The 144179-nt window shown below is 37.3% G+C and overlaps 2 protein-coding genes and 3 pseudogenes across 3 annotated transcripts; 3 read left to right on the top strand and 2 right to left on the bottom strand.

Annotated features, from left to right (window-relative positions):
- The first annotated feature begins 23142 nt into the window (after positions 1-23142).
- On the top strand, positions 23143-44539 carry FAM221A (family with sequence similarity 221 member A). Its single transcript, XM_032401219.1, has 7 exons — positions 23143-23243; positions 25766-25939; positions 29281-29471; positions 31002-31208; positions 35571-35678; positions 40322-40404; positions 44457-44539. Exons 1-6 carry the CDS (start codon positions 23179-23181, stop codon positions 40390-40392), a joined length of 816 nt encoding a protein of 271 aa, XP_032257110.1. The 5' UTR covers positions 23143-23178; the 3' UTR covers positions 40393-40404; positions 44457-44539.
- Positions 44540-45189: 650 nt separating this feature from the next.
- Positions 45190-45562, bottom strand: LOC116630508 (annotated as a pseudogene).
- A 7374-nt stretch (positions 45563-52936) lies between these two features.
- STK31 (serine/threonine kinase 31) lies at positions 52937-134725 on the top strand. Of its 2 annotated transcripts, XM_032401217.1 has the most exons (24): positions 52937-52986; positions 54171-54217; positions 54304-54356; positions 61850-61948; positions 66286-66360; positions 68236-68394; positions 73130-73488; positions 74358-74532; positions 81002-81117; positions 83775-83934; positions 87782-87904; positions 92129-92308; positions 93970-94086; positions 95704-95823; positions 97135-97266; positions 98484-98585; positions 100790-100870; positions 102481-102606; positions 103584-103709; positions 103891-103977; positions 104655-104804; positions 107984-108106; positions 125939-126007; positions 134498-134725. In XM_032401217.1, exons 1-24 carry the CDS (start codon positions 52937-52939, stop codon positions 134723-134725), a joined length of 3057 nt encoding a protein of 1018 aa, XP_032257108.1. The 2 variants fall into 2 exon arrangements, with proteins under 2 accessions (XP_032257108.1, XP_032257109.1); XM_032401218.1 differs by lacking the exon at positions 125939-126007.
- On the bottom strand, positions 112415-112742 carry LOC116630506 (annotated as a pseudogene).
- LOC116630498 lies at positions 113053-113607 on the top strand (annotated as a pseudogene).
- Positions 134726-144179: the final 9454 nt, after the last annotated feature.

Here is a 144179-nt window from a genome sequence, read left to right as displayed (position 1 = left end):
GCGGGGCTCGGTCGCAGGACTCTGAGATCATGACCTGAGCCGAAGGCAGATGCTTAACCGACTGAGCCACCCAGGCGCCCCCCACAAACTCCTATTACATAGAACATTACCATCACACCAAAGGCCCCTCATACCTTTCCTTCGTCAAATCTTCCCCCATCACTCCGCCCCCAAGGCAAATTTTTCCACCGTAGATTAATTTCACCTATTCGAGAATTTCGTATAAATGGAATCATGTGGTATGTACTCTTGTGTCTAGCTGCTTTCCCTCATCATCTTGTTTTTGATTTTCAGTTATGCTGTTGCATGTGTCAGTAATTTGTTTATTGTTGAGTAGTATTTCATTGTATGAATGTAACACAGTTTGTATATTCTCTCTCCTATTAATGAACATCTGGGCTGTTTCTAGCTATTATAAATAAAGCTGCTATGAATTTTTTTTCTTTTTTTTTTTTTGGAACTTCCTTAATAGAAGTCTTTTTGTGAACATAGGTTTTCATTTCTTTTGGGTATATACCTAGGAGTAAAATTACTGGGTCATATGGTAAGTGTATTAAGATACACTTTTTTTTTTTCCTAAAGTGGTTGTGCCATTTTACATTCTCACTGGTGATAGAGTTTTGATTGGATGTCTCCACATTGCCTCGTGCTCAGGGTAGGTAATAGCTAATAGAAGGGTCCTAGTATCTCATTCTTTTGAAACATTCATCCCATTGTGCCCCCCCATTGTGCTCCTGGGAGAACTTAACTGTAGATTGTGAGCAAACTTGTAAAATAATGTGAGAGTCCCGAACTGCTCATGCATACACTGGAAAAAAGATTATCCCACCAGCGGAGGGATGAAAAAGCATTATCTTTGAGAAAGAGAATAAAGAGACTCATAGAATGATCCTTGACCAGTCTCTGTCTTTTGATGTCCCCAAAGTCGTCTCATTGCTACTTCTAAAGAAAGTAAGGCCTACTAGCCCAGAGGAGAGAGTTGTTCTTTGGCAATATTCTAAACCAAGCTGCTAACTGGTTCCCTGGGAATAATTGTGTATTTTTTTGCTTGTATTATAGATTTATTATACAACTCTCAGGTACCCAGTAAGAATTAGTTTTTAATTTCTACTTCATATTCCTGTCAGTTTGTCTGGTTTTCTTTTATTCTGTTAATGTGGTGAATTACATGGACTGATTTTCAAATATGAACCAATTTTGCTTTCAAAGTTGTATTATTCTTTTTATGTGTTATTAGATTCAATTTGCTACTATTTTGATTTAGGGATTTTTAAAACAATAGATTTATGAGATTAATGAGAAAAATTGGTCTGTAATTTTCCTTCCTTATAAGTCCTCCTTTAGTTTTGGTATTGAGTTTATTCTAGTGTCATAAAACAAACTGAGAAGTATTCTATATAAGAGTGTGTAAGATTGATGTTATTTCTTCGTTAACTTTGAAGAAGTTGCTAGTGAAGGGTGTGGCCTTGAGATTTCTTTTGGGGAGGGTCTTTAAATATGGGTTCATTTTCTTTAATAGGCATAGAGCTATTTACATTTTATTTATTTTATTTATTTACTTTTTAAAAGATTTTCTTTTAAAAGATTTTATTTATTTATTTATTTGACAGAGAGAGACACAGCGAGAGAGGGAACACAAGCAGGGGGAGTGGGAGAGGGAGAAGCAGGCTCCCCGCGGAGCAGGGAGCCCGATGCGGGGCTCGATCCCAGGACCCCGGGATCATGACCTGAGCCGAAGGCAGATGTTTAACGACTGAGCCACCCAGGTGCCCCCTTTTTAAAAGATTTTATTTTTGAGTAATCTCTATGCCCAGCGTGGGGCTTGAATTTACAACCCACATGCTCTACCAACTGAGCCAGCCAGGTGCCCTATTTAGATTTTATTTTTGTGTTAGTTTTAATAAGTTGGTCTTTCCCTAAATTTTTCTTGTTCATTTAAATTTTCAAATTTATTGGCATAAAGTTGTTAATATCTTATTTTTTTAATATATACAGTATGATTTGTAATGATTTTATTTTTATTTGTTTTTACTTTGCTCTTTTTTTATGCTTTGTTCTTTGATTATTTCTTAGTTAAAAGGTAGGATTCTATACACATTGTCTGTGATGTGATTTATGCATTTTAACAATATATTCTGGAGATGATTTCATAGCAGCATTCAAGAGATTTTCCTAATTTCTTTCTTCCTTCCTTCCTTTCTTTCTTTTTTTTTTTACTGCTGCATAGGACTTCATAATATAGCTGTTCATGCAACTAGTCCTCTGTAGATGGATGTTTGGTTTGTTTCCAGTCTTTTTGCTGTAACAAATAGTGCTGAAGGGAATAACTTTGTACATATGTGTTTAAAAATTTTTTTGTTGTTGGTTATGATCTCATTCACATGTGGAATTTAAAAAGCAAAACAAACAAAGAAAAACACAAAACCACACTCATAAATATAGAAAACAGACTAGTGGTTGCCAGAGGCAGGGTTTAGGGGGTGGGCAAAATGGGTAAAGGGAATCAAAAAGTACAAACTTCCAGTAATAGGATCAGTAAGTCATGGCAATGTAATTTACAGCATGGTGACTACAGTTAATAATACTATATTGCATATATGAAAGTTGCTAAGAGAGTAAATCACATCACAAGAAAAAAATTCTGTAACTATGAATGGTGATGGATTTTTTTTTTTTAAAGATTTTATTTATTTATTTGACAGAGAGAGACACAGCGAGAGAGGGAGCACGAGCAGGGGGAGTGGGAGAGGGAGAAGCAGGCTTCCCACTGAGCAGAGAGCCCCACATGGGGCTTGATCCCAGGACCCTGGGATTATGACCTGAGCCGAAGGCAGACGCTTAACGACTGAGCCACCCAGGCGCCCCATGGTGATGGATGTTAACTAGATTTATTGTGGTGATCATTTCACAATATATACAAATATGGAATCATTCATTATGTTGTATACCTGTAACTAGTATAATGTTGTATATCAGTTATACCTCAATAAAAAAAAATAAAAAAATTTTGCTGGTGTTATCTTTGGGGTAGATTCTTAGAAATGGGTTTTCCGGGGCGCCTGGGTGGCTCAGTCGTTAAGCATCTGCCTTCGGCTCAGGTCATGATCCCAGGGTCCTGGGATCGAGCTCCACATCGGGCTCCTTGCTCCGCAGGAAGCCTGCTTCTCTCTCTCCCACTCCCCCTGCTTGTGTTCCCTCTCTCGCTGTGTCTCTCTCTGTCAAATAAATAAATAAAATCTTAAAAAAAAAAAAAGAAATGGGATTTCCTAAAAATGCAGGAAAGGTAATAGTATAGTTTAAAAGAAATTTAAGAAATATAACAATCAAATACAACAGATGATTTTGATTGAATCCTGCTATGAAAAAATGAGCTATATGTAACATTTTGAGGACATGGTAATATGAGATGAAATTAAGGATTTATTTTTATGTTGTTGTGATTATACCCTTGTATCTAGATAGGAGAATGTCATTTTTTTTTAGATATGTAAAGTATTTTGGCATGACATGTCATAGGGTGTGACACTTTGAAACAGCTCAACCATACTAATAAAAAATATAGATAGATAAAGCAATAAAGTTAATGTGACAAAATGTAAATGTTAACGATGGTTGAATCTAAGTAGTGGATTTAGAGGTATTCATTGTACCATTTTTTTCTACCTTTGTATATGTTTCAAAATTTCATAATAAAAAGTTAAAAATTTAGGGGCGCCTGGGTGGCTCAGTCGTTAAGCGTCTGCCTTCGGCTCAGGTCATGATCCTGGGGTCCTGGGATCGAGCCCCGCATCGGGCTCCCTGCTCCACGGGAAGCCTGCTTCTCCCTCTCCTGCTCCCCCTGCTTGTGTTCTCTCTCTCACTGTGTCTCTCTCTCTCTGTCAAATAAATAAATAAAATCTTTAAAAAAAAAAAGTTAAAAATTTAAAATTATAGGGGCACCTGGGTGGCTCAGTTGGTTGAGCATCCAACTCTTGATTTCGGCTCAAGTCAATGTCTCATGGGTCATGAGATCAAGCCCTGCATCTGGCTCTGCATTTGGCAGGGAGTCTGCTTGAAGATTCTCTCCCTCTGCCCCTCCCCCTACTCATGCATGTGCCCACATGCACTCTCTCTGTCAAATAAAATAAATCTTTAAAAAATATATATAAAATTGTCTTATCTTTCTTTTTTTAAAAAAGATTTTATTTATTTATTTGACAGGGAGAGACACAGCGAGAGAGGGAATACAAGCAAGGGGAGTGGGAGAGGGAGAAGCAGGCCTCCCTTGGAGCAGGGAGCCCAATGTGGGGCTCGATCCCAGGACCCTTGGGATCATGACCTGAGCCAAAGGCAGCTGCCTAATGACTGAGCCACCCAGGTGCCCCTAAAATTGTCTTATCTTTCTAATGAATTATTGTTTTTATTCTTATGTTGTGACTTTCCTTATCCATAATAAGAATTTTTTCTTAAAAGTGTATTTTGTCTGATACTAATGTAATTATCTCATAATACTAATATACTATCTCAGAATACTAGTGTAATTTCTTTAGGTTAATATTTGTTTGGGAGTCGGTTCAGAGGCTGCAACTGGAGAGGAACCACCTAAGGAGAGCTCTAGAGATGCTATCTGGGGGTGCCTGGCTGGCTCAGTTGGAAGAGCATGTGACTCTTGATCTTGGTCGAGAGTTTGAGCCCCACTAAAAAAAACTAAATAAACTTTAAGAAAAAAAAATGTCTGTGCACGTGGCCTTGGGCTTGGGCTGTGGCTTTCATCCTCTCTCAGAAGGCTGGTCTGGTCTCCAAAAATGCTTGGCAATCATCCTTAGTTGTCACAAGGAACCTCCATGCCTCTAACACCTGTCCTCAGAAGACTGGTGCTGCTGGGGTGTCCTCTGGTTCTGAAGAGTGTATTCTTGGAGCTAATACCTCTGCTGACCTTGAAGAGACTGGATGTGTTTTAAGTATTGGTGATGGTATTGCTCAAGTACATGGGCTGAGGAATGTTCAAGCAGAAGAAATGGTAGAGTTTTCTTCCAAGCTTGAAGCATATGTATCTGAACTTGGAACCTGATAATGGTGGTGGTGGTGTATTTGGAAATGAAAACTAATTAAGGAAGGAGATATTGTGGAGAAGACAGGAGCCATTGTGGATGTTCTAGTTGGTGAGAAGCTGTTGGGTCATGTGGTAGGTGCCATTGGTAGTTGGTTCTCAGAACCACAGGCAAGTTGGCCTGAAAGCGCCAACTTGGGATCATTCTTCCAATCTCTGTGCAGAAACCAATGCAGACTGGCACTAAGGCTGTGGATAGCTTGGTGCTAATTGGTCTGTCCTGGTCAACCTGAGCTGATTATTGGTGTCCAATGGACTGGCAAAACATCAAAGATTGACATAATCATTAACCAGAAATGTTTCAGTGATGGATCTGATGAAAAGCAGAAGCTGTACTATATCTACATTGCTATTGGTCCAAAGAGATCCACTGTTGCCCAGGTGGTGAAGAGACTTTCAGATGCAGATGCCATGAAGTACACCGTTGTGGTTTCAGCTGCTGCTACTGATTCTGCCCCACATCAGTACCTGACTCCTTATTCTGTTTCTATTGTAAATTTATTTAATTAATTTATTTATATTTCTTGGCTAGAGTATTTATTTATTTTTAAAGATTTTATTTATTTATTTATTTGACAGAGAGACACAGCAAGAGAGGGAATACAAGCAGGGGGAGTGGGAGAGGGAGAAGCAGGCTTCCCCTGAGCAGGCAACCCCAGGACCCCGGGATCATGACCTGAGCCGAAGGCAGGCGCTTAACCAACTGAGCCACCCAGGTGCCCCTTGGCTGGAGTATTTAAAACCAAATTTTAAAAGGCATGATACTTTATCCTGACCACTTCATGATGCTTTAAAAGACAAAAAAAAAATTTTTCTTATAGAACCACAAGGCCATTTTTACATCTACCCAAATACGCATTTCTTAAGTTGTAGTACAAACTATTCAGATTTGCCTATCATCTCAAAAAATGTCTTCTTACAATTATTATTTTTTCAAGCCAGAATCCAAACAAGGTCCACATACGGTTCTTACACTTTCATTTGCAGAAGTGCTCCATTCCCCCCTCCCTTATTTGATTTGCTTCTTGAAGAAACTGCGTCAGTAGTCCTGTAGAATGTTTCAGTTGTATCTTTGTGGTGTTTAATTTGCTTTTTCATCCTCTGTATTTCCTGCAGACTAGAAGTTAGATCTAAAGACTTGCTTAAATTGTATTTTAGATTCTTGACAAGAACATGCTATAGGTGGTGTTATTTCATCCCCTCAAGAGCCACATAGGATCCGATGGCTTCACTTTTAGTAATGCTTAAGTTGTTTATGTGGGGACAGCCTGATTCCTTCACTGTAAAGTTTTCCAACAATCTTTCACTTAATGATTTCGGTACCTATTGCTTAGCTCTGTCTGATTCATTTAAAAATAAACAGGGGTCGATCTAGAGGGGAGGGGGGCGGGTGGATGGATTAGCCTGGTGATGGGTATTAAAGAGGGCACGTTCTGCATGGAGCACTGGGTGTTATACGCAAACAATGAATCATGGAACACTACATCAAAAACTAATGATGTAATGTATGGTGATTAACATAACATAATAAAATAAAAAAAATAGTCTAAGACAAAAAAAATAAAAATAAACGGGTTGAAAGATGGTGATTTTCTAGTTCAATTATTCCTTCTTCATTTATTAGCTAGAATTCTTCTGTATAGAAGAGCTTTCTTATACCCACGAGGGTTATTTGGTTATCCTGAAACACTATTCATACCAGAAAGGCAGGACAGATCTTTGGTTATTTCCTTTTAATTATCCAATTTTACAGTGATGTGTTGGTTACCTAGCAACCTCCACGATGTCCTTAGCGTCTTTCTCTTTTTCCCTTTTTGAATAGCAGTCTGAACCCATGGCTTTACACATTCGCTGTGTTTCTGTCAGTTGCAGGTGTTGACACTCAAATTGTTCTATTTTGGGTACGAATGGGAAACTTTTGAAGCTTCTGCATGTGTTTGCTATGAAAATATTAGCTTTTGATAGCCTCTTCTTTTTCTGGTACAATAAGATATCCCAAGCTCAGCTGGTGTATTTCTTGGAATTGACTGTCTGGAAAATCCCAAGTCCTTTTAGTGTGAAATGGTGTTTTGAGACCACAATATGGGATTCTTTTTTTTTTTAAAGATTTTATTTATTTATTTGACTGAGAGAGACACAGCGAGAGAGGGAACACAAGCAGGGGGAGTGGGAGAGGGAGAAGCAGGCTTCCCGCCGAGCTCGATGTGGGGCTCGATCCCAGGACCCTGGGATCATGACCTGAGCCAAAGGCAGACACTTAACGACTGAGCCACCCAGGCGGCCCACAATATGGGATTCTTGTTGCTACCTAATTATGTTGCTTCTTGGCCTTTTCAGTGGACAGACCTAGAAAATAAGTAACTATAAAAAAAATTTAGAAGTTCACGTTTATACTGATATTTATAACTATAATTTAAAATTACAAGATTTTTTTAAAAAAAGATTTTATTTAGTTATTTGAGAGAGCGAGTGAGTGGGAGGGAGAGGGAATGTGAAACGGACTCCGCACTAAGCGCACCGCCCAATGCGGGGCTCAATCCCACGACCCTGAGATCATGACCTGAGCCAAAATCAAGAGCTGGGCACTCAACTGACTGAGCCACCCACGCGCCCCACAAGGTTTTTTTTTTTTTTTTTTTTTAAACTGGTCTTTCAATGTTGAACAGCTTTAACATAAGTTTCTTAGTAGTAGTATATTAAAATATGCATATGTTGGTTTCCAAACAATAATACGATTGTTGCTATTAACAATAAAACTACTAAATGAAACTAGATAATTTAAGATTGTTTGCCTTTTTAATTTTTTTGCCCCAAAGATTATATCCCACTCAGAACTCTATAGTCAAAATATTTTGTTCAAAGTTCAGATGGAATAATTCTTTTCTTTGTGTGATTTTGTCACCAAATGGGTACACCAGTAGGTTCATTTGCTTCAGTTTGTTTTCAAATTCTTGGTATTGGTTTTTATTTCCTTTTTCAATTTAGTTTTGTGTTTTGCTTCCTACCTCCTCCTTGGAATACTTCTTTTACTTGTCTTCTGGGACAATACTTTTTCTTCGGTTTTATTTATTTATTTTTCTGGCTCACTTGGGGCTTCTATTCAGTCTCCTTTCCTGGTTCCTCCTCCTCTTCCTGCTTTAAACCTTGGTGTGCACTAGGACCTCTCCTCTACGTATATTCACTTCCTACTGAATACATCTTGTCCCATGGTTTTTAACATCATTTGTTTTCTGAGCACTCTCAAATTTATATCTCCTGCCTAGACTTCTTCTCTGAATGGCAGATCTAGGTCTGCAACTTTTCATTCACTGTCTGTACTTGGATATCTAACAGGTAGTTTAAATTTCACATGTCCAAAAATGAACTCTTGATATCCATCCAGCTGTGCCTCTTGCAGCCTCCCCTATTTCAGTAAATGACAACCCTATCATGTTGCTTAGGCCAAATACCTAGGAGTCATCCTGACTCTTCTCTCTCAGATTCCATAACTGTTCCATCAGTCTATCCTGTCAGCTTCTACCCTTGAAATATAGTGAGGATCCAATCAATCCTCCATGCCTCACCATCTCCCCTGCCAGCACCACCCCCGAGACTAAGGTGCTATCAGTTCACCAGGATTATTATAATACTCTCATCGGGTATTCCTGTCTCCACCCATGCTTCTCCTTCATGAACTATTCTTAACTTGGCAGAGTGAGCTGTTAAAAGTCATTCCTGTGTTCAAAACTCTCCAGTATATTCCTTCAAAAATATCTGGATCTGGGTACCAAAATATCTACTTAACTTGTTTCATTTGTACCATTCCTTCAAATAAAGTAATTTGGTACCTACCCCCCCTGCCCCGAATATCTGGGTTTGGGGAAAGTGGATGGACATAAGTGAAACAAGTCTGGCCGTGTATTGCTAATTATTGAAAGTGGGTGATAATGACATTAAATTCATTATACTCTTCTCTTTATTTCTGTATATATTTGATAGATAAAATATGGTAGCCACTAGCCCTGTGTGGCTCTTGAGCACTTGAAATGTGCTAGTCTGAATTTAGATGTGCTGTGAGTATAAAATACACACTGGATTTTAAAGACTTAGGAAGAAAGGAAAAAATGTAAAGTAATTCATGAGTATTTTCTTATATTAATTACATGTTGAGATGATAATATTTTAGATATAGTGAGTCAAATAAAATATATTACTAAAATTAATTTTACTTGTTTCTTTTACCTCTTAAAATATGGCTGCTAGGAAATTTAAAATTACATTTGCGGCTCATGTCATCTTTCCATTGGATCCATAAAGCCCTCTATGATCTGGGTCCTATTTTCTCTTTGATCTCATCACCTGCTTTTTTCCCCCTCTTCCTTGCTCACACCACTCCACCCATATTGATCTCTTTGCTAAGAACAAGCAAAATACATTCTGCCTCAGGACCTTTGCACTTGCTAGTCTGCCTGCCTGGAGCACTCTTTCTCAGTGTCTCTGTGGCTCACTCACTTGTTTCTTTCAGGATTCTGCTCAAGTCACCTAAGTTTTCAAAGATATTTATTTGATCTATATAACACCTTATCCCCTTCACTCTATTCCTTTTAATCTGCTTTCTTTTTCTTTATAATACTTATCATTACTTACTTTTTGGATTTTGTTCATTTGTCTTCCTGTATCCTGAACATCCAGCATAATGCTTATACAGCATAGGTATTTGGTAGCATTTTCTGGAAGGAATGTCTATAGATTGTGCAAATAATTATGTCAAGTTCAATACTGTTTTCTGCAATTCTGCAAAAATAAGGTTCAGGTTTCCTAAATGTATGAAGAACAAAAATTATTAAACTGTAATTTTAACTACAAGATATTCCCTGCATAAGAAAACAGATGCTTTATAAAATGATATAAGATGGCTGTTTTATTCCTTTCAAAAGAATTAAGGTAAAATAAATAACCTTATACGAATTAATTTTTTAAAATGTGGACATAAAATATTATATTAGTTTCAGGTGTACACCATAGTGATTGGATAATTATATATATTACTAAATGCTTACTACTATAAGTGTAGTTACTATCTGTCCCCATACAACATTATTACAATGTATTGACTATATTCCCTATGCTGTACTTTTCAGCCCCATGACTTTTTTTTTATTTTATTTTTATATTTTTTTAGAGAGGGGGAAGGGCAGAGGGAGGGCGAGAGAAGGAATTTTAAGCAGTCTCCATGCCCTGCATGAAGCCTCACTTGAGACTCAATCTCACAACCTTGGGATCATGACCTGAGCCGAAATCAAGTCAGATGCTTAACTGACTGAGCCACCCAGGTGCCCTGACTTATTTATTTTATAACTGGAAGTTTGTACCTCTTAATCCCCTTTACCTATTTTGCCCAACCCCCCCGACCCTCTCCCCTCTGTCAATCACCAGTTTGTTCTTGCAGCTAATACTAATCAATTTCTCTATATTTGTGTGATTAGTAACAGAGAGATTTTAGAGACACTTACGATGAATTCAATGAAGTAAGTAAAATACAGACCAAAACTTACCGAGTGTCAGAAATGGTTTTTATCCAATAGATATCCCATTTCTCTAAGGCATTTTCCAAATTCTTTTTTTAGTCTGGAATTTTTTCTGTATTAATGGTAATCCGGTAAAGTAGGTCATGCCAAGGAGCTTAGGCATTTTTTTGGGTACATTGAAATTTTGTTGTACTGGTAATTATAACAAAACTTGATCTGTTTATAAGATAACTTGAAGGCAGTCATTGTTCTTTATTTAAAGCTAAAACTACGTAGCAGGGAAAGGACCCAAAAAAGGAAAAATGCAAAAGGACTATTTTTAGCCTATTGTCTTTATCTTAAAATGTAAGATGACTAAGTGTAGTAGTGAAATAATTTAAAAGCAAGGAGACCTTTTCCTTATCTGAATATATTTGCTTCTCTATTTTAATTTCAAACAGTCTTGGTCACAGCATCCTTTCAACTATAACTGCAAAAATGAACTGACACCAACAAGGTATATGACAATTTGGATCGTGACATTTTCACAGGCAGAACTGGCAAATCAGGGCTAGTGCTCTACTGAAGACCTTTAACTAAGACTTTAAAAGTATATCCTTAGTGATTTGGGGGAATCTGTGTACTCACAGAGCAAACATCTACTAAGTGTATATTGTGTGTTAACACTGTACCAACTACCCAAGGTTACAAAACGACATTTTCATAGCTGCCTATCCTCCACTGAAAACTGAATGTCAAGTAAGTGCTTTGGTGAGATTATTTTAGTCAATTCTCGTGGAGGGGGTGGTGGTGAATTTTATTACTCTCAATATACAAATGGGGAAACGGAGGCTTTCAAAGAGTTCACCGTCTATAGAGAGATGAGAATAATAGTGGATATGTTATGAAGGGCTAGCTGCTGCCAGAGACGGTACAGGAGCATTGCCTTTGGGGGGTTGGGTGGCAATGAGGAAGGCCTTCCATGGAACAGGAAGCTTGTTCTGAATTTGAGAAGCAGGGAGGAGCACGCATGGTGAACAAGAGTGGAAAATACTGCTAGCGTATTGAAAGACGCTGAAATCAGAAATGATCTGAGCATGAGTGAAAACTTTTCTAATAAGCCTTTGATTTATTCCTCATGTACCACACATCCTGTATTTCCTTATTTAAACCAAGATCTGGCTGGGACAAGGAGGGATCATCTGAGTTGTTATGAAGGTCTGGGAGTGTTGGCAGGGTTGGTTAGGATCAGCATATTGGTGAGAACCCGATGGCCTGGGCTTGAGCTTTCCCTTTGCAGGTCTCTTGGGGGCAGGTTCCACACGGAATAGCAGAGTGCCTAAGAGAACAAACTCTGTCCCAGACTGCCTGGGTTTAAATCTCAGCTCTGCCACTTCTTACCAACAGATAGGACCGTGGATAAGTTAGTCAATGTTGTTTTTTTTTTTTAAGAAATATATTTTTAAACATTTTATTTATTTATTTGACAGAGAGAGAGAGAGAGTACAAGCGGGGGAGCGGCAGAGGCAGAGGGAGAAGCAGGCTCCACACTGAGCAGGAGCCCAATGTGGGGCTCGATCCCAGGACCCTGGGATCATGACCTGAGCTGAGGCAGATGCTTAACTGACTGAGCCACCCAGGCGCCCAAGTTACCTAACATTTGAATGCCTTGGTATCTTCATTCAGAAGATGAGAACAACAACAATAAAACCTACTTCATCATAGGATTGTCATAAAGATAAAAGGAGTTAATACATATAAAGGTCTGAGAACAGTGCCTGGCACATAGAAAGCTCTATGTAAGTATTATACTAGTATTACCTGAGACAGGTATTTACACAGAAATGCTACTTTGTTCCTTTAGAATAAACTTTGTTCCTATCTAATGATGCTAGAGTTTCCTAGTTGCTACTTTCTCAGTGTTAAGATACTTGAGAAGCTAAATTCTGAATCAGAAAGGTGTTTGGTGGGAACTGACATAGAGTGTTTATCCTGGGCGTGGTCAAAGCCCGTGAGATACCCCCACACCGTAACAAAGAAAAATTCTCTATTCATTGGATTTCTCCTGTCTCCCTGAATCATTATCTTCCTCCAGCATTTCCGTCCGCCAGCCAGATACAGCTAGTGGGTTCAGAGTGGAATGGAAATAGAACTCAGATGGAATCCCAGAAGTGCTAGATGTTAAGTGGGATCTTTTTGATTTTTTAAAAGTAATCTCTACACCCAATGTGGGGCTCGAACTCACAACCTTAAGATCAAGAGTTGCACGCTTTACTGACTGAGCCAGCCAGGCGCCCCAAGCCAGGATCTTTTTGTTAAGACACCCTCAGTGACCTCTTTGAGGCATTCCTCTCTATTCTACCCTCTCCTCTGGGTGGAACATGGCTGGGGTTTCCCTAACTTGGAAGGACTTCGTAGTAGTCAAGGAATTATAGGAAATGATATGTCCCTGATGGACTGGAGACAGGGAAGGCTTTACTATAGAACTTAGAACCCTCAGCTGAGTAGAAGTGGCTCAGGAACTTTACTTGGAGCTCTCAAAGACATGTTTCTCCACATTTGGTTTGGAAGTGATGCTGCCATGGGCCATCAGAGACTCATGACGTGTCAGGTTAAAGAGTGTAGTGTTGGGCGCCTGGGTGGCTCAGTCGTTAAGTGTTTCCCTTTGGCTCAGGTCATGATCCCAGGGTCCTGGGATCGAGCCCCACATCGGGCTTCCTGCTCCGCGGGAGGCCTGCTTCTCCCTCTCCCACTCCCCCTGCTTGTGTTCCCTCTCTCACTGTCTCTCTTTCTGTCAAATAAATAAATAAAATCTTAAAAAAAAAAAAAAGAGTGTAGTGTTCAGGTACCCAATAACCATGTCAGTATGAAGTTCTCCAAATTGCAGGCCATAAAATGCTTAAAGTAAAGGTACTCTACAACCCAAATAACATTCCAATATGTTCATATTGATTGAAGCTTGTCTGGAGGCTGTTTTCCACTTGCCTCCAGGCACCCTGGAGCTATTTTTTTGTTTTTTTTTTTGAGTAGGCTCCACACCCAGTGTGGAGTCCAATGTGGGGCTTGAACTCCCAACCCTGATATCAAGACCTGAGCTGAGATCAAGAGTTGGACACTTAACCGACTAAGCCACCCAGGCACCCCCTCGAGTTTTTGTTTTTTGTTTTTTTTAAGATTTTATTTATTTGAGAGAGAAAGAGAATGTCCGTGAGTGGCGGGGAGGGGCAGACAAAGAATCTCAAGCAGGTTCCACGCCAAGCGCAGAGCCCAATAGCAGGCTTGATTCCACAGCCCTGAGATCATGACCTGAGCCGAAACCAAGAGTCGGACGCTCAGCGAACTGAGCCACCCAGGCGCCCCTGCAGTTCTTAATTAGTAAAGACTCCTTGCTCCAGGGAGCTGGCTCAGAAGATCAGAGGTCAGTGAGATCCAGTAACTCATGGGTGGACCAGTCTGAGAGTTTTACTGTGGCCATAGATACAAAGCTCACCTTCTTTTGTTCTCATGAAGAACACTGGGGCTACCTGTGAGATTTTGAAGGACTTTATCTGTCATCTAGAGGGAAGAGACAAGTCATACTGTTTAAGTGCTAAGTTCTATAATAGAAGGTTCAGGGAAAGGACAGTCTTTGGGAGTGGGGAAATCAAAGAAAATCTCATAGAAGACTAGATGCTGCATAGCAGATAAGGGAGGATATTGGTGGGTGTTCCAGAAATATTGCCATCATAAGCAATAAGACCCAGAGATCTGAAATTATCTGAATATTCATGAAAAGTCTTCATAGTATTAGCTATTTCAATGTTTTTAAAGGGTCTAATACTGTATGGCTGGGAAACAGAGTTCCCTCCTTTCCAGAGCTGGGGAAATTGGAGCTGAGTTTTGGGGACAGGAGTTTGATGACTAGAAATGTCCGGGAGGAGGGCTGATGCTGTGTAAGCCATTTTGTGATAATGAAGGCCACGGATGCTGCAGAGATGTCAGCCATGACGTCATTTAGCTGCTGAACCAGCTAGATCTTAAGCCACTTAAGTTTTCTATTATTTTTAGTAAAATGCATTCCTGTCTCCAGAGAATTCAATTCCATAAATGGGGTGCTTAAAGTAAGAGACTCTAAAATACGGACTTGGCTGAGTAGAGGGGTTAGGACGGCAGGCAGTGAGGACCTAGGCTGGTGATAACAGTGGGAGGTTCGTCCAATTATTATCAGCTATGTCGCGGGACCAAGAATATGTAACTATAACAAGGAGAGAAATGTTTGGACAAATCTCAGGTTTTTGATGCGTGTTGGCTGCTTGTTACTGTTGAAAATAAAAGGATTGAAAAGATACACCATCAACATAAAGTTGGTATAGTTTTATTAATATCAAGTAAAATAGACTTTAAACCAAAAACAACACTAGAAATGGCTTTGCTTCACATTGATATGTAGTTCAAAGCACCAAGAATATGTAACGGTTATAACAATTCCAATTCTAAACTTATATTGCCTAATACAGGCTTAGTATTCAAAATGTATAAAACAAAAAGTGAAGGAAGTGATTTGATGAAAGGGGAAGGGGCACATTACAGATCAGGCTGCCAACAACTGAAGCCAGTGATCAACCTTAGCCTTATGAAAAGAAACAAGCAAGCCACATATGTATATTCCAGATGGAATATCAACAACACCCAGGAGGTATTCTTGCCAAAAATTTGGACCTCAATCTGATCAAGGCTCTAGATAGCGCATAGGAAATATAGAGTACAGAGGAACAGACAAAGCATAACCAAAGGATTATAATCAGTGAAACTTTTAAAAAAGGTTTTACTTATTTGACAGAGAGCACGAGAGAACACGAGCAGGGGGAGCAGGAGAGGGAGAAGCAGGCTTCCCGCTGAGCGGAGAGCCCCGCGGGGGACTCGATCCGGGGATCCTGGGATCATGATCTGAGCCAAAGGCAGCTGCTTAACCCACTGAGCCACCCAGGCGCCCTTCGGTGAAATTTAAGAAAGTGGAAACCTCTATAGGAAAACGGACCTAGTGTCCTTATTTAAAGTGGGGGGCTGGGGGGGGGGAAGGATAAACCTATAGATTAAAATAGATGGAGGACACTGTCCTAGCCTGGGTTCCCCTGAAAGTGCAAATATTTTATGTGAGCGTGTGAATCCAGAGATACAGGAAGTAAAACAGCGAAGGAAAGAGTCCGTGTAAGGACAGATTATGGATCAGGAAACTGCTCGCTCCTGTGGGATCCTCTGAGGAGCCATGTGAAATGCATTTCAGAAACATCCGTAGGGGAGAAAGAGGGTTATAGTTATTGGCTCACATTCCCCACTGGTCAAAGTTTGCCCCCGGAGCATTTACAAGCACTTCTGGGTTTTTGCGCATGTGTGAAGAGCAAGCAGTTTCCTGCACTGTGAACAGAGAACCCCAGGGACGGGCAGAGACAGGCATGAAGCGCGGGCTGAGGGCTGTCAGGTTGTACTCGCGTGGAGCAGGCTGAAGACCCCACACAAATGGCTGGGGCAGCAGTGTCGAAAATAACAAGATCTGAAATGGTACACAAGAGGTATCAAAGTGTGATGTGTGGGCCTTGTTTGGATTCTGACTTCAACCAATTATGAATCAATGTATTTGAGACAATTGGGGAAATTTAACATTGGATATTTGAGGGCATTAAGCATTATTATTTTTTAAAGATATTATAATGGTATAGTGGTATTTAAAAAAAGTATATTTTTTAGAGGTACTACATACTGAAGTATTATTAAAAAAACAAATATTAAATATTAATGGGAAAAAATGGATATAACTACAAGGAGAAATTGCCAAAATCATCGGAATGAAAGCTTTTAACATTCCTCTTTCAACAACTGCTGAATCAGACAATCAGTAACACAGAAGATCTGAACAAATAAAAAGCTTATTTTAATGGACATATAAAAATACTTCCCAAACAACTGAAGAACATGTATTCTTTTCAAGCACATAGTGAACATATCCAAAAACTGAGCACGTACTAAGCTATCACGCATATCTCAACACATTTCAAACGGTAGGAATCATTCAGACCACATTCTCTGACCACAGTTCAATTAAGTCAGTAACAAAAGGTAAGTTTAAAAATATATATATTTGGAAAATTTCAAAACATCTACATAAGTCATACATCAAAACATAATGGAAATTACAAGTCAGAAATATATGAAAATGGAAGTAATAGATACAAAACTGTGAGATACAGATGAAACAATGATAATAATTATTTTTTAAACAGAAGCAGATGTGAGAATCCATTTGTCTTCTTTTTTTTAAGATTTATTCTAGCGGGGAGGGGCAGGGGGAGAGGAAGACAGAGTCTTAAGCCGACTCCGCACTGAGCGCGGAGCCCAGCGTGGGGCTTGGTCTCATAACACTGAGATCACAACCCTGAATGGAAACCAAGAGTCGGACACTTAACCGACTGCGGCACCCAGGCACCCCCAGATGAAACAATAATTAGATGGAAACTTGTAGCCTTTAGTGTATATATTGGACAAGAATCAATGCTGAAAACTATTGAGCTAAATATTCAATATAAGAGGTAAGAGAACAACAGAAAATCCCAAAGACAATAAAAGAGAAGTTCCATTTCTGGTAACATGGCATGTTATTTAGGCTATTTGGGCCAATCTTCCTACTGAAAACAACAAAGCGTTGGCTAAAATATTTTTAACAAATGAAACGGTCTTCTTACAAGCATTAAACCGTTATCAGGTTGTGGGGTATTACCTTCCTAACATTATTTTCCTGCATCATATTGTGAAAAATTTCAAACACACAGCAACTGTTTAGTATGATGAATACCTGTATACCCACAAGTTAGATTCAATGGCAGCTGAGCCATTTGAAAGTAAATTGCTTGACATTATGACACCTGACCCTAAATACACTTCAGTATGCATCTCCCGAGAATTAGAACATTCTTCTATATAACCACAGTACCATTATGAGACCTCAGACAATTAATAGTAATTCCTAATATTATGTGATATCAAATTCAAAGCTTTGTGGTACTTAGACTACCATATATTAGTACTTATTTTGAAGCTGCAATAATATAGGGGGATTTTGGTAAAGTGTAGACAAATAGACCATGGTACATGATAAGGAGTCTATAATGATATCCATACATATTTGGACACTTGATATATCAGTAGAAAAAGGAAAGCTTTCAATCAATGGTGCTAGGACAGTTGGATATTAAAATTGAAAACACATACATTAGGTCCCTAACTTTATACCATATCCAAAAGTCAATTCTACTAGATTAACATTCTGAACGTAAACCTTTTAGAAAATAATATAGATACAGATTACAGAAATAAATTGCAGAAAACAAAATATATGGTATATATATTTATGACTGTTGGTAGGAAATGATTTCTGAAAGAAGACACAAAATGCACAAACCATAAACAAAAAGATGGATATATTTGACATTAAATAATTTTTGTTAATTTATGCTGCCATCTGGAGAAGATATTTATAGCATATACAACCAACGAAAAACTGTTATACAAAACATGAAAAGAACTATAAGTCAATGAAAGAAGTACTCAAAATGGGAGAAATTTGTGACCAGACATTTTGCAGGAGAGGGAATAGAGATGCTTAATAAAAATGAAGAAGTGTTCAGTGTCATTAATTGTTAGGGAGATATAATTAAAACAACAATGTTGGGGTACCTGGGTGGCTCAGTCGGTTGGATGTCTGCCTTTGGCTCGAGTCATGATCCCAGGGTCCTGGGATCGAGCCCCACATTGGGCTCCCTGCTCAGCAGAAGTCTGCTTCTCCCTCTGCCTCCCCTGACTTGTGCTCTCTCTTCCTCTCTCTCTCTCTTGCTTACTCTCTCAAATAAATAAAATCTTAAAAATAGGGATGCCTGGGTGGCTCAGTCGGTTAGGCGTCTGCCTTCAGCTCAGGTCATGACCCCGGGGTCCTGGGATTGAGTCCCGCATTGGGCTCCCTGCTCAGCAGGAAGCCTGTGTCTCCCTCTGCCTGCCACTTCCCCTACTTGTGCTCTCTCTCTCTCTCTCTCTCCCCGACAAATAAAATCTTTAAAATAAATAAATAAATAAAATCTTAAAAATAAAACAACAATGTTGGCAAGCATGAGAAGTGGAAAATTTGAAATGTTGGTAACAATATGTTTTATACTGCTGCTGGGAGCACACTTTGGAAAATAATTTGACATATAGAAAGGAGAACACTCACATATCATATGACTGAGCAATTCTACACATCTATCCAGACCATAGAAGAGTTTCCAGCCCACCAGAAGAAGAAATATAAATTCTCTGTAGCACCCCAGACCTTCTAAATCAGAAGCTCTGAGGATGGGCCCAACAATCTGTTTTACAAGCTTTCCAGGTGACTTTAACATACATTAAATTTCAAGAACAAGTGTCCTAGAGAAACTTGTTTAAGGTCACATATATTTTTTTACAGCTTTGTTGATGTATAATTACATATCATAAAATTGTTTTAAGCATGCCCTAAAAAAACACTTGCACCAAGAGAGATGTACATTGAACATTCATAATAGCAATGTTTATAATAACAAAAAACTGGAAACAACCTAATGTCCATTACAGTAGAATAGATAAGTAAATTTTACATAATTGCTTGATTACCATTCAGAAATGAACAGGATATCTAATACAAACATCAACATCCATGAAGCTGAACAACAATTTTCAAAAGAACAAATCCTATAAAGTTAAAAAGCATGTAAGATTAAACATGAGATTTAGGAACAAATTTTCTATAAGAAATAAAGGAAATATTAGCAAAAAATGTACTGGTATTGGCTCTTTTTTAAAAGATTTTATTTATTTATTTGAGAGAGAGAGAGAACACAAGCAGGTAGAGGGGCAGAGGGAGAGGGAGAAACAGACTCTCCGCTGAGCAGGGAGCCCAACACGGGGGGGCTTGATCCCGGGACTCCTGGATCATGACCTGAGCTGAGGGCAGACAGTTGGCCGACTGAGCCACTCAGGCGTGCCATGGTATTGGTTATTTCTTAAGCTGAATGATGACTACGTGGATGTTCATAATATTATTGAAAACCTAAACTGTGCATATATGTTGTATATGTGCTTTTGTATGTATAATAGAGTTCAAATAAAAAGGAGAGAAATTGATTTTGTCTAAGCAGGTGTTTGGCTGTGGTCACTCATACATACGGTTGATCAAAAGAAAGAAAAACAGGGTGCCTGGGTGGCAAGTTGGTTGAGTGTCCGATTTGGTTTCTGCTCAGGTCGTGATCTCCTGGTCATGGGTTCGAGACCTGCTCTGGGCTCTGTGTGCTCAGTGTAGAGTCTGAGTCTCTCTCTCCCTCTCCCTCTGCCCACCTGCTCTCTCTCTCTCTCTAAAATAAATCTTAAAAAAAAAAAGAAAGAAATTTGAAGCCTGCTAAATTTTCGAGGAAACTATATAGCCCTCAAAATCTCAAGCTTGCTTGGGAAACTCATGATTCTTCCACCTTTACCATCCCCTGGATCCTGCATTTGCACCAATGGGGAGTGGACTGTGAAAGTTGTGTATTTCCCCCAGGAAAGTCACTTTCCCCAATGCCCACGTCAGATGCTGCCATAGATGGTTTTAGAATAAGAACATCTTCCAAAGAGGTACACCGGGGGTTGGGAGGGGATTGATAAGGGAAATCCTTCCAGAGAGCAGAATCAGAGTCTGCCCAATCTGATGGGTCATGCAAGGAACTTTCTTCACTGCTGGAACTTGGAGTCATTACATTCCTGCCTGGCAGGATTTGGTATTTGCGATGGACTAGTGTTTTCTGTGTATTTCCCATTCTCCCCTTTTCTGAATGAGAGTTTTTATTGTAATTATTCTATTCTACCCTTATTACTGTAATATTGGGTATTTTGGGGAAGGTGAGGGGGGCAAACAGCTGTCTTGTCTTCCAGCTATCAACTGACAAACCATTTAAGAGTGAATGGCAGAGCAGACTGCAGAGACTCCAAACTTCAAGGTGGATGCAATAGGTGGCTGAAACTTTGGGTTGCTTTCCTTCGGGGTCTGATGAATGCATTCAGTGCAAAATACCTGCATGGGAAGAAAGGTGTGCTTGGGTATTAAGCAATTCAAGGGGTGAGTTATGACATCTTATGGTCTAACTAACCAATACATGTTTTTAACCCTCTCCTTGACCTCCTCTCTCATAAAGCCTGGGAAATCGAAGACCTGTACTCATTTTCCCAGCCTCCTTTATATAACTAGGAGTGGCCATGTGACATAGTTCTGGACAATGACACACACGTGAAAAGGCTTTGGAGGGGCTTCTAAGAAAACTCTTTCTTACCTGATAAAAAGGAATAGCAGATGTTAGTTGCCCCCGTTTTCTTTCTTGAATTTGGATATGATTTCAGAATCTCTTGCAACCATGGGGAAAACGCCCTGAACCAATGCCTGCAACTGCCTACCTCGGTATTTCTTTAGATTAACAACAGCAACAACGACAAAAACCCCTATGTTTAATTAAGCACTGTTAGCTGGTTTATTTTATTATTTGCAGAAAAAACATCCCTAACTTAGACATCACTGCAAAATGCTGATAATTCCTATCTTATTTTATGAGGACTATATCTGTAAAATATCTAATACTTACCAAGGCAAGTGTCCCTATTTCATGTCCCTCTGTCCGTCTTATTTCCTAGATCAATTAAGGCAACTTTGGGGAGGAAATTATAGTTCCATGATATTTTTTTTTAAAAGCAGAGGTCAAAACCATATATAATATTTTAATTAGCAAAGGTGCCAATTTCATAAAAGCTTAGAATAACATTTTCTATTTTCTTCCATAGTCTTATTTGTCATGTTTCGTATTTTCATTGACTTCTTTGGTCAGAGTTTACTGCCCCAGCATCTTCCTGGAAGAGTCCACAATTGCAGAGTCTATTTTAACTATTTCCCTCTAGACTAATTAACTTGTACTTGTCTACATAGACACTCCCCTGCCACTTTTCTATATGCTCACATAGCCTGGCACTTTCTGCTATTTATATTTGTTAGCTTAGCTGCTGCTTAAAAGCAGGGGCAGTTGAGGTGCCTGGCTGGCTCATTTGGAAGAGCATGTGACTCTTGATTTCCAGGTTGTGAGTTCGAGCCCCACGTGGGGTAGAAAGATTACTTAAGTAAGTAAAACTTGAAAAAAAAAAAAAGCAGAGGTAGGTGCTCATAAAGAGATAAAACTGGCAGCAGCAGCCCACAAGGTGTGATAGGAGAGTAGGGCTCCTTCCCCTAAAATAACCCCATTTTAGGATCACTCCTTTATCTGGCTGTTGAAAGCTCTTTGTCTCTATAAAATGCTAAAGTGTTTGGGAAACTTCAAATTTTATTGGTTAAGCTGAGTTATGAGATAACATTCTGGTGAAGAGTAATTAACAAAAATTAGTGAGGATGTCGAAGTGGGACTGGGACCTACCTCCCTGAGTAGGAGGACCAACTTTAGAAAGGAAAAAAAAAAGAGCACTAAAAAGGAAGGAGTGTGTGTGTGTGTGTGTGGGGGGGGCACATAAACAATTTGCCTACATAATATCTTGTCTTTGGGACCTGAAACACAGTGTTCAGGAAAGTACTTTGAAATTAAGTATCGTAGTTCAATGAATTATTTTTCTTACTGTTTGCCCATTATTCCTCACAGTTTGTAGAGAGCCCTCAAGGTGATCTGTAGGGAGCCTCAGAGTTTAGGGACTCCTTGAGTAGTGATGGATTTCCTACTCCTTTTCCGGGTTGGTAAGCCAATCCCATAGTAATTCAGCTTTAAAAAAGATTTTATGTTGGGGCACCTGGGTGGTACAGTCGGTTAAGCCTCCATTCTTGGTTTTGGCTCAAGTCCTGATCTCAGGGTCCTGAGATCCACCGGGATGGGGTTCCACGCTTTAGCGTGGACTCTGCTTGAGACTCTCTCTCTCTCTCCCTCCCTCTGCCGCTCCCCCGTATTCTCTCTCTAAAATAAATAAATCTTTAAAAAAGATTTTTGTGAAGAATATTTTCAAAGGTGTAAAAAATCTTAACTAAATTGTTTCTATTTGTTTCCCCTTAAACCCGCTATTCACTTCCTTGGAAGAACACGGTGCTTTAGTGCCACCCAAACTGGACGCACTCAGGGCTACTGATTTTACACGCAGTCTTTTAAACGCCAGTATTGAAAACACTTCTGGGGAATCTGGGAAGTCGGGCCACAAAGTCAGCGAAAAGCTCTGTACAAAGAAATAAGCCATGTTCTGTGCGTCCATGATATGCAAGGCATTGCACTCCCTTGTCACTCGTTACCTTTCAAGGAGACCTGCGAGGCCCGGGAAAGGCAAGAGGCACCAGGTCTGTGCCTGCGGAAAACAGCAATCCGAGCGGCGTGCGCTGCACTAGGAGACGCAAGGTTTCGCCGGCGCACAGCAGGCTGCCAGGTGGGAGCGCGCGCCCTGCGCGTCCGCCGCCGTCCCCGGGCCGGCCAATCGGGAGGCGGGCGGGAGGGGGCGCGACCGGCCGGGGCGGGGCGGGTCTCGCTGCTCCGAGGTCGGCTCGCCAGCGCGCGTGGCGGGCACCTCTCGCTTCCCGCGGCTATGGAGCGGCTGACCTTGCCTTCCGGCGGCGCCGCGGCCGTGGGCGAGTACCTGGAGTATCGGAGGTGAGGCTGCGGCTCGGCTGGGCCAGGAGAAGCCAGGCGGGCCGCGTCCCCCTTGCCGGAGGAGTGCGGGGGCAGGGGTGCGGGGGGCGCGGACAGGGGCCCGGCGCCCGCCCCCTGGGGCTCCCGGAATCTGTTCCCAGGCGGCTGGGGGAGGCTGGGGGAGGCTTACTTATCTTGATTTAAGTTTCGTCTTTTTGTAATTAAATATTGTAATGACATGTAGTTCTAATAAGTCTCTTCCGAGGCTGTTTAAGAGGTCTCCCGCTTCGACCCCTTCCAAGACGGATTATTAACTCTTAAATTTGTGTAGAGGTCCAACTGTTTTTTCTAAATGGCCATTGGAGAGTTACATCGTGAGTCCTCGGGCCTTATAAGAAATAGCGGACGTCGTTTGCATGTTAGTTTAGTAGTAGGGTATGTCGTGAACTTCCAAACGTGCTCCCAACCCCGAGGTGCTGGTTTTAGGAGAAAGACAGACTGGGGTAGTTTCGGTGGTTCCGGAGAAACTCCTCTCACGGAAATGGAAACGTAGCTGCCCCTTTGGCTTGAGGACGAGACTCGCTGCCCTGGGCCCTGACAAAGGCTGATGCACCTGCGGAAACGTGTTTTGTTTTTTTTTTTCCGGTCTCCCAAGAAAGATTTTTGGCAGTTGGGAGATTGAGTGAGTAGGAATTCCTGAAGAGGTTGTAGCAGGAGGATGTGGGGTTGAGGGCGCCACGGGTGGCGGGGTCCGGGAGGAGGTGGGGGGGCCGGTTTGGCCGGGGGTGGGGTGGGGGAGAGGATGATGTGTGTATATACACGGGAAGTGAGGCAAATCACTGCTGCCTGGGAAATCCCAGCGGCCTTGAAAACCTGAGCGAGAGGGGTTGCTCGGCTTAAAGGTGGTCGCCCCAAATCACCCAGGGTTGTTAGGGCAAACGGTTTTCCTTAGCTGACCGTCACTCCTTCTGACTGTCTCGGTGGTATAGTTTTGGGGAGCACCTAGAAATGGTTGGTAATTCTGAGCCAGACAAGTAAGAATGAGGAGCTTCATGGGTCAGGCCTCATCCCCGGGTCCGGTGGGTCCAGGTAAGGCCATGAGTCCCGTGCCTAGAACAGTTTCCACCGAGCGCTCACCAGGGCTGGGCCGGCTTCTTTAGGCTCCAGGTCTCCAGGGCTTTTCCCTGGGAGCAAGTTGCTGGGCCTTGGTGTTGATTGATAACTTAGATCTTTAGATGTTTAGATATGTGGATTGTGGGCCTCCAGCTATGGTCTCTTGCCTGGTCCAGAAAATGTTAAGACTGGTGGAAAATTATTTTTGCAAATATAAATAACCTGGAATAGTTCACTATAAAAGTTAGAGCCTTGCTATTCAAAGTGTAGCAATCATGGACCAGCTGTGTAGGCAACACCTGGGAGCTTGTTAGAAATGCACACTCTCAGGCCCACTCCAGACCTATTAACCTAAATCTGCATCTGAACTAGATCCCTTGGGGATTCTGTAACTACTGTAAAGTTTGAGCTGTGCTGGTTTAGCAGTCAAATATAAATGATCTCTATCTTTAAAGACCTGCATTGATCTTTTTTTTCCCAGTACCTATTGATACGCTACATGGTAGCTATTATAATGTGAAATGATCCAAAACTTTTCTCAGAATAAAATGCCCCCCCCTTTTTTTAACTATTGTGTATCTAAATTATTTAATTAAGGAAGAAGGTTGTGATGGTTTCATAGCTTCTGAATTGGTTTTATTTATCTACCTCAGCTAAAGGCTTGAAAGTATGGAAAAACATATGGATTGCACAAAAAATTAAGTAGCAGTCTACAAACAACATCTTTTCATGGCTTTTAAGGGGCGATATTTTCAAGGAGAAATTTCTTCAATTTTGAACAAATTCTTTTACTTGTGCTTCCTTTTTCTCCAGGGATGCCAATTCTTAATTTCTCCAGAAATTAAGCAATATTGGTGGCTTAATTTTTCCCATAAAACTTTGAAGTCAAAGTTTTGGAATTAAAGGATGATTACTCAGTATAGATATGGGTTTGAGCTTGTGCAGATCCAAGGGTATTTGTGGGTTTAAACTCCTGGCCAGGGTTGGGGTTCGCATTACCCATGTCTTCTGCACTGATGTTTTTTGTACTGTTGTTTTTTGGGGGGAGTACTGTTTTTAAAGGAGGAAAATATTAGAATTTTTGGCAGTTTAGACTCTAGCTTTTAATGAAAAGAATGAGCATGTTTGCTTCAGAATCAAAGGAGAAACTGAGATTGAATTTGTGGTAATTGTCCAGTGGTAAACCTGGATCAGTAAAGTCAGATGTCATGAGTTCATTGACTTTTATTTAATTTAGAATCCTCTTTTACTTGGGAAAGAAAAGCTTTATTCTTATTGTGTGTAATTTTGCTATTAACATAAGCCTAAAGTAAAAAATCAAATCTGAAGAAACATTTCTTTCGACTATACAAGTATAGTTTAATTTTAGAGTGTAGTATTTTTGACCTGGAAAATAAATATTCAAGGCTTAAGAGAAGTTTTTGTTGTAGAATTGTCGGTGAGGACGATGGAGGGAAACTTTTTACTCCTGAAGAATATGAAGAATACAAAAAAAAAGTATTACCTATGCGCTTACAGAACAGATTATTTGTGAGCTGGCGATCACCAACTGGAATGGATTGTAAGCTTGTGGGTCCAGAGACACTGTGTTTTTGTACACATAGGTAAGATATTGCTAAGTTTTCTGGTGATTAGAAAATATAAAACTGTATCAGAGTGTATCTTCCTTCTATAAATAACATTACTTGTGATAATTGTGAAATATTTAAAAGTAGGCTTTTATATAATACCCTAGAAATTGTCCAAAGTGGTTTTATTTTTTTGCTATAATTAAAAATTTCTCTTCTATCCTATTACAACTCTTTATGGGGTCCATCACCCTAAGCATCTCTTCTCTTGCATTTGGTGCCTGCCCCTGCAGCTTTGCCAGGGGTCTACTTCTCCCATGGCTGGATAAGTTAGTAAAGGGTGGGTCATCAGAATGCAAAATTGCTTTAAGAGTTGCTTGAGTTGACCCACACTGAACAGGTTAACAGTCTACAAATAGAAGCATTTCTCCTTAAATTTACTAATCTCCCTTTGTACTTTAAGAAACGTGTTGTGTTGGGCACCTGGGTGGCTCAGTTGGTTAGGCGACTGCCTTCGGCTTGGGTCATGGTCCTGGAGTCCAGGGATCGGGTCCCACATCGGGCTCCCTGCTCAGCGGGGAGTCTGCTTCTCCCTTTGACCTTCCCCCCTCTCATGTTCTCTCTATCTCATTCTCTCTCTCAAATAAATAAATAAAATCTTAAAAAAAAAAAAAAGAAACGTGTTGTGTTGATACCTTTCTTTAAACAAACAAAAATACAAGCACACAGCTTATTACAAATGGTCCTTTTCCAAGTAAGGCATGTGGAGGGAAGAAGATGCAGGAGCCTCCAGTCACTGATGTGTATTGCCTGTACCTGAGGTTTGCATTTGGCTGTGTTTGTTGTGTTCTACTTTACATTTTACTGCTGTCACAGGTCACAGTTGTAAAGCTCAAAAGGACAAAGCTGCTTCTTGGAAAAATCACTGAACCTATTATGTGTTTTCAGGTAACAACTTTTTAACTTTCTGTTCCAAACAAAGCATGCAAGGAGAACCGCCCTGTTCTCATAGTTTCTGGGGCTCTCTCATGAGAGTCTCTTTGTATGGTTGCTATTTACATACAGACTTGCCATCTGCCAAAGGTTGTTAAGCAGTTGCTAGGATGAGTAATGTTGTATATAGATTGACTTGAAACTTATTTAGCAACCCCAACTAAAAACACTTTGGAGGAATGGAGGATGAGGGTTATGTTGAGATCTTTCAGAGTTCAAGAGGAGTTTGGTAAATTTGTGTTGGTTTTATCATTTATTCTTGTACAAATTTAGTGCCAGTCTCATATATGTATAATTATGTAGCATGGAATTAACTTTCAAAATGAACCCAACCCAACTTCCATGGAAAAGTTCTTCAGTACTGGTCACTCAGTGAGATCTCTGTCTAAACTATTATTTTTTCCCTATTATAAATATTATAATTATTATTAAGGTAAATGAAGAATATATAGAAAAACAGAAAACTCACCACCCAAAACTAGCTGCTATCAATACATTTTACTATATTAATGTATTTTTTCTTTACAGAGTTCATTTGGTTGTAAATGATGTGTGCGTATAAATATTGAACAAGTTTTTAATGACAGAGTCACAGAAATATGTTCCCACATTGTTATGTGGTAATCACAAATAAGGTTTTTTTTTAGGATTTTATTTATTTATTTATTTGAGAGAGAGAGACAGAGACAGAAATAGCGAGAGAGCACAAGCTGGGAGGAGAGGGAGAAGCAGGCTCCCAGCAGGGAGCCTGACAACACAGGGCTCATCCTAGGACCCTGGGATCATGACCTGAGCCAAAGGCAGACACTCAGCTGACTGAGCCACCCAGGCGCCCCCACAAATAAGATTTTTAATACCTGCTCAATATTTTAGCTAGTCCAGTGGTGTTCATTGTGTGTTCCCCAGAGCTATGAGGGAGTCTCAGCGGTACCTCATGGAAGGGCAGGTTTGAGGAAGGACAGACTCTAATTCTGGCTCTTTCCCTTGCTTTAACCAATTCTGCTTTTATCTGTTTTATATATTATGGTTCTGTAAGAGATTTTATTTGCAGGAGGGGTTTCACTGCTAGAAATTTTAAAAACTGTTGTCTATTGATTTACTGATTCATTCCCTTATTAATATGTTGTGTATGTGTGTGTATTGCTATTGTAAGTACTGTTGCTGATACTGTCTTTATGCACACAACTCTTTTTATACACAGAATTATTTTCTTGAGGTATATTTTTGAAAAATGAACTCTGGGTTAAAGGATTTTTTTTTTACTATTAAATTTGATGATTTTATTTTTATCTTTATTGAAGTATAGTTGATATATAACCTTAGTTTAAGGTGTGTAACAGTGATTTGACAATTATATAAATTAGGAAACGCTATATGTGAAATTATATAAACCATGGAAGGTATGGATGGATCTTTTTAAGTTTCTTGAAACATTAAATGAGAAAGGTCCTTCTATAACACTCTTTTTTTTTTTTTTTAAAGATTTTATTTATTTATTTGACAGAGAGAGACACAGCGAGAGAGGGAACACACGCAGAGGGAGTGGGAGAGGGAGAAGCAGGCTTCCTGCAGAGCGGGGAGCCCGATGCGGGGCTTGGTCCCAGGACCCTGGGATTATGACCTGAGCTGAAGGCAGATGCTTAACGACTGAGCCACCCAGGCGCCCCCTTCTATAACACTCTCGACAGCATTGTGAATTATGTATAGTTTAAAAAAAATGTTGGTTCTCTTTGTTAAGTGAAAAATGGTATCTCATTGCTATTATAACTTGTACTACCTAGATTAATATTAAGAATAATAAATTTAGTATTATTTTATTGAGTATCACCTTAAGAGCAGGAAGTGAGTGGTCTATTTAAGAAAATTACAGTGTTTTAACAGAGAGCTTTGGCTTTTAAAAATGTTGACAATTTATTTTGAAGTTAAAAATTAAAAATTAAATTATATTAAAGTAAATTACATTCATGTATGTTTATTGAACTCATTTCAGTTTTAAATAGCAAACCTATGAAAATAAATTTCAGTAATGTACTTTGATAAAAATAATTTTTTTAAAGAACTTTTTCCACACTCTTAGGTTGTGCTTCCATATTAAAGAATCTTTAGTGGTAAGTATTTAAAGGGAATTATATTTCTTTGTATATTGCTGTGAAAATTCTTCTTAAATAACTAAAAATAAAAATCTAAAAGAGTGAAGGTTTTTTCTGACCAAAGCAATTTGTGACGGAGCGACAGAAAGAGTGTAAGGGAGTTTATTTTCGCCTTACTAACAAGAACAGCAAAATAAAAATAAAAAAGAATACTCTGCGTTTAACAGACTAGAGATTGTAATTTCCAGCAATCCCTGCATTGTTTTTGTTTCTTTTATCTTATTTATTTTTTAGGTATAAACAACATAAAACTGACTTTGAAACGATTCCACAGCAACGCCCCATTAGTCTCCCTTGCCGAGTGAGCGGCTGCGGGTGCACGGCGTACCTTTACGTCCCTCTGAACGGCACCCAGCCCATTCGCTGCAGGTGCAAGCACTTTGCGGATCGGCACAGCGCTGCCCCTGGCTTTCTATGCAATGCTTGTGAGTTACATTGTTATAAACACACCGACAGAATGTTTGTCTTTCTGTATTGGATATTTAATGCGTCTTTGTGCCAATTTTATTCAGCTGCGTAGTCAATATTAAACAACCCGGAAATGGACAACCACTCTAAAATGTTATTTTCGCGGAAAAACTCTTGAGTTATTTGTATGTTTTGCACTCATAAGCCCTAATCTCATGTGACTCAAATAGGTTAAATGATAGTAATAGATTTTAAAGAATACCTAGACGTGATTCGATTTAAATTTTAGTTTATTTTTAAATAGGCTCCATGCCCAACAGGGGGCTTGAACTCACAACCTTGAGATTTACAGTTGTATGCTCTACTAAATGAGCCAGCCAGGTGACCCAGATTTAAATTTTTGAATGGGAATTTTATCAACTAAATTCTTTGATCTGATAAGTTGAAAAAAGTTTTTATAATTTGCTGGCAGATTATAATGTTATTGCCTAAAACATAGGCTGATGGGAAAAGCAAAAGGAATTGAAATATGTTATAAAACATTTTTAATGACAGTGGCAGGAATAAATGCATTTCACTGGCTAAGTATGGAAGTAGTTGGATAAAACTTATTATGTGCCTTTGTTCCCATACACATTTTTTAAGAAGTGTGAGTATGTAAAATTTTGTTAATGGTGTATTCTGGCCTCCACTTCAATATTGTTTTTTTTTTTTTTAAAGAATATATAACACTTTTATTAAGATGTAATTCCCATACCAAATAACTCATCCATTTCAGGGGTACAATTTAGTGGTTTTCTAATATACTCATAGAATTATGCAACCATCACAACAGTCAATTTTAGAACATTTTCATCACCCCCAAAAGAAACTCCATATTTATTAGTAGTCATTCCTGATTCCTTCCTCTCCCCAGCCCTAGGCAACCAATAATTACTTCCTGTCTATATGGACTTGCCTATTCTAGACATTTCATATAAATGGAATCATAGAATACGTAGCCTTTTGTAACTGGCTGCTTTCACTTGCATAAAGTCTGTATGAGTCATTTGTGTTGTAACATGTATCAGTACTTCTTTGCTCTTTATTGTTAAACAGTATTTATTCCATTGTGTCCTTTCTCTGTCCTGGGTTGGCTTTCCTATAAGGCTTTTATGGGGCCTTAATCCACAGGGAGGCCTCCACATGATCTCTTCACCTGGTCCTGCCACTGGGCTGTCCACACCTGCTTTTAACTCCGTATTTGAGGAGAGGGCCTACATTTCCTGGCTTTCCCGTGTTGGCGCAATTTCTTTTAGCCCTGGTTGGTTTTTCCGATGCTTTTTCCTCGCGCTACATACCTTATCTTACCTTACTCACTTCAGCATCTTACAGAAGAGCGGTGGCTGGGAGGGAGTTTGGGGGCTGGAGGCTAGAGTTTTAGAGGCCAGAGGACAGCCTATAAGGGATCCAGATCCAGGTGATTGTGGCCAAGCTGAGCATTTTTAGGGCAGACACTTTAGTACCTATATTTAAAGACCTTTAACTTCCTTTACATCTTGATTCAGGTTCCAAGTGTTCAGGATTCCATAGTTGCTTCACTTGTGCTTGTGGTCAGCCTGCGTATGCTCATGACACAGTGGTGGAAACTAAGCAAGAAAGACTGGCTCAGGGCAAGCCAGTGGGACAGGATGTTCCTTATGCGGCAATGGGAGGCTTAACGGGTTTCAGCTCACTGGCGGAAGGCTACATGCGGTTAGATGACAGTGGGATTGGTAAGTGACGACCGATGAAACGTGAGCTTGTCGTGGTGTTTTATGTGTGCTGACGATAGCGAAGCCCTATATTTGTTTCACACTTTATATTCTTTAGTTTTTTTTCCAGAAAACATTCTCTCATTGGATTTTTATTTTTTTTATAAAGGTTTTATTGCCACGATACAATATATGGTCCTTATAGAAAACAAGAAAAAAGATCACTCCTACCCCAATACTTGTACCTAAATCCCAACCCACAACCCTGTTGTTTGTGATAGCTGAATATTTCTTTTATTTGATATGTTGCACTTTACCTGTTTCCCTATTGTATGTAATTTTTTGCTCTGATAGCCATCTCATTTTGGAAACAGGCTTATGTCTGTGTGTGCATATGCCTGTGCACGTGTCTACATGTTATCACGTTTATAAGAGTGTATGCACGCACTGCTTGTACACATGAAAGTTTTAAGTAATATAGGGAAAAGTTCAGTTGGATATATCTTGAACTATTGAAGGTAGCTGGATTCTTTTTTTTTTTTGGATTCTTCTGAAGTTGAATAGGATTGGGGAGAAGAATACGGTTCCTATCTACTTTAAATACGTCTGTGTGTATGCATTTTTTGTATTCAATTTTTTTCAGTACAAAAATTACATAAATGAATATTTTCTTGTAAAAGATTCAAACAATAGAAATGAAGTATTGTAAGGCCCCCTTGAACACATTTCTCTTTACTCCAGATTCTTTCCCAGAGGGTAATTTGCTGTCATCAATTAATCATTTATTTTTCTTTTTAGCTTATATTTTTATAGTTGTTAACTTGGAAAAGATTTGAAGGCCTGTCATATCAGAACATGCAAATCTATTTAATTCTTTTAAACCCCTGCATAATATTCCACACTGTCAATTTATCAGGTTTTCTAAGCTATACTGTCAGTTTTTCTAAACCTTGTTCATGGCATTTAGATTGTTTCCATTTTTTTCTTTTTTGCCTTTACAACTAGTCCTGCCAAAAACATCCTTGAACTTGCTTCCTTGTATGCTACATAAATCTGACCCTAAGGTAGATACAGAGAAGTAGAATTGTTGGGTTGAAGTGTGTGAAATTTTGTTAATACATCTGTCAAATTGCCTTCCAAAAATGCTGTACTTGTTTATACTTCCTCTAGATTTTTTAGTTTCTCTATTTCTCACATTTATGCTGATCAGTGATACCGTCAAACCCAATTTTTTGTCAGTCTGATATGTGAAAATGTTACTGTTTCAGTCTGATTTTGATTTCCCTGGTTATTAGTGAGATGAGAGTCTTCTGGTATTTATTGGCCGTTTTACTTTCTGTGACTTGTCTGTTATATACTTTGCTCACTTTTATGTTTTTATCTTTTCTCATTTATTTATAGGCGGTCTTATATATTCTGTATACTAATCTTGTCATTTCTTTTTTTTAATATTTTATTTATTTATTTAACAGAGATAGAGAGAGAGCACAAGTAGGCAGAGCGGCAGGCAGAGAGAGAGGGAGAAGCAGGCTCTCCGCTGAGCAGGGAGCCCGATGCGGGGCTCAATCCCAGGACCCTGGGATCATGACCTGAGCCGAAGGCAGACTCTAAACCGACTGAGCCACCCAGGCGCCCCTCTTTTGTCATTTCTTTTGCAGATATTTTCTTCCAGTCTGTCCTTATTTTTTATTTTTTATACAGTTTTTAAATTTTGGAGGCAATTTTATAATTACGTTCACATTCATTTCACTTTAATACTTAATTTTTTTGTTTTTATGTTTAGCTTTTTCATGAATTTGGAATACATTTTTGTGAAAGTGTGGGGTATATATAACTTCAGTTTTTGCCCAAATTGATAGCTAATTATCCAAACACCATTCTTTCCCAAATAATTTGAAACTTCACCTTTCTCATATTCTGTCATACTCACTATTTTGTGGCATTGGCCTATTTGTCTATCTTATGCCAATATTACTTATTTTTAATTATTATTTTTCATAGTGTGTTTTGATAAACACAGGTAAATGCCTCCCGTTTGTGTTTTTTTTTTTTTTTCCCCAAGATTCCCTTGGTGTATCTGTGTATTTCCTCTTCTAGGTAATTTTATGACTAGCTTGTTAAATTTCGTAAATAAATCATTTTTCAATTTTCATGGGTGCATGATTGTATTAAGCTCATGGAACAGTTACAGAAAATCCAGTTTCCAATGGCAAAAAGTAATGATAATAATGATGTTGTTGATGACAATTGCAACTTTGACTTCTGCGAGTCTTTCCAGCCTCTTTACATCTATTCTCATTTAGTCCTCACGATAACTGAGTTAGGTGCTATTATTACTCCTATTTTACAGATAAAGAAACTCAGCACAGAGAAGTACAACATTTTGTTCTTTGTTATTCAGCTAGTAAATGGTAGGGTTGGGTTCAAACCAGAAATTGTTCTGGGCTAATTGGTCTGCCTCATTGTTGTCTATTTCTGTGCACCTACCATGCTGTTTTCAATAATAAACTTTATAATAAATTAATATTTATAAGTTCATTGCATTACTTAAGAATTTTCCTTATTCTTACTAATTTTTTCAGAACTTTGGCATTATTTTTTGACAACATTCTATTATTACAAAACATTCTATTTTTACAAGAACATTCTATTATTTAGTTGATATCATGTTGAATGTATAGATTAATGTAGGAAGAATTGATATTTTAAAATGTTGAGTCTCTGCATCTGTCTTCTGTGTAGCTGAGTGGAATTCTGAAGTTATTTTCATGGAAGTCCTCAGTCTATTTCTTAATTTTCTTAATTTTATTTGTGGGTATTTCATTTTTTTATAGCTATCATACGTAGGGTTTTTTCCTTCCTTTATATTTTCTAGCTGATTATTATTTGTTTATAAAAAACCTAATGTTTTATGCTGTTTTTGTTACTAGTCCTTTATTTCTTAATCTTAGAGTTTAAAATAAATGTTTGGTTGATGTTGTAAATCACGGTATTTTTACCTTTTCCAGTATTTCTGACTCTTACGCTTGACTAATTACCAGGGCTCGTACTTGCAGAACAGTGCTAAGTAATAGTGGGGATAGCTCGCATCTTTGCCTTTTTGTGCCTTCTAGTATTTTATCACTTAGGCATTTTTATAACAAAGAGAGAAAACCTCCCGCTTTTGGCCCCTGAAGGAAGGTGGGGTGAAGGAAGGTGAGAGTGAGGAGAGGAAACAAGATGTCTTTGTCTTGATTTCTGCTGTAGGGGAGCCTGGGGCAGAGGGACATCTGTTCTATCAGCCATGTAGAGTCCTGGACAGAGGTGACAACTTGCTGATTTGGTTCCTTTATGATGCAGAAGGAGTCCATAATGCTCAGCTCCTAGTGGGTGGGTGGTTGGAAGGCAGCTGAGCCGTTAGACAGTGGACCTGTCATGACTTTTGTCATAGCAAGGGGATCCCGAGCAGAGCTAGAGGTGGGTCCTCTGAGCTCTGGGGGATTCAGTAGAGGAAGTGGCAGGCATCAAGGGGTCCGTACTTGCAGTGAGAACAAGTGTGAGGCCCTACCAAGCTGCGAGACTAAATCACCACTTAGCAGCCTTGAGCGTTTGAGATCAGCAGTGCATGCAGCAACCAGAGGATAGCGCAAGGACCTCAGTGGCCCCGAGCACCTTCTCTTATATTCCATCCAGCCACACCAGAGAGGAGCTGGGGAAGGAGGGGGCAGGAAACTGAAAGAATGAGCAATTGTCCCACACTGTTTAGGTTATAAGAAAGGACTCATTTTAAAAACCAAATAGGATTTAAAAGTTTATTTCCTTCCCTCTATCCGCTCTATGGGAGAGGGATGTAGGGGAGGTGGTGGTTTGTGAAGAAGATAGAGCACTTATAAATTTTCTCCATAGCTTCCTTCCTTTTGGTCTAAAAGTCAATGTATTTAGCAATTGGTCTTTGTAGTTTTGTGGTGTGGGGTTGTGGATATTTCCTCATTTCATTGAGTTTTTCTTTATTTTTCATACTTTGTTTTGAGATGATTTCCCAGTGAGGAACAGAGTAAAAAATACAGTTATTCTGCACTCTTCAACTATAGGTTCTTTGTCACGAATGTCTTGCTTTTGATAATATTTTTGTGACTATATTAAGGTTTTGTACCTCTTTGCCATAGTTACATTCATGCATAACTTTTTTTTCTGTGAAAAATATCTCTGAGAAATACAAACATATTTTTACCTAATTCCCTTTACTTTATATGGCAGATAAAATCTAAATAAAAATTTCTTTTTTATAGAAAGGTTTTTTCTAATTATTCTGCTGAGGTTCTAATTTATTTTGCATTGAAATAACTTTTTTGTATCCCAACAAATGGAGATTTAATTTTCATTCTTCATATATTTTGTTCTTAGGTGCACCTTCAATTGAATTTTTAGACTCTCCAGTTACAGCCATGGACCACCCATTTCTAAAAGCATTTCAAGCATCATCTAGTTCTTCTCCAGAAACACTGACAGATGGTAATGAAATTAAACTGACAAATATTTTTGGATGTAGTAAATAAGAATGTAGATTGTTCGTTTTCTAGATCTTTTTTTCCTCAGTATTACCACAATTTGGTTATCATTTTATTTTTATATTGGCCTTGGACTGAGAAAAAGCAAGAAGCTTTTTTTTTGAAAATTGCTAAATCTGAGAATTATGAGGTTCTAATAATACAATAATTTGAAGTTTTAAAACCTTACACGTTATTGCTTTGATGTCTGAATAAGAGAGTCCTCTAGTGGCTCTCCCAAAAGCAGGATGTAATCCGGTGATAAGTTTAGGTTAGAAAGGTTTTGCCATTTATAAATTATACATATACATGTAAATTGTACATATGCATTATACATATATATGAATTTTATTCATTTTTAAGCACTAGTATTCTATTTCCTTTATTAAAATAAGAAAAAAACATTGAAGAAGTAATTTTTATGGTGCATTAGGTATTTAATATTTACAAATATTTTTAAATGAGGATTTTCTTTTTATTAGTATTTTCATGCAACCTTTTCATGTACCCTGACTTTATCTACAAGGGACTTTAGGGCTGCTTACACAAACACCCAACAAAGTAATGTTAAAATATAGATAGGAGAAATCAAAACCAAGAAAAAGGACACAGTTGTGTCAACTTTCAAGGTTGATGTAATTGCTGCTGATGAGGTCTGAGGCAGACATGGTCCTTCAGAACTTTTTTTCAGAAGAAGACAGGCACTCTTGTCTGCCCTGCGGTCCTGAGAAACCGGTTACCCAGGCCTTCTCGGTGTGGGGCGGGGTGGGATAGAGACGGTTCCCCATCCCAAGGCTCAGTGTGTAGATCTTTCAAGATGGTGAAGATGAAGTCCGAGGCTTCTTCCGCCGATTTCTGTCCGGACAGACGTTTGCTCTCTCTGGTCACCGTCCTGGCGCTGGGCTATTCTTGTGGGTTGTCTTCTGGCCTCAGAGTATCCCTTATCAGAGCCTGGGGCCCCTGGGCCTCTTCACTCAGGACTTGGTGGACCATATCACATCCTCCTACACAGTGGCCACTGGCTTGCCTGGCTGATTCACGTGGGAGAGTCCTTGTAACCATGGTTTTGTGTAAGTCTAAAGGCATCATGGATGGTCAGGCTCAACTACTGTGGTTCCTACAAGCTTTTTTCTTTAGGATAGTATCTCTCTCCATCTTGATTGCTTATAGACCAAAACGCCAAAGACGCACTTAAAGAAGATATCCAAAAGCTTTCTGTATGTTTTTGACATTCAACTTCACTGTTTTGGGGGCGGGGGAGGGGGCTGCTGGGGGCTGCTGAGTTTACTTGATCTTTCTAATTGAAAGTGAAGACCCTCTAGTTATTCATTATTTTTTCATATGCCCTGGTTGAGCTTGACTAGATAATAGGGAAGGATTTAAGCTTCCCAATTCTGCAGACTCACCTGTTTGGTCGAGGGCTTCCAGCTACCTTCCTTTTTCTTTTTAGGATTTTATTTATTTGACAGAGACACAGCGAGAGAGGGAACACAAGCAGGGGGAGTGGGAGAGGGAGAAGCAGGCTTCCTGTGGAGCAGGGAGCCTGATGCAGGGCTCAATCCCAGGACCCAGTGATCATGACCTGAGCCAAAGGCAGACACTTAATGACTGAGCTACCCAGGCACCCCTTCCACCTACCTTCTTGAGGTAGTGTTGGTGCTCTTTCTATCATCTGGATTAAACCGTGTACTAAAACTGCTTGTTGGTGTAACTTTGCTCCCACCTTCTGACTAAAATGCCATACCCTTACCACCCCATCTTAGCTCTCCTTTCCCCAAATTTTTTCCACCTTTCTGAACCAAGACGGAATGACACTCCCAGGACACATCAATTCCACACACATTAGGCACCTGTGAGGCAGGATCTTATCCTCTCAGACTTCCATTTCTCAAACACCAAGAAAGATAAGGAAGATAAGCAAGTGCCTGGAATGGGCCAGGCTAAGCAGTAACCTAGAGGCACAGAGGACATGCTGAGTACCAAGAGGAGAGGATCGGGAATGCCTTCCCTGATCGTGCCAGCCAGAAAGCCATCCTGCCCTCCAAGCGGCCCCGAGGACACAGCACTCCATGGTGTGCAGGGGTCTGATGGCCACTGTTAGATGGCTCCTTCCGGTCAGGATCACATCTTAGACAGCTTGATTTTTTTTTCAGCACTGTCCCTTTGCCTTGTACACAGGTGTTCTATCAGTGTTTTCTGAACCATGGACAGAAACTCTGAATTAACTTTCCACTGTTCAGTATCATTCCACTTGTTCTACGAAAACTGCAGAACCCACTCAGTGTATTCTCTTCTCAAAGAAAAGTACAGGGCCACCCTTGACTGGTGGTGCCCCCTTTCTGTGGGTCCCCTGGAGGAAACCTGTATCTTTTTGACACTTGCCAATTCTTAGTCACTTTCTCCAGACTCTGTATCCTCTCCCTCCAGCTCCAGCTTACTCAAACACAGACATTCCTGAGCTAGAGATTCTAACTGGAAGCTACTTACTACCTGTCCCATTCACCTGGTTAGACCTTTTTACTGCTGACTGATCAGGGCAGGAGGGTCACTGACTCTGTCCCCTGACCTTGGCAGAATGACTCTCTCACCTAGGAACCATTAGGGTTCCTTTGGAAGATCACGTGCCTGTTCTCTAGGAACTAGACCTATATTTCCCTTCTATGATGCAGTAGGGCATGTTCTCTGTTTTAAGCAAACATCTATGAGCGATAACTCCTCCCCCCAGAAAGAGGCCCTAAGTAAAAGTACAACCCTGAAAGATTATGGACTATGAATTCTTTCTGGTGGAGATCACTTTCTACAACTAAATCTCAGTTTTTCCTGTTTCTCTTGTGATGAAGGGGTTGCCTTTTAGTAAGGGAAAAGATTTTTAGTCATAGAGTTAAACATCATGGAAATCCAACCCAAATTTTTTAAAAGCATGGTCCTCTCGAAGAGAAATAGCAATGACAGTAATATTAACAGTGACTGTAACAATATGGCAGATTATTGAATGAAATGAATTAACTTGAATAAATGCTGTGATTTTCTATTTAAAGTCTTCTCTATTTAAAAAAAAACCTTTTTTTCAGCAAATGCAGCATGTGGTTGCTTATTTCTGATAGTCACTTTGATAAAAATGGTAAAATACCACTTTACCAGATAAATGGTAATATACCATTAAAATGCAACTCAACGAAGGTGATTCTATAAGCAGCTTAGCTCAAATGATCCAACATGATTCAGGGAAAAGACCCAGAGTTTTGAGATGAATAGATAGCACATATTCTAAGCATTTTTTCGTATTTTTCTCAACAAGGCTTTTGTTAGATAGTTGACAGAGTGTGGTTATACTTTGTGGTGATTGTCTGGAGTGATATGATTTTTGTGTTGCTGGTTGAGGGTGAATTTATATGCTTTAAAAACCAGAACATGTGTTCAAGTTGATACTCTGTTTTGGCTATGAAGGGACCCAACCAACACATTCACCTGAAATGAAGGTGAACTTTTCTATGGAACTGGGCTCTTAGTGCACCTACAAAGAAAACTTGATTTTCTTTCCTGAAGCAATTTTAAATTGCTTTCACAACTTAAACTAGTGCTTGTTTTAGTTTTAAAAAAGTGAATACCATGGAAAATGACTAAAGTTAGTTTTGAAAGATTTCAAAGCAGGTAGTATCTTGGTTGCTTATACAAACTGCCATAGTCCAGTCAGGTGCTCTAAGAAAATACCATAGACTGAGTAGCTTATACACAACTGAAATTTATTTCTCACAGTTCCTATAAATAAATAGGAAGGAAGTAAATAAAGAGGCTGGAAGTCCGAGATCAGGGCGCCACCATGGTTGTATTCTGGTGAAGGCCCTCTTCCTGATCCACAGCTGGCCCCTTCTCATTATGTCCTCATATAGTGGAAGAGTTGAGGGATCTCTGTGGCGTCCCTTTTATAAGAGCACTAGTCCCATTCATGAGGACTCCACCCTTATAACTGAAGCACCTCCCAAAGACCTCACCTCCTAACACCATCACATTGGGCATTGGGATTTCAACATATGAATTTGACGGGAACACATTCAGACCATGGCACAAATCTTCTGTAATTACTTTTGTGCATTATCTGTTATGGTATTATGTGAATTTCTAGTTTTGTTATAAAATTTAAAATATAGTTGAACAAAGCTAAGTGGGCTCTTGTGTGAAATAGCTATATGTTGTTATTTAATATGCACCAGTTGCACATTAGGAGAATGTTTGCCAATAAAAGTTACTTTGTCTTGCAATGCTCTGCTTTCTAAAGAATTAGGTAGGGGCGCCTGGGTGGCTCAGCTGGTTAAGCGTCCGACTCTTGATTTTGGCTCAGGTCATGATCTCAGGGTCTTGGGATCAAGGCCCATGTCAGGCTCCGGGCTCAGAGGAGAGTCTGCTTGAGATTCTCTCTCTCCCTGTCCCTTTTCCCCTCCCCCCCAAGGGAATTAGGTAGTAGGATCAATTACCATTTAGACCATTCTGGTTTGAAAAATAAATCACTGGTAAGAGGAAAGTTATCTTTCTGTTTTTTTTTTTTCAATTTGAGCAGAATTTGTAATTCCATAAATATATTACTTAGAATTTTTTTTTTTTCCTTATTAGTAGGTACAAGCAGTCAAGTTTCTTCCTTAAAGAGACCTGAAGAGGATGATATGGCTTTCTTTGAAAGATGATACCAAGAAAGGGTAAGTCTATGGTGAAATCTGCTTATATTAAGCATTTAACTTGTGACAAAGACACAGTAGAATTACATATTTATTGTGGATCATCATTAAAAATAATTTATAAGGGTGCCTCAGTCGTTAAGCATCTGCCTTCGGCTCAGGTCATGATCCCAGGGTCCTGGGGTCGAGCCCCGCATAGGGTTCCTTGCTCTGCGGGAAGCCTGCTTCTCCCTCTCCCACTCCCCCTGCTTGTGTTCCCTCTCTCGCTGTCTCTCTCTCTGTCAAATAAATAAATAAAATCTTTAAAAAAAATAATTTATAAAGTCTTTACTTGTAGCTGGTGTTAGGCCTTGAGACTTACAATGATTCAGAGAAATAGGATGAATGAATAACATGATATATAATAATTTATGAAGATCATAAGGATTGACTAAATATATAGATAAAATTATCAACAATAAACATCAGCTATCAGCAGATTTGTCAATTATATGTATGTTGAATTCTTTTTTTTTTAAGATTTATTTATTTATTTTAGAGAGAGAGCGTGCATGCACAAGTGGGGGGAGGGGCAGAGGGACAGGGAGAGAATCAGAGGCCCCGCTGAGTGAGGGGTCTGACGTGGGGCTAGATCTCACACCTTGAGATCATGACCACAGCTGAAATCAACTCTTGTTGGACACTCAATTGACTGAGCCACCCAGGTGCCCCTGTATCTTGAATTCTTAATATGTAGTATTTCTTCTTCTCAGTGCATTCAAGGTATATCTAGACGCAAGTTAAATTACCCATTAGCCTTTAAGAAACTGAACACTAAATATAAATGTATTTAAGCAATTCCCAGGGTTCAACAACTGTAGTATTGATGTGTTCCCAGCTTTCACTAGTGATAATTTGCATCATTCTCTACCACACTATAAACTCCTTAGGGATAAACAGTATTTTATTCTTTTTTATATTTTCCCCAGAACAACTACAGTGCCTTGTACGTAATAAGTTTTCAATAAATATTTATGGAGAATTGAAAAAGGAAACACATATTAATTGATACTCACTTTCATACATGTCATATGGTTAGACATTTGATGTGTTTCATGGCAGTGTTCATATTTGAGAGTTTTGTTTTTGTTTGTTGCCAGATGAAAGTATGTTGGTTTGATGAGGTATGGGGGATGGTATCCAGCCATATGGTACGTTCCTCAAAGTGCTTTCCTTACGATTATTTTATAGTTGCTCTGTGGGTGTTTATTATCTCTCCAACTGGGTAATAAGTGCCATGAAAGTAAAGACACTCTTGTCACTTTTTGTTGTAGCTTGTTGAGTAGCCGAAGGTGTGGAGAAAGGAGACCATTAAATAAATTCACCTTCCAAGAGGAGGAGAAGGGAGTGAGGGACAGAGAGAGCAGCTTGGTTTCCCTGATGAGGAATTTTGAAGTAGAGGGGGAGAGTCCTGGATATGACTTAAGGCAGAGCTAGAAATAGAACTTTTTGCAGTGATGAAAATGTTCTGTACCTGTGTTGCAGATATTCATCATGTGTGGCTGGATAAATCTAAATTTAAATAAATTAAAACTTAAAATTATTTTCCTCAGTCACACCAGCCACATTTCAGGTGCTCAGTAGGCCACATGTGGCTAGTGGCTACCGTACTGGAGAGCTCTCATCTAAGAGAAAGAGGAGATAGTAGGATCTCAGGGAGGGAGATGAAATGGCCAGGGTGAGGAAAGAGAATGCTCTTTTTATAGCATCATTAAGGCTAGACTTTTAATCACATCAGTCTCCATTCTTGGAATACATGAGTTCACAGCTGAATTAGTTTCTCCTTCTTAGGCTTATGAGGGACAGGGTTCTAGAACTCCTTCCTTCCCTCCTCCAGAAGCCTGGGTCGTGCTGACTGCCTTGAAAACATGCCAGTGGTATTTGCTTGTGGGAAGATAATGGGGGGAGGGATTGTTTTAGAGGATATACCTGGCCAATCCAGACTGCTTATTATAAATAAGCAGTTTACAAGTTTACAAGATGTCGTTTATAGCTCTCCAGCCTGTGTGATTTATGGGTTTATGAGACACAGCTTATAAACTTTCCAGCCTGTGTGATTAATGGCATACAAAAACTAAGAAGCTCAAACCTAAACAACTTCCTCTAAGCTGACATGTACTATATGTGTTGTTAGTACTTGAATTTTACTCCAGAAAAAACAAGATATGCACCGTTGAGGGAAAAGGGATGATTAGGAACCTGAATCTGATGATGGGTCACGGCCCCTTTAGAAAGCAGTGCGATGTCTGTATCTCGTTTTGCTTGCATCCTGGTACAATGGTAACATTTAGTGTGGGGAAAAATCTACCATAAGTGTGAGTTGGCTTTGATGATTGAAGCCTTTGTGGTAACATAGTTTACTAATTACTTTTAGGTATTATTAAAGAGTTGCTTCATTGCTTCTTTTATATATTAGGTCAAGTTATTTTCTTCCATTGTGAATGACCCTTGTTCTCTTATCTCTAAGAAAGAACAATTTTATTAAGGAAACAATTATCAAATGTGAAGTAGGTGCAAGGTGCTATTGCTGTTAGTGCCAGGAAATTGAAAAAGAAACAAAGGAGCAGGAGGAGGTATCTTTGCTCTTCAGACACTAGATTAGATGCATGTATTGCTAAGTACTATTTCAAGTGAGGAAGCCCTGCTTTAGCTTTGTTTGGTGGTTTAGCATCTTGTCTCTCTCTCTTTTTTTTAGATTTTATTTATTTATTTGACAGAGAGAGGGAACACAAGCACTGGGGAGTGTGAGAGGGAGAAGTAGGCTTCCCACTGAGCAGGGACCCCGATGCGGGGCTCGATCCCAGGACCCTGGGATCATGACCTGAGCCGAAGGCAGACGCTTAACGACTGAGCCACCCAGGTACCCCTAGCATCTTGTCCCTTTTTTGATGTTACTATAAATCTAACACTTGGACCTAAATGAGAGAGGAAAAGGGACTAGCATTTGTTGATTGCTTATTAAGTACCTGGATTATATATATGATCTCATTTATACTTTTAGAACAACCCTGAGAAGTACCTATTACTGTGGCCTTTTTTTTTTTTTTTTTCCAAATGAGAAAACTGTTGGTGAGTCCAAAGCCTATAATCTTTGCCTTAATATAGGGTATTCCTTTGGAGGTCCTTCAGATGACCTGTTGACTAATATAGTATAAAAGAGTGATATGAATGTAGGGTTTTTGAATGAGGGTCCCAACCAACTCAGAGAGGAGAGAGAGGGGGAAAAATGGGGATGAGACAGAGGTGAGATATATACATTTTATTATTGGGAAGTTATTACTTACAATTTGAGGAGATTGGATAGACTGGTTTTACTAGGTCCCCTCTGGTTTCTTGATATTATTCCTATCACCTTAGAAGGTAGGAGGCCCTCCACCTACCATGCCCCATACTTTCTGTCCCTTTCTCTTACAGGGATAAGGCAGTGGGTGCTGCCTCTGGGGATTGTAAGAGGCAAGTGGGCTTTGTGTTCTCTGGGGTCTTTTTTCCCATAGAAAGGATTTCAATGTTTCTAAAGGTTAGAAGGCCACTACTTAGGGTATGTAAGCTGCTTCTCTGCTTCAGTTACACTGGAGGGCAACCTTCAGGGAAGTAACTGTGGAAGTGTAACAACCAGAATTACAGGAAACTATCCTTAAAGCAGTCCATGTTCCAGAGATTATCCAGCTGCATTAGGTGTGTTCTTTAGGGAATGTGTATAGACTGGATGTAAGGTTAGATATTTAGGCTTTCATAAAACAATTTTTTTAGTGGCATTTAAGTTAACTTATTAATTTTCTCCAAAACAATATTCCCTATATGTTATTTTTATTAAAATGCTTCTGCAAAGTTGAAATCATACCATATTTTAAAAATGCGATTAGGTCCCTTCGACTATTAGATTTTGCTTTAGAATTTAGCAGCTTAATCACTGCTAAATAAGTGTATGAAATGGCTGTGATGAATGAGACATGAATCAAATAAGGTGTGTACAACCTTTTTTCCTTTAGAATGTTTTACAAATTATTTTATCAACAAATATTTTAACTTTACAGATAAAAATGGAAAAGGTTGCTAAGCAGAAAGGAAAAGCATCATTGCCATCAAGTACAAAACCTTCATGAAGACTATTGGGAAAATTAAAACCGTCATCCAAATAGGTCTTATTTGTGTTTATTTAAATGTAATAATGCAGTTTATTTTCTCTCAAATTATTTCCTTCTTTTACTATGTATAAATGTCATTTTGGTTTTTTCCTTAATTTATTTAAACAAGTGAGAATACTTTGTTACTTTTGTCAAAATTCATGATTTAATATTTTGTATATATTTTTTATCTCTCCTAACAAATGAGGTTATTTTCATATTAGTCAAAACCTGAAAATACAGTAACTGTTTTTAGTCTGTCATAATTTAACTTTTTGAGGGTATTTAAAAAATTAAGTATGTTATTTTGGGTTTTGAACAAATATATAAGGAGCATTGTTTAAAAATAGTTAAAATCCCTATTTTTTATTTTTTAAATGTTGTAATCTTGATTTACGTTTTTAAATAAAAAACTGTATTTAAAAATTATATAATCATTTTCTAGTGGTGTCTACTGCATTTTAAGTTGTTTTGTTGATTATGCATTGTATGTAACTGTATTGAACTTTTTGTGTGCCACCTCAAATCCTCTTTGGCCCACCTCTTACTCCAGGACTGCTGTGAAACACTTCCAGGCAGGCTTCTTCTTCTTTTGTTTTTGTTTTTTTTTTGCAGTTTTATACCTTTATTTGACAATCAGTGATTAGTTCTCATCCACATTAACTGTCTAGATTTTTGAAAGTGGTGACAAGTACGTAGGTAACCAGTGTGTAGAGCTTGTTTGGTGAATCTTGATCCTCGTTAGGTTTTCTGGACAACCGCACACAGATACGGTATGGAACATTCCTTATTCCTTTGGCCCAGACAGCTTTGTTGAGCCTGGTGTCAATGCGCACATCTGGAGTTCCCATCTCCTTCATGGCAAATTTCCGGATCTGTTTGAGTGCCCGAGGGGCATGCTTCTTGAAACCCACTCCATGGATGCGCTTGTGAATGTTGATGGTGTATTCTCTGGTCACTACCTCGTTGATGGCAGAACGGCCCTTCTTATTGCCACCCTTCTTTGCGGGAGCCATTCTGCTGGGCCCTGGTTGGAAAGGAAGAGCGCGAGGTATTGTGGGAGAGGGAAAGCCCCAGGCAGGCTTCTGACAGCTTCTCATGGAAGCCATTTGATGGCATTTCATCTTGAGAACATTATATGATTCCCTTGCTTTTTTTTCTCCAGGGATCCTCTGACAGTGTGGCTTGGGATGCCTACTGCAGCCCTTCTGCATCACAGATGTATGAAAGATATGGGGGAGTTAATGACCTTGGGACCACCCTTGACTTAGGGTAAATGCTCTCTCTCCCATCTGCTAGGAGGAGAATTCTGAGATGTCTTTCATAAGTTTCCTCAGAAAATCCCGTGGGATTGAGTACCAGTCACCCATAGAAGTGGCCAACTTTGTAATACATTCTTACCACGTTAGCTTTCGCTAATTTCTCCCTTTCTCATCCCTCAGGTTCTCTCAGATTACTTCTCAAATAAATACCTGTATGTGAGTATTTGTCTTAGGCTTTGCTTTTGGGTGGTGGGTAAACCCAGGCCAAGATGGGTACCAGGAATGGCCTTAGGAAGCAAACCCTCTGGATGCGATTCTGTGACTGGATCATTCACTGGACAGATGACAATAAAGACCATAGCTAGTGGTAAATGGCATAGTGATAACTCCTGTCATGTGGATGGGTCACGGTTACTGTACTGGATTTGGGTAGAGTGCGGGTGGAAGGTGAAGTATTAGGTTATATAGTAGCTGTGGCATTACGGTGGAATGGGACTAATGGAAATTATAAAGATGAAAGTGTTGGTTAGTTATTGTTAACTGCTTTAACAACCTTGAAAAAAGAAAATGACATAGGTTCCTCTTAGCTATTTAAGTCAAGCCATGCTGTGAAAGCCAGAATACCTCTATAGCACCTTTTAAGGAAAATTTCATCGTCAATGCTGGCAATATGTGCTGACAATCCAGTCCAAATAGTAAAGGTGGCAAGGGTGCAAAGGAAATTGAAGACGCAGCCTCGATTATCTCCTCCAACAGTCAGCATGCTGACAGGAAAAGATTGTAATGTTGAATCATAGGATGGGAACATTTGTGTTGGTGAGCCTCAGAATCTTGAACCCTCATGTTTCCTTGATTCTCTGAGCCACAGAAATGGTCTCCCCTCCTCTACTTTGCTGATGGAGAGCAGCCTTCACTTGCTTGGAGATCCTGCAAAGAATTTATCTGGGGCACTTGCATTGTAAGATGATACTTGTCCTCCTCAAGACTCACCCCTGCTACCTCTCCTTAACTCCATACTGAAGACTAGGATCCGGTCTCAGCATACCCTAAGTGGAGAAATACAGTCCTTTCTATAGGAGGATAAGTTACAGTCTGAATGAACTGCGGGTTCTGGTTAAAATGTATTGGCAGGAACCCAGGAAACATGCATGGGAGTAGGTCTCAAGGGTGTTGGAGAGGGATGGAATATAAGGCCTGATAGGAGAGAGTAACGTGGTAGCACTTAAAACTCCTGACTTGGGTTTTAATACCTAGATATCTGGATTTGGTCCTAACATACTGCTAGGATGGCATCTAGAAGATATGGTGGAAATGCTAGAATTTATTTGGCATGGTATTGAAGAAGGGGTCATAAAGCTCAGGGAAGTTGCAGTGTTAGAATGGATTTGTTGTTTGAAACTTGAGAAGCTACCACTTGAGTGTTTTTCCTGGGAAGGCTCAGATGACACTCATAAGTAAGGCAATAAAAAATGTAACGGTGAAGAGTGTACTGGCAACTTTGAGAAGCGTGGCTGTGGCTGACCTCTATAGGCTAGAATTGATGGTAGCAGATGCTGCCATGATCCTGGGCTCTTTGATATCAGCGTAGATGATGGGATACAGAAAGGTGGAAGGCCAAGTTGTGGAACGTAACTGTGAGATGCCCAATGAACATAATTAATGGGTACCAAGGCATGGATCTGTGAAGGAGTTTAAGATCATGATGTTCCAAAGGGCAAGATAGAAGGACAGCTGATTAGGATGCTACTTGACTTGTATATCCACTTGTATAACTACTAGCAACTAGTTTTCAGATCTCAGGCACTGACGGAAGGGAAAGCTCAGAATCCCTTGAGGAAGGGTCCTCAAGTATATATGATAAACATCACCTTGATCCTTCCCCAAAGGAGCAGCCATTTACCAGGGTAACTATGCAGTGGAGAAAGAAGAATACTCAGATTTTTCAACCAAGGACTTTTGGATATAAGGTCTGAGCTAATATGGATCCCAAAGGACCCAAAACACAATTGTGGTCCTCTGGTTTTATGCAAGCCCAGTGATAAATGGAGTCCTGACCAAAGTCCATCCCAGTGGGTATAATGGGTGTGGCCCCACTCTTTATTTCTGAAGTAACTAAATATACATAATTGGGATAGATATACTTAGAAGCTGATAGAATCCTTGGACCTACATTGATAGCTCTTGCTTCATGCCCCAGATACTTCTCAGATGTTGCAGGCTTGGGTCAGAGTTAATGACCCAGGGGCCTCCCTTGACCAAAGTGTTATGTAGGCCCAAAGTCAGTGAGGCTCTAGAAGACTTGAACAACTATTAACCAACTTTGTGTAATTGACATTTATAGGACACTCAACCCAATAATCGAATACCCATTCTTTTTTTTTAAAATGCACAGGTAACATTTACTAAGACTGACCATATTCTAGGTCACAAAACAAGTCTCAGTACTTTTTTTTTTTTTTTTTAAGATTTTATTTATTTGCGAGAGAGACAATGAGAGACAGAGAGCATGAGAGGGAGGAGGGTCAGAGGGAGAAGCAGACTCCCTGCTGAGCAGGGAGCCCGATGTGGGACTCGATCCCGGGACTCCAGGATCATGACCTGAGCTGAAGGCAGCGCTTAACCAACTGAGCCACCCAGGCACCCCAAGTCTCAGTACTTTTAAGATGATTCAGATCATGATGTCCTCTGACCACAATGGAATTAAATTAGAGATCAATAACAGATATCTGGGAAATTTCCAAAAATTGCAAAGTTATATAATACATATCTAAATAATCCATGGGTCAAAGAAAAAAAAATAAAGGAATCAAAGTACTTTTAATTGAATGAAAAGAAAACATAACAATATTTGTGGGATTCAGCTAAAACAGTACATAGAGGGAAATTTATAGCACCAAATGCCTATATCAGAAAAGAAGAAAGATCACAAATAAGTGACCTCAGTTTTCACCTTAAGGAACCAGAGAAAGAAGGGCAAATAAAATAAATAGGAAAAAGGAAATAGTAAAGACCAGAGCAGAAATAGAGAACAGAAATGCAATAGAGAAAATGAATAAAACAAAACACTGGTTTTTTGAGAAGACCAGTAAATTGGTAACAGCTAGACTGATCAGCAAAGGATAGAAAGAGAACACACAAATCATCAATGTTAGGAATGAGAGTGATGACATCACTACATATTCTACAGATATTAGATGGATAATAAGGGAATGTTATAAATAACTTCATGCCAATGAATTTTACAACTTAGACGGAAATAGATAAATTTTCTTGAAATACAAAAACTTAAGCTCATTCAATAATAAATAGATAACCTGATTATTGTATACTATTATCCCATATATCAATTAAAGAAACTAATTTGTACATAATAACTTTCCCACAAAGAAAATTCCAGGCCCAAATGGCTGCACTGTAAATTTTATCAAATATTTAAGGATTAAAGATTACTAATTCTATATAGCCTTTTCCAGAAAATTGAAGTTGGGAATTCTTTACAACTTACTCTATGTGGGCAGCATTACTCAAATATGAAAACCAGATGAAGACATAACAAGAAAAGAAAGTTTCAGATTAATTCCTCTCAAACATAGATGCAAACATTCTTAACAATTTTAGCAAATATAATACAAGAGTATGTAAAAAGGAAATACATCATGATCGAGTGGGTGTTATCCAAGGAATAGAAGTTTGGCTTAACATTTGAAAATTAACGTAATTCATCATATTAACCAACTAAAAAGAACTACATGATCACTTCAATAGGTGTATGAGTATTTGACAAAATTTAACACACATTCAAGATAAAAACTCTCAGCAAACTAAGAATTAAGGTAATTTCTTCAATCTGATAAAGGGTATTTACTAAAAACCCACAGTTAACATCATATCTAACGCCGAAAGCCAAATGCTTTCCTCCTAAGATTACGAACTTGGCAAGGATGACTGCTCTCAGCACTTCTATTCAACCTACTGGAGGTTCTAGCCACTGCAATAAAGAAAGATAAAAGAAATAAAAGATACCCAGATTGGAAAAGAAAAAAGTAAAAGTCTTTATTTGCATATGACATCATATATGTAGATAATCCTATTAAATATATTAAAAAAGAAACTCACTAGAAATAATAAGTGAATTTAGCAAGGATGCAGAAAATAAGATCAATGTACAAAAATTATATTTCTATATACTCACAACAAAACAACTAGAAATTGAAATTAAGAAAATAATACCATTTACAATAGCATAAAAAATCCTTAGGGGTAAATTAGACAAAAGATGTACAAAACTTTTATATTGAAAAATACAAAACATGCTCAGACAAATAAAGGAATATCTAAATAAATGGGGATATATACAATGTTCATAGATCATAAGACTCAATATTGTTAAGATGTCAATTTTCAAACAGATGTATAGATTCAATGTAATTCCAATAAAAATCTCAGCAGACTTCATGTGTGTATGTAGACATTGACAAGTTAATTCTAAAATTCAAACAGAATTGCAAAGCTAAAACAATTTTGAAAAAGAATAAGATTGGAAGTCTTTCAGTACCTATCTTTAAGACTTATTATAAAACTACAGAAATCAAGATGATGTGGTTAAAGAAAGATTAAAGAAAGCAAATAGATCAGTGTAATAGAGAATCCAGAAATAGTCCTACACAAATACAGTCAATTGATATTTGACACTGATGTCAAGGCAATTCAATGGAAAAATAATAGCATTTTCAACAAATGGTGCTGGAAAAACTAGCCGTCCAAATGCAAAAATATACACTTTGATTCATGCTTTGCATCTTATACAAAAGTGAACTCAAAAAGGATTATGGATCTAAACAAAGCCTAAATTAAACATATAAAACTTCTAGAAGGAAATATAGAAAACGTTTGTGAATTGGGTTAGCTGGTGATTTCTTCTTTTTTTCTTTTCTTTTTTTTTTTAAAGATTCTATTCACTTATTTGAGAGAGAGAGTGAGAAACAGCATGAGAGGGGAGAGGGTCCGAGGGAGAGGTAGGCTCCCCACTGAGCCGGCAGCCTGATGTGGGACTCGATCCCAGGACTCCAGGATCATGACCTGAGCCGAAGGCAGTCACTTAACCAACTGAGCCACCCAGGCACCCCTCTGGTGATTCCTTAAATACAACACATAAGCATGATCCATAAAAGACAAAACTTATAAATTGGACTTCATAAAAATTAAGAACTTCTGCTCTTTGAAATACCATTTTCAGAGAATGAACAGATAAGCTACAAACTGGGAGAAAATATTTGCAAATTTGAAGGAGTTATATCCACAGTATAACGAACTGCAAAACTTAGTAAGAAAATAGTTCATTTAAAAAATGGGAACAAGTTTGAACAGACAATTTATCTAAGAAGATGTACCGGGTGGAAAATAAACACTAGAAGATGGTCAACATTTTTAGTTAACAGAGAAATACAAATTAAAACTACAAGGAGATTCCATTGTACATAAATGTCTGAGCTTAAAAACATTGAACATATAAAATGATGGTGAGGATATGGAGCCACTAGAACTCTTAAAAAACTCTTAAACTTTTATATGTGCACATATAAAATAGTAAATCTACTTTGTAAAAACAGCCTAGCAGTTTCTTTTCTTTCTCTTTTCTTTCTTTCTTTTTTTTTTAAGTAGGCTCCACACCCAGTGTGGAACCCAATGTGGGATTTGAACTCACAACCCTGTCTACCAGTTTCTTAAAAATTTGAACACATAACGATATCACTCCACCATTCTACTCCTAGGTATTAACCCAGGAGAAATGAAAGCATATGCCCATACAAAGATTTGCACATGATTGTTCATAGCAGCTTTATTTGAAACAATCCCAAACTGGAAACAATCTTAAGTGTCTACCAAGGGGCACCTGGACGGCTCAGTCCCTTAACTGTCTAACCCTTGATCTCAGCTCTTGATTTCAGGGTCATGAGTTCAAGTCTGGTTTTGGGCTCCACGATGGGCATGGAGCCTACCTAAAAAAAAAAAAAAAAAAAAGTTAAAAAAAAGTCTAATCAAAAGGTAGATAAATTGTGTTATATTCATGCAATGGAATAGTACTCAGCAATAAGGAGCAATAAACTGTTGATACACATGACAAAATGGATGAATCTTAACGCTGATGAAAGAAATCAGAATGTACTTGCAGCATGGTATCATTAACATCAAATTCTAGAAAATTCAAACTTTAGGGTGACGGAAAGCAGAACCTGTCATATGGGGTAGGTGGGGGAAGCCAAGTATTTTACAGGGGCATGAGGAAACTTTGGGGGGTGTGTGAAGGAAATGATTGTTACCTTGTGAGGATGTATACATATGCTCACTTATCAAATTATGCAATGTTAGTACCTGCAGTTTATTGCATGTCAATCATACCTTAATCAAGCTGCTAAAAAAAAAATTTGTTTTTTCAAGCTGCTAAAAATGAACGGAGATAATTTTCAACTGTTGTGCAAGGTTTGCCACAAAGTATAAGATCTGCATATAACTGCACAGCTAAGCTATATTACTTTTTGTCCCTTAGTGTCGTGAAAAAACTGCAACATGAGAAGGCTCTGATGCCAAGGTTGGGCTGAGAAATGCTTGTAAAGCTACTAATCTAAAAATTACATTTTCATTTACTGAACTCACTTTCCATCTTGTAAAACAAGTGTTGGGGATAGTTCTAATTTGGCTCTTTTAAAATCGAAATCAGCGTGAGCAAATTAGTAAAGACTATAAAATCCAAACCACTATCTTCCGTCATAATTTGAAGCCTTGTAAATTAAAGCTGCCATCAAGCCAGCTCGTGAGGTGCGAAGAGGCCCAGAAGTCCCTCGCCTGCACAGACTCTGTGCAAAGCTCTCCACGTGCGTGGCCCCGCCCAGCGCGCCCCGCCCAGCGCGCTCCACCCCCCGCCCCGCCGCGCCCCCGCCCAGGGCCCCAGGCTTTGTGACCACGGGAACGAAGCGGCGGCTCCCAGCAAGCACGGGTGATGGCGCAGCGCCGTGCGCGCAAGCGCAGCGCAGACACTGAGCGGCCTCTGCGCGCGCGGTAAGTCTTTGCACGTGCGCGGCAGGGGGCTGACGGCTCCGGCGGTGGCAGGCGGAGGGCTGAGGGCCCAGTATGTGGGGCCGAGGGCACTTTTCTAGAACTTCTGTGGCGGAAAGTGTGAGGTCAGTAGTAGTCATTTTGGTAGGTTCGATGGCGGCCGCTTCAAGTACCGTCTTTTACCCATGGTTGCCGTTTAAGTCTCCCAAGTATGGGGCGAGGCCCATTTCCTGGCCTTCCTCAGGAAAGTTTTTGAGATGAAACTATAGTTTCTTGGGATTTCCAGACATTTTCAGTTTTACTAAATTTAAGGCAATGGCGTCCAGAGAAATGTAGTCTCTCCAAGCAGATTCCAACTTGGTATTACAACTTTTTGCTCAACTAAAAAAAAAAATTTTTTCTTTTTTTTAACCATTAGTGGAGGAACGAAACTTGTTTTGAAGATATACTCATGGTGCTTAATGTATGTGAAAAAAACTTTTTAAGGTGTAACAAAAATCAGAATAAAAAATTTTTTCTTTGACTTTTTTTTCTGTCACAGTTAATTTTTCTCTTTCCATAGTTTAGCGAGCATTTGAAACTTTGGTGTAGCACTGTTCTTAACTTTTAAAGCTCTTAAAAAGTCTGTATTTTCAGTTTCCTTCAAAGAACTAACACTTAGGCACGTAAAGTGCAGTATTTTAGTGTATTAATGATAAAATCATAAACTAGTCACCATTTATTTTGAAACATTTTGGAGTTGCAAAGTATATTATGTAATGAAAATTAGTTTTGATGTAATAAGGGCAAAATTTGATTCATTTTGTAGCCTTTGATTGCAGGGTATTTTCAAAAGTAGACACCACTGTACCTTTTAAATAAAATTGATTACCAGTCTGAAGCATTTGTTCTCTATATATTTGCAGTGTTTCTTTTTGTTTGAATTGTAGAAGTCCTGCTCTCCTTTTGGGAGGGCATCAATTATTTTTAAAGAATATGCACATTGTTCTGAAGTATTGATTTATGTAACTGATCACAATATGCCTGGATATCCACTACAGTGTAAATTTGTAAAAGCTTGGCTGAAGAGAGAGTTGTAAAGATAGGTTGTATATGATGAAATTGCAGAATATAGTATATTCAAATTTTATTTGAATTATTTTATTTGAATTAATTATTGAAGAAGATCTCTGAGGTCATTTTTGATAGAGTTTGAAATTTGATTATTTAGGAACAAAGCATACTTGTAGGAATTCTAACATTATATAGTCTTTATTCACTGTGAATGGACAGATTATTGAACTTAATTCAAGGTATTGAATTGTTTTAGTTTTTCAGGAATTGTCCAGATGGATGAAGATATGCATTACAATAAAGGTACTGACACAAAATTATTTTTGGATGTAAGAGCTACATGATCTTGATTAATTTCTAATTTTCATTGCATTTTGATTTGGTTTTAGTTGAAGATGTGGTTGGAAGTCATGTGGAAGATGCAGTAACATTTTGGGCCCAGGTAAATAGCCTGGTTGATTTCCTCCTCCCTCCATTTCCTCCCCTTCCTCCACTAATCCAGGTCCTGCCCAACAAAAATAAAAACCCCAGAATATAGATACCCTTGTCATTCTCAGTGCCTACTTATTCTTTTTTTTAAGTTTTTAAATTAACATGTAATGTATTATTTGCTTCAGGGGTACAGGTCTGTGATTCATCAGTCTTACACAACACCCAGCGTTTACCACAACACATACCCTCCCCAATGTCCATCACCTAGCCATCCCGTCCCTCCACTCCCTCCCTTCCAGCAACCCTTAGTTTGTTTCCTAAGATTAAGAGTCTCTTACAGTTTGTCTCCCTCTTTGGTTTTGTCTTATTTCATTTTTTCCTCTCTTCCCCTATGATCCTCTGCCTTGTTTCTTAAATTCGGCATATCAGTGAGATCATATGATAATTGTCTTTCTCTGACTGACTTATTTCGCTTAACATAATACCCTCTAGTTCCATACATGTCGTTGCAAATGGCAAGATTTCATTTTTTTGGTGGCTGCGTAGTATTCCATTGTATATATATACACCACATCTTCTTTATCCATTCATCTGTTGATGGACATCTGGGCTTTTTCCATAGTTTGGCTATTGTGGACATTGTTGCTATAAACACTGGGGTGCAGGTGCCCCTTTGGATCACCACATTTGTATCTTTGGGGTAAATACCCAGTTGTGCAATTGCTGGGTCATAGGGTAGCTCTATTTCCAACTTTTTGAGGACCCTCCATACTGTTTTCCAGAGTGGCTGCACCAGCTTGCATTCCCACCAGAAGTGTAGGAGGGTTCTCCTTTCTCCACATCCTTGCCAACATCTGTCATTTCCTGACTTGTTAATTTTAGCCATTCTGACTGGTGTGAGGTGGTATCTCATTGTGGTTTTGGTTTGTATTTCCCTGACGCTGAGTGATGCTGAGCACTTTTTCATGTGTCTGTTGGCCATTTGGATGTCTTCTTTGGAGAAATGTCTGTTCATGTCTTCTGCCCATTTCTTGATTGGATTATTTGTTCCTTGGGTGTTGAGTTTGATAAGTTCTTTATAGATTTTGGATACTAGCCCTTTGTCTGATAATGTCATTTGCAAATATCTTCTCCCATTCTGTCAGTTGTCTTTTGGTTTTGTTGGCTGTTTCCTTTGCTGTGCAAAAGCTTTTTATCTTGATGAAGTCCCAATAGTTCATTTTTGCCTTTGTTTCCCTTGCCTTTGGCGATGTTTCTAGGAAGAAGTTGCTGTGGCCGAGGTCGAAGAGGTTGCTGCCTGTATTCTCCTTAAGGATTTTGATGGATTCCTGTCTCACATTTAGGTCTTTCATCCATTTTGAGTCTGTTTTTGTGTATGGTGTAAGGAAATGGTCCAGTTTCATTCTTCTGCATGTGACTGTCCAGTTTTCCCAACACCATTTGTTGAAGAGACTGTCTTTTTCTGTTGGATATTCTTCCCTGCTTTGTTGAAGATTAGTTGACCATAAAGTTGAGGGTCCATTTCTGGGTTCTCTATTCTGTTCCATTGATCTCTGTGTCTGTTTTTGTGTCAGTACCATACTGTCTTGATGATTACAGCTTTGTAATAGAGTTTAGAGTCCAGGATTGTGATGCCACCAGCTTTGGTTTTCTTTTTCAACATTCCTTTGGCTATTTGGGATCTTTTCTGGTTCCATATAAGAGTGGCTAATTGTTCTTAGTATTATTTAACACAAGACATTATTAGAAGACAAATGGCCACAGCTGAGACTTACTACCTGAGTTATGAGTAGTGTACTCATAATACACTGACTTAAAAAAGAAAGCAAGATTATAATTGTGGTTTCAGAATTACACTCAATTTAATACCAATAATCTAGGCTGCATAAATTACTGAATATGCCAATGTACTTGTATTTGTGAAGTTACAGCCCCATCTAGGGGTCTTTTATAATATTGTTTCTTAAAAGATACTATGTGTTCAAATGTCATTTTTTTAATGACTTAATTCTGAGTTTGAGATACAGAAGCTTTTTCATCATAAAATTGGAAGCACTAGTGGAACATTTATAATTTCCTACTGTCAGACTTCAAGTCAGATAACTTTGCTTAGTTTTAAATATAAAGCAAAGCACCAAAATGCTTATGTTCCAGAATTTAAGAAGGTGAATCCCTCTAATACAATTACTCACTAATTTTTAATTTTGTCAACTACATATTATGTGGGAGGGAAGGGAATGACATTTGTCTATACTTCCTGTGGTATAAGAACCCTTGTGGGGTGGAATGATTTGGCAATATGGGAAATAGAGTTTGTGAGAAGAAAACTTGTAGAAGAATATGATTAACCCAGAGTTTTTACTTCTATATAGAAAACATCGTAGAAGGCTGATACTCATAGAAAACTTGTGGTAAATATGTCTCTGCTTATGCAGATATTTTCTAAAGGGTGCGCACATATTCTCTGCCTGTTGTCACTGTATTAATAGCAGCTGTGTCCCAGGTTAGATGATCAATATGTTTAAGCTCATAGCTTAAATAAGATTTTCTAGGGGCACCTGGGCCACTCAGTCGGTTTAGCGTGGACTCTTGGTTTCGGCGTTGTGAAATCTAGCCCCGCATTGGGTTCCATGCTGGGTGTAGAGCCTGCTTAAGTTTCTCAAGGGGCGTCTGGGTGGCTCAGGTCATGATCCTGGGGTTCTGGGATCAAGCTCCGCATCAGCCTCTCTGCTCAGTGAGGAGCCTGCTTCTTCTTCTCCCTCTTCTGCTCCCCTTGGTTGTGCGCACGCTCTCTCTCTCAGATAAATAAATAAAATCTTAAAAAAAAAAATTCTCTCTCTAAGGGTACCTGGGTGGCTCAGTCGGTTAAGCGACTGCCTTCGGCTCATGTCAGGATCCCAGAGTCCCAGGATCGAGTTCCGCATCAGGCTCCCTGCTCAGCGGGGCATCTCCTTCTCCCTCTGACCCTTCTCTCTCTCTCTCTCTCAAATAAGTAAATAAAATCTTAAAAAAAAAATACCAAAGTTAAAAAAAAAAAATCTCTAACCCTCCCCCATCTCTTACAAAAAAAATTTTTCTAGATCATCACTGTTCAGTAGAAATACATGAGCCACATAAGTCATTTGAAATTTAGCAGACACATAAAAAAGTAAAAAGAAGTAGGTGAAATCAGTTTTATTAAATATATTTTATTTAACTCAGTATGTCTAAAATATTTCAAAATGCAGTCAGCACAGATATATTTATAGATGTTTAATTTTCCTTTTTCATATTATGTTTTGAAGTCTGGTATGTATTTTAGACTTATATATCTCAAATCAGACCAGCTCTATTTAAAGTGGGTATTGGCTGTTGTGATTGGTCAGTGCAGCTATAAACTTTGATTTCAACTGACTGCTATGTGAAGCTGTTGATTGAATTTGGAGCTATTATTTAAACCAGGAGTCAGCAAACTTTTCCTGTAAAAGATTAGATAGTAAATATTTTAAGGATAGTGGGCCATATAGTCTATAGCAACTATTCAACTCTGTCAACTCTGCTGTTGTAGTGCAAAGGCATCCATAGATAGTACGTAAACAAATAGATGGAGCTGTGATCCATTAAAACTTTATTTACCAAATCAAGTGGCAGAGGCCAAAATTTGCCAACCTCTTATTTCAGCCACGAAGTTGAGGACTTGTAGAAATGTAAACATTTTAAGAAGTTAGGAAACATGTTATAAATGGATGAGATTAAGGGTTAAAACTACTAGTGGCATTCACATGAATTGAATGATTATTTCAAGAAGCAAATTGTAAAATTTTTTTATTTACTTGAGAGAGAGGGAGGGAGAGAGCACAAGCTGGGGGAGCAGCAGAGGAAGAAGCAGGCTCTCCACTGAGCAGGGAGCCCGACGGAATGGGGCTCCATCCCAGGACCCTGGGATCATGACCTGAGCCAAAGGCAGATGCACAAATTGTAAAATTTGATTGGAGTTGGAATAGCTATAAATAAAGAATAAATAGAGATTTACTAATATGTGGAGGCAGATCAAGATGAAGATCTGCTCATGTCTATTCTCTGCTTTTCTGCCACTGGATTTCTGCCCTATAAGCCACTTATATGAGTACACTGCAGAATTTTTGGTAGGCCCAGTGGGATGAGTAGCAGCTGAAGGAATCGTAAGTGTTTGACCTTCACCTTTATTTGAAAGAAAGAGCTTCCATTTATTTTAGTCCAGATAGCTATAAGATCTAATTATGCAGAATATTTTGGTGTATTCTGAACTTGAGAGAGTTAATTCTGGGGTTTTATTCACAAAGGCTGCTTGTAATGTGTTTTGGATCAGTTTAAATTCAGTTCCCTTTTTTACTCTGTGGTGATACTGATACTCATCACGACATCTTTCAGAGTTTCTTTTCAGTCATCAGAGATAATCATGTTCTTTCTAGCCTTACTGAATATTTTGCTGATATATTTTTTAAGAACATATATATATATTTAATTATTTTGGGATACCTTTAGACTTACAGGATGTTCGTAAAATTAGTACAGTCTTTTTAAAAAAATTTTTTTATTTAAATTCAGTTTAGTTAACATATAGTGTATTATTAGTTTCAGAGGTAGAGTTCATTGATTCATCAGTCTTCTATAATTCCCAGTGCTTATTACTTCATGTGCCCTCCTTAATGCCCATCACCCAGTTACCCCATTCCACTTATCCCCAGCAACCCTCAGTTTGTTTCCTGTGATTAAGAGCCTCTTATGGTTTGCCTCCCTCTCTGTTTTTATCTTATTGTATTTTTCCTTCCCTTCCCCTATGTTCATCTGTTTTGTTTCTTAAATTCCACATATGAGTGAAATCATATGGTATTTGTCTTTCTCTGACTTATTTTGCTTAGCATAATACCTTCTAGTTCCATCCACGTCATTGCAAATGGCAAGATTTCATTTTTTGATGGCTGAGTAATATTCCAGTGTGTGTGTGTGTGTGTGTGTGTGTGTGTGTGTGTATGTATGTACATACATATATATGGGTGTACATATATATATATATATATATGTATGTATATATATATATCACCTTTATCCATTCATCTGTTGATGGACATCTGGGCTCCTTCCATACTTTGGCTTTTGTGACATTGCTGCTATAAACATTGGGGTGCATGTGCCCCTTTAAATCTGTATTTGTGTATCCTTTGGGTAAATACCTCATAGTGCAATTGCTGGATCATAGGGTAGTTCTATTTTTAACTTTTTGAGGAACCTCCATACTGTTTTCCAGAGTGGGCTATACCAGTTTGCATTCCCACCAACAGTGTAAGAGGGTTGCCATTTGTCTGCACCCTTGCCAACATTTGTTGTTTCCTGAGTTGTTAATTTTTGCCACTCTGGTGTGAGGTGGTATCTCATTGTGGTTTTGATTTGTATTTCCCTGATGCCAAGTGATGTTGAGAATTTTTTCATGTGTCAGTCGTTTTGTTAGTACAGTCTTTCTTTATATTCTTCATCTAGCTTCCCTTACTGCTGACATTTTGCATAACCATAATACAGTTATCAAAGCCAGGAAATTAACATTGGTATCGTGCTATTAACTCAGCCCTTATTCAGATTTCAGCTGTTTTTTTCATTGCCTTTTTTCTGTTCCAGGATCCCACATTGTATTTAGTTGTCATGTATTTTTAGTCTCCTCCGGCTTTTGATAGTTCTTTTATTTATCCTTGTCTTTCATGACTGACATTTTTGATGAGTATTGGTCAGTTATTTTGTAGAATATCCCTCAGTTTAGATTTATTTGATGGTTTTTCATAAATAGATTAGCAGTAATACTACAGAAGTGATACTATGTCCTTGTTAGTGTATCATATTGGGGATTCATGATATTGATACATCATTATTGATGATGTTGAGCTTGCTCCACTTGGTTAAGGTGCTCACTGCTGGGTTTCTTCACTTGAAAGTTACTGTTCTTTTGTAGTTAATAAATGCTTTAGAGAGAGATACATTGAGATTATCTAATCTTGTTTTCCTTCAACTTTTCATCCACAAATTTTATTATTTATTACTATGGTCTTTGCCTAATTATTTTCTATTTCTCTCATTCCTTCTGCATTTATTAGTTGGAATTCTTCTGTAAGGAAGAGCTGTATCTTCTCCACTCATTTATTCAATTATTTAAATTAGTATAGACTCATGGCTATTTATTCCATGGGTTATAATCCAATACTACCACTATTTTGTTGTTTGAATTGTTCTAGCTTTGGGTATCAAGAGATTGTTCACATTGGCTGCTGTGCCCTTTAAACATGTCCCCATTTCATTTTTGAACATTTCTTTACTTTCTGGCACCACCAGAAGTTCCAGGATCATCTTTTATTTCCCTGTCCTAGTCCTGAAATCTACCACTCTCCAAGGAACTCTGATTCCTTTTGTTGGAGAATGGTGTTTTAGAAATCAAGATCTGGGCCCTGAGTGTTCTTATTGGTCCTGGAGTGTCATTGCTTTTAGGCCCTCTCAGCAGACGGAGCTGGGAAATATATATGTATAAAAACTTACACATATACACATCTATATTTTTGTGTGTCTTCCTTTCATATATGCATATATATGCACACAAACATGTAAACACACACATACACGCATACTATGAATTCATACGAATACCTTCCAATTCTAATCTAACGGTGTAGGCTCATAACTAGCCTTTCCCCCTTGATTGTAATTTCTTCCTCCCGGCTCTCATTATCTGTGGTATATTTACTTATTTGTTCAATCCTAGTGTACACCTAAAGGAGTTTCAAATTGTTAGCCTATATCCATGAGAAATGATTTTATTTAACTAGATTGCAGGATTTGTGTATAGAGGATTATACATTATTATACATTTTGAATTTTTTTACATCTGTTTCCTTTATAAGATAACAAGTATATGAGAAGACTCACGTCATTTGACTAAAATATGCTGTCCATTTTGAGCAATTAGAATTTGATCTAAAGTACAATCCAGAGGTAGTTGTTTAAAGTTACCTCCTCTTATGATTTAATAGTATTTGGTATCTTAGTTTGAATTCCAAGTAATTTGAACTCACTGCAAAGTAAAAATTTTCTATACCTAGAACCATTTCTTATAAAGAACTCATTTGGATTATGAAAAATACTGCTGTAAGAATTTGATTTAATTTCTAAAGCTCCGAAATCTTTTAAGTATTAGTCTAATAGAACTCTCAATTATAGGGGCACCTGGGTGGCTCAGTTGGTTAAGCCGCTGCCTTTGGCTCAGGTCATGATCCCAGGGTCCTGGGATTGAGCCCCGCATCAGGCTCCTTGCTTGGCAGGGAGCCTGCTTCTCCCTCTCCCTCTGCCTGCCTGCCGCTTCCCCCTGCTTGTGCTCTCTCTCTCACTATCTCTCTCTCTGTGTCAAATAAATAAATAAATCTTAAAGAAAAAAAAAAACTCTCAATTATATAACACTGTCCAATAATAATTTACTGAATCTTATAATGTAGCTATTCTTTCTTCTAGAGTATGAGTAGGAATAAGGACATTATGAAGATTGGTTGCTCATTGTCTGAAGTTTGTCCCCATGCCAATTCAGTTTTTGGGAATCTTGATCCAAAGAAGGTGAGCCATATTCTTGGATATAATTATTCCATCTCTTTTGATAGCTTTATGTCTTAGATTTTATAATTGTTGGAATTTTTGATGTATTTGAAAAGAAGAGGCAGATTTTTAGAACTTATGTAAACTGTAGTCATAGTAAATTTATTCTTTCAGAAATACTTACGGACTATATGCTATGTACCAGGTACTGTCGTAAGCACTGATAATACAGTGGTGAACAAGATAGAATCCTTGCCTTTGATACCGATTGACAAAAAAATCTGTAAAAGTAATCTTTATGGAGAAGAGTTTGATGATCTTTTTCTCTTTTTTTTTAAATTGAGGTATAACTTAAATACAGTAATGTGTTCATGTCTTAGCTGTACAGCTTCATGAATTTTTACGTATGTTTGCATCTATATAATCACCAGCCAGATTAAGATACTGTTCCATCTTCCTGAAAAATGCCTGCAGGTCTTTTCTCAGTCAATTCTTGGACAGTAGTCCCTCTAACAAGAGTTAGTTATTATTCTGACTTCTGTCACCATAGATTCATTTGCTTGTTCTTAAATCATACAGTATTTACTCTTTTGTGTATATCTGGTTTCTTTAGTTCAACAGAATTTCTGAGATTCTTCCATATTATTGTGCGTACTTGTGTATTGGTAGTTTGTTCTTTTTTAAGCTATGCAGATTTCATTGTGTAAATACACCACAATTTATTGTCCTTTGATGGGCATTTGGATTGTTCGCAGTTTTTGGCTGCTGTGAATTAAGCTACTATGAAATACTTACATAGGCTTTTGTTGGATGTATTAACTTAATTCTTTTGAGTATATATCTAGGAGTAGAATTGCTAAGTCATACAGTAGGCATGTTTTACTTGGGTAGATACTGGCCAAATAGTTTGGCAAAGTTATTATATATAAAGTTTTCATTCTTACCAGCAAAGTATGAGAGTGATGAGGAGGCATTTAAATTAAAATTAAAATTTAAGGAGGCACTCTAAGGCAAGAGTGAGTGCCTCTTTAAATTTTGTGCCATGAATGCCTTGTTTGCATTACCCAGCTCAAAGCTCTGGTTATTTATTTATTTTAAAAAGATTTATTTATTTGAGAGAGAGAGAGAGAGAGAAAGAGCGTGTGAGCAAGAGTTGGGAAGGGGTAGAGGGAGAGGGAGAAGCAGCTCCCCTGCTGAGCAGAGACCCCCCCACGTGGGGCTCTATCCCAGGACCCCAGGATCATGACCTGAGCAGAAGGCAGATGCTCAACCCACTCAGGCGCCCCAGCTCTGGTTATTTAAATGAGAGGGCTAGGTTTTATATTTTGATATGGAATTAGGTGGTTAAAATAGTGTATGTAAGATGACCCCATTTGTGTAAATAAAAAACAAATATATCTTAGCATATATGTAAAATTAGTGTAAATGTAAAATTATTTTCAGCAGTCCATGTTGAGTGTTGGGAAGGAAGTCTTATCGTTTATCCTTTTTGATGTACTTTGATTTTCTTTTAATAATTTGCTTCTATTTTTATTTTAAAATAATTAAAACCCCAATGGTATATATAAAAATATGTAAAAAGAAATTAGAAGGAAAGAATGTAGCTGAACATTAGAATGGATAAGGGAGTGTAATTTGTAAATTTTTAGTTTTTTTTTTTTTTAAAGCATCTTTGTAGCCTATAACTGTGTTTAGTAGTGTTACAAATTAAGACATAACCACTTTTCCTCTGTTGAATGCAAAATACTTGCTTTACAAAAAATTCAAACTAGTTTAAATAATGGATTTCTTATTATAAATGATTACTCAGCCACCTCTGGTTACTTATGAAAGGATTATACTTTATAAATTTTCCATAGTGATTGACTGGTTCTCTTCCTCTCATCATGTAGGCAGGTCATGGGCTATAAATAGTGGAGCTGTGAGAGAACAGATTGGAACCAGGGACAATGGGAGTGAATATATGGTTGTGACTGTGTTTTATTTATTTATTTATTTATTTATTTTTTAAAGATTTTGTTTATTTACTTGTGAGAGAGAGAGCACAGATGGAGAGGGAGAAGCAGACTCCCCACTGAGCAGGGAGCCCCATGTGGGACTTGATCCTAGGACCCCGGGATCAAGCCCCATGTGGGACTTGATCCTAGGACCCCGGGATCATGACCTGAGCCAAAGGCAGATGCTTAACTGACTGAGCCACCCAGGTGACTCTCTGTGTTTTAAAGACAAATCTCTTTGGGATAGACTTGTATTTATGATGGTTGTGATTATTCACACTAACAGAGTCAAGAACTTCAGATTCTTCAACTTCGTTGAGTCCCAGCTCTATTTCTGGATTTCTAAGTATCTCCACCCCTACCTAGACTGGGTTGCAGTTATACCCCATTTCTGTCACTTGTCTTTTTTTTTTTAAGATTTTATTGATTTATTTGACAGAGAGAAAGATAGCGAGAGCAGGAACACAAGCAGGGGGAGTGGGAGAGGGAGAAGTAGGCTTCCCACCAAGCAGGGAGCCCAATGCGGGGCTTGATCCCAGGACCCTGGGATCATGATCTGAGCCGAAGGCAGATGCTTAACACTGAGCCACCCAGGCGCCCTGTCACTTGTCTTATATTGAATTGTTAAACTTAATGGCGTATTATTACAAAGTCTTAACTAAAGGTGATGTGACCTTTTGCAGAGTTTGAAATTGATTAAGGCTGTTGATTATCAGCTGTTTTGCTACTAAACCTTTTTGCTTACTGAAAAATGTAGTTAGATGGTTGGGAGAGTGTACCATGCCATTTGTGTCCTCTCTTGACTGCCAGTTGTTGAGTGTTAGCTGAGGGAACCAGAGTTAAGTGCTAATTGAACACACCTGTCCTTTGTAACATTTGCTTTGTTAGATATCCATTTTGTCTGAATTGATTTGTACTTTGTTGCTTTGGGGAGTTGAGGATTTTTATATTTTAATATGTATATGTCTTTTGTTTCAGAATCTCTGAATTTGTCCTACCTCAGAGATACACCTAAAAGTAATTTTTATACTTCACTTAAATCAGTGTTCCTCAGCCTTTCATTATGCCCTTTTTTTTTCTTTTTTAAAGATTTTATTTATTTATTTGACAGAGAGAGAAAGATAGCGAGAGCAGGAACACAAGCAGGGGGAGTGGGACAGGGAGAAGCCGACTTCTCGACGAGCACGGAGCCCGATGTGGGGCTTGATCCCAGGGCCCTGGGATCATGACCTGAGCCGAAGGCAGACGCTTAACTACTGAGCCCCCCAGGTGCCCCTCATTATGCCCTTCTAAGGCATTTTTCCCTAATGGTTCTCCTCCCCTCAAGACATGTTAACACCACAGATACACTGTATATCTGTTTATGTTGTCAGGTGTCAGTTGTCAACTTTGAAGGGATACAAACCATTGTAATATTGAAGACACCCCCCACCCCTGAACCAGTTTTCACTCCTTGGGAATAAGATTTACCCCATTGAGAATGTATGATTTAAAGTGGTTATCAACCTAGGGTGATTTTGTATCCCCCACACTCGCCCCAGGTGATATTTGGCAATGTCTGGAGACATTTTTGGTTGCCACAACTGGAGGGGGTGCTACTGGCATCTAGGTAGAGGCCAAGGGAGATGCTGCTAACTATCCTATAGTGCACAGGACAGAGAGAGCCCCTGACCCCTTTCCCTGCCAAAGAATTATCCTGTCCCAAAATGTCAATAGTGCTGAGGTTGAGAAATTGACATAAGTATGTAAATTTTCCTTTGTTTTTTAAATTAAACATAATTAAATTAAAATATAAACTTAAATGAAAATTCAGTATTAAGGATATTATCTAATTTTATCCATTTAATAGCACTAGAGTCTTTATATATAAAGTAAAAAGTATAAAAATCTTTCTTGGCTGGTAGGACACGTGGATCCCAATGGTTGAGAATTAGACTTAAGTGGCATGTACTTGGCATGTTTATATTTTAAGAATAATTAATTGTACCATTTATGTCTTTAGACATTAAAACAGCATGATTTTAAGACTCTGATTGCTTATGCTTTTTTTTGAATTTTGTTTTTATGTCTTTCCTCTTTTTTTGGGGGGGGGGAAGCAGAATTGCATTATGGACTCTGGAGTCAGATTGCCTGACTTTGAATCCTGGTTCTGTTGCTTACTGGCTTATGACTTTGGGCATATAATGGTGAACACAATGTATCTGCCTGTTATGGTTGTGAGAATAAAATAAGTTATTATATATAAAGTGCTTATTGCCCGATAGTAAGTGCTTAATAAATGCTAACCATTATTCTCATCTACTTAACAAGCTTTGAATCATTAAAATGCTAAATAATTTTACTTTCTTTTTCTCTTTATAGATTTATGGTGGATTATTTTCTGAAGATAAATGTTGGTACAGATGCAAAGTATTGAAAATCATCAGTGATGAAAAGGCAGGAACAAGTGTTCAGTTTTTTTTTTTTTGCCCTGAATAATGATTATTTTGGCTCCAAAATTTGATGCTTATTTAGCCCTTCATTGCTTATACATAGTAGTAATAAGATCTGGTTCAATTGAACTTATAAATTGATTAAACATTTCTTTTTCCCCCTAGTGAACAGAAAAGAAATGTATTGCTTTAAAAAATCCAGGTCAGATTCAGGAATATTCTTCTGAATTTAAGTTGTCATATAATCACCGAAGATTGTCCAAGAGTAGATTACATAATTTGTAGATTATGTTTACTGACCAATGGTTCTTTTTTTTTTTTTTAAAGATTTTATTTATTTATTTGACACACAGAGAGAGAGCACAAGTAGGCAGAGAGTCACGCAGAGGGAGAGGGAGAAGCCGACTCTCCACTGAGCAGGGAGCCTGATGCGGGCTCCATCCCAGGACCCTGGGATCATGACCTGAGCCAAAGGCAGCCGCTTAACTGACTGAGCCACCTAGGCGCCCCTACTGACCAATGGTTCTTAATCATCATGTTTGGTTCTTGCTAAATAACTTTAAAAAAAAGTTCATCTATTAAGATTGAGTAAGAAAAGAACATTTGATCTGTCCTTAAGAAGTTCTTTTTATCTTTTGCTTAGTTGATTTGCATATTGTTGATGACGATTGACTTGCTGCTTTTAATGCTTTGGTTAAATGTGATGAATTTTCTTTGTGTTTAGCTATTTGAGTTTTTACATTATGAACTTGAGGGAGATTTTAAGGGGATTTGTGGAGATGAGATTCTGAATAGCTGGTGGCAATTGCATATTGCAGGCTGTGTAAAAGCATCTCTGTAAGCTTTCCTTTACTGTTTTTTTCCTGTATCTGCTTTACTGGACTTAAAATATTTTCTCATGTGTATATATTTTATAGATATTTTTCTTAGTGTAATAAGGAGATGATAAGATGAAACAATTTGAGTAATGCTCAGAATAACTTTTTAAGAAAAATTTCATGATTTATTACTGTCCAAGGTAATGGTTTATCTTAGTGAAATAGACCTTTCTAATTAGATGTTTTCCTCACAGTTTGACAACTGGAGATGATATATTGTGTTTGCTTTAACTTTTTTTTTTTAAAGATTTTATTTATTTATTTGACACAGAGAGAGAGAGAGAGCACAAGGAAGGGGAGCAGCAGAGGGAGAGGGAGAAGCAGGCTCTGCTAAGCAGCCTGATGCGGGGCTTGATCCCAGGACTCTGGGATCATGACCTGAGCTGAAGGCAGCCGCTTAACCGACTGAGCCACCCAGGCGCCTCTTGGGTTTAACTTTTTTAAATTCAGGGGCAAGATGGCTTTTGACCTTGTGATAAGCTCCTTTTCTTTTTACTTTCTAAATGTAGAGCTGGATGTGAGGGTGACTTTGATACATTTCCTAGGTCAAACACCTGGGATGGGTTTAATTTTACCCAAGGAAGTTTGATAATTTTGCCTTTCTTTTCAGATTTTACTGTTTCCAACTTGAATTTAGGAATGTTAATTGATTTTAACATTCGAGATACAAGAAGCCATAAGCTTCATAGATTTATGTTTATTTACTAGCTGTTTAAAAAAAAAAACAACCATAATGAGAAATGGTACTGTTGGAACTAGTATAAGTAACTAATACTATTAGTTAACTAGTACCAAACAGAGATTACTGGGATCTCATGGACCATGGATTTTCTTTATTCTGAAGATATTGTTGGAGGTCTTGTTTCTAAATACATTTTATCAATTTGAGGTAAAATGCCCTGAGGTAATTACAGGTAATTAACAGAAAGCAGCAAATTGATGGTTTCTTTGGAGATGTTTAATCTAAGTTCCGTGTTAGTATTTGTCTCATTTTTTCCCAGTGTCTGGTGAGATACATTGACTATGGAAATACTGAAATTCTAAATCGATCTGATATAGTTGAGATTCCTTTGGATCTGCAATTTTCTAGTGTTGCCAAAAAATATAGACTTTGGGGACTACAGATTCCTTCTGGCCAAGAAGTTACCCAGTTCGATCAGGCAAGTCACAGATTTTAAATATTTTTGTTAATGGAAGTAAAGCTATGTATTTGACACAAAATATAAATGTAGTTAAATTCTGCTGATTTTTTAAAATATAAAAGCCTGTATAAATTAGTGAAAAATACGAATTATAGAATAATTAAAAGTAATTATGTAATTAAAATATGAATTATATAATGATTCAAAAGCAATTATTTGTACTCATCTTTGCTAGGTAAACATTCGTGATGATCAGAGTTGTATATGTGTATATATTTACATAATAAGTGTAAATAGTATCTTCTCATGTGAAAGCTTAGAAGAGTCTCTTATAATGGAGACTTGCTTTTGAGGCAGTATTTATTACATAAAAGTGATCTTTAACCTAGCCCTGGCCATAAATATCACAAAACTGAAATTAGTGGAGTTGTGAATTAATCAGATTTTTATCATTTTGGCAAGGGTTCATACTGTTTGGTGTAGTAGTTTTCAATGATGTTCTATCTAGATTCTAGTTTGTATCCATAGATTCTAGTTTGTATCCATTTCCATTAAAGTTTGGGTTAGTAACCTAATTCTGGCAGCCATCTGATAATTTCAGGGGTAGTCTTAATGGGAATTCTACCTCCTTTTAAATCTGTGCAATAATGATGTTCTTTTGGTGCGTGTTAATGCTGTTGAGATATTATTGCTAAGTAATCAGATTTGCATTTTTTTTTTTAAAGATTTTTATTTATTTATTTGACAAAGAGAGACACAGTGAGAGAGGGAACACAAGCAGGGGGAGTGGGAGAGAGAGAAGCAGGCTCCCCGCGGAGAAGGGAGCCCGATGCGGGGCTCGATCCCAGGACCCCGGGATCATGACCTGAGCCGAAGGCAGACGCTTAACGATTGAGCCACCCAGGCGCCCCCAGATTTGCATTTTTTTATTTAGCAGCTCAAATGACTTATGTGGAATAGTAAAATTCACAAACCTCTTTGCCTCTTTTTTTCTGTTTGTTTTGTTTTGAGAATCTTGGAGGTTGTTGGGCATAGTTTTGTCTGCAGTATAGTTACTTATAAAAAACATTTCTGTACTTGGAACTCAGACTTTCAGAAGTACATAGATATTATTGTAAAATTACACCCCTAAATTTCTGGTTTAAAATCTGAAGTTTTTTATGTTTTCCTTTAATCTAGATGTTTTGACCAAGGTAGGGGCTTGTTTTGAATTTCTTGTATGCCTAGAACCCTAGAATCTTACATTTAGTGACCTTAGAATTCCTCTGCTCTCACTCTGTTATTTTATAAAGAAATCTGGTCTAGAACAATTACATGACTAAGTATTTAAAGTCATGAAGCTAATTATGGCTGGGTGAGGGCTGGAACTCAAGTCTGTTGCTGTTCTCATGGTAAGGTGATACAAAATTTATGTTGATTGAAACAAATATGAATCAAGAATAAAAGGTCATTTTTAAAAGTTAGTTTTGGAACTGAGGAGTAAACTTTAGTTATTGGGAATGTTTTGTATGCGTCATAGATTCTTTACAGGTGGTATTATTTGTATTTGCATGCTTATGTTCGGTAAAAAGACTATTAGCTGTTTTCTGGAAGAAAATAGTTACTCTTGAATGTCTCTGCTTAGGAAGCCCATGTTTAGCGGTTAATTCTCAGCTCAAGGCTCAAATATAATTTCCTATCTAGAGTCTTTGCTAATACCCACCGCCCATTCCCCTGTAGCTGTTTATCTAGCATTTGAACAAATGAATGAATAGTAGGGATTTAGTTTAAGAGAGAGAGAGAGAGGAGAGACACTTCCAGAGGGTGACCTAGGCACTAAAATACCCTCAGTACGTTTTAAACCAACACTTTGATACCCATGTTATAGCACAGTTGAAATTGATACTCAGAATAGTGGTTACAAATGCTGAAGATCACATGAAGATTTATGCCCTAAATGCCTTCCTTATTTTGAAAATTTTATGTAGAATCAGGGAATGAGAGCCTAGAGATTGGAATTTGGGTTTGAAAGATTAAAGGCTTTTTAGCCTGTTTTCTAATATATCCAGACAAGATTAGGTAAATTAAAATAGAAAGCAAGTGATGCTTTCTTGGTTTTGAATAAAGCTTACCAGTTTGGGAAACACAATGAGATATGTCTTAGAAAAATGACATCATCCTTTTTTAATCATTGAAAGCTCTGTATTCTAAAACAATGACCAGATTTATTTATTTATTTTATTTTATTTTTATTTTATTTTTTTAAAATATTTTATTTATTTATTTCACAGAGAGAGACATAGTGAGAGCAGGAACACAAGCAGGGGGAGTAGGAGAGGGAGAAGCAGGCTTCACGCGGAGTAGGGAGCCCGATGTGGGACTCGATCCCAGGACCCTGGGATCATAACCTGAGCCGAAGGCAGATGCTTAATGACTGAGCCACCCAGGCGCCCCAATGACCAGATTTATTTAAAAGATAAATCTTATTTATGCCTTTTAAATACCTAACTATGTTTTAAAAATAAATAAATAGATCTCTCTTTCCGGCATGCAAGATTTAATGGGAACTATAACACATTTCTCACTATAAAAATTAAATATTTGACATTTAAAAAAAGAATATGTAGAATATATATTTTTATGGTAAAGTATAATATTAAAAAATCCATGTATCATCTACTTGGTCTTTCTTTTTGTTAGAATTTAGGAGAACTTAGAATTTATTCCAAGTTTAGGGTTCTGTCTTTGTGATTATGTATAATTCAGGGAGAATTTTGTTGAACAACTAAATGTGATTGGTGACAATAACTAAATGGAATTTGACTTCAGGGAAAAGTCTAAAAATCAGATTTTTGCATAACATATTTTAAACAAGGAGTAGTATGCCTTTAGAGCATTCAGCTTTAGGTAATTAGAACTCTTGTGGAAAGTAGATTATTTCCACTTAAATACATATGTTGCCCAAAGACAGAATTTCTTGAAATATTAAGAATTTTACATATTTCAGCAATAATTTTCAGACACTGTCACTTCCATTAACATTGGTTAGGAGTAGAAAGTTGTACTTGATTTTAGATAGACTTTCAGCATAACGGTGATGATGTGAGCAAAGGCAAAGGAAAAAAAATTAAATTTCCTTAAAATTTACAGCCATTGACAAGTCCTTGAGACAGGCAGAGTGCCCTTCCTCTAGGAACTCAGCTGCCTCCATGTTAATACTTTGCTAAAAGCAAAAGGCAACCTTAGCTTCACATTAGCCTGACTTCCAAAATCCTGCAAGTCTCCTTTAACATGTAAAAATTCCTTTGGAAACTTCCTTTATCTGTACCCACCCCTTCCCCCCAAGATACATGTTAGCAATCATCCTCCAAGCGTATGGCCCACTGATAGACATCTGAAGGGTCTCATGACTAAGGTTTTACTAGACAGTAGCAAATGACCTTTTCCTAACAACAGCTAGCCCCTCAAGGTCCTGGAAACCTTGCTTCCAAATTCCTTAGAGAGTTACGCTTTCCCTGACCCCCTCCCAATTTGAAAGTATATAATGGGCCACTCCTCATGACCCCAGTGCAGCTCTTTTTGCCCATGGATCTTGTCCCATGCTTTAATAAAACCACCTTTTGAGAAGACATCTCAAAAATTCTTTCTTGACCATTTGCTCCTGAACCCCAACATTGTTACATCTGTTGAAACCAAGGGTTTTTGTATGAAAGAGGTTAACCCAAAACCACATTCTGATTGATCGAAATCTTAATCTGATATATTTCTATGAACTATATTTTGAGTTGGTTAGCTTTGTTTGCTTGATCTCATTTGTTGGTGATGCCTTTTGAACCATCTTTGCTATCTATATTGGTATTCTTGGTAAATTCAAGCCTCTCAGGATGTGTGTATTTAAAAATTTTATGATTTGAAAGATTTACAAAGCCCATGTTTTTGTAAACTTAAAATACTTTGTTATTTTGGTTTGTGGATTAAAAAAATTTTTTTTTTGGATGGTTAATGATGAGCATTTACCGTTTACCATCTTCTGCCCTTTCGGATGCACCCTTCTAGGTCCAGGGTTTCTTAACTTGGGGTTAAAATGTATCACAGTGCAATAATTTTCTTTGTAATTCTATGTATTTTTTATTTTATTAATTTATTTATTAAAGATTTTTTATTCATTTTTTTTGAGAGAGAGCACAAGCAGGGGGTGGGGAGGGGCAGAGAGAGAGGGAGAAGCAGGCTCCCCGCTGAGCAAGGAGCTGTTGCAGGGCTCCATCCCAGGACCCTGAGATCATGACCTGAGCCAAAGGCAGACACTTAACTGACTGAGCCACCCCGGTGCCCCTGTAAAACTATTTTTAACGTTTTGTTGAATTTGAGTGCCTTTTCTAGATACGAGAATTCATTTTTATGTGCTATACTCCTCAGGACACCATTTCATTTCATTGGGATCAAAATGGTCAACACCATCTGCTTGGTTTAAAACAATTATGCTAGGGTATTTAATTGGTACACATTTTAAAATTTATAGATATGGCTGCCTATACAGGTATTAATTCTACTTCTGGAAAGGAAGATTTCTCCTCTAAATGTGTAATTAGAATATATTCATACAAATGGAGAAGTATATTTGCATATAGCCAATAACAAGGTAAGAGTGCTTTTATAGAGTTTTCAGAATGAAGGAGTATGATTGTTTGAAAAACTGGGTAGAAACAAAATAAAGTGAAGAAAAACATGTTGGTGTAGTTGGTTTACAACTTTTTTCCTCCCCCATCTTTCTTAGGGCAGAACCTTTTTGGGGAGCTTGATTTTTGAAAAGGAGATAAAAATGAGAATTAAAGCAACCTATCAAGATGGAACAGTTATTGCTCAGGCTGAGTATGGCAGTGTGGATATAGGGGAGGAGGTGGCTAAAAAAGGATTTGCAGAAAAATGCAAGCTCAATTCCAGCACTAACACCTGTGAGGAAAAAAAATCAGATCCTGGTCAGCTTGTCCTCAGGAACCTCAAAAGCCCCATTCCCTCATGGGGGCATAGATCAAACCAGTCAGCCTTCACCCGGCCAAAGGGGCGCTTAAGGGGGAGGATGACTCTTGACCTGAAGAATGAAAATGATGCAGGAAATCATGTGACATTTCCAAAGTAAGACTGTCATGGGGTTTTTAGTCTTAACTAGTTTCTGATTCATGGTAGAAGCTCTTGTCATAGTAGAAGTCAAGGCTTATGTTTTTGGAGTCTTCATCTATGTCAGTGATTTTGAGAGATGGTACTCATTTCTATTTTTCTCAAACATGTATTCCTGTCTGCTTTTGCAGGAATATTTTCATTAAAAGCCATTTTGAAAGAAAAATCATGCCTCAGTTGTTTAAAGTTCACATACCAGCTCTTCATATTAATTCTTTTGAATATGTTTATCAAAAATAAAAATATACCCCTAAATCTGAATTATTCAGGCAAAGCTAGAATTTCAGATAAACTTTGAAGTTTTCCTATGGCTTTAAGAATATTTTAATGAGTTTTAGGGAATTACCTTTCCTTTTTAACAAAAGAGAAACTCTTTGTTCTTCCTGTGATAACTTGTTATGATGGAATTTGATTATTACAAAGGGAATTCACTTTTTAGACAATCTCAAATTATAAATTTGAAGCAGAAAGCCATGTTTAATGTTTCTAAGTACCAAACCATTTATAAACTTCTGTATCATGATCCAAGCCATGATGCCATGTCTTGGATTATGTAGCTGTTTTTGGGATCTTAGAAAAAAACTGTAAAATGGAGTGGGGTTGATGGGGAGGAGAAATTGGAAGAAACTGATAAAGAATGCTTTTTGCTGTATTTGCTGGAGTTGATATTGCTACAAGTTGGCATATATTTGAGTGTTGGCAGCATTGTTTTTGAAGTTAACTTTATATTATGGTATAAAAAGCTCAAGATGATTTAGTTTAGATTTATGATCTCTGTCAGCCTTACACAGTTTGGTTTTTAAAATGAGTGAATTTGTTTTTAATAGGGAAAATTTGACCGTTGGAGACTTTAATTTAGGGTCTAATGTCAGCCTGGCAAAAATTAAGCAGGACCAGAAGCTGATTGAAGAAAATGAAAGGCTTAAAACAGAGAAGGAGGTTCTTCTTGAAAGTTATAAAGTTCTAGAATCCAAAGTAGAGCAGACTGCCCAGGAGCTGCAGGTATGGTATGTTCACTGGTGTAAGGTAGAGAATGACCGTGTGGGTCATCGGTATACTCATCTGCTCTTCTTTGTTTAATTTGCTGTTACTTTTTGTTTTCTTCCCTTTCTCTCCTCCTCTCTCATTCTCTCTTTTCTTTATATTTGTTTACAGATGAAGTTTTTTCTTACACTCCAAACTAATCATCTTTGGATTTCATTGAATGAAAGATTAATGATTCCTTATTTATATTTCCTTTTATGTTCTTTTAAAAACTTTTAACTGTGGGAAATTTCAAACATACCAGAAGGAGAGAGTTGAATAATTAACCTTATGTATTCATCAGCCGGTTTTTACATTATTAGACACATGGGCAGTCTTTAAAAAAAAAAAAACTATACCTCCTGAGTTACTTCATTTTATTTATTTATTTATTTATTTATTTGTTTTTAAAGATTTTTAAAATTTATTTGTTTGAGAGAGAGTGAGAGAGAGAGAGAGAGCATGAGCAGGGGCATAGGGAGAGGGAGAAGCAGACTCCCCAACTGAGCAGGGAGCCTGATGCAGGGCTCGATTCCAAGACCTTGGGATCATGATCTGAGCTGAAGGCACATACTTAACCAACTCAGCCACCTAGGTGGCCCAGAGTTATTTTAAAACAAATCCCATTCATAATATTGTACTGTATATGTTTTAGAGTGTGCCTCTGGTAGAGAATAACTTCGAAAAAGACAACCATAATACTGTTCATACTTAAAAATTAACAGTAATTCCTTAATATCTTTTAATATCCAGTGTTCAGATTTCCTGGGTTGTTCTATGAATGTCCCTTAGCTTCTTCCAGTTGGGTCCTAGTTTAGGCCTGTGCCTTGCATTTTGGATGATAAATCTCCTAAATTGCTTAATCTGCATCCTTGTGTTGCTTAAAGAGTCTCCTTTATCTGCATGTATTTCCTTTTATGGTAGTTAAATCTCAAGGTTTGCTCAGATTCAGAGCATTTTTTTCTCCCCCAAGAATATTGTGTATTTTTCAAATGTGTAAGTGTTTTCTTACACTAAATGTGCCATCCTAACACTGTGTCTCCAATTCACCATCACCAACTGGATGTCGTACCATTCATTTGTGATACTAAATACCCAGCAGTTGGCACAGACCCCACAAGTTATAAGGACTCAGTCCCATACGACTTCTTCCACTTCAGATACCAGCCACAATCAGGTTCCCAGGCTACCTACACTTCTGCCTGTAAATTTGAGAGTTCCTGTGATCCCTACTCCCCTGTTCAATAATTCACTAAAACAACTCACAGAACTCAGGAAAGTGCTCTACTTATGATTACAGTTTTATTATAAAGGCTATAACTCAGGAACAACCAAATAAAAGGAAGAGATGCATAGAGGAAGTTATGATGGGGATGAAAGGTGGAGTAGGGAAGCTGGGGATATTTAGCCTACCACTCTACCAGTACATGGGTTTGTTCACCAATCTGGAAGCTCCCTAAAACCTAATTATTTGGAGGGTTTTTTTTGGTTTTTGTTTTTAAATGACCATTTCATTAGGTCTGATTGATGAAATCATTGACCATTGGTAATTGAACTCAATTTTCAGCCTTTAAATCCATATGTGGCATTCTCCAGGGAGCTCTGCCTCATAAATCCATAAATCTTGGGTTCTGTCCATTATAACTAACCTTTTATTTTTATTTTTAAAGATTTATTTATTTATTTTAGAGCACACGCTCGAGGCTGGGGAGAGGGGAGGGGCAGAGGGAGAGGGAGAGAATCCAAGAAGACTCTCTGCTGAGCACAGAGCCCTATCTCACAAGTCTGACATCATGTCCTGAGCCAAAATCAAGAGTCTGGATACTTAACCGACTGAGCCACCCAAGTGCCCCATAACTAACCTTTTATCTGGAGATATCCTACTAAGGAAGGGCATTTCAGAGATAAGGTCTCTTCTCCTTAGAAAATAGTCTGTTTCTTTAAAGGTCTAATTGATAGGGAGATTAGTCACCTGCCTTTTATTTTTTTTCTCTGGGGGTGTTCCCCTGTCCTCTTCCATCAAAAAGTGTAAATGGTTTACAGGACATCTGTTGTACCTACTCAAGATATAAAATGTTCAGTTCCACTTCAGAAAGTTCCTTGGTGCCTCCTTACAGTCTAACCTCTCTTCCTCCCACTCAAGGCAACCACTGTTCTGATTTATATCACCATAGTTTAGTTTTCCTGGTCCTGTACTTCATAAAAATGGAATCCTCTGATATGTATTCTTTTGGATCTGGTTTCATTCACTGAACATAATGGTTGTGAGATTTATCTATGTTGCGTATATTAGAAGTTTGTTCACTTTTATTACGGAGTAGTATTCCATTGTAGCAATATACCACAGTTTGTGTTTGTTCTAGTTTTTAGTTGTTATGAATAAAGCCATTGTGAATATTTTTGTATAGGTCTTTTTGTGGACATATAGCATTCATGTATCTTGGATTACGGAGATTCTTTCCTCAGCAACATCCAGTCTACTGATAAGTGCATCAGAATTGTTCGTTTCTGCTCCAGTGTTTTTGATCTCTAGTATTTCTGCTTCTTTATTAGAATTTCCATCTCTCTGCTTTCATTGCCCATCTGTTCTTGCATGCTGTCTAATTAAGTACTAGAGCCCTTAGCATATTAATCATATCATGTTGAAAATTTCTGGTCTTGACAGTTGAGCATCTATCCATGCCATGTCTGAGTCTGATTCTGATTCTTGCTTTGTCTCTTCCTCTGTGTTTTTTGTCTTTTAGTATATATTCTCCCTTTTCCACTCACCCTGCGCCATCTGGGTACATGCGCCATCTCTCTCTCTCTCTCTGTCAAATAAATAAATAAAAACTTAAAAAAATAATAGTTTCCCTGAGGGCAGATCTTGTTAAGAACAGAATACTCTAGTGTAAAATGCTTCCTTTCCCCCTTTCCCTTTTGGAAGCTTGAGAGGATTTTTCTCTTATATTTATACTGTGAGAACGTGGTAGGGATCCTGGGGGTGAAAGTAGAGGCATCCTGATGACCGGGTCTGCCTGGAGTTTTTAACTCTGAGTTGTTCACACTGAGTCTTCTGCAATTGTCATTTGAAGTTGAGGTTTACCTACTCCAGACTGGTTCCCTCAGAGGTTGCTGCTCCATATGAGTTGTGAATGGCTTTTATTTCCCTGTCTGTCTCTCCAGTTTTGGGGGCAGCAGTTTGCCCTGTGACCTCATCTTTCTTAAAGATCTAAGAAGGCTTGTTGATTTTTTAGTTTGTTCAGCTTTTTACTTGTTGTTAGGATGGTGTAGTGACTTCCAGGCTTTTTACATGCTGGACCAGAAACCTGAAGTTCTTAATGTTTTCAAAGTACTGATTTCTGTATCTGTTGGTTTTTAGAATTTATTTCTTTTTTCTTTTTCTTTCTTTCTTTCTTTTTTTAAAGATTTTATTTATTTATTTGACAGAGACGGAGATAGCAAGAGCAGGAACACAAGCAGGGGGAGTGGGAGAGGGAGAAGCAGGCTTCCCGCTGAGCAGGGAGCCCGATGCGGGGCTCGATCCCAGAATCCTGGAATCATGACCTGAGCTGAAGGCAGACGCTTAACAACTGAGCCACCTAGGCGCCCCATAGAATTTATTTCTTTTTTAATTAATTAATTGATTTTTTTACTTTATGATTGCCTTCCTTCCTCTTTCATTTGCCCTTTTATCTTCTTTAGATGGAAATTCATATTATCGTTTTTAATCTTTTGTTCCTTATAACATTTAAAGATACTTCCTTTTAAGTACTTCTTTATCTATAGCCCACAGATTTTGATACTTTGTTTTTATTGATTAAACATATTCTTAGAATTCTGTGATTTTTTTTTTGAATCATCAATTATTTAGAAGTATATTGTCTAATTTTCACATATTTGGAGATTTTTTTCCCCTAGTATATATATATATAAAGATTTTATTTATTTATTTGACAGAGAGAGACACAGTGAGGGAGGGAGAGGGAACACCAACAGGGGGAGTGGGAGAGGGAGAAGCAGGCTTCCTGCTGAGCAGGGAGCCTGATGTGGGGCTCGATCCCAGGACCCCTGGGATCACGACCTGAGCCTAAGGCAGATGCCTAATGACTGAGCCACCCAGGCACCCCTCCCCCAGTATATTTTTGTTACTGAGTTTTAGTTAATCTCTTGATATTAGCATACTTTCTGTGGTTTCAGTTCTTTTATTGTGATTTGCTTTATTATCCAGCATATGATTTGTCTTGGAAGTATTCCATGTACTTTAAAAAATTATGTGTAGGGGCGCCTGGGTGGCTCAGTCGTTAAGCATCTGCCTTCGGCTCAGGTCATGGCCCCAAGGTCCTGGGATCGAGCCCCGCATTGGGCTCCCTGCTCCGCAGGAAGCTTGCTTCTCCCTCTCCCACTCCCCCTGCTTGTGTTCCCTCTCTCGCTATCTCTCTCTGTCAAATACATAAATAAAATCTTTAAAAAAAAAAAGAAAGAAAAAGTTTAAAAAAAATAATAAAAAATTATGTATATTCTACAGTTGTGTGGTGAAGTATTCTGTAAATCAAATCGAATTAGCTGATAGTGTTGTTGGAGTCTTTTGTATCCTGACTGATTTTTCTGTCTACTTGTTCTATCAGTACCCAGAGAAGAGTGTTGAAATCTTCAGATATTATTGTGGTTTTGTCTGTTTCTTCCTTTTTTCTGTTAAGTTTTACTTTGTGAATTTGAAACTTTGTTATTAGTTGCATACATATTTAGAATAGTGTCTTCCTGATGAATCATCTTTATGTAATATCCCTATTTATTGCTGGGGATGCTCCCTGTATTGAAGTCCACATTGCCTGATATTAACATAGCCATGTTTGCATGGTATATCTTTTCCACCCATTAATTTTTATGTCTCTTTTTATCTAATAAGTGTGTCTTATGAGCAACATACAGTTGAATCTGAGCTTTTTCATCCAGATTTATAATCTCCTATCTTTTAATTGGAATGTTAAGCTAATTTTCATTTACCTTAATTATTGATGTGGTTGGGTTTGAATTTGCCATCTTTTCTGTTTGTCTTATTTGTTCTTTGTCTTAAAAACCATACTCATTGTTTTTATCTGATTTCCAGGTTTGGTGTTTTTTTTTATACAAGTGGACTAATAATCTCAAGATATTTGAGAACCAGCTTAATTTCACAAATCTTTTAGATCTAAATGATTCTTTTCCTCAGTATTTTATAGTTCTCTTTCACATACAATTCATTAGTAATTTGTATTAAAGATTTGTTTAATGTCTTTGTGAAACATTAAGTACATTTTCAAAGATTTAACAACTTTTTATTTTCCCACTCTTTATTTAATTTCTTAGATTTATATAATTTATAATAATTTATATAAATTTGGAGTAATTATAATAACAATTCCAGTGGCTATAAACAGAGTTAAGAACAAACATAACTGATTCTTCATGGTTATCCTACTCAAGAAAAGGGAGCAGAAGGGCATGAACATACCTGAGTGTAGCATACTAGTAATAAGCATAAGCATTCAGTATATTCTGGTTCTCTCTTTTTATTTAACTGAAGAATTGGAGAGAATATGAGGCCTAAGGAGCATGTTGTTCAAATACTGAGTAAAATTTCTGTGTTTATGTAATACCTGGTTTGGAGTATAATTAGACTAAAACTGCCAGGTCTTTATTCATATTACTGTTCTATACATTATTTAGATAATCATGGTAGACTTGAATTTGAGATACTACTCAGAATCAGGGAGCTTAATCTAGCTTGGGTCAAAGAAGTGATGTTTTTGATTGTTTTGTAATGTAAAATGACACAGGACTTTTTCAAAAAATAAATTGTCATTGATAATCTTTTGGTGTCTCTAGGGATCTTTTATCTTTTTAAAATTTAAGTATTAAGACATAAAATATGTGAAATTTGTTTCTGTTTGGCTTTTTATTAGAATGAAAGATGAGTCTGTAATCTGTGTGAAGGCAGAAGACTGGAATAGATTATCTTTTTCAGATCCCAACCAGTAGGGAAATCAGTTGTCCTGTGGTTTAAACATTTAAAAAAAACCCTTTTTAAAGGATTTATTTATTTATTTATTTTAGAGCAGGAGTGAGAGAGCATGAGTGGGGTGGGGGAGAGAAAGAATCTCAAACAGACTTCACACTGAGCCCAATGTGGGGCTCACTCTCATGACCCTGAGATCATTACCTGAGCCAAAACCAAGAGTCGGATGCTTAACCGACTGAACCACCCAGACGCCCCCCAGTTTTTTTAAAGTAATCTCTATGCCCAACATTGGGCTCAAACCCATGACCCTGAGATCAAGAGTTGCATGTTTCACCAACTGAGCCGGCCAGGTACCCCAATATTTTTTAACCTTTAAAATTTTAGTTATGCCTTAAAATCATTTAAGTGACAGTAGAAATATAGTTTCTTGTTTGAGATTCACTAGGATGTGCTTGTTTTTTGTTGCAGCAAGAGAAAGCGACTACCATGGATTTGACTAAACATTTAGAAAGCACTCTGAAGACTTGTGTAGGTACCAGAATGGAAAATCTGGCAGCTAAGGTTGAAATATTGAAAGAAATTAGGTAGGTAAAAGCATATTTTTGAGAAGGATAATTTTAATTTTTATTTATTTTTAAGATTTATTTATTTAGAGAGAGAGTAGAGGGAGGGGCAGAGGGAAAGGGGAGAGAGAGAGAGAATCTCAAGCAGACTCCATGCTGAGCACAGAGCCTGACTTGGGGCTCGATCTCAACCCTGAGGTCATGACCTGAGCTGAAATCAAGAGTCGGATGCTTAACTGACTGAGCTGCCCGGATACCTTGAGAAGGATAATTTAAAATAATTGCTAATTAATTAATGCTTTGTTGAAATTATATGCCCACCATTTTTCCTTTGACACTTAATCTTTATTTTTTTTATTTTTTAAAGATTTTATTTATTTATTTGACAGAGAGAGAGAGAAAGCAGGAACAGAAGCAGGGGGAGTAGGAGAGGGAGAAGCAGGCTTCCTGCCAAGCAGGGAGCCAGATGTGGGGCTCGATCCCAGGACCCCAGGATCATGACCTGAGCCAAAGGCAGACGCTTAATGACTGAGCCACGCAGGCACCCTAATACTTAATCTTTATATTTTTATGCCTTTAAAGAGAGAAACTAGAAATACTTCTGAGATAAGTTTTATAGTGTTTGTGTCAGCATTCCTTTGTCACTACATGGAGTTATATTGTTCTAAAGTCATCTATGAGAGTGAAATTAAAAAACACAAGTTCTAAGTGGTAGTTTTATGGGAAACTACTATGCCCATTGTATTGCTTGGTGTTATTTTTAGGCTTATACCAAAACTAAAGATTTGAAAGAAAAAAGTGGTTTTCGTACAGTCAGAAGAAAAGTGGTCTTCGTGGAATCAAGAGAAGAAATTGGTTAGCAAGTCTTGTGCAGAGTTTATTCAGCATTTGTCAGACTCTGTATATGATTTATTTAGGTATTATATTAATAGATGATTGCCTTATTGTTGGTTAGGGATAATTTGTCACTCTTTTCTGGAATGTGGAAAAAAAAATAGTTCTCAAGACAACCTAGTTCCCTTTTCATGCTACACAAAGAACTTAAATCAGTAATTCATTTTCTCACATACTTTGAAACAATAAGAAGATGGTCATCTGAATTAAAACTGTGTGTTGGTGTTTTGTCCAGTGGAAATTTATATTCTCCAGTATAAATCCATCAGTTGTCATCTGGTTTATAAGCCTCTAGATAGTTTGAGTAATTTTGTCCCTCTAGAGCCTGATCAACTTTTCATGCACTACCAAAAATTAAGTGGCTACACTGCCACAGCTATGAGACAGACTTAGGACCAAAATAATCCAATATGTTTTAGTACATTTTTGAGGAAATAATGTGCTATTAGAATGGTGGCAGTCTAGTTAGAAACTAGAGAAAAGAATATGGATGGACCTTGTTGGTTTTGCTAGCTGGCCTGCTTCTCCAATTGCTTTTTTTCCTTTTTTCAACTCCACAAATGCTAGTCTGCTTAATAGGGTACAAGAACTAATGTGCCTGCAGTCTTAGTAAACAAGATTGGCTAAGTCTAACGTTTTTAAAGAATTATTCAGAAATCTAACTGTATACCAGCATTGAAGGTGTATCTGATATCATTTAAAGTTCTGCAGACTTTTGAAGTTGTCCTTTATGTAAAAGTTTTTTTCTTTTTTAAGATTTTATTTTTATTTATTTGACAGAGAGAGAGCACAGGCTGGGGAAGTGGGAGAAGTAGGCTCCCCGCTGAGCAGGGAGCCTGATGCGGGGCTCGATCCCAGGGTCCTGGGATCATGACCTGAGCCGAAGGCAGATGCCCAACTGACTGAGCCACCCAGGCGCCCCTATGTAAAAGTTTTTGATAAAAGTTTTATTTGATTTTTTGCTCAAATGTATATATATTTTTAAGATTTATTTATTTATTTGAGAGAGAGTTTGTGTAAGCATGAGCAGGGGGGCAGGGGCAGAGGGAGAGGGAGAATGAAAATCTCAAGCAGACTCCCCGCCAAGTGTGGGGCCCAACGTGGGGCTCCATCCCATGATCCTGAGATCATGGCCTGAGCTAAACCAAGAGTCGGATGCTTGGGCGCCTGGGTGGCTAAGTTGAATAAGCGACTGCCTTCTGCTCAGGTCATGATCCCGGAGTCCTGGGATCGAGTCCCGTATCGAGCTCCCTGCTCAGCAGGGAGTCTGCTTCTTCCTCTGACCATACTCCCTCTTGTGCTCTCTCTCAAATAAATAAATAAAATAAAATCTTAAAAAAAAAGAGTTGGGGGGCACCTGGGTGGCTCAGTCGTTAAGCGTCTGCCTTCGGCTCGGGTCATGATCCCAGGGTCCTGGGATCGAGCCCCGCATTGGGCTCCCTGCTCAGTGGGAAGCCTGCTTTTCCCTCTCCCACTCCCCCTGCTTGTGTTCCCTCTCTCGCTGTGTCTCTCTCTGTCAAATAAATAAATAAATAAATCTAAAAAAAAAAAAAGAGTTGGACGCTTGACCAACTGAGCCACCCAGGTGCCCCATGAATCAAATATATTTTTAATTACAAGTTATACCAGTTAATTTATGATTTTATATAAGGTTTTAGCAAGTACCTCTTCATAGCCAATGTTGTATGTTTTAAGTTTAGACCATTATTATTTAAGTGCAACTTTTTCTCACATCAACTTGCAAATTTCTTAATCTTTTCCTTTTTGCTTATGTTTTTAAATAGACGTGTCAACATCAATGTTCATTTTGGAAATGACCTTTCAGATGCTATGCAAGTGTTAGATGAAGAGTGCTTTACTACCCCAGCTTCTTTGACTGAATTAGAGAGAATTTGGGCAGAATACAATCTTGCTCAGGAGAACATACGAACTTGTGAAAATGTGGTGGGTCAAGAATTTTTCTCTATTATGGTTTTATTTATTGATCATAAGGGGATATCATTTGAGAAAGAAGGATTGTAGATATTATAGTAATACTTTGTATGAAATATTTAATTTTTACAGCATCTTCATATTAATAATTTGATTCCTAATTTTATTGCCTTGTGAAAAAAAAATAGGATAGATAAATGGTGATTGTGGATAAAGTGTTAACAAAATCTTTTCCCCTTTTGCATGAACAATTGAACATTGGTCAATTCCTTCTCTTTTCCCTTGGTAATTTGGTAAAATGGTATTTCAGTCATGTTACTAGGCAGCATTGGCTAGGTAAATCTCCCTAGTTGATAATTTATATCTGGACTTGAGGAACTTTAAACTACAGATACTTGGTGGGGGCTCTTGCAACTGGGCATACCATCCTTGAGGAACTTTGGCAGCTATGCCTATAAAAGATGGTGGCTTTTGAGGGGGATGAAGCTTATAAGCTAGGGTGGCTGTGATACCTGCTAATGTGTCTTGTCTTTGGGTCTGAATGGTGTGTTTTATGCTGCAGTATTGGACTCTGCCTTACTATTAAATGCTATTTAAGCCACCCATTATTGAGAGGTGGTTATTAACGGGTAGGGGAGGGTATGAAGAACAGATTATTTCCTATGAAATCTTTATTAGCATAGGTACAAGTATATTTCCTCTCACAATTTTTAGTTTGTATTGAGCTGAACAGAACTCCTTGTTTTTCATATAAAGATACTTACCACAATCATAGCTTTCCATAGTACCTATGAGTTCTGTACTTGTGTTTGGAGTTGCCCCATTGAATTATTGGTGGTTTCTACCTCTGGGGATTGTACCCTGAAAGCCTTATTCTCAGTTCATACCTAGGTTGCTTAGTTGGCAACCTAGCTGACTCTAAGTGAGGAGTGAACAGAATAACTAGGCCTTTGGAAATGCCAGGAGTGTTAAATTTGGAGAAGGGATTATATTTGTGTCATTTTACATGTTAGACCCTAACTGATTATTTCTGATTATGTAAGAAAAGTGACAGAAGCCGTAAGTTTTGAATCTATATGAGACACAGGTAATGTTATTAGGTACTTTATAAACTTTTTCTTATACTTTTAAAATGGACAGTTTTGCTCTTATTTTATAAATGAGGAAATTGAGTCCTACAGGTTTTAAGGAATTTGCTGAAGACTACATAGTGCTAAATGTTAATATGGTATTTGAACCTAGGTATGTCTGACTGCAAAGTGTATTCTCTTTCCATTTAAACTGTATTGTCAATATTAAAGTAATTCGTGATGTATTTTCATGTAATAAGATGAAAAAGAACTGCATTTTAATTTTTGTTTTGTTGTTTTTATGGTTTGAGCATAGGAAAGTGATTCAGGACAGAGAGGGAGAGGGCTTAACATAGCTCCAAGGCTTGGTATTCTAGTAGATTTTTTTCATCATTAGCCATCAGGGAAATTCAAATCAAAACCACATTGAGATACCACCTTACCCCAGTTAGAATGGCAAAAATTGACAAGGCAAGAAACAACAAATGTTGGAGAGGTTGTGGAGAAAGGGGAACCCTCTTACACTGTTGGTGGGAATGCAAGTTGGTACAGCCACTTTGGAAAACAGTGTGGAGGTTCCTCAAAAGATTAAAAATAGAGCTATCCTATGATCCAGCGATTGCACTACTCGGTATTTACCCCAAAGACACAGATGTAGTGAAAAGAAGGGCCATATGCACCCTAGTGTTCATAGCAGCGATGTCCGCAATAGCCAAACTGTGGAAAGAGCCGAGATGCCCTTCAACAGACGAATGGATAAAGAAGATGTGGTCCATATATACAATGGAATATTACTCAGCCATCAGAAAGGATGAATACCCAACTTTCGCATCATCATGGATGGGACTGGAGGAGATTATGCTAAGTGAAATAAGTCAAGCAGAGAAAGTAAATTATCGTATGGTTTCATGTATTTATGGAACATAAAGAATAGCATGGAGAACATTAGGAGAAGGAAGGGAAAAATGAAGGGGGGGAAATTGGAGGGGGAGACGAACCATGAGAGACTATGGACTCTGAGAAACAAACTGACAGGGGCGCTTGGGTGGCTCAGTCGTTAAGTGTCTGCCTTCAGCTCAGGTCATGATCCCGGAGTCCTGGGATCGAGCCCCGCATCGGGCTCTCTGCTCGGCGGGAAGCCTGCTTCTCCCTCTCCCACTCCCCCTGCTTGTGTTCCCTCTTTCGCTGTGTTTCTCTCTGTCAAATAAATAAAATCTTTAAAAGAAAAAAAAAAAAAAGAAACAAACTGACAGTTTTAAAGGGGAGGGGGGTGGGGGGATGGGTTAGCCTGGTGATGGGTATTAAGGAGGGCATGCGTTGCGTGGAGCACTGGGTGTTAAACGCAAACAATGAATCATGGAACACTACTTCAAAAAAATATTTTTTAAACAGATTTTATTTATTTGACAGAGAGAGAGAGCATAAGCAGGCGGAGTGGCAGGCAGAGGGAGAGGGAGAGGTAGGCTTCCTGCTGAGCAGAGCGCCTGATGTGGGGCTTGATCCCAGGACCCTGGGATCATGACCTGAGGTGAAGGCAGACCCTTAACCGACTGAGCCACCCAGGCGCCCCTCTAGTAGATTTTTTTAAAAAAATTATTTAAGTAATCTCTACACTTAATGTGGAGCTTGAACTCATGACCCGGAGATCAAGAGTCATATGCTCTCCAGATTGAGCCAGCCAGGTGCCCCTGTGATTTTTTTTTTTAAAGCAGATATTTGTTTCTGCTGACTGCTAACATTTCAGGACTTAATTTTAGGCTTCATTGCCCTAAAGTTCATTTGATAGACTGAAGAGTGGATTATTAATAACAGCAGTTATAACTGCTGCTCAGAGTTGCCTTTTTTTTTTTAAAGAGGGGGTGAGGAGGAGCAGAGGGAGAGGGAGAGAGAACCTTAAGCAGGCTCCATGCCTAGTGCAGAGCCTGATCTCACAACCCTGACATCATGACCTGAGCTTAAATCAAGAGGTGGACACTTAACTGACTGAGCTACCCAGGCGCCCCACCATTTTATTTCCCTTATTGAACTTAATTTAGGTCTTAGTATTATTATTTTCATTTATGTATTTTGCATAGTACCTTAACTTGATTGCCATGTATTTTTTTGGTGAAGAGATTCTTTTCTTTTTTCTACATAATTACAAAATGGTATGGTTGAGCTTACACAACAAAGAATATTCTAAAATTCAACCTTTTAAGTGTATGTGGCAGACCTGTTATAGGTAGCAGAGACACAAATTTGTTTAAGACATGATCCTCTCTCTTGGGTATGGGATATACATATAAATAGTTTCAATATAGCTTGATAAGTACTGTAATAGAGATAATGCATAGAGTTCTTGGATCTCTCTTATATGCCTATTTCCAAACATAGCCTCTTAGACTAGTTGGAGGTTTTACCATGGTGGAGATTAACTGAATCTTGAAGGATAAGTAGATGAAGGAATTGAGGGTGGAACGGGAGTAGGAGGGAGGTAGTGTGTAAATAATAATAGGAACTTGTATAATTTTCTTAAGAAAAACAAAAATTTCAGTGTTGTACATACAATGGGAAAAATTAGAGCAGGATTATTAAATGTCTTATCTCTAATTAAGGGAAAGAAAGCTCTTTGTGAGTTCGGTGATTTCAGGAGAGGGATATTTGTCTTAAAAACTACTGTGTTTGGAGAATGTAATCTTAAATTTTACTCACTTTAAGACATCAATTTTTTTTTGACATAAGTCAATGTGTAAAAAAAAAAAAAACACCTGGTGTATTAATGATGGTTAGTCTTTGTTTTCTTTCTCCAGAATGAAGGAAATATTTTGATTGCCAGAAGAAATGAAGTGCAACAGAAACTGAACATGGCAGTAGAAGTTTTTATTCTGGAAGTAGATGAGTTACCTCTTAATAAACGCTTGAAAACATTGCAGGTTAGAATTTGAAAAGATATATGTACATTAAAATATGTTTATCAAAAAAATATGTTTATCATTTGAGAGGTGAAATTGGCATTTACCTTGAGACTTCAGATAGTACTGATGGTTGCAAAAATTTTTCTTCTCTTTGATGAATTCTAATTTCTTTTTAATAGAATTGAAGTGTTACTTCAGTCTATTAAATACGTTTATGTATATATGTGTATCCTGCAAATAAGGTAAAATGGTCGGACACATCAGGCTTGCTAGAGTGACATTCACTGGGAAAACTCATGGAGACAGAGGCAGTAGTGGGCATGTGAGTCCCTGTTGTCTGTTGCATTCTAGCAGAAAATCTGGTAGGGTCACATGTCAAGAGTTTAGGAGAGGAGTCCTGATCCAGGATCAGGGGCTAGACTACAATAGCTATAGGATGATGGAACCTTGTCTTCAGCCTTATCCTGTCATCTCAGCAATGACTTTAATTTGGAGTGAACAGGCATATGTGGCAGTGTTATGAAACATTCCACCTATTAATGTAATTTTTCTCTTCACTTATTCAGATCTTTTTTTTAATGTCCTTTAATGATGTTTAAAATTTTTCTCTAAAAGCCCTCTGGCATTTCTTCATTTAACTCCAAGGTATGTATACGTTTGGTTGCTTTTGTGGATATTATCTTACTTTCCATTTCTTATTTTTGGTGGTGTAGCGGAATACTGTTGATTTTTATTTATTATTTTTTTACTGTTGATTTTTATATATTGATGTCTCTGGCAACTCTCCTGAACTGTTTTAGTTCTCATTTCTCTATTAATATTCTTTGAACTTTCTTTATGGTCATATCATTTGAAAACAATAACCCTCTTCTCCATCTACTTTTATGTATCTTTGAACTTTTACTGCTTTGGTCAGCATCTTTAGAACAAGTTAAATCGTGGCTGTGCTGGTTGGCATCCTTGACTTATTTTGGACTGCAGGGAATGTGTTTGCTAGAGAGTTGGAGAAAAGGATATTCAGGGACATCTGGGCACTCTTTCTGTCTGCCTGGAGGAAGATGTAGTTTAGATGGTACCATGTATAGTATAAGTTCTTCCAGAATAGTGAAGTAACCTTTGCATACAAAAGGGGAGTGGTGTAGTAAGAATGTACCTGTCTACAGTGCAATTTTTACTTTATCCTGTAAAGGCTTATTTCTTCTCATGAACTGTTAGTAAACATAGGTTTGCAACCGAGATTTTTTTTTCTTTTAAAGATTTTATTTATTTATTTGACAGAGAGAGAGACAGCAAGAGAGGGAACACAAGCAGGGGGAGTGGGAGAGGGAGAATCAGGCTTCCTGCTGAGCAGAGAGCCCGATGTGGGGCTCGATCCCAGGACCCTGGGATCATGACCTGAGCTGAAGGCAGACGCCCAACGACTGAGCCACCCAGGAGCCCCTGGAACCGAGATTGTTTTAAAAACTCTATTCTTCTTAAAGTTTAATCTTAAGAGACTTTTTGCTGTATCTGGTTTGTTTCTCTTTCTGCTATTCGCCCCGGTCACCAGAATATTATTTGAACTTCTCTCTATTTTGGTGAAGTAGTTCGATATTTACTTATAGTCTTCAAGTACTTAAGAAATAAAACTTAACTTCAATAATGGAGGTCAAAGAAATTAAAGTTCATGATTTCTGATTTCCTCAACAGTTATTGAGACTTCTTTTGTGGCCTAAAGTATATGGTTGATTGTTCATGACTGTTCCTTATAAGTTAAAAAAGAAAGTACATTCCGGGTGTTCTTGGTGTACAGTTCCTGATTTATAGCTATTATTTTAACCCTTAATCTTCTGTATCTTTGCTTAGTTTTTGGTCTAATCAGTTTATCAGTTTTGAGATATTTTTGTTATATAGTCTAGTTCTTTAAGTTGTTAAAAAAAATTTCAGTGCTGTATTGTTGGCTGTTAATGTATTTATTGATTGTCACGTATTTTAAATTGTATTCTTTTTAACCCTTATGTAACCTTATTTTTCCTTTATAGTGTTAAAATATTGTTTCCTTTAAAAATTCCTTTTCTACCTGTTTTTTTTATTATTATTTGCTTTGTTTATCTTTTCTTTTTTCCCCTCTCTTTATTTTTAATTTTTATTTTTTTAAGGTTTTATTTATATATATGACAGAGAGAGCACACAAGCAGGGGGAAAGGGGGGAGCAGCAGAGGGAGAGGGAGAAACAGGCTCCCTGCTGAGCAAGGAGCCCAATGCAGGGCTTGATCCTAGGACCCTGAGATCATGACCTGAGCTGAAGGCAGATGCTTAACCAGTTGAGCCACCCAGGCATCCCTGTCTCAGGATATCTTATTTAAACATTTAAACAATTGCTTGCATTTAAGCACTTTAAACATTTGTTTCGTTGGCTATAAAATATTAGGTCCAAAGTCCATTTTTCTTTCAAACTTTTGACAATAATAATCCATTGTCTTTTTATTCCCATAGTTGTTATCAGTCTGATTTTTGTTCTTCTGTGACCTTTTCTCTCCACTGGAAACTTTAATATTTTCTCTTGACTTTGTTCCTAAGTTGCACTAAAGTTTAGATTTAATCTGAGTCAATTCAGTCTGAGATTTTATATCTTTCTTTAACTCTAGGGAATATTTGATAATTATTTCTTAAGATATTACCCCTTCTTCCCCCCCACCCCTTTACTTTTTCTCTTATCTTGGGACTTCTGTTAGATGGACATTTAGATTTCTTCTATCCTCTACATATTTTAATTGTTCATCCATTTTTTTTCTATCTTATCCTTTTCTGTGTCTTTTTCGGGGGGATCTGAAGAATCCTTGACTTAACCATCTAGCTCACTAAATGGTTCTCTAGCTGTATCCTTTTTGCCATAGTGAATGCATTATGTTCTTTATTTCAAAGATTATTTGTTTTATACCTAATAACTTCATTTGGTTATTGTTTATAAGCACTTGGTTTTGCTTTGTGTTTTCAGTATTCTTTCTTTTTGTTGAGAGTATTTGTTACGCTTATTTCGAGTTCTTGATTTTTGCTTCCTTTTTTATAAGGTGCCTTAGTTTGTTACATTCCATTCAGAGTTCTGTTAGTCACACATTTCATCCTCCTCTGTACCTCCCCTCAAAGATCTCTTATTCCCTTGGAGAACTATAAGCTGTCTTAGTTCTGCGCTGTTGTGTAGGTATGGGATAGGGTGGGATGAAAGCTTGGAATGTAACTTCAAAGACTTCAGGTGGGTTTAGGGAATAGGATGAGGTTATTTCTCAGAGCTTCTAGGGTTACATTTTGGGCTCAACTACTTCCTGTAGACTTTTCTTCTAGATAATCTTTAGTGGACCTCCCAGTCCCTCTGCCTCAGCCACTACTCTTTTTCAGGGGCTACTACCCTTGGGTGTAAATGCTACCTGGTATTCAGGGGAAAAGGGAAGAAAAGAAAATGCTTAGGGGATAGCCAACTTTTCTGTACCGGTTATCAGTTTTTGCCTCATCTAAGTTCCTGTACTGTACTTGTATAAAACATTGCCTCTTGCTTTGTGCTACTGCTTTACAGTGTGAGAGAGAAGGGCATATGAAGAAGGTTCTCTTTTCTCACATGCTGTTTTCTGCTGTGGTACAAGCCTTCTTCAGCTTTGCAGTGACTTGCTCATTGCTAAGCACCAACTATCTTCTGTCTTTCCAAAGGTATCTTAAAGTTTTGTGATAAAAATTTCTGGGATATTTTTAAGCTTTCCTCTGTCTCAGTGACATTTCTGGAGTTTTATTCCTAGAGAGAGCTACTAGGCTGTCTTATCTCTTCTAGTCCTTTCTAAAATGCTTTTTAAGTTCATATATATGTTCAATGTCTTCCTTAATTGGAATTATTTGTCTAACTTTTACTATTATAGTCCAAATAAATCGCCTTCTAGGTAGTTTTATATTTTTATATCTAATGTTTCTAAGTTTTACTTATAAGATTGTTAAGGATAGGGATTCAACATACTACTTTTTAAAAAAATTTTATTTATTCATTTGACAGAGAGCACAGTAGGCAGAGCGAGAGGGAGAAGCAGGCTCCCTGCTGAGCAGGGAGCCCAACGTGGGGCTTGATCCCAGGACCCTGGGATCATGACCTGAGCCGAAGGCAGATGCTTAACTGACTGAGCCCTCAGGCGCCCCTCAACATACTACTTTTCTGTCTCATAGATTTTAAGATGCTGCTTGAATCCTAATATGAAGTTAATAAACAGAAATATGTTTCTATAGGATTTGTCAACCTCTTTAGAGGCAGTATATGGACAGGCCAAAGAAGGGACAAACTCTGAAGAAATACTTAAGAAATTTTATGACTGGAAGTGTGATAAAAGAGAGGAGTTCACCAATGTTAGAAGTGAAACAGAGGTTTCTCTACAACGTCTTGTAGCATGGTTCCAGAACACTGTAAAGGTAATAAGAGCTCTTGCCCAGTGGTGTTGTTGGTGTTGTAGTGTTGTTGGCCCAGGGAATATGGGTTTTTTAATAATTTTCCAAGTATAATTTACTTCTTTTCTGAGGAGAAGAAAGGAAGAGGAAGAGAGGGATTGAGGGGAAGAGGGCTGGGATGGAGGAGTGAAGGATTTACATATTTGTATTCTCTAGGAACATATGAAAAATAGCTTCATAAACCATTGTAGGTATAAGATAGTATCACTGGAATTTATTACAAGTCTAGTGTATTTTCTATAGCTATGGTGCAGAGATAAGGGTCTTATTGTATATACATGTGCTTTAGATGGTAGTAGAGCTTTCTTCTTTGTTTAGTTTCTTTTTTAGCGAGACGTGTGTTTTAACATTAGTTGGCTAACTACTCATGCTGAAAATATGTTAATTGACAGTGTTTAAGTCTTTTAAGTTTTAGGTATCTTAAATATCTTAAAGATATCTAACATAAATGGAGAATACTAGTCTCGGTTGATACTAGATATTAGAAATGATATTTTGTGTATTATTCTTATTAGTTCTTATTTATTCTTATTTATTATTTTAAAAACACCATGTAATTTTTCAAAAGCTGTGGGGGCATGTAGTGTTGTGTTAATATACTTGGAACCCTAATTAAATTTCAGCCTCATTTTGTTACTGATTCTGTTTTCTCTGTTCTTCTCTCTGTTTTACAACCTTCTCAGCAAGGGCAAGAGACACCCAAGGTGTCATTTATCTGTGTGAATGACTTACATATATGCATTTCTAGCTTTGTTTTGGGGAAAAAAAGTCTTTAATCTCCCAGCTACCTCCAGAACTCTTCATTTTGGTACTTTTTAATGGATATATTAATTAAGTTATTTTTTTGTTGTCTTTTGTTATTGATCAGAATGTTTTTCTGCTTAGGTTAACTATCATGTATCCTTTTCTTTCATTTCCATAGCTGTTTCCCAAATCCAGATTTCCATAATCACATATCTAATCTCTGAAATCAAAGTGACTGCTTATGACTTTTATGTTCTATATTATAATTTGGGCCCATGATTTTATTCTATTTAACACTTTATTATAAAGTCTGTATCCTGGTAGAAAATACCTTTGTTTTCCTAAAGAGATGGAAGTCATCTGGGTTTAATCTTTAATTTTTAATCTCCAGATTCCTAAATACTTAGTAGGTCATCACTAAATACCAGGTATTTGATTATATAATTATACCTGGTATAATCATATACCTGGTATTTTTTATTAAAGAGCTGACATTGTCTGCCTACTACCTATCAGATTTAAACTTTTCACCTAAGCATTTAAGGTTCTTACCAGCTTTTAGTCAGACTGCTTCTTTTACTATCCTCACAAAGTCTTGGTCTTGTTTCTGTTTTGTTGGGTTTTTTTTCATACTTTTCCTCTTATGTCTCTTAACCACAGATTATGTTAAAAAGTCTGTGTTTTATGTGTGTGATATGTGTGTGCTTTTTCTTTTTTGATGTGTAAGTTTTGGGAGGGCAGTACTTTATCTTTCTTGTGTATCCTTACTTCCCCCACATTGCCCAGTGCATAGGCTAATGCTTTGCTCTAGGTATAAGGACACAATACTGATTGAAATAATTAAATGAGATACTTTCATGTTTTAATTTTTTGCATATGAGGCTTTTGATCTCTCTGTGAAAGAGTCACGAACTTCTGAAGACACAATCAGTAGTCTTGATGAAATTCTAGAGAAGACTGAGTCAAGTGTCTGCAAAGAGCTGGAGATATCTCTGATTGTGAGTTGATATTCTTTATTACTGCTTCCTTTGAAGCAATATGGTTTTTCTTGCTAATTAGAAAGTATGAAGACTGATCTTAGTTTTCCTCTTACAGACCTATTTGAAATAGTAACATTGTCAAGTTCTAATCCAAACACAATGCAAATTTTTATTCTTCCATAGAGTGATAATTTCATTTTTTTTAAGTTTTTATTTTAATGCCAGTTAGCTAACATACAGGGTTATATTAGTTTCAGGTGTACAGTACAGTTAATTCAGCACTACTGTACATCATCCTGTGCTCATCTTGACAAGTGCACTCCTTAATTCCCATCACCTATTTAATCCACCCTCCCACCCCCTTCCCTTCTGGTAACCATCATTTTGTTAAATGATGTGTACTTTCTTTTTTTTTCTCTTCCAAATTTTTATTCAAATTCTAGTTAGTTAGCATATAGTGTAATATTGCTCAGGAGTAGAATTTAGTGATTCATCACTTACATATAACACCCAGTGCTCATCATAACAAGTGCCCTCCTTAATACCCATCTCCTGATATTTTCATTTTAATAGGACATTTCACATTAAAAAAATAAAATCTAATGTTTAATTCTAGGAAAACTCCTCTTAATCTGAGGGTATCAACTTTCTGTGTCATTTGATTCTTGAGTCCATCATACCCAATGACTGTAAGAAAAGACTTTAGAATTTGTGAAAAATTAAAATAAAATCTGGGAGAGCTCTGGAAGTGTATATACAAGAATGATTAGTAGCTCCCTTTCTGTTCTGTGTATGTTCCCTATCGTCATGCCAAGTTAAAAATTAGTGTAGCTCTTCAAAAGAGCATTTCGTAATGTTATTATTGCTCACTGGGACTCTTTCCCAGTTTTTCAGGCTGTTTATCAAAGTCTCATTGGTTATGTTGTTCCTTTTACTTGTTTCTTTTTACCTTTTGCTGTTTTTTCAGGTTGGCATTGAAAAATACATATACGTTTCTGTATTTCCTTATTTTTAAAGTCTATTTTTAATAGTATTTAGATGGTTTAGTCAGACTTTATTTTATTGCTGAAGTATGATTAACATACAGTGTTACGTTAATTTCAGGTGTATAACATAGTAATTTGACATTTCTATACATTACTCAGTGTTCACCAGGATAATCTTAGTCACTGTCAGTCACCTTGCAAGACTGTTTATTACAATATTATTGACTATGTTCTCTATGTTGTACTTTTCATCTCCATGACCTATTTATTCTATAAATGGAAGTTTGTACCTCTTTGTCAGACTTGATTTTAGAAGTGGTTGTTAATAGATGATTTCTAAAAGTAAAGTGTTGAAATTCTGTGTGTTGTTTAGTTCTTAAATTTAGTGTAGTGGTATCCTTGATTTCCTTTAACACTAATCTAGAAAGCTGTAGGAATAATAATGTGATGGGAGCAGAATTTTCTACATGAACATCTTTGATATCAGTCTCTCTTCTGTCTCGAAAAAGATACATATTTAAGAAATATTTTGAAAAAAATAGAATTTTTAAAGGCATTATTTTAAAGTCTATTCATTGTTATTGGAGGTTTAAATTATTTTGGATACTCTTTTGTGAATAATTCTATGTGTATGATTTATTTCACTTAGGAGCAAGGTGATGCAGACAAGGAGATCATTTTAAATACATATAGTCAAGTACTACAAAAGATCCGTTCAGAGGAAAGGCTTATTGCTACAATACAATCCAAGTATGAGGACAGTATTGAGGTTGGATTATGCTTTATTTTTTTGGTCTTCTATATTGATCCTTTGAATATTTTAATACTTAAATTTTTCTCAAGTAGTTTAATATCCAGTGTATAGGTAACTAATTATTATTGCTAGAAAAACAGTATAGTTAGCTGGTGTGTAATTAAATTCACCCTACAGGGAAAATAGGGGTTTAATTGATAAAAATATATTGAAGCTTTGGATTGTCTTAAATCTTTGATTTCCTTGAGTTCTTCAAAACCTAACCTTTACTGGAGCACCTGGGTGGCGCAGTCAGTTGAGTGTCTGACTCTTGGTTTTGGCTTGGGTCATGATTTCGGAGTCATAGCATGGAACCCCTCCACATTGGGCTTTGCTCTCAGCGCAGAGTCTGCTTGGGATTCTCTCTCCCTCTCCCTTTGCCCCTCCTGCTCATGCTCTCTCTTTCTCTAAAATAAATAAATAGATCTTAAAAAAAAATAAAACCTAATCTCTACCATCATTATCTTTATGCCTGTACAGGTTTACAGTAGAAAATTTGCTAAATACAGGAAGATAAGAAGTAAAAACATTGATTATAATCCCCTTAGCCTAAGAGATAGATACTCAGGGCTAGTTTCAGAGTATTTTCTTTTTGTATGGTGACTTATATATATGTACATATATCATGTGCATTGCATTGTTTTGTAAACTGTTTTGAAAATGTTTCTTCATTTAATGGTATATTATGAATACTGCCCCATGTAATTAATGATTCTTCTATACTGTCATTTTGAGCAACTAAAGCATCATCACTTGCATAGATGTACAATATTATTTAACAATTCATCTGTGTTAGATGTTAAGGTTACTTCTATTTATTTTTAGCCATAAACAATACTGTACATAATCTTTGTGCATAATTTTGTGTGTTCCTCAGATAGATTCCTAAAAATTGTTAATTACTAAGTCAAAAGGAATCAACATTCTTAAAAATTGGTAACATATTGTCACACTACTTTGGGGAAGGTAATTTTAGTTTATATCCTCACTAGAAATTCAGTTTGCATCGTATCTAGCAAAGATGTCTCACTGTAGCTCTCAGCTTGAAATATTTTTCTTACCTTTGCTACTCTGATTGCTGGGACTCATATTCTCCTGGATAGAAATGTGGATAACTAAGAAATCAGTTAGTAGATTGTCTTTTTCAAAATTGTGGAATTTCTTATTTCAATCCGAACTTAGTAAATACTAGTTGAATCTTAGAGAAATAAGAAATGGTCAGTAAGTGACTTCAATAAATATTGTTGTCTATGCTTTGAAAATATAATAACTTTTTTTCTTACTTAGTTTAAGAAGCAGATTATCGAATGTTTAAATAAGAACCCCAATGTGGATCACTTGCTGTCCATTAAAAAGACATTGAAAAACTTAAAAGCTCGACTGAGATGGAAATTGGTTGAAAAGAATAATTTGGAAGAAGTAAGGAAACACTTGGTTCTTATGAAATTCCATGTGTACCTCATTTTACTCTGATTCCTGAAAATAATGCGTAAATACATTCTTTAAAATAGAACTGTTATTTACATTTTGTTTTATATATTTTATCTTTTTTTCTGTGTATGTAAGATTATTACATTAATAGTGTAAACATTTTACCATGTCGTTAAATGTTCTTTGAAAACATTTTACATGGCTGCTTTTGTTTTTAGTAACAAATATTTTAGAACAATTTAAAAATTCTTTTGGTTTAGACTGTTATAATACTTAAAACAATACAATCTACTACATGCAAGGTATTCCCCTAAAGGTAGAATTTTGTCATAAAGTATTTTTAAGATCATGATGTTCTTTGTTAGCTCTCTTTTTAATGGCTGGACTTACTGTTCCTCCTAAATATTCTAAGTTGTTTTCATAGGATAATAGAACTGGAAGAATTCAGACACTCTAATCTGGATTAACCTCCTTCTTTCAGTTTGAAACTGAATAAACTGGTAATTCTTTGTGTTCCCTTGAGGATTGATTAATGAACAAAAGGAATCTACATTATGTCTTAATCCAACTTGAGTTGGCTCTTCCTCTTTGGAGCACTTAATTGGACTTGGAGTGAAACTAATTTAATGGTTTAAGATTTTTCCAGTTTTTCATTCTATTCTGGACTCTGGGGAATGGGGTCTTTTTTAGTTTAATTTTTGGAGAAATATAACATAGAAAACATATATACTTTTTAAGGTGGCTTGTTTATTATTGTTGGAGTTAAATTTTAAGGAGTCTTTTTGAGGCCTGCATTGTCTGTCCTCTAATAGACACACCATACATTTACTCTTTTTTTTTTTTTTTTTTAACCAAATCTCACGTAGAAAACAGTTCCAGGGAATTTAGTTGTATTTTGGTTCCTATTATTGACATTTACTTTATGATGGCAGGTGGTCATCTTCTTAGAGAAAATCTATAGCAAATTAAGAGACAAGAAAAATCTGTGTTGATTTTATGTCTTTGTTTTTTATTCCTTTTTGTAGGTTTGGGAAAAGTCAGTGTTAGAATAAAGTAAGTGTTATGAGGGTCTGTTATCTGCTAGATACAGAAGGACACATAGAAATCAGAGTGATTTGCTATAGAAGTTGCATTCTTACTAGGAAGACTTGTTTTCGGTCTACTTTAATAAGCTTGTAAGGTCACTTTTTTCTTTCTGGTTAAAGTCTGATGACCATGATGGATCTGAAATTGAGAAAATAAAACAAGAAATAGCTCAGTTGCGCAGTAGTGTCTTTCAGGAAATTTATCGTGAGCAGGAGGAATATGTAAGTATTTAATTCTTTGAAGTTTTGAATTAGTTTTTACTGTAGAAATTGAATTCATATATCCATTTTATGAAGTGCACTATGATGACAAGACTGGAGATTATATTAGCATAGTTATGTTTGCATAGTAATGTTTATGTGAATTTAGAAATTAATTTCTGATGATAATTAATAACCATTGTACCAAATGTGGAAATTACAGAAAATTATAAAGAAGAAAAAATACCACCTGTGACTTTTCCATTCAGTTATAACAGTAGTAGTCCCTGTTAACTTTTCACTTAACTTCCTTTTTAGTCTTTTTTTCTGAGATTATAGCACAAACATACTTGTACATACTGCTTGATTTCTGTTTCACATGGAGCTAAAGATTTTTTCCTTTAATAAAATCTAAATCAACACTCTTTTAACCTAATGCTGCAATGAAAACATTAATGGGGCAGCATAATTTAGTTGAAGAATATAACAAAATGCAACTACCTGAATTTTGGGGGGAAGTTACATCATTTTTAAAATTTTTTTTTTAAAGATTTTATTTATTTATTCATGAGAGACAGAGAGAGAGAGAGACAGAGGCAGAGGGAGAAGCAGGCTCCCCGCGGAGCAGGGAGCCCGATGCGGGGCTCGATCCCAGGACCCTGGGATCACGACCTGAGCCGAAGGCAGACGCTTAACTGACTGAGCCACCCAGGCATCCCGGGAAGTTACATCTTTAAGTCTCCACTTTTATGCTAATATTTTGTGACCTTGGGAGAGTCTGTCATTGTATTTTCTCTTTAAAAGGGAAAGAATATGAGGTGCCTGGGTTGCTCAGTCTGTTGAACGTTAGACTTACGATTTTGGCTCAGGTCATGATCTCAGGGTTGTGAGATCAAGCCCTGCATCAGGCTTTGCACTGGGTGTGGAGCCTGCTTGGGATTCTTTCTCCGCCTGCCCTTCCCCTCCTGCTCGGCATGCAGCCTCTCTTTATCTCACAAATAAATAAATAAATAAATGGAAGTGATACATTTTATGTTTCAGGGATGTTATGGGGGAACAAGTAAGGTGGACACTGCTTTGAACAATAAAAATACAATGAAAATAATAGGCAGAGAGGGAGACAAACAGGAGACTCTTAACTTATAGGAAACAAACTGAAGGTTGATGGAGGGGGGGTTCAGGGGATGAAGTAAGTGGGTGATGGACATTAAGGAGGGCACTTGATGTAATGAGCACTGGGTGTTATATGCAACTGATGAATCACTGAACTCTACCTCTGAAACTAATAATATGCTATATGTTAATTAATTGAATTTAAATAAAATAAAAAAAGAAAATAATAGACATTCTAAGTGTTATGTTTTATTTAGCAAATTCATCTGACTGTGTGTGCTTAGTTACTCACCTTATGAACCTTGGATAAAATAGCTATCTCCCAGTGAGTTGACAAGTGTCTAGAAGTTTTACTTAATAATTGTGACAAATGACTTTTCTAAGGATCCTCAGTTTTCACATTTGCTTCAAAGTGGCTTTTGTAGAGCTGCATATTTGCTTCTTCTTTCACGGCTTTTATGATTTTTCCCCCTCCTAAATGAAATAGCTATTATTTTAAAATGTCAGTGTATTCTTAATATTCTGAGAAATGACAATTTTATGATGCAAATTGATGTTATCAACATACATTTTCATTTTAGCTTGGAAGTGAGTGTGTACTTTGATCTTAGGCAAGATATTGTGCCTATATATATTTATACCAATATAAAATTGATAATTAAGTTTTTCTTCTGGTAGTAAGCTGGTAACTTTGATCCAGGATGACTCTTGGTTTTCATTTGATATCTCTTTATTTATTTATTTATTTATTTGACAGAGAGAGACAAAGCGAGAGAAGGAACACATGCAGGGGGAGTGGGAGAGGGAGAAGCAGGCTTCCCGCTGAGCAGGGAGCCCAATGTGGGGCTCGATCCCAGGACCCTGGGATCATGACCTGAGCCGAAGGCAGACGCTTAATGACTGAGCCACCCAGACGCCCCTCATTTGATATCTCTTGTAGTAGAAGGCAAAATCAGTGATTATATATTTTATTAGATTATACATCTTACTAGATTGTGTATCTTGTTAGATTTATAGTAAGGGAGATAGTGGTATGTTATTTTTTCCTGAAGAGCAACATGTCACAATTGAATATATGTTGATTTATAATAAAAAATATTTTTTAAATTTAGGAGAAGCTGAATAGCCTGGTACAGAAATGGTTCCCTGAGCTGCCTCTGCTTTATCCTGAAATAGGGTTATTTAAGTACATGGTAAGCTTTGTTGCCCCTGAGAATTACTACTCCGTAGAGGGTTGAAAAGTGATGATATTAAATTGTGTGTCAGTGTTAAATTTATGCTGTCCTTACTATGAAGATTTCCTGATGAATAGTTTCTGGGTATTGTTAGAACTTTTCCTCAAGACTATCTTTAGTATTGGCGTATTGTATTCTAACGTTTATATTCATTTGCATGTTTTTCTCTTTTCCTCATATCTATTCAGTACATTGCATGACACTTGTTTGAATTACAGGTATTTATTTTTTGAAATGATAAACAATTTTAGCTGTTGTTTCAAGAGTTAGAATAAAAGCAGGACACTGCCAGTCATGAGGAATTTAAGCAGAATATATCTTTTAGGTTAAAGCAGGCTGGGAATTCTAGAGAATTGGTTAAGTAGAGATGTGGACATGGGCATAGTTTTCTAGGCAGGCAGGATTCAAAGCCTGGGAAATCAGTGTATTGGACAGAAGGCCTGTATGGAGCAGGATTAGTAAACTCTGGCTCTCAGGGCAGAATCGGTTAGCTCTGTGTTTTATATTGCCTGCTAAGGATGAGGGACTAGATGAAATATCTATTCTTTAATATTGTCATTAAATTCATGATAATAGCTTAAAGATAGTACAGAAATGGCTGTATTTATAGAGTTACGAACTCATGAATATGTAAGATTAAAGTCCCCTTAAATTGTTAAAGCAATTACTGTAAAATTTTTCCAGACTAGACTTTAAAATAATGTAGGATTTTCTTCACAGTTCTTTAACTTTAGCTTAGACACTCATGTAGGATGGATGAGTGAGTATGTGGTGCTGTGTAGGACTTGAAAATTAGTTTTTAGAAGTGTGCTGATCTCTTTATTGTGAAAGATTATAAAATGTTTTAATCATAGCTGATGGACTCCTTTAATGATTTTAAGATGTTTGACTGTGATGTATGCCCAGGAAACCTCTGTAGGTTGATTATATTTTGTGGTTTACTTAAATAATATTGACAACACATAAAAATAAAAGCCAGAAAATAATTTCACAGCCCCTCTTACTAAAATTACACCACAATAAAATTTACCTTGATCTAAATTGTTGATAGGTTTTATCCAAAAAATGTATTCCTTTTAAAAAGTGGCAGAAATATCTAATAGAATTAAAATATTTGAAAACCATTTTCACTTTCAAGGATTCCACTTAAAACAGAGGCAGAGGTGTTAGAATTACTTCATAGTAGTCGTAATTTTTATACTTCTCATTCCCATTCTACAGCCTTCTTTTTATCTGTCATCATTTTAATATTTTTAGGAAACACATGAAGTCTTCCAAGTAAACATCAGGGTTTTTTGGATACATATCTGGTTAATCCCAATCATATTGGGAATTTGTTCTACAACTGTAGCAGCTGCTAAATGTATGTTGATTACACTTTGGGTGAGAGGACTTCAAGAGCCAGGAACTGGAAAAATCAGAAAGCTTTCAGTATTTTTATTTTACTGGTTTCTCCAGTAGGGTTGATGATGTCCAAATCATCTCATAGCATGTAACTAGTTATGTTGATGATTTAAAAGTACTGGGATGGTTTGGATTCTTTAACTGTAATAAAAATTTGTGCCTAGAACTCTGGTGGTCTTCTTACTATGAGTTTGGAACGGGATCTTCTTGATGCTGAGCCCATGAAGGAACTTAGCAGCAAGCGCCCTTTAGTTTGTTCTGAGGTTAATGGGCAGATAATTCTTTTAAAGGTAAGTTTAAGTTCTGACCTGTGGAAGACTCAGAAGTATAAAGAGGAGTTGGTGGTATTATTTTCAGGAAAGTAAAAATCCACTGCTTGTTTTCTAAATTGTATGAGTTGAGGGGCGCCTGGGTGGCTCAGTCGGTTAAGCATCTGACTCTTGATTTCGGCTCAGGTCAAGATCTCAGGGTCCTGGGCATGGAGCCTGCTTGAGACTCTCTCCCTCTTCCTCTACCCCTCCTCCCCCCCACACCTCTTTCTCCTCCCCCCCTTAAAAAAATTATGTGAGTTAACTGGCATGATGCTTATGTTTCCTACTTGGTTACCAGAACTAATTTTGAATTCAGAGTTTCCCTCATTTTCCTAAATAATACGTATCTTTAATAGGATATACTTGGCTTTTCTTTTTTGGGTGAACTTATTACATTCTATCCAATAGCCTTTTAAAATTCTTGCTTTACTTACACTGCTCTTTGAAATTTCAACTGTTTTGCCAATACAATTTTCTGTTCTTTGATTTCTTTTTTGAGCTGGAAAACTGTTAATCATAATAGGATAATTAATTTGGCCCTAGTAGCAATGCATTATAGAATGTGTATTAAGGTATAGGTAGACAATCTGAGGGTTTTAGAGGGGAGGGAGGTGGGGGGATGGGTTAGCCCAGTGATGGGTATTAAGGAGGGCACATATTGAATGGAGCACTGGGTGTTATATGCAAACAATGAATCATGGAACACTACATCAAAAACTAATGATGTAATGTATGATGACTAACATAAAATAAAATAAAAAGGTATAGGTAGAATTGTTCTTTCCTTTCTAAATTTTAGCATTCAAGGCAAATAGAAAAGGTACTTATACAATTAAAAAATAAAATTAGATATAATTTAAATTATATAAAAATCACTATGTTTAAGTTGAAATAATGTATAATTAGAGTAAGATTTTTAATGTTGGAATTCCCATTATATCTCTTTTTGGTACCAGGGCTATTCTGTAGATGTGGACACAGAAGCTAGGGTGATTCAGAGAGCAGCTGCCTATCACAGAGCTTGGAGAGAAGCTAAAGAAGAGTCTGGGTTACTACCATTGATATTCCTATTTTTGTGTAAGGTAAAATTCTTAGCTAATCTCTTGCAGAAAGCATTTTATTTATAATAAGTTTTAGCTCCAAGCTTTAGAGAGGTAGTCCATTCCTTTTAACATAAAGAAAAAGTTATCTTGTATAATTGATGTATACTAAAAATACATTGAAGAATTTTTCACTTTGAGTTTCATTCTGTTTTGCTTTTAGTCTGATCCTATGGCTTATCTGATGGTCCCATACTACCCTAGGGCAAACCTGAGTGCTGTTCAAGCCAGTGTGCCTTTAACTTCAGAAGTAAGTAAAAAACACTATTTCCATGGATATATTAAATGAGAAAATAACCCCTAATATTAGAGGGCATAGTATATGCTTTATATACTATGTAAAATTTTGACTGGTATTATGCTATGTAATTGTCACATCAATCCTGTGATGTGAGTTACCCTGTTACATATAGATGAGAAAAATGAGGCTCACAGAGATTAAGTGACTTGCACAGGGTCCTCAGTAAGAGGCAGAGATGGGAATTGAAATTAGGTCTTTTGGTACCAAAGCCCATGCTTATAACCATGAAGCTGTGCTGTATGTAAATTGTGTAGTATAGCACTTGATATTATAAGTGCTTAAGTGACAGCTTTAATTTACATTGTAAATTTGAATTAGTAATAAAAATAGAGGATGCCTTCATTCTTCTTACCTGGTAACACTATTTAGTCTCTTTTCTAGATGCTATATATGCTCATTTGTAATCTAAGTCTTCTTAGAGATTCAGTGTTTTAAATTATATGTGTATAATGTTACATAATCAGGGCTTCTGGTCTTCTATTTTTTCTCTATGCTGTATTCTTATTAAAGGTTCATTTGGAAGAAGCTTTACTCACTCCTGGAAGAGTCTTTTAAATAAAGAAAAGGTTCAGATATTAAAATGATTTGCCGACTTCCTGACATCTTTTGTGTGTACTTATCTGTAGGAAGCTTTAAAGGTCATGAAAGGTGTTGCCCAGGGCCTGCATATATTGCACAAGGCTGACATAATTCATGGATCACTTCATCAGAACAATGTATTTGCTTTAAATCGTGAACAAGGAATTGTTGGAGATTTTGACTTCACCAAATCTGTGGTAAAGTATTGTGGTTTTACAAATAGGTTCTAGACCTCATTAATATTATTAGACATTAGTTCAGCCTTTTACATGATATGGTAATTTATTATAAGACCTCTGTCTTGGTTAAGGTATGTAGTGTCATGTAGTGTAAGCAACTAACTGTTACCAGCTAGGTGCTAGAACAAGAGTTTCTAAATTTGTGCATTATATATGTATATATATATATATTTTAAAGATTTTATTTATTTGTTAGAGAGAGACACAGCGAGAGAGGGAACACAAGCAGGGGGAGTGCGAGAGGGAGAAGCAGGCTTCCCGAGGAGCAGAGAGCCCGATGCGGGGCTCGATCCCAGGACCCTGGGATCATGACCTGACCCGAAGGCAGACGCTTAACGACTGAGCCACCCAGGCGCCCCTGTGCATTATATTTTTTAACTCTAAGTATTAGGAGCAACCTAACATTACAGTCAATGGCACTGACAGCACTAATGATTAATTATTTTATCATCATCAAGAAATATTTAATTGCTTGTAAATACACAAGGAAAACTAGGTGGCCATCTCCTAGGTGCCCTCTCCCACCAGTAGATTAAATATGGATATACATATTTTGCTAATTTTTGATTAATGGGATATTTTTAGAAACTTGGGAACCTTGGACTTTTCCATTTAGTTTAAGTGATGGTTCAACTATGTTAGCTGCTAATTTGGTGTCATAATTTTAGTGCCTCAGAACAGGCAATTAGTAAAGATAGTTTTTTTAAAGTTTATTTTTATTGTTTATTTATTTGAGAGAGAGACAGAGAGTGGGGAAAAGAGGGAGAAACAGGCTCCCTGCTGAGCAAGGAGCCTCATGTGGGATCATGACCTGAGCCAAAGGCAGATGCTTAACTGACTGAGCCACCCAGCACCCCTAAAGATAGGAGATTTTAGACAATGGAAGAGCATACTGTGATTTTTTTTTTTCGTAGAATGGGCAAGCAGTTTTCTTTTTTAAAATAACAGCTTTATTGAGATGCAATTCACATAATGTGTACAGTTCAGTACTAGTTTTTAGTATATTCACAAAGTTGTGTATTGATCACCACTATCTAATTCCAGAACAACTTTAACACTCCCCAAAAAGAAACCCCATACAAATTTGCAGTCATTCCCCATTTCCTCCTTTACTCAGCCCCTTGGAAACCCCTAATCCACTTTGTGTCCCTGTGATTTACTATTCTGGACCTTTCCTTTAAATGGAATCATACAATATGTGGCCTTTGGCTTATTTCATTTAGTGTAACATTTTCAAGGTTCACGTGTCTTGTAGCATGTATCTAAACTTCATTCCTTTTTAAAAATGCCCAAATATTTTGTTGTATGGATATACCATATATTGTTTTTACATTCATCGGTTGGTAGGCAGCTGGGTTGTTTCTACTTTTTGATTATTATGAATAATGCTGCTGTGAACATTAGTATACAGGTTTTTGTGTGGACATATGTTTTCATTTCTCTTGGGAGTGGAATTGTTTTGCTCTATGGTAACTCTGTGTTTCACTTTTTGAGGAACCAAACTATTTTCCAAAGTGGCTCCATCTTTTTACGTTTTCATCAGCAATGTATGAGGATTTCAGTTTCTCTACATTCTTGCTAACATTTTATTGTCTGAGCAGTTCCCTTTTGACTAGTGTAAGTCTTAATGCTTTATACTTTGGTCATTTGCAAGTCATAGGGTAATGCCATCGGTGTATATGTAGTCTTAATGGTTTTCATATGGTAGTCAAAAAGAGAAAATGAAAATGTAGAACTATAATGAAATGCTGGATTAAGAAAGATTTATACAAAGTAGACTTATTGAAATATTTTTTATCATATTAATGTCTGAAAATTAAGGTAATATCCTAAGAAAAATGACTGAATTAGGAGTTTAAAAAAGTTCTCAACTCTTAGAGATCATAGTTAGTTTACCTTTTGAGCATGCCATTTGCACAACTATGTACACACATGACTACTCCAAGAATTATTTTTCCTCTTTTATGCTGATTTGTCAACTGTTATTATCTCCCAAAACATCGTTTTTTTTTTTTTTTAAAGATTTTATTTATTTATTTGACAGAGAGAGACACAGCGAGAGAGGGAACACAAGCAAGGGGAGTGGGAGAGGGAGAAGCAGGCTTCCCGCTGAGCAGGGAGCCCGATGTGGTGATCGACCTGAGCCGAAGGCAGACGCTTAACAATTGAGCCACCCAGGCGCACCTCCCAAAACATCGTTTTAATCTTCATTTAGAATTACTTACTCTGAAATACTTGTTAAACTCACCTTTGCTCCACTCTTTTCTTACTGCTCTCAGATTGAAGTATTAATCAGGAAGAAAAATTTGAAAGATAGTCTGTTGTCAAGATCATTGCTTTTCAGATTTTACAGTGCATATGAATCACCTGGGATCTTGTTAATATGCAAATTTCTGGGCGACAGTCTGCATTTCTAACAAGGTCTCAGGTGATGCCTTAGCTACAGGACTTTTGACTACGCTGTAAGAAGCAAGGATAGAGGTAGTGGGAGGAGAAGAGATAACTCTTAGTGATATGTACTAGGTAATTATTGTGCTAATTACCTTTATCTTTACAGTAACTCTGTAAGATAGATATTATTTCCATTTTACAGTTAATTTAGGCTCAAAGAGGTTAAAGCCCAAGGTCACACAGCAAGTAAGTGGGAGAGTGGGAATTGCCGCCAAGGTCTGTCTGAGTCCAGACATGGACTTATCATGTTCTTATCACTGAACATCTTTTGACACATAAGAAATGGTATACTTAGAAAATAATCAATAAGGAAGGAAAGTACTTTGTAGACTTCCAGTTTTTAAAAAAAGCTATTTAGAATTTTCAAAATTAGAAAATAGCACTCCTTCTTGCCTTTATGAACTTTATTTTTAAAAGAGGTTCCAAATGTTTAAATAATCGGTGTTTCTTGGTTTTGAATCTACTTGAGGCTGTAATGTGAAATGTAACCAAAGTCTCACTGTTAATTTTATGAGACTGATTTTAAGAGCAATTTGTAATAGCAGGTATTGGGTAAAAATATTTGAAAGCAAGAGAGAACAAAATATTTCAAATGAATGTTTTTTGTGTTGATTAAATGCAGAGGACTTCACAGAAGCTACTTCATCTGTATTGCCTCTAAAATATTTAACTTACTGTTCTTGTAGAGTCAGCGAGCCTCAGTGAACATGGTAATCGGTGACTTGAGTTTGATATCACCTGAACTGAAAATGGGAAAGCCTGCTTCTCCAAGTTCTGACTTGTATGCTTATGGCTGTCTTTTATTATGGGTATGTTATTTTTTTATTGAAATAGATTAGTCATATATATAAAAATATATAAATATGTGTAAATATATTTATATATATTTAAGTATATAAAGTGATGATTTTATAGTGGTTTTCCTGAACATACTGCTCTGGATAAAAAGCAGTGGTAGCTTTTTAGTAAAAAAAAAAATTAGTAGAAAATTGTTTTTTTTCTTTCCCTTTTTGAAAAAAGTTTTATCATAAGCTATATACTTCCTATCATCTATTGTATACTTACTACCAATTGGCTTGATATATATTTTACATATCATGCTATTGTTTTATTAAAGTCAAGATTAACAGTAAAGATGATTTTGTCCTATATTAATCTATAAACGGTTCATGCATGTGGAAAAGAAATGTTAAATGAGCCTTGAGTAAGTGTTCCTGCTTTCACTATAAATCAAGTAGCTGCTTTTTTATCCATGGCTTAAATTTATTCTTCCTACAAATTATGAGGGATTGAGTATTAACAAGGAGGGGATGTCTGTTTTTACTTCTTTTGCTTAACATTGTACTGGAGATTCTACCCCAGGGGTCAGCAAAGTTTTTTATAAAGGGCCAAATGGTAAATATTTTAGGCGTTGGGAGCCATATGGTCTCTGCTGCTGTGGAAAGTAGCCATAAATACACGTAAATGAATGAATGGCTCTGTTCCAATGAAACTTTATTTATGGACATTGAAATTTGAATTTCATATAATTTTCATGTGCCATGAAATAGTATTCTTTAATTTTCTTTTAAACACTTAAAAATGTGAAAACTATTCTTGGTTTATAGGCTATACACAAAAAGCAGTGGCATAGATTTGGTGTGCAGGCCATAGTTTGCTGATCCTGGTTTTAGCCAGTATGATAAGTCAACAAAAAGAAATAAAAGTGCATACAGTTTAAAAATGAAGAAGTAAAGCTGTTTTTATTCAAAGATGACATGATTAATTATGTGCAAACTTTAGGAATATACTTAAGAGCTACTAGAATTAACAAGTTTAGCAAGGTTGCAGGATGCAAAATCAGTATAATAATTAACTTTCTATATACTAGCAACAAACAATAGGAAATTGAAATTAAAAAGTCATTTGCATGGGTATCAAAAATTTGGAATTTTTAGGGCTAAATATGACAAAAAATTTGCAAGACCTATACCCTGAAAACTATGATGTATTGTTGAGAGAAATTAAAGAAGACATAAATAAATGGAGAGCTGCATCATGGTCATGGACTGGAAGACTGAATGTTGTATGGATGTGAATTCCTTTTTTCTTTTTTTAAAGATTTTATTTTTGAGAGAGAGAGCAAGAGCATGAGCGGGGGAGGGGCAGAGGGAGAGGGAGAAGCAGACTCCCCAGTGAACAGGGAGTCAGACTGACGTGGGGCTCCATCCCAGGACCCTGGGATCATGACCTGAGCCAAACGCAAGATGCTTAACGGACTGAGCCACCCAGGCGCCCCTGGATGTGAATTCTTAAATAGGTCTATGGATTCAATACAATTTCAACAAAAGTATTTCTAGGCCCTTTTATTTTTTCAACAGTAATTGACAATCAGGTATAATTTATATGAAAATACATAGGAACTGGGGTAGCTAAAACAGTTTTGAAAATTTAAACTACCTGATTTTAAGACTTAATAAAATTATAATGAATCAAACATTGTGATGTTGGTATAAAGTTAGACATACAGATCAATGGAACAGAATAAAGGCAGTAGAAATAGATGAAATAGTAGAAATATATGATCAGTTATTTTTGACAAAGATTTCAAGGCAATTCTGTGAGGAAAAGGATCATCTTCAACAAATGGTGCTGTAACAGATATCTATATATAAAAAATAAACTGATTTAATCCTTGCACAATTTATAAAAATTAACTCTAAGTGTATATTAGATTTAAAGGTAAAACTGAAGTCTTTTATTTTATTTAAAATCAATTAACAGATAGTATATTATTAGTTTCAGACGTAGAGTTCAGTGATCCATTGGTTGCATATAACACCCAGTGCTCATTATATCAAGTGCCCTCCTTAATGCCCATCACCCACTTACCCCATCTCCCCACCTCTCTCCCCTTCAGCAACCCCCAGTTTGTTTCCTATAGTTAAGAGTCTCTTATGATTTGTCTCCCTCTCTGATTTCATCTTATTTTTCCCTCCCTTCCCCTATGTTCATCTGTTTTGCTTCTTAAATTCCACATATGCATGAAATTGTATATTTGTCTTTCTCTGATTGACTTACTTTGTTTAGCATAATACCCTCTAGTTCCATCCACGTCTTTGCAAATGGTAAGAATTCATTTTTTTGATAGCTGAGTAATAATATATACCACACCTTCTTTATCCGTTCATCAGTGGATGGACATCTGGGCTCTTTTCCATATTTTGGCTATTGTGGACATTACTGCTATAAACATTGGGGTGCATATGCCCCTTAGAATCACTATTAAAACCTAAGTCTTTAAAACTGGAATAAAACATAGGAGATAATTTTATTGACTTTGAGTTTGGCAAAGATTTCTTGTAATAGGATATTAAAAAACATCAAGTATAAAAGAAAAAAATCAGTAATTTGGATTTGATCAAAATTTAAAACTTTGCTTTTCAAAAGACACTGTTACAAAAATGAAGGGCAAGACATACAGACTGGGAGAAAGTATTTGCAAAAGACTTGTATTTCGTTTACAAAGAACTCTTAAAACTCAAAAATAAGACAACTCAGTTTAAAAGTGGGCAGAATTGTTTAAATAGACATTTTATGAAATAAGATATCTATATGGTAAATAAACATGTATCTTTAGTTATTAGGCAAAAGCAAATTAAAACTGAAATGATATACTACTACACGCCCACAAGGATGCCTAAAATTAAACAGAGTGACCATACCAAGTGTTGACTAAGATGTGGAGCAGCTGCATCTCTCATATATTGCTGAGAGGAATGTAAGTGGAGCAACCACTCTGGAAAACAAAATTTGGCAGTTTGTTAAAAGGTTAAACATTTACCTGCCATGTGACCCAGCCATTTTTACTCCTAGGTAGTTAGCCAAGAGAAATGAAAGCATATGTCCACACAGAGTTGTATGCAAATATTCAAAGACATTTTATTTGTAATAGCCCAAAACTAGGAACAACTGAAATATCCATCAACTAGATGAATGGATAAACAGTTTGCTGTATATCCATTGGAATACTACTAGCAATAAAAAGGAAAGAACTATTAATACACCCAATAATATGGAAGAATCTTAAAATAATCCTGCCAAGCTAAAGAAGCCATATAAACTTCTGAAAAATGTACACTTACCTATAGTGACATAAGGGAGATCATTAATGCTCTGGGGTCTGAGGGTAGAGGGGAAGGGGGAGGGATGGATTACAAAGTGGCACGACGGAATTTTTTGGCATGATCACCGAGTTCCATTAGCTTGATTGTGGTGATTTTGTAGGTATATACATATATCAAAACTAATCATATTACTTTAAATATATGTAGTTTGTTGAACATCAATTATATCCAATAAAGCTGTTACCAAAATCATTGGGAATCTACCCATTTAATTATTTACAAGTTTTAGCCTTTTGTTGGCTTGTGTATTTAGAGCTCAGTTTCATAGAACCATCATAGTCATAGAAATAATTAAACTGGCATCATTTTAATCATTGCTTCAGTAATAATCTCTTTCTTCTTTACATCAAAGGGATGAAAGTAAATGTGTTGTATATTTTTATGTTCCTCAGAGCTCTCATAAAATATCATTTATGTATGGTAATAGTCTTTATTTCATCTATTTTCTTTCTTCATCAAATGGTAGTAAAGAGCTCTATATGAGTCCGTATACTATTGTACTGAATTTCTGCTCTTCTTTAATGTTAAGGTCTTTTAAAAATTAATTTAATTTAATTTTTTAAAGTAATCTCTGTGCCCAATGTGAGGCTTGAACTCATAACCCTGAAATCAAGAGTTGCATGCTCTACCAACTGAGCCAGCCAGGCACCCCTAAAACTTTATTTTTTAACTAACATGTAATACAGTTGACTATTTTTGGCATACAGTCCTTTGAAGATTTTCTCTTGTTATTTCCCTCTAAAAGCTTTATAGTTACATGCTTTACATTTAGATCTAGGATTAATTTTAATGTAGTTTTTGTTTAAGGAGTGAGGTTTATGTCAATGTCTGTGTTCTTTGCATATGGATGTCCAATTGTTCCAACACCATTTGTTAAAAAGACTTCTTTTTTTTTAAACAAAAATACAAGAGAACAAATCTACGCCTTTATTTATTTACTTTTCATTAAATTTAAATCCCTGAGGGGTACAGCATCACACAGATTCTGTGGCCACTGGCTTTAGCAGGAAGGTTGCTTCAGAATTTGGCACGAACCATGCCATTGTTTCCATGAGCACGAGTTACTTTTCCCCAGATTACTCTGGTTTTGTTTGGTTTGCCACCAGGAGTCACTGTATTGTTTCTTTGCTTTGTACACATAAGCACATCTCTTGCCTAGATAGAATTCCGTTTCATCTCGAGCATAAACACCTTCGATTTTAAGAAGAGCTGTGTGCTCCCTCTGGTTCCGGAGACCCCGCTTAGCAAAAATGGCCTTGGACCACAGCCTTCCAGACATTATTTGGTGTTATAGGAGTCCTGTTCCCAGCAGGCCTCCACAGACTCCAAGATGGCCAAAAAGACTTATTTTCTACTGACTTTCCTTGGCATCTTTGTAAAGCATTAGTTGGTCATGTTTGTGTAAGTCTGTTTCTGGACTCTTTATTCTGTTCCATTGATCTATATATTTATCTGTTTACTAATACCACACTGTCTTGATTATTGTATCTTTATGGTAAGTCTTAAGAATTGGGTAGTAGGTACAGGGTCAGTGGTCTGGGCCTGGGCCATTGTGCAGGTACGGGTGCTTGTGGCAGCCCGGCCCAGCCATGGTGCAGGTCTGGTACATGGATGAGTCCACCAGCCACCAGAGGAGGCCCCACCACACCGTGCCCGGCCATCTCGTCAGCCTGGAGCAGCTGCGCTGGCTCAGAGTTCTTTACTGGAAGCTGGCTGCTGACAAATATGAGAAGGATCAAGAATTAGAGAAGATCTGAAGAGAGAGAAACTACTCCTGGATGGATATAATAACCATATGTGAAGATAAACTACCAAATTATGAAGAAAAGATTGAGATGTTCTATGAGGAGCATTTGCACCTGGATGATGAATAGATCTGCTGCATCTTGGATGGCAGTGGGTATTTTGATGTGAGAGATAAAGAGGACCAGTGGGTCCTCATTTTCATGGAAGAAGGAAACATGATAACTCTTTCTGCAGGGATTTATCGCCACTTCACACTGGAGGAAAGGAGCTACATGAAGGCCATGGGGCTATTTGTGGGAGAACTGGTGTGCATGGTGTACAACTGGCTGGCTGACCATTTCGAGGGCAGTACATGGAAATTTTGGGTCAGACAATGTAGAGGTGCTTCTGGGACCTAGCTCACCCTTTGCCCTTGTGAATGTCCTGAACATGATCACAACAGAGAACCAGTCCTTTTCCCTTGCTTTTATATTGTAGACTTGGGGCTAGGTGAGCTTTCCTTTGCAAGATTATTTGATTAGAGTATGTTTAAATGAAAGGAACTTTATTATAAAAGTGATTTTTACATGGGAGAAACTGAGAATGTGGACAAATCTCATTCATCTTACCTAATTCAAGATCAGTGGTCAGCAACCCTGTGTCAGCACATGCGTTCACCTTTAACCTGAATGAGAGTCATCTCCCCAAATGTAAGTGCCACGCTGCTCCATCTGGACCTGGTTTTTTGTAAGCAGATGTTGGTTGATGCCATGCCTACTTTGTAAGAAGGTGTCATAGTTGATGATGGTACTTGCCAGGTAGAAGACACTTCTCTCCCAGAACTGGGCGGGGAGTGCTGTTGGGGGCAAGCTCTCATATTAGTGGGAGGATACTTGGAGTTGCTTATGCCACTTTCTTGTTCAAAATAAAGTAGGTGCCTTAATTTTATACTCTTGGCTTGGAGTCCTTATATTTAGGTATGTATTATTCATTAAATCACCCCATTTAGAAAAAAAAAGAATTGGGTAGTATAATTAGTGTGAATTTCTTCGTCAAATTGTTTTAGCTATTTGGATATCTTTGCCTTTCTATATACATTTTCAGAAACAGCTTATCTATATGTACCAAAAACCCTGCTGTGATTTTAATTGGAATTGTATTAAATCTGTAGGTCAATATGGGGAGAATTGACATCTTTACCAGGTTGATCCATGAACTCCATTTATTTAGGTTTTCTTTGATTTTTTTTTAAATTTTATTTTTTAAAGATTTTATTTGAGAGAGAGAATGAGAGAGAGAGAGAGCACACGGGAGCGGGGAGGGTCAGAGGGAGAAGCAGACTCCCTGCTGAGCAGGGAGCCCAATGTAGGACTCCATCCTGGGACTCTAGGATCATGACCTGAGCTGAAGACAGTTGCTTAACCAACTGAGCCACCCAGGCGCCCTGATTTTTTTTTTTTTAATCAGCTTTTGGTATTTTGAGCTTAGAGATCCTATATGTTTGTTATTAGATTTATACCTAAGTATTTCATTTTTTGGAGCTATTGTGATATTTTAAAAAAGTTTTATTATTTTTTTTTAGTTCAAGTTCTTTTTATTTCAAAATAATTATTTTATTGATAGGAAAGTTAGTTTAGTACTAAAGATTATGTATACTTTGATCTTCCTTCTCAAAGAATTAGGCAAGTTATAGCAAAAACATACAGTGCAAAATTTATAAAGTGACAGGAAGTCAAGACCTACGGGCTGTGTTTGAAAAGGCATTATTCAGAGTTAAACGGGAACCATTCATTATCAAAGGATCATATTTCCAGGGCCATGAATGGATGACTATCACTTTATGGCTTTTAAAAGTTTTAGAATTAGCAAAAATAAAAATAACAGCTTATTTGATATTAAAACTGTAAAATAGACTAGATATTTTGGTCACATCATAAGATATTTTGGTTTTGAGTTATTTTTTGTTATGATACCCAGATTAAATGATGGAAATATTCTGAAGATTGCTTTCAACTACAGAAAACTAGTGTTTGAGTGTTCACGACCCTTCTACCTCCAGTAAACCATAACTTTTCACTGGTACATTTGAAAGGTTGTTTTGTCTTAAAGTCATTTGTATTAAGATTCTTCAATTCTTGGGACACCTGGGTGGCTCAGATGGTTAAGCATCTACCTTCAGCTCAGGTCGTGATCCCAGGGTCTTGGGATTGAGTTCCACATTGGACTCCTTGCTCAGCAGGGACCCTCCTTCTCACTCTGCCTCTTGCTTCCTCTGGTTGTGCTTTCTCTCTCCCTCTCCCTGACAGATAAATAAATAAAATCTTTTTATGTTGTTGTTTTGTTGTTTTTTTAAGATTTTATTTATTTATTTGAAAGAGAAAGAGCACAGAGGGAGAGGGATAGGGACAAACAGACTCCCTACTGAGTGCAGAGCCTGATGACCCTGGGATCATGACCTGAGCTGAAGGCAGATGCTTAACCAACTGAGCCACCCAGGTGCCCCATAAATAAAATCTTAAAAAAAAAAAAAAAGATAAAAAAAAAGATTCTTCAATTCTTTTTAGGTTACAATGAAATTCTTTTTTTGAAAGATTTTATTTATTTTAGAGAGTGCGCGTGTGTGGGCATGCGAGTAGGGGAGGGGCAGAAGAGGAGAGGGAGGGAGAGGGAGAGAATCTCAGGCAGACTTGGAGTGAGCGTGGAGCCCGCTACTGGTTCCATCTCATGACCCTGAGATCATGACCCTGAGATCATGGCTTTAGCCGAAACCAAGAGTCAGATGCTTAACAGAGCCTCCCAGGGGCCCCGGTTACAGTGAAATCCTTAAAGGCTTTGTTGGAAGCCAGTTGTAAAAATTAGAGCAATTCTGACATTGTTATATTGAAAAAATGTTTTCAAAACACAAAAATTGTGTTTGTGTGTGGGTGCTGTGAGGAAGCTGAATAATTTAAAGAGAAGTAAATGGTGCATTTCCTTTATTCAAATGACACTTTTTCAGCCTACTCTTATCTAAAATGCAACCCTTTTCCCTGCTTTAGTTTTCTCTCAACGTACTATATATTTCTTTTATTTATGTTTATTATTGTCTGCTTCTGCCAATAGAATGTGAGCTTCTTGGGGGCAGCTTGTGTGTCTTACTTGCTGCTATATCTGCAATGTGCTGGGTGCAGAAGAGACACTCACATATTAATTGACTGAATGCATGTCTTTATGGTATCAGAATGAATGTTTAAGTTTTAGCCACAATTATGTACTGAAGTAGTAGGCTTTTTTTTTTTTTAAGTATACCATGTTTTCTTGGTGAGTTCATCTATTCATTTCTTATTTATGCCTCCTTGTGCAATTCTTTGGAGCCTTGTTTGAAGATTTTTTAAAAACTCCAACTCATAATGTATTTCTAGGAGATGTTAGTAATCATACTGATCCATTCAACAACTAACCTTGGGTTTTCTGGACCTTCTTAACAACTTGAGATGCATACCTTCTTGCAATTTCAGTTACTTTCTAAAACCACGATTTTGTGATCCTCTGTAATTTTTCTTTTACAGAAGTAGAATCCAATCCAGTGCATTTTTATCTTGACAGGATTCCCTAATCTCTCATTTTACTATAACGGCTCTTAAATCTCCAATGTTTTGTGCACTTGTATCAGCAACCTCCTAGCTTCTCTTCTTTCCTTCATCGACCTTGAACCCCATCATAGAACATCCAGGCTGTATTCTCTTTTACTCCTTTTCTTCTCTTATATAATCTGCTTTTCGAGGCATATCTAACCTTATCTTCTATGAGCTGTTTGGTGAGAAATCCTCTTCTTAGAAAGCCTTGCATGGACATGTTTAACACTTCTTTTTAGAATTTAGGTGTACTTTTCACACATTATGCTTTGTTTTGATGCTTAATCCAAAAGTAAGAGACAGTGGGAAAAATAATATTCCACATCCTGTCATTTCTTTAGATCTAGCTTATGTGGCCTGTGATGTGTGCATGTCAGGAACATTCCAATAAGGAAGAAATCTTAGGAGAAGGAAAAGGGGTGGTGGCAGCCCCCTAAAATCTGGAAGTGATTCTAACATTATAAGCAGATTGAGTGGAATTGATCTCATTGTTGCAGATGGGATACTGGAGACTTAAGGGTTCCAGACTGAATGGACCCACTAATATTTCTAGTGTTCTCCTCTGTACAGAAATTTCCTGTTTCTGGACCTCCTTTGAGACCCAGTCAAGAACCTGAGACTCATCATTCCTTTTTTATTGGATCCAAGTGCAGAGAGCTTGGAGGAGTTCACCTCCCAAAGTGTGTTATTTTTGAGGATAGTTTATTCTGTTTAACTATATTTTTACTTTTTATTGTTTTTTCATCCCTGATGTTTCAGTATTTCTTCTTTTGTCATTTCCTTTGTTTTAAGAACTTCTTTTCACCACTTCTTTAAGGTAAGTTGGCCAATGACAGATTCTTAGTTTTCCTTTATCTGAGAGCATCTTGATTTCACCTTCATTTCTGAAGAATACTTTTTGCTGTGTATGGAATTCTAGGTTTATATTTCTTTTTGCACTTGAAAACTGCTGTGCCACCTTCTTTGAGGCTTCATGGTTTCTCATGAAAAATCCACTGTCATTTAAATCATTTGTTTCTTGGTAATGTGATGTTTTTCTTGAGCACTTTTACAATTTTTCCTTGTCTTTAGTTTTCTGCAGTTTGATTATAATGTATCTTGGCATATATTTTTTGGGTTTACTCTCTTTGAGGCTTGCTCATCTTGAATTTGTGGGTTTATGGTTTTCACCAAATTTGTAAAATTTGGTTCAGCAATTATTTCTTCACGTATTTTGTTGGCCTTACACTCTTCTTTTTTTCTGAAACTCTGATGACATAAATTTTGGATCTTTTTATTATTGTTTCACAGGTTCCTGAGGTTCTGTACATTTTTTGGTTGCTGTTCAAATTGGGTACTTTCTATTTTTCTTTAATTTCATTGGTGTTTTCCTCTGTCATACTCCTCATGCCATTGAGCCAATCCAATGAGTTAAAAAAAAAATTCTGTTCTTTTTCAGTTCTAACATTTCCTTTTGGTTTTCTTTATATCTTCTGTTTTTTTCTTTGCTGAGTTATTATTTTGTTTGTTCCATGAGTGTTTGTGATTGATCTCTAAGCATTATTACGGTGGCTCCTTTAAAATCTGTCAGATAATCCCTACATCTGTGTCATCTTGATATCTGTTGGTTGTCTTATTCAGGTTGGGATTTTTTTGGTTCTGAGTTTGACATGTGGTTTTTGATCGTATCCTGAACATTCGGGTATTATGTTCTGAGACTCTGCATCCTATTTAACCTTCATTTTTTGCAGACAGGCCCCCAGTTAGGTGTATTGTACAGTTTCAGATATGGTTAGATCTTCATCTCCTCTCTGGGCTCTGCTGACCCCCCAGCAAAAACAGAATGCCGACTTGCAGTGAGTGCCTTGCCTCTTCTCATTGTTGCTGGGTGGTGGTGGAAATTCATCTCTCCATTGAGTCCTGTTGACACTGGGGAGCAGGAGCCATACTTAAATTACTGCTTTACCACCACCACCTTGTTTTACTTCCTTGTGCCTTGTTGCTACCTGGTAAGCATGGAAGTTCTCTTTTCCACTGGGTCCTGCTGACACTTGGGGAGTGGAGAAGGGAAAATAGAGTCTCACTAACACTGCTTCACATTGCTTTGTTCCACTGTGTTGCTTCTGAGTAGGATTGGAAGTTAAGCTTCCCTGCTAACTGACAGTACCAGTTTGGTAGAGTGCCAGCTAATGCCATCTCACACTGCCTTGTTCTGCCTCTTTGTTAATGGTGGGGGTGGAAGTCCAGCTTCCCACTCAGCCCTGCTGACAGTGGATGGGAGGGGAGAGTTTTTCATTTGGTATTTGGCTGGAGTAGGGAATATTACCAAAAAGTTTTTCTGCTGCTGGACCACTCTCTTCCCAGTTCTTTGGCTAGAGGGAGCAGGCTTTTCTATGGGCTTTTTTTGGATCCGTGGCTCTTCGTGTTTCTGAATTGCAGGCTTCTCTAGCACTTCCTCTGGGATATAGGAGGATCAAAAGGAAAACTCAGGAAATTCACTATTGTGTCATTCCTCAAGTTCCAAGGTGTCCCTAGCTACTTCACTTTCTTCTTTCAACTTTTCAGAGTCTTCTTATGTTTGTGTGTTCTATTATATCCAGATTTTCTTTTTTAGGACTGATGCTGAATGGGACTACTTAATTTGGCTGGAATGCCTTGAATGCCTTTATACCTTGGAAGCCGAATGCTTTTGCACAATGTCACCACCACATCAGTTTCATTTCTTTTGGGTCCTCAGTGCTTTCTTTTAGTCCTTTTACTTGCCCACAGCCAGCTCATTCTCATATTTCCCTCAAAGATTACTTTAAAACTTTTACTGCTTTCCTCAAGCACCTATTGAAATCATACCCTCATTCTTTTCAGTAGACCTTGCCTCTTCTTTTCTTCTTCTTTTTTTTTTTTAAGATTTTATTTATTTGACAGAGAGAGACACAGCGAGAGAGGGAAGACAAGCAGGAGGAGTGGGAGAGGGAGAAGCAGGCCTCCCGTGGAGTGGGGAGCCTGATGTGGGGCTGGATCCCAGGACCCTGGGATCATGACCTGAGCTGAAGGCAGACGCTTAACGGCTGAGCCACACAGGTGCCCCATTCTTAAAAAAAATGAGATTATATATGCTTTCTCTCAAATTTCATTTCTTCTGTTTACAAACTAATCATTTCTTTACCCTGTCTTCTGTCTTCTAGTCCAGTTTCAGAGAAAGTATTCCTTCAGTGCAAGCCATCCACATGTGGCCTTGACCCCATTTTCTCATCTTCTATTCTAGAACATCACTTTTACCCTACTTTTATCTTGCTTGTATCTTCAATGTATTTCTTTTTATTCTGCATCTTTCCTTCAGCCTAAAAATAGGGTTATTAAGTCTGGTATATCAAAAAACAAACAAAACAAAAAATCCACAGTAATTCCTTTACCCATTGTTTTCTGTGACACATCTTAGTTTTTTTGACCCTTGTGATTAGGCTTTTTTTTTTCTATTTTTTTATTCTTTTTTTTACTTCCTGTTAACTGTTAGTGTCCCCAAGGATTTTGCTCACATTCTACTAAAATTTTCACTGTGTACCCTTTCCTTGGGTGTTCTTATTTACTTTTATAGTGTCTAGTACCATTTATTTATTAGTAGCTCCCACATTTATGGCAGTAATCTGATGCTCTTGCTAGAGTTTCCAATTGTGTACATATGCTTTCCTGCTGGCTAACTTTACCTTAATTTACTAGATACTTTATCTTGTTCCAGAAAGGATACAAGGCAATCAGTTCACAGAACTGCTTTAAAACAGAGCAAGACATGATAAATTGAAAGTAGATAAGAAAGAAAAAAAGGGGGTGGGGGCGCCTGGGTGGCTCAGTCTATAAGCGTCTGCCTTCGGCTCAGGTCATGATCCCAGGGCACTGGGATCGAGCCCCGCGTCGGGCTCCCTGCCCTGCGGGAAGCCTGCTTCTCCCTCTCCCATTCCCCCTGCTTGTGTTCCCTCTCTCGCTGTGTCTCTGTCAAAAAAATTAAATCTTTAAAAAAAAAAGAAAGAAAAAAAAGGTGTGGGGGGTTCCTGAGTGGCTCAGCGGGTTAAGCGTCTGCCTTTGGATCAGGTCATGATCTCAGGGTTCTGGGATCAAACCCCACATCAGGCTGTCCACTCAAAGGCGAGTCTGCTTCTCCCTCTCCCTTTGTGATCTCTCACATTTTCACTCTCTCTCAAATAAATAAATGAAAATCTTAAAAAGAAAGAAAGAAAAAAGGGCGTGTGAACAGAGAGTTGAACCATGAATGAGAGTACTACAGAATGCACACCACAGGATGCCTGGGTGGCTCCATCAGTTAAGTGTCTCACTCTTGGTTTCTGCTCAGGTCATGATCTCCGGGTCGAGCCCCGCATTGGGCCTCTGTGCTCAGTGTGGAGTCTGCTTAAGATTCTCTCTCTCCTTCTCTCTGCCTCTCTCCCTGTTCTCTAAATAAATAAATAAAATCTAAAAACAACAGCAACAACAAAATGCACGCCACAGAAACCTGTTGAGAGCTGCTGATACACAGTTCCCGTGCTGCCGTTCCTTCCGTGTAGCAGACGCTGCCAAGTGAGCGGCTCACGTTCACTGAGCTTGGGTATGACCTCAAAATAGCATCCGTGAGGGATAGTGTTGACTGAAAAACAAGCCTATTTCCCATCCTTGATGAATATATTTTCTGTGGATAAACCACTAGGATTGCTGTAATCTTTCTTCTAGCACTTATAAGAAAGGAAATCTAGTCTGTCATACCAACCATTATATCTAAGATAAAAGCAGGCCAGTTAGGACAAGTAAAGCTGTTGTCTTAGTTTTTGTTTTGTTGTGGAAAGTTTTACACAAAAACAAAGAATAAATAATGAAACCCTTTATACTCTTCAGTCAGATTCAGCTATTGTCAATGTTTAATTACCACACTACTCTTAGTGATAAAACTAGGGGCTCTCATAAAGACAGCATTTCACATTGCTAATGCAGATGTCCCAAGTTACCTGAAATTTAAAAAACAAAAATAGGTAACACTTACTGAGTGCTTACTATGTATCAGTTACTTTGCAAGTATTTATCCAACTTAATTCTTGCAGTGGCCTTATGAGTGAGGAAACTGAGGCAAAGAGAAATTAGGTGATTTGTCCAGATCCAGTGACTGCTAAGAGATGGAACCAAGATTAAAATCTAGCCAGTCTGTCTCCAGAAGGCGCACTCTTTACCACTACCCCACTTCTCCCAGCCTTCCCCGAACAGTCTCTTCTAGTCATCTAAGCTGACAACTTGTAGTCTTCTTTGACTCTTCCATCTCCTTCATCCCGCCCTTCTAGTTAATCATGCTTTGGCATTTTTACTATCTTAGGACTTCTCAAATTTCTCTTTTATCTCTTAAACTAGTTCAGTATCTTGTTAGTAAGAGCTTGTTAGAAGATAAGGATTTTTAGAAGATAAGACTTTGTTAAATAACTAAAAGTCAACTGAGTAAATTTTAAAGATCTAATTAGCTTTATTAATCAGTTCACTAGCCGGTCAGCATCCCATCTAGTAAGTAGAAGAGAGCTCCAAAGTGTTACAGAACAGAAAAGGCTTTTAAAGGTAAAGAGGGAGTAGAAATAAAGGTGAAGAGGGAGTGGAAAAAAAGTTATTTGCAAAGATTCCATTGTTTTAGGCAAGATCATCCTCCTATAGGGAATGGAGAGGATCTGTCAGTAAATTTCTTTGTGCTGACCAGGAAATTCCCATGTGGGTTAGTTAGAGGTTACATTCCTGGGGGAGTGAATGAAACTGCAGTTACTAAAATTAGGTAGTAAGTCATGGTTTACTGACATGGGACCTTAACCTGAGTGACTCCATTTTTTGAGCCTGTGATTTTTCTTTTTAATGCCTTCTAATTTATAAACTGCAGTTTGCTTTGCTTTGATGCAGGATAGGACATAGTGTGAGGACTCTGTTAGTCAGGGTTCAGTCAGGAAAACAGAAGCCACAGTTTACATATTTCAGTTATAAGGGTTTTAATATGGGAATTTAAAGCTTTCATGCACATTGGAAGATGTAGGATAATAGAGATAAGGGAAATAGTAATCTATTTCAGCATGTAATGCTGTTTTGTTTGTTTTGTTTTTTAGATTCCACATATAAGTGAAATCATATGGTATTTGTCTTTCTCTGACTTATTTCTTCATATAATACTTTCTAGGTCCATCCATGTTGTTGCAACACTTAAGGTGATTATTGATACGTTGGGGGTAAACCTACCATTTTATTATTTGTTTTGTTCTGTTTCTTATTCATTGATTTTTCTTGCCTTTCTTTGAGTTACTTGAACATTTTTTAAGAGTTGATCTTGATTTATTTATGGTGTTTTGAGTGTATTGCCTTCTATAGTTTTCTGAGTGGTTGATATGGATATTATGATATATGTATGTATCTTATCGCATTCTACTGGTATCAGTGTTTCAACACTTTGAGTGAAGTGTAGAAGCCTTTTGTTTAGGTTCCTTCACCCTATCCACTTTTTTTTTTTTTTTAAAGATTTTATTTATTTATTTGACAGAGAGCGACACAGCGATAGAGGGAACACAAGCAGGGGGAGTGGGAAAGGGAGAAGCAGGCTTCCCGCCGAGCAGGGAGCCTGATGTGGGGCTTGATCCCAGGACCCTGAGATCATGACCTGAGCTGAAGGCAGCCGCTTAACTGACTGAGCCACCCAGGCGCCCCCACCCTACCCACTTTTAACTATCATTGTCTTAAGCATCAGATAGTATAATGTAATAACTTTTGTTTCAGTCATTGTATATGATTTAGGACACTTATGATGAGAAGGATAATCTTTGGCATTCCCTCATATTTCTGTTCTTTCCATTGTTATTCCTTCTTGATGCTCTAATACTCTTTTTAAAATTCATTTCCTTTTTTTTAAAAAAATTTTTTATTTATTAGAGAGAGAGGGCATGAGTGGGGGGAGGGGCAGAGAGAGAGTGAGAAGGAGAAGTAGACTCCCCACTGAGTGGGGAGCCCGATGTGGGGCTCAATCCTAGGACCCTAAAATCATGACTGAAGGCAGACACTTAACCAACTGAGCCACCCAGATGCCCCCAAAATTCATTTCTTTTTTGGGTGAAGTACTTCCTTTAGCCAGTCTTTAAGAATGTGTCTTCTCGTGACATATTCTTTTAGTTCTCCTTCATCAGTGAACATTTTGATTTTACCTTTTTTCCTGATGGATAATTTCACTAGGTATAGAATTTGTGGTTGAAAGTTCTTTTCTCTTAGCAGTTGAAAAATGTTGTGCCACTTCCTTCTGGTTTCCATGGTTACACATAAGAAATCTTTTGTTACTCAAATTGATATTTCTCTGTAGGTAATGTTTTTCTTGGTTTGCTTTCAAGTTTTGTCTTGTTTTGTTCTTAGTTTTCAGAAGTTTCATTAATTTGAGTTTATCCTAGTTGAGTCATTTTTTTGTTGTTTTGGTTGTGGGGATCATAAGACACTCCAGTCCTGGGGTCTTTAACCAGTTTGTCTTCCTCTTTACTCTTTCAGAGACCTCCTTTGGTTGTGTTCTGTTACTTCCAACATAGTTTTACTTAGTGGTGAGGAGCAGGAAGAAACCATAAGTCCTTTTGCTCATTTTTAAATTACAATGTATGGAATTTATTTGGGTCTGGATTTAAGTAAACTATATAAAAGTAAAATAATTTCTGATATTTATGGGATGATTAAAAATTTGAAAACTGGGGGTGCCTGGCTGGCTCTTGATCTTGGGGTTGTAAGTGCGACTCCCATGTTGGGTGTAGAGATTACTCAGAAATAAAATCTTAAAAAAATTTTTTGAAAACTAGATATTTTATACAGGCATATCTTGTTTCATTGTGCTTCACTTTATTGCATTTTGCAGGTACTGCATTTTTTTTTAACAATTGAAGGTACAGAATTCTGTGTCAGGCAAGTTTATTGATGCCATTTTTCCAACAGCATTAGCTTACATAGTGTGTCTGGGTCATATTTTGGTAATTCTCACAATATTTCAGACTTCTTGATTATTAGTATACTTATTGTGATCTGTGATCAGTGATTATGACTCACTGAAGGTTAGATAATGGTTAGCATTTTTTAGCAATAAGGTATTTTTAAATTAAGGTATGTATATAGGCTTTTTTAGGCATAATGTTACTGCACACTTAATCAACTGCAGTATGATATAAACACAACTTTTACATGCACTGGGAAACCAAAAGATTTATTTGACTTGCTTTATTGTGATATTTGTTTTACTGTGGTAGTCTAAAACCAAATCTACAATATCTCTGAGGTATGCCTGTATTAAAGAATTACTAAAAAAAAAAATTACTGAAGTTTTAGTGTGATGATACTGTGTCAAAATAAAAGACTTTAACTTTTAGAAATATGAACTAAGGGGCACCTGGGTGGCTCAGTCGTTAAGCATCTGCCTTCAGCTCAGGTCATGATCCCAGGGTCCCGGGATCGAGCCCCGCATCGGGTTCCCTGCTCCGCGGGAAGCCTGCTTCTCCCTCTCCCATTCCCCCTGCTTGTGTTCCCTCTCTCGCTGTGTCTCTCTGTCAAATAAATAAATAAAATCTTTAAAAAAAAAAAAAAGAAATACGTACTAAAATATTTACAGATGAAATTATGAGATGGATAGGATTTACCTCAAAAATAATTTATATAGGTTTATGTATAAGGTTGATGGTTGTTGGGGCTGGGTGATGAATACATAGGATTCAGAATATTTTGTGTATGTAAGAAATCTCCATATTTAATAGTTTTAAAAGTTTAACGTGTTTTTCTTGAACATAGGTTAAGTATTAGGGAGGAAAGAAACATGCTTGTTTATTTTCCTTGTACTTAGTGTATGAAATCAACATTGTATAAGCTACTAAGTTTTGATATATTTGCTTGTAAGGTGAGGAAGTGTTGAAATTGCTTATAGTGTATTCATCAACTCTGACTGATATTTGAGGAGCCCCAAGAACTGTTTAGTTACCTGTGAACAAGTAGTTATTAACATGAAAGTGTTTTTATCCTGTAAGAGCTAATGTGTGTTAAGTGAGCTCTTCTCTTATCTCCAGAATATGAAGAATTCCAGGTTTGACTGTGCTGTAGGATTGGTATTTTGTTACATTGGGAATTTATCCATTCTCATTTTCTTTAACAGCTTTCTGTTCAAAATCAGAAATTTGAAACAAATGAAGATGGAATCCCAAAAGTGGATCAGTTTCATTTGGTATGTGACCTTTTTGTCATTTACTGGTTGGAAACATATGGTGTAGTTGTAACAGTAATGTAAACATAAATATTTGGCTGAAGATATCCTCTGCTTTTTGTAAGAATGCAAAATAGCATTCATAATAAAGAAATATTGAAAAAAATTCAAATGCCTTACTTAGACCACTGTCAGAGAATTACTGCTAGAGAATATTGCTGGATTGTACATTTGTCACACAAATTATATAATATTGTAAGTAATAATTAAAGAAAAATAGTCTTTGCTTTATCTTTCAAGATAATATATTAAAATTAATGTTTTGCTAATTTATATAAGTGTCTAGCTGTGTCTTTTCTTTGTCATCTGTCATTCATATTGCTTTGCCATTTATGTATGTATTCAGCAAACATATTTTAAGGATCTATTCCACACTAGGAATTGAACTAGATGATGGATTACCAGGATTGCAGCATTCAATAAATGAATAATTTAGAAATGTGAACAGGTAAACAACCAAGATCTCTAAGTAGGGTATTAAGAAAGTACTTTGGAGGAACCTAATTTTTAATTCTGCAGAGAAAGGTGGAGAGAAGAGAGGTAGGTAGAAAATACCACCAAGTAGTTTGAGGTGAATCTTCAAGATTGAATTAGGAGTTTATAAGAGGTAGAATGAAGTGGTGGTATTCCAGGTAAAGACAATAAATAACCTGCACTAAGACATGAAAATATTAAATTCTTTTGAATGGAATAGTCCCGTATGACTAGATATTAAGAGGCTATAAATATGGCAGTAAATGAGTTTATGGAAGTATAATAATCAAGCTCTAAAAGTTCTCATGCCATTTTTTTAAGAAAGAAAATATTTATTTAAAAATATCTTATAATTGTTTTTATGACTTTATTTTTTTAAGAGCAGTTTTAGCACAGCGAAATTAAGAGGAAGGTACAGAGATTTCCCATATACCTCCTTCTCCCACATATGCATAGTCTATCCATTAACATCCCCCACCAGAATGGTACATTTTGTTACAGTTGATAACCTATATCGATACATCATTATCACCTAAAGTCTATAGTTTAGATTAGGGTTCCCTCTGGCATTGTGCATTCCTATGAGTTTGGACAAATGTATAATTGCATGTATTCACCACTATAGAATCATACAGAGTATTTACACTGCCCTAAAAATCCTCTGTGCTTTGCCTGTTCATCTCTGCCTTCCAAAACCCCTGGTTAACATTGATCTTTTTACTGTCTTCATAGTTTTGCCTTTTCCAGAATGTCATGTAGTTGGACTCATACAGTATGTAGCCTTTTCAGATTGACTTTTTTCCACTTAGTAATATGCATTTAAAGTTCCTCTAGATCTTTTCATGGCTTAATAGCTCATTGCTTTTTAGTGCTGAATAATACTCCATTTTCTGAATGTACCACGGTTTTTTTTTAACCTATTCACCTACTGAAGGTTATCTAGGTTGCTTATGGGTTTTAAGGCAGTTACGAATAAACATCTATGTGCAGGTTTTTGTGTGGACATAAATTTTTATTTCATTGTGTCAATGCCAAGAAGCACAGTTGCTGGCTTGTATGGTAAGAGTATGTTTAGTTTTGTTAGGAAGTGCCAAACTGTCTTCCAAAGTGGCTGTGCCATTTTGCATTACCATTCCTGTTGCTCCACATCCTTGCTAGCATTTGATATTGTCAGTATTCTAGATGTATAGTGGTATCTTGTTTTAATTTACATTTCCCTGAGACATGATGTGTGGAGCATTTTTTCATATGCTGATTTGCCATCTGTGTCTCTTCTTTGGTGAGGTGTCTGGCAAGGTCTTTGGTCCATTTTTAAATCATGTTGTTTTCTTATTGTTGAGTTTTAAGAATTCGTTGTATATTTTGAAGAACAATCCTTTATCAGAAATGTCTTTTGCAAATATTGTCTCACAATCTGTGGCTTGTCTTTTAATTTTCTTGACAGTGTGTTTTGCAGAGCAGAAATCTTTAATTTTAATCAAGTCTAATTTATCAGTTTTTTCTTTCATGGCATTTGATGTTATATCTAGAAAGTCATCACCAGACCCAACTTCGTCTAGGTTTTCTCCTATGTCATCTTCTTTTTTTTTTTTTTTTTAAGATTTTTATTTATTTGTTTGACAGAGACTGCGAGAGAGGAAACACAAGCAGGGGGGGAGTGGGAGAGGGAGAAGCAGGCTTCCCACTGAGCAGGGAGCCCAATGCGGGGCTTGATCCCAGGACCCTGGGATCATGACCTGAGCTGAAGGCAGACGCTTAACAACTGAGCCACCCAGGCGCCCCATAGGTTTTCTCCTATGTTATCTTTTAGGAATTTTATAGTTTTGCATTTCACATTTAGATCTGTGATCCATTTTGTGTTTATTTTTGTGTACAGTGTAAGGTCTCTGTGTAGATTGATTTTTTGCATGTGGATGTCCAGTCGTTCCACTGCTATTTCTTGAAAAGGCTGTCTTTGGGGTGCCTGGGTGGCTCAGTCAGTTAAGTGTCTGCTTTTGGCTCAGGTCATAATCTCAGGGTCCTGGGATCAAGCTTCGCATCAGGCTCTCTTCTCAGCAAGGAGTCTGCTTCTCCCTCTCACTTTCCCTAGGTGCTCTCTTCTCTCTCTCTCAAGTGAATAAATAAAATATTAAAAAAAAGACTATCTTCATTGTATTGCCTTTTCCCTTTTGTCAAATATTAGTTGATTATATTTTATGGGTCTATTTTGTGCCATTAACCTATTGGTTTATTCTTTAATATCACAGTCTTGATTACTATAGCTTTATACTAAGTCTTGAAGTTGGGTAGTATCAGTTCTACAACTTGGTTCTTGAAGATTGTGTTGATTATTCTGAGTCTTACTGCCTCTCCATGTAAACTTTAGAATCAGTTTGTTCATATCCACAAAATAACTTGTTGGAAGTTTGGTTGGGATTGTACTGGATCTATAGATCAAGTTGGGGAGAATTGATCCTTGACAATATTGAGTCGTCTTATCCATGAATATGGAATATCTCTCCATTTATTTAGTTCTTTAATATCTTTCATCAGAGATTTGTAGTTTTCCTCATGTAGATCTTATACCTATTTTGTTAGATTTATACCTAAGTATTTTGTTTTTTGGTGTGCTAATGTAAATGGTATTGTGTTTTTAAATTCAAATTCCACTTGTTCATTGCTGTATATAGGAAGGTGATGGACTTTTGTATATTAGCTTTATATGTGGCAACCTTGCTACAATCAGTTACTAATTCCAGGAGTTTTTTTTCTGATACTTCCAGATTTTCTACATAGACAATCATGTCATCTGTCTATGAACAAAAACAGTTTTATTTCTTCTTTCCAGATTAACATGGTCTCATGCCATTTTGATTATTTGGACTGTAATGAAGGAACACATACAGTTTTATTTAACTCTGTAGTCCTTTAACTTATTTGACCACAGAAATAACTGTGTTTTATAACATCTAATGTCCCATGAAGTTAGCTTTTAAAAAGCACACATTAGAAATGATTACTAAGGAGCTTTGCCATACTTCTTGGATAAGAGTAAAAAACATTGGAGACAACTTTTGGGAGACTATGAAATTGTTTGTTACACGTACTGGCTGTAGTGTAGAATGGGATAGCAAAGAAGGTGATAGATAATACTTTATATTTCTGAAAAACAGGATACAGATTTCTTGTCATTAAAAAAATACCAGTACTGCTACCTTAGAGGTTGTAGCTTCATCCAAATAGAACACTTGAAACTCCTGCTTTTTCAGACTTGATATAAAAATTACATTGTAATAAATTATCCTGAAATTTAGCGACTTAACACACATTTACTCTCTTATAGTTTGTGAGTCAGGAATCTGGGCATAGCTTATTTGGGTTCTCTGCTTCAGGGTACAGAGAAGACTGCAATCAAGTTGTTGACTGGGCTGTCTTAATGCTTGACTAAGGAAGATCTGCTTTCAAGCTCACATGATTGTTGGTAGAATTCATTTCCCCTCTAGATCACCAGAAGTTGCCCTCAATTCTTTGCTTTAATGATCATGATAGCTTGTTTCATCAAAGTGTATAAGCAGAGAAAGGAGTAGAAAGTCTGTTAGCTAGACTGAAATAGTTTTTTCATAACCAACTCACTAGGTCAATCATACACTCAAGAGGAAGGGATTATGTAAGGATGTGAATACCAGGAAGTAGGGATCAATGGGCAACATCTTAGAAGTTGCCTACCACAGTTATATTCTGTTAGCTGTGTGCTAGGCCCTTTGCTAGGTGTATGTATAAAGAAGGTGAATAAATATAAGAAGTTCTTATTTAATGTGGGTAGCTGCTTATTGAGATCAAATTAGAAGAATATTTGGCTTATGTAGTATTTGTGTGATCTGAGGCAGCTGTTATTGCTGGGAATGGGGTTTTCTTTATGTGTATTTTGTAATCACATGTAGTTACCAAACATATGAGGGAACTATAATTTAGACATTACAGGGGCCATATGAAAAGTGGAGAGAAATAATAGAATTATGTAACTGACAGATATTAGAGGATAATTAATTCACTAATTCCCAGCCCCCAGAAGAATTTCTTTAGTAATAGGTCCAACAGATGGCCTTTAGCCTTTGCTTAAGTGCTTTTAAGTTCAGATAAATTCATTCTCTATTGTACAACTCATGTTTGTTTGAAGGTAGTTCCTTCAAATAGATGTTCCTTCATATAACATGTGTGTGATATAATATTCAAAAGTTACAAAAAGAAGCACATCCCTATTGATATGTTCCCCAGCTACCCAAGTCTCTTCTCCCAGTGGTATTGCTAGTTTCTTGTGAATCTTTGCAGAAAGCTATATGTGGAATCTAAAACAAAACAAAAACCAAAACCAAAGTCATAGATACAGAGACCAGATTAGAAGTTGCCAGATCATAGATACATACATAGAAAGGTCTATGTATGTATGTGTCCTTTTAAAAAACAGATTATTATTTTATTAAGTTTAAAAAAAAATTCTATTTGCCCTGTACCCTCAGTAAGGGCAGGAGCTTTGTGTTATGCGTCATTGTATCCCCAGTGTCAGTAGTTGATACATAGTGAGACCTAAATAAATATTTTTTGAATGAATGAATGAATCTTTATATTTTTTCTGGTAAATATTCTTCATCTACCATTTTTTGAACTTGCCTTTTTCTTCTATTTCCCCCCCTATATTTTCAACCTCTCAGGAATTCATTTTTGTATATATGAAGTAAGGTTCAAAAAATTTTTTTATATGTGGACAGATAGTTGACCCAGCACCATTTATTCAATAGTCAGTCTATCCCTGCTGATTAATAATGCCACTCTATGCTGTGCCAGATTTTCATGTACTCAGGAATCTGTTTGGGGCTCTATTCTGTTCTTTGGCTTGTTTATTGATCCCTGTGCCAACACTATGGGGTTCCATGGTTTAAAATATTGTATCTTTATAGAGAGAGGGCTTTGACTTTCCTTCCTTATGTTTTTCTTCCACATTGTCTTGGTTATTCTTGCCATTTTATTTTTCCTTATGAATTTTGGCACCAACTTGTTAAGTCCTCTGAAAAACATTGTTACTTTGTAAGTATTTTGAATAGGCTAATTTGAAGGAGAATTGCTGTCTTAATGATAAACTGTTTTTGTAGTTGGGAAAATAATACCTCTCCATTTTTTAAGGACATATTATTATTTTACTCTTTATTGTATTGCATTGATTATAAGATAGATTTTATTTAAAAACAATTTCATAAGTGGTTTAATTATATTCAAAAATATGTATATCGTGTAGCAAAACTTGATTATTTTTCCATTTTTAAAATTGAGGTGTAATTGACGCATAACATTAGTTTGACACATAATATTAGTTAAGTTTCATAATGATTTGATATTTGTATAGATTGGAAAATAATTACCACAATAACATCTAGTTAACATCCATCAGCATACATTGTTCTAAACATTTTTTTCCCTTGGTATGAGAACTTTCAAGATTTACTCTCTTAGCAACTTTCAGATAGGCAGTACAGTATTGTTAAGTAGTCACCATCCTGCTGTACGTTATATTCTCATGACTTATTTATTTTGTAACTGGTAGTTTGTACTTTTTTGACCCCCTTCACCAGTTTTGCCCACCCCCTTCCTACTCCCTTGCCTCTGGCAACCTCCAGTCTGGTCTCTCTATCTATGACCTTGGTTTTCATTTTTGTTTTGTTTTAGATTCCACATATAAGTGAGATCATGTGGCATTTGTCTTTCTCTGACTTAGTTCAGTTAGTATATTATGCTCAAGATCCATCCATGTTGTCACAAATTGTAAGATTTCATTCTTTTTTATGGCTGAATAATGCTCCCATTGTGTGTGTCTGTCTGTATGTATGTGTGTGTGTGTGTGTGTGTATGTACATACCATATTTTCTTTTTTTTTTTGCCATAGAATAGCACTTTATTTTTTTAAAATTCCAGTATAGTTAACATACAGTGTTATATTAGTTTCAGGTGTACAATATAGTGATTCAACAATTCCATACATCACCCAGTGCTCATCATGACAAGTGAACTCCATGATCCCCATCACCTGTTTCACCCATTCCGCTACCCACATTGACCCTCTGGTAACCATCAGTTTATTCTCTATAGTTAAGAGTCTGTTTCTTGGTTTGTCTCTCTTTTTTCTTTCTTTTGCTCATTTGTTTTGTTTCTTAATTCCATATGAGTGAAATCATATGGTATTTGTCTTTCTCTGACTGACTTATTTCACTTATTAGCATTATACTCTCTAGGTCCATCCATGTCATTGCAGATGGTGAGATTTCTTTTTTTTTATGGTTGAGTAATATTCCCATGTGTGTATGTGTGTGTGTGTGCGTGTGTATACCACATCTTCTGTATCTATTCATCTATGGGTGGACACTTGGGCTGCTTCTTTAATTTACACCATGTTTTCTTTATCTGTTTATCTCTTGATGGACACTTAGGTTGTTTCCATATCCTGGCTATCATAAATAATACTGCAGTGAACATGGGGGTGCATGTATCTTTTTGGGTTAGTGTTTTTGTTTTCTTCAGATAAATACCCAGATGTGGAATTGCTGGATCATATGGTAGTTCTATTTCAAATTTTTTTGTGGACCCTCCATACTATTTTCCACAGTGGCTGTACCAGCTTACCTTCCCAGCAATATATATAAATTTTTTTTAGAGGGAGAGAGAGAGAGAGCGCACATGAGCGAGCACGGGGGTAGAGGGGCAAAGGGAAAGGGTGAGAGAGAATCTCAAGTAGGCTCCATGCCTAGTGTGGAGCCTGATGTGGGGCTCATTCTCACAATCCTGAGATCATGACCTGAGCCAAAATCAAGAGTTGTATGCTTTTTCTTTTTTTAAAGATTTTATTTATTTATTTGACAGAGAGAGAGCACAAGCAGGGGGAGCGGCAGGCAGAGGGAGAAGCAGACTCCCCTCTGAGGAGCCCAGTGCGGCCCTCGATCCCAAGACCCTGGGATCATGACCTGAGCCAAAGGCAGACGTTTAACCAACTGAGCCACCCAGGCGTCCCCAAGAGTTGTATGTTTATCTGACTGAGCCACCCAGGCACCCCTAGATTTTGTAATTTTTAGTTATACCTGCTGAAGGTGCTGTCTTTAAATATGTTTAGAAACATATTCTGTAGAGTGCAGTATGGGCATCGGCATTCATTCATCAAGTATTTACTGAATATCTGCTGTATCCCTGCCACTGTGCTAGTTGTTGGGGATGAAGTGGTAAATTAAAATTTCTGATCTTAAGGATCTTAGAGTCTAATGAGGACAGTAGCAATAAACAGGTGATTTTTATTCAGTGTGAAGTGTGTTCTGTTTGGAGTCATCATAGAGGGACCAAAAAAAGGCATACCCAGGTGCTCTGTCAGGTGGAAATAATGAAAGAGCAGTATTATCGTGTTGTTTACATGTGGTAATACAAACAACTTTGAAATAGTTCCTTGAAATAGTGGTACCTAATAAATTCTGGCTCCCCATAATGATGATGATAATGGTAGTGGTGGTAGAGGAGCTCCTGGAGATCACTTCAAAACTGAAACCATAGGCAGTTGACCAGTAAACAAGGTTGCCCTTCCAAAGAAGCTTCACTGTAAAATTTTCAGTGTCAAACTCTGACCAGTGCCATAAAAAAGAGGAAAAAGGGTAGTCTTAAAATGTTTTTTTTTGTTTTTGTTTTTGTTTTTGAATTTCACTTGTTTTTGAGATATTTCAACTGTGATTATCTTTCCTATTACAGTTTTTCCTTGTGATTTAAGTCCATTGTTTTATTATTGGAGTAATAATTCCAATAAAAAGTAGTTGAATTTTATAGAAATCTTATAAAATCTAAATAGGAAAAATTGATGTTAGCTTTGTATTATTGATTAAAAGTGTTTTTGAAATGGATCCTCCTTCCTTATTTCAGGTTTGTCCTTTTGTTTTGATTTTACTTTTGTTTTGTAACCTGTCTTTTTCCTTGCAGGATTATAATGTCAAATCCCTCCTCTATAGCTTGATCTATTGTAGAAGTTCAATGACTGCTGAGCAAGTTTTGAATGCTGAATGTTTCTTGGTGCCAAAGGGGAAATCAACTCCAAACCCAGAGAAAGATACTGAATATACCCAATATAAAGAAAAAGAAGAATTAAAGATGGAGAACTTGGATAAATATAAGGAAAAGACAAGAAATGATGAAGCCAACTTTGATTGATAGATTAGTATTTTTTTTGTTGTTACAGATGTTCCTTTTAAAACTTTGTTTAGTTTGGTTAAATAAACAGAAAAAAATCTGGAAGTGTTCTGGAGCTAGTTGGGTTGTGTCTTTGGTATTCCAGTTGTGAAAAATAAAACATGTTTGGCTATGCAAAAAATTGTATAGTTTGAAATTTCATTTAACTGGAGTTGTTAAGGAAGGATTTTCTGTCTATAGTACTTTTTGAAATTGCGTAGACTATGATACTTGTAATAGAAAAGGTTATTAGATATTGGACAAATCCTATACAGATTTTCAGTTATATGAATCGCTGATGGTGATACATTCAACAAATAATTGGCCTTGTACCCAATTCTGGGGATATAAAGGTAATTAAAACATTGTCCTTATATTTACAAAGCACACAATCTATTGAGAAAGTCAGAGATATAAACAAATCTTCATAATACAATATGGAAAAATCAGTGATAGCTTTGTATGGAGCTTTATAGGAGTACACAGGAGGGTACTCATACTGTGGAAGAGGGATGTCATGGAAGGCTTTCTGGAAGATATAGTACGTTAATTACATTTTATAGAATGAGTAATAAAGTGGAAAGAGCAAGAGTATCTTAATTGGCAGAGAAAGCATGATAAAAGCACTGAAGGGAGAAACTTTTTGTTGTATTTAAAAGTATAAAATAGAAGGCAGGGAATAGTCATATAATAGGTGAGTAAAGGCTTTGTACAAAATAATAAAACGCTCAGACCTACCTAATCATTTTATAGAAAATGTGGAATTATTGAAGAATTTTAAACAGCTTTAGCTCCTTCAAAATCCACCTACCTACTACCAGGATAGGAGGTAGGGAGACTGTTTAGGAGGCTAATATAATAAAGTAGATGAGAAATAATGAAAACAGGGTCTAGGGGAGTACAGATAGTGATGAAACATACACGACAAATTTTATGAAATAATTAGAAGGCAGACCAGTTGAACGTGGTGATTGAAGTGTATGTAGACTAAAGTAGTATGGTAGAGTCTCTAGTTGCCTATTTAAAACCCAGCCTTCCTTTCTTCCTTGGTAATAGATTCCAGTTTCATTTGGGATGCCAGTGTACTTGGCTAAAAGACTATATTTACCATTTCCTACATTAGTTGAGGCCTTTTGAATAAGTTCCTACAGATAAGGCTCCTAAAGGAGCTGACTTACCTGGGAGATGAGCCCTTTTGCCTTTACCCCCTTTTTATTGCCTAGAAGTGAATATGGTGGTTAGAATTTAAGCAGCCTCCTTGTATCATGAAGTGACTTTGAGGATGAAACCCATGACTGGGATGATGGAGCAGCAAGTTAGAAGGAGCTGATGTCCTTAATCATTCTGGAACCTCTGTACTAGCCTCAGGTTTTTATATTAGTTGAGAGAATAAAGCCTTACATCATATGGTTCCTGTACCAGCAGCCTCAACAGCACCTGGGAACTTAATAGAAATGCAAATTCTTGGCTCCATTCCAGAGTTACTACATGAGAATCCAGGGGTAGAGCCTGAAAATCTGTGTTTTAACAAGCACTTTAAGTAATTCTAATGCATACTAAAGAGAACCATTGCCATACATTCAAGCCATTGCTACTTTTTGGGTTTCCTGTTTTATAGTAGACCTTAATTTTAGCTGATTCAGTTGTAAAGACACAGTAGTTAGGTTTAAAGTAAAGTTGGATAATTAAAGACAACAAAGAATAGATCACTTTATTTATACCAGTGTTTAAAATAAAGAATTAGACCAGCATTTTCCAAATGTGTTTTGCTGAACACTAGACCCTTGGGATGTTCAGCACAAAAAGTTCTGTGATTAGTTGTTTGGAAAATAATGGTAAATTCGAGATTATGCATATTAGATGGGAAGTTTCTAGAAACTTGTCTAGAAAAGAAACCTGCTTAGTTATTTCTTTTTTAAAGATTTTATTTATTAGAGCACAAACAGGGGGAGCAGCAGAGGGAGAGGGAGAGGAAGAAGCAGGCTCCCCGCTGAGTGGGGAGCCCAGGACCCTGGGATCATGACCTCTGCCAAAGGCAGACATGTAACTGACTGAGCCACCCAGGCACCCCTGAAACCTGTTTAGTTTTATTTAGTGTTTGCCAAAATTGATGAGCTGTTTAGTTTTATTTAGTGTTTGCCAAAATTGATGAGCTCCCTTTTTTCACAAATACCTAGCTACTTATCTCTTGTGAAATGGGTGAGAATCAGATTTTTTGGCATACGAAGCTAGCATTTTTATTTATTGTTTTAAAATGGCAAATGATGATGTGTGATGGAAAGACAAATTTTTAAGTATCTCTTCAATGCCACAAGTGTTTCTTGAAATATGTGTATATATATGTGTAAAGGCAATGCAAAGGCCAAGAAGATATGTTCACTGCCCTATGGGCAGTTTGAGAATGATGCAGTATATAATAAGCTGTAAGAAAAGAAATAATGTATGTCACTACAAGAAAGGAAGGCAAGAGAAGAATGATGAGGTTGAGGAATAGACATTTGAAACATTTTAGAGGAGCAGTAGGATTTTACTTGTTTGGAATTGGGCCAAGGGAATTAAGAGAGCTCAAAGGGTAGATTTAGGAACAGACAAGATTTTGGCCGGAGTATAGGACATTAATGGTGGAGCTGAAAAATAGGCTTGGAAAAGTATTTTGGGGACAGATCATAGAAGTTGTGAGTTGCTATATAAGAGATGAGACTATTATAAACTTATGAGCAGCTGAATCACACAGTCCTATACTTTTCAGTAAAATGGCTAACCAGAGAGTATGATTTGGGCAGGGAAATAAAGGAGGTGAGGAAGGAGTTAAGGATGGCACATTTCACTAAAGTAAAGGAGGCGAAGAAAATGTCCTGTTTTAGATCAAGGTACTGAAAAGGAGAGAACTAGGAATATAAACTTCTTCTCAAAAGAAATTTATGGGTGGGGCACCTGGGTGGCTCAGTTGGTTAACTGTCTGCCTTTGGCCCAGGTCATGATCCCAGGGTCCTGGGATCGAGCCCCTCATCGGGTTCCCTGCTCAGTGGGGAGTCTCCTTTTCCCTCTCCATCTCCCTCTGTCCCTCTCCCCACTCGTACTCACTTCTCTCTGTCAAATATATAAATAAATAAATAAAATCTTAAAAAAAATTTATGGGAAGCTTCTCGTCCATTTCATAGTGTCAGTGCTAAGTCATTTCAGGGTGTATTTAAATGTCAACATTTGTTAAATTCTCCTTAGCATCTCTCTTTTAACTCAGCAAATGACATGCTTCATTGTTTCTTAGTTATTGGTATAACCCTATCTTCTGCCATTAAAACTACATGTGGGAGCAGTTCTGGATTGGCCATAGTAAAGACTTCTGAAAATCTCCTCCATAAAAGCAACAAGAATACTGGCAGAATATTGTCAAAATCAACTTTTTCAGAACTCTGGGAATTAATCAAGGACTTGGAACAATTTGAAGAACATATTTAAGGAAAGACACCTGAATCTTGGTAAGAATTGCAAGTTTTGTCATGTTTAACTTGCTCTATTCCCATCTCCCTGTCCCAAGCTCTGCAGTAGCCTTGTAAACCAACAGCCTCACAATCATGTTAGCTGTGAAAACCAGTGGCTTAACAGCCAATGGAAGTGGCAGAATGTTTCGAGCTCCTCAAAAAGCACGATTGCCAGAGAACTGTCACTATTTGACCGGTTTGGCAGCTCTCTCGGAAGGCCCTTGCATAGGGTTTGTCCTTATTTGACTTGACTCAGAGTTTTTTCAATGGAAAAACTCTTTTCCCAGGGCATTTGTTGAAAAAAATTATGGCCGTTGTTTAACATCACAGCTGTCTGAGGTGGCAACACCTGTTGAGGGAAAACAATTTAATAGGAAAATCGGGGAATGATGTTCATAGGCTGCATTGAAAAGCTCTAATGAATTCCTGGGGTTCTAAAAGGCTGTAGACATGTTCAAGGCTATCAGCATGTCCTGCAAAGGCCCTGATCTTTCATCTCTAGTTGACCTTGAGGTTCTGGAAAATAGGATGTGAAGGCTAAGGCAGAGTGGTAAGCTGCCAGGGTGTTGAAGGTGTGCTCCAAAATACAGCCTCTCAGCAAAGGTTGGGAAACTTACTGGGTTCAGGCATTTTAAGGAAATGTCTGTCCAAATATTAGCTGAGCACTAAGCTAAGCTGAACATGGAAAGAATACAGATTTCATAGAATTAGTCCAGGAAAGTCATTAAGTAATCATCATCATTATTTTCAATAAAACAGTAATAAACTAAATCCAGATAATAAACTAAAATAATAAAGGGTTGAGAGGGGGAAGTCTGATTTCCAAAGTTGGAAATTGTTATATTTAAAATGTCCACTTTTGAGAAGAAGAAAAAGATGTGTGAAGAAACAGGAAAGTATGGTCCATGTGCAAGAAAAAATAAGCAAACCATAAAAACTGTCTAAAAGCAAGCCTGGATGTTGGACTTAGTACACAAAGAGTTTATATCATCTTTCCTAAATATGTTCAAAGAACTACAGGAAACCATATCTAAATTATTAAAGGAGGGGTGCCTGGGTGGCTGAGCTGGTTAAGCAATGTATCATCTGCTCTGCCCTGGCTGCCTCAGCCTTACCTGTGCAGGTCATGTCTAAAGGTCATCATACTGAGTAAGTTCCTGAACTTCCTTTGGTGGTTGAAGATACAGTTGAAGGCTACAAGAAGACCAAGGAAGGGGTGCTGGGGTGGCTCAATTTGTTGAGCATCTGACTCTTGATTTTAGCTCAGGTCATGATCTGAGGGTTGTGAGATCAAACCCCATGCCATGCTCCATGCTGGGCATGGAGCCTGTTTTAAGATTCTATCCCTCTCTTCCTCCCCCCTCCCTCTCTGGGAAAAAAATTAAAGGAAAGTATGAGAACAATATCTCATCAAATAAAGAATATCAATAAAGAGAAATTATAAGAAATAATCAAATAGATATTAGGGAGCTGAAAAGTACAATAACTGGAATGAAAAATTCATTAGGCTCAAGAGCAGATTTGGATTGACAAAAGTCAGTGAATTTAAAGATGAGTCAATTGAGATTATCTTGAATGAGGAACAGAAAGAAAAAAGAATGAAGAAAACCAAACAGACTAAGAGGCTTGTGGGGATACCTTCAAGGATACCAACAGCCTAGTGGGAGTCTAGAAGGAGAGGTGAGAAAGGGGTAGAAAGAATATTTGAAGAAATAATGGCTGAAAAATTTCCAAATTTGATGAAAAACATGAATTTGCATATTTATGAAGTTTAGGAAACTCCAAGTAAGATACACTTGAAGAGATCTACAACCAAAGATGTCATAATCACACTGTTAAAGGTTAGAGCTAATGAGGGAATCTTGAAAGTAGCAAGACTGATGACTCATTGAGTACAAGGTATCTTCAGTAAGAGTAACAGCTGATTTTTCATTAGAAATAATAAGGGCTAAAATTCAGTTTGATGACATATTCAAAGTGCTGAAAGAAAAAAAAAACCCTTTCAACCAAAAATTTTATATCTAGCAAAAATGAAGGTGATATTAAGGCATTAAGGCATAATGATATAAGTAACATTAGGATATTCTTAAATATGCAAAAATTGAGGGAATTTGTTGCTAGAATACCTGCCCTACAAAAAACAATACAGGCTGAAATGAAAGCACACTAGATAGTAACTTCAATCCACACACAAAAATGAAGACACTGGTAAAGGTAATGCTATAGGTAAATATAGACGACAGTATAAGTATATTTTTGTCTGTAACTCTTCTATCAGAGTTAAAAGAAAGCTGCATAAAGCATTAATTATAAAACTGTATTAAGGGGCTTACATAATGTGTAAAGATACAATTTGTATGACAATTATAGCACAAAGGAGAGGGGAGCAAATGGAGGTATATTGCGGCAAAGTTTTTGTTTGCTATTGAACATTGAAATTGTGGGTATTGAAATTAAGTTGGTATTAACCCAAACTAGATTGCTTTAAGTAAGGTTTTAATTGTAATTACCAGGGAAACTATTAAGAAAATAAAAAATGTGATAAAGGGGAAACAATGGAATGGTATATTAGAAATATCTAACAGTAAAGAAGACAGTAATGGGGATACAGAGAGACAGGAAAGATATAAGACATAACTGAAAACAGAAAGCAAAATGAAAGATGTAAAATGCACCATAGCTAATATATTAAATACAAATGTATTAAGCTTTCTAAGCAAAAGATAGAAACTGGAAGAGTATATTTAAAAATACTAAATTATGTACTGTCTGTAAGAGACACGATTTAGAATTACTACCACATGGTGCTGACACCTTCAGATCAGCATGAGGAAATGCCTTTCTGTTAACATTGGCAAAGCTGGCATTCAGATTGGGAGCACTTTCTGGGAACACTGTTGCCTGGAATGTGGAATACAGCCAGGTGACATCATTTTTGACAATAGAAAGGATCAGTTGGAAAGTATTAAAATGGAGAATATGAATGCCTTTTGATACCTTCTTTTGTGAGGCAAGAGCTGGGACATGTGTGCCCAGAGAACTCCTCCCAGACCTAGACCAACTGCTATAGATGGGATTCTTGCAGGGAACTACTATTCACTCCTCTACCCAGTGCATCTTCTTAGCATAAAGGAAGATGCTGCAAGCAACCATGCCTGAGTTCACAACTTTGTGGCATCAGAGATTGTCAATCTTGAAATAGAGAGGATCAAAAAGCTGGCAGAACACTGCAGTGAACTTAAGGGATTTTTAATTTTCTGAAGCTTTGGAGGAGGTATTGAGTCAAGATTTATATCTCTCTTAATGGTGTGGCTTTTTTTTTTTTTTTTTTTTTTTTAAGTAGGCTCCATGCCTAGTGTGGAGCTCAATGTGGGGCTTGAACTCACGACCCTGAGATCAAGATCTGAGCTAAGATCAAGAGTCGGACGCTTAAGGAGAAAAAAAATGACCTATCAAAAAAAAAAAAAAAAAAAAAAAAGTCTTTCCAAAAAGAAAAAAAAAGGGGGGAAAAAAAACAAAAAAAAAAAAAAAAAAAAGAGTCGGACACTTAACTAACTGAGCCACCCAGGCACCCCAGTGGTGTGGCTTTTGATACAATATAGCAGGAAGATTAAACTGGAGTTCTCTGTATATCCAGCCCTAAGGATCTCCATTGCTGTAGAGCCTTACAACTCAATCCTCACCATCCATGACCATCTGTGACATGTGGCATCATATACTTGGTGTAAAACACCCCTCTTATTCCCGCATAAATAGGCTGATAGGTCTTCCATTACTATTTCCCTTGGTTTGAAGGGCCCTTGAATGTAGACCTAATAATTGAGTTCCAGACCAACACTGTACCTAATCTGAGAATACATTTCCCCATGACAACCTTTGCCCTCATCATCTCTGCTGACAAAACCTACTGTGAGTAGCTCTTTGTCAGATATACCACTACATTCTTCAAGTTCTCTAACCAGCTAGTCAAGTGTGATTTTCAACTTGGCAATTATATGGTCCGCTGCTTGCTATACAGAGGGAATGTGGTCCCTAAGGATGTGAATGCTGGAATTGCAGCAATAAAGTCAAGGATTTTTGTTCAGTTTGTAGATTGGTTTCCAGCTAATTTTAGCAACATTCAGCCATGATGCCAGGAGGCAATGTGGCCAGAATCCAGTGGGCTATCTGCTTGCTGAGCAACACCATGGCAATTGTGGAGACCTGAGACCTACTGGACCACAATTTACTTAAAAAGGAAGATGTCAATCAATAATCTAACCTAACTTAACCTTAGTTTCTATCTAGTTAAGAAGCTAGAAAGAGATGAGCGAAGTAAAGCCAAAACAAGCAGAAGGAAGGAAATAATGAAGATGTGAACAGAAATAAAGAATAGAAAATCAATAAAGAAAATCCGTGAGACCAGAAGTTGGTTCTATGTAAACTTCAACAAAATTGAGAAAACTTCAGCTAGATTGACCAAGAAAAAGAACACTCCAGTTATTAAAATCAGAAATGAAAAAACTTCACTACAGACCATACAGAATTAAAAAGGATTATAAGGGAATACTATTAGTAACTGTATGTCAACAATTAGATAACCTAGCTGAAATGGACAAATTCCTAGAAAGACACAAACCTGTGACACTGACACAAGAAGAAGCAGAAAATTCCAGTAGATCAATAATGAGGAAAGAGAGTTAGTAATTAGAAAATTTTTACATGGGCACCTGGGTGGCTTGGTCAGATGAGCATCCAACTCTTGATTTCGTCTCAGGTCATGGTCTTAGGGTTGTGAGACTGAGCACTGCTTCGGGCTCTGTGCTCAGCGGGGTGTCTGCTTGAGATTCTCTTTCTCCCTCTCTCTGCTCTCTCTCTCTCTCAAAATGGATGAATGAATCTTTAAAAAAAAAGAAGAAAAAAAATTCTTACAAAGGAAAGGTCAGGCTAAGATGACTTCATGGTGAATTGACCAAATGTTTAAAGAAGAGGTTTCAGTTTTTTCCTTGTAATTGATTTCTAGTTTCATTGCATTGTGGTTGGAAAGATGCTTGATACAATTTCAATTTTCTTAAATTTATTGAAGCTTGTTTTTTGACCTAAGGTGATCTATCTTGGAGAATGTTTCATGTGCACTTGAAACAAATATGTACTCTCTTTTTGGATGGAATACTCTGTGTGTATCTGTTAGGTCCATTTGGTCTAATGTGTTGTTCAAAGACACTGTTTCCTTATTGATTTCCTGTGTGGGTGATCTATCCATTGATGTAAGTAGAGTGTTAGTTTCCTACTATTATTTTATTATCGTCAATTTCTCCCTTATGTCTGTTAATATTTACTTTTAGGTGTTTAGGTGCTTCTATGTTGGGTACATAGATCTTTACAATTGTTATATTCTCTTACTGGATTGATCCCTTTATCAATATGTAACACCTGAAGTCTCTCCTACAGTCTTTGTTTTAAGTCTATTTTGGGGGCGCCTGTGTGGCTCAGTTGGTTAAGCATCTGACTCTTGATTTTGGCTTGGGTCATGATCTCACTGTCATGAGAACGAGCCCCACATGGGGCTCCATGCTCAGTGTGGAGTCTGTTGGAGATTCTCTCTCCCTCTCCTTTGTGCCCCCCCTGCCACTGCTCACTCTCTCTCTCTCTCTCAAAATAGATAAATAAATCTTAAAAAAAGTATTTTGTCTGATAAGTATTGCTATCCTGGCTTTTTTTTTCTTCCATTTGGATGAAACATATTTTTTCATCCTTCACTTTCAGTCTGTATGTCCTTAGGTCTGAAGTCAGATTCTTGCAGGCAGCATATAGATGGGTCTTTTTCCTTTTTAACCATTCTGCCACCCTGTGTCTTTTGATTAGAACATTTAGATCATTTACATTTAAAGTAATTACAAATGGTATGTACTTATGGCCATTTTGTTAATTGTTTTCTGGTTCTTTTGTAGGTCTTCTCTGTTCCTTTCTTCTCT

Source organism: Phoca vitulina, unplaced genomic scaffold, assembly GCF_004348235.1.
Source record: "Phoca vitulina isolate PV1807 unplaced genomic scaffold, GSC_HSeal_1.0 scaffold4, whole genome shotgun sequence".
NCBI classification, from domain to species: Eukaryota; Metazoa; Chordata; class Mammalia; order Carnivora; family Phocidae; genus Phoca; species Phoca vitulina.
This window is presented reverse-complemented; position numbering and strand designations above follow the sequence as displayed.

Excerpts from the sequence above, each read along its gene's own strand:
- STK31 (XM_032401217.1), top strand. The coding sequence starts at position 52,937 with ATGTGGGGCCGAGGGCACTTTTCTAGAACTTCTGTGGCGGAAAGTGTG. Across the intron at positions 97,267-98,483 it reads AAAAGAATAATTTGGAAGAA|TCTGATGACCATGATGGATC; the intron begins GTAAGGAAACAC and ends TTCTGGTTAAAG. Across the intron at positions 126,008-134,497 it reads AAGTGGATCAGTTTCATTTG|GATTATAATGTCAAATCCCT; the intron begins GTATGTGACCTT and ends TTTTCCTTGCAG.
- FAM221A (XM_032401219.1), top strand. The coding sequence starts at position 23,179 with ATGGAGCGGCTGACCTTGCCTTCCGGCGGCGCCGCGGCCGTGGGCGAG. Across the intron at positions 25,940-29,280 it reads CTGTGTTTTTGTACACATAG|GTATAAACAACATAAAACTG; the intron begins GTAAGATATTGC and ends TTTATTTTTTAG. Across the intron at positions 31,209-35,570 it reads GTTAGATGACAGTGGGATTG|GTGCACCTTCAATTGAATTT; the intron begins GTAAGTGACGAC and ends TTTTGTTCTTAG.